This window comes from Lynx canadensis, chromosome D4, assembly GCF_007474595.2.
Source record: "Lynx canadensis isolate LIC74 chromosome D4, mLynCan4.pri.v2, whole genome shotgun sequence".
NCBI lineage: Eukaryota > Metazoa > Chordata > Mammalia > Carnivora > Felidae > Lynx > Lynx canadensis.
In genome coordinates, this window is record NC_044315.2 from 74,272,618 (window position 1) to 74,407,210 (window position 134,593).

The 134,593-nt window shown below is 50.4% G+C and overlaps 1 protein-coding gene across 4 annotated transcripts; it reads right to left on the minus strand.

Annotated features, from left to right (window-relative positions):
* Nucleotides 1–200: 200 nt before the first annotated feature.
* On the minus strand, nt 201–94,656 carry WHRN (whirlin). 4 transcript variants are annotated; one of them, XM_030293341.1, is made up of 13 exons: nt 94,039–94,656; nt 69,365–69,583; nt 57,297–57,422; nt 21,494–21,696; nt 20,380–20,416; nt 18,953–19,165; nt 17,970–18,179; nt 15,379–15,411; nt 5,956–6,027; nt 4,196–4,733; nt 1,973–2,151; nt 1,321–1,443; nt 201–1,071 (listed from the first exon to the last, which is right to left on the minus strand). In XM_030293341.1, the coding sequence occupies exons 1-13, from the start codon at nt 94,654–94,656 to the stop codon at nt 889–891; spliced, it is 2,754 nt and encodes a 917-aa protein (XP_030149201.1). In that variant the 3' UTR covers nt 201–888. The 4 variants fall into 4 exon arrangements, with proteins under 4 accessions (XP_030149201.1, XP_030149199.1, XP_030149203.1 ...); XM_030293339.1 differs by having other exon boundaries at nt 1,973–2,154; XM_030293343.1 differs by lacking the exon at nt 15,379–15,411.
* Between the last annotated feature and the right edge of the window lie 39,937 nt (nt 94,657–134,593).

Consider the following 134,593-nt stretch of genomic DNA (forward strand, 5'->3'; position numbering starts at 1 on the left):
TCTGTGAACAGCCTTCAGGTAACGTGCTCCAAGATGTGGGTGTGGCTCAGATGCCCCTGCACCCCCACGTGTGTCCCACATTGAGCCGTGGGGGGCAGAGGGAGAGGCTGGCGGTGTCTTGTCCTGAGTGTCTCCATCTGTCCTCCATCTGTCCATTAGAACCCCAGCCACAAAGGCAGGCCACACAGCACGCCGGACCCTAACCTTGTTCAGATTTCTTTATTGAAAAATTAAAGTCATAAGCTCTGTATATAAATACGCTCACATTGCTGGTCACCTGCAAGGCCTCTGGGGTAGGCTGGGGGTGCGGTGGGAAGCTGGGGGCTTGGGGTCCCCAGGGGTGAGGAGAGAGGAAATAAATAATAAATACCATGGGGGTGGATAAGGGGCCAGGAAGAAAGGGGGTGTGGAATGGGGGGTTGCTTGACGCTTATTTGTGGCACTAAAGGTCCTGTGAGATGCCCCCCTGGCTGGGGGCTGTGTCTGTGAATCCTCACGTGGCCTCACTCCAGAAAAAGGCTCGGACATCTGAGGATGGGCCAGGTGCCAGCTGGCGGGGAAGGGGGCACAGTGCCCCCTTATCCAACCCAGAGTAACAGGTCCTGGCAGCCTCAGGTGGACTTCCTCTCCTTCCCGAACCCACGCTCGTACCGGGCATCTACTGTGTATACCGGGCATGGCACCAGATCCTGGCCCGACCTTCTGTTTGCCTCACCGGGCTTTCTTCTCCTGGTTCTGGGCCAGCGGGCCGGGAAAGAGTGGGGGGAGGGTGTCTTCCTGCTACCTGGCCACGCAGCCCCGGCCCTCACGGAGCTTACTAGTGCCAGGAGGGAAGAGGGACTGGGGCCAGGGACTGGGCAGCAGTGGGAGGCCGTCGGGCCTCAGCCCCTAGAGCATCACATTGAACTCGGTGACCAGAAAGTCGATGTAGTCCCGCTCCTTGGTCTTGAAGGCCTCGGCAATGATGCGCGCGGCCTCTCGATGTTCCTTGCCCCGAAGCGTCAGCCCGTTCACCTCCAGGATCACATGGCCCACCTTGAGCTGCCCACAGTTGTGGGCTGAACCGCCTCGCTGCAGGGGCAAGACACAGGGCAGGGGCACGCGAGGAGCTCGAGGGCTGGCCGGGCTCTGACACCCACCGGGTCAGGCCCAACACCGCCAAGCAGGCTATCATCTGGGAGTCCGCTGCCCTGATTAGGAAAACTGAGGCTCAGTGAGGGCAGAGGGCTGGGTCTGCCGGGGTGGCAGAACTCTGAGAGGCTGAGAAAGGGGCCTCCGGGGGTGGGGACAGATGATCAAGTGGGGCCCACGGAGACTTACCTGAATTGTGACGATCCTAGGCAGGGGCTGGCGGGTGTTGGCACCGCCCTCGATGGCGATGCCCAGGGTGGCTGCGCTTTTCTTCACGCGGACCAGGGTAGACGTGGGCTCCAGGAGTCCGGGCTGCGGGTGCGGGCAAGGAGACCAGTGACTGAGGCCTTCTCGGTGGAGGCCTGGCTGGGGGGGCTGGACTGGCCATGACATGTCCCCTGGGTCAAAAGGGCTCAGACTCCAGACCCGTGCTGGAAGCTGCCAGTATGCTAGCACTAAGCTAAGAACCCGGTGTTCCCAGATCTGTGACTGCTTCAAGACCCCCTGAGGCTCAGGAGGCTAAGCGGCCGGAGCTGCTGGGTGGTGGCTCTAGGACTTGGACCCAGGCCTGACTGCTTCAGCCAGTGCGCCATCTCAGAACTGAGCTTAACGACCCTCAAGACCAACTTTCGGTGCCTGGCTTGTCACTGTCAGTGGCGAAGGCAGGGCCTAACTTGGGCCGCCAGACTCCTGATACCGTGGTCTTTCCAGGTACCCACAACCCTCCAGTGATGGGGGCTCACTTCCTCCCCGTGGGCACTTGTCAAGCTGAAACCTGGTTGGGGACCTCCCGCTCCCCACCTTCCCCCCCAGTCGTCTGCATCCCCTCCTCCTCGCTCACCGGTTTGGCGGCCCCCTCTGTGGTCCTCTCGTTCCGAGGCGGCTCCTTGCTACTCCTGCTCTTGGTAGATGCCATCTGTCTGCCTCGGCCAGGGGCGCTGGCCTCTGCCTCGCCAGCATCCACGCCACTGTCCTCGCTCAGGGTCTGCCCACTGTCCGAGAGCTGGGACAGTGTGGAGGCTGCTGAGAGTGGGGAAGAGGAGGAGAGAGGTGGTTTAATACAGGTGGGGTCAGGGAGGGCTTCCTGGAGGAGGTGATGGAGCCACAGGCTGAAAGGCTGTGGGGATTCTCCAGGCACGGACTAGGGAGGAATGAAGGGATCACAGGGCTGGAGGGAAGAGAGACTTCCAGACACCTTTCCACCACTGAGACCTGCCCTTCCAGCTGGGTCTGGCTCCAAGTCTGCCAGAATTTCTTCTCTGACCACCCAGTTCTCCGCCCATGGAATAATGATTAAAACAGAGGCCAGGAGGCAAACCCAGTCCACAAATGTGGGTTATTTATTTTTTTTAACTTGCACAGTGCTGTCGAATTTTAACGATGAACCAACACATGCAAATTAAGATAGTTCATATAAAAATTAAATTTCCACCCTCTCAATTAAAAAGTGGGAGGTCTGGGCACCTGGGTGGCTCGGTTGGTTAAGCATCTGACTTTGGTTCAGGTCACAATCTCATGGTTTGTGAGTATGAGCCCTGGGCATCAGGCTCTGCACTGGTGGTGTGGAGCCTGCTTGAGATTCTCTCTCTCTCCCTCTCTCTCTGGCCCTCCCCCACTTGTGCTCTCTCTCTCTCTTTCTCTCTCTCTCTCTCTCTCAAAATAAATAAATACACTTAAAAAAATTAGAAGATTTTCCATGCCTGGTCTGTAGCCTCCACAACCCCAAGCTGAGTGGTGGGCACAAACCTTCATTCACCAGTCAACCCAAGCTGCTTCGTTGCATGTGTAATGGCCTGGCCCCTAGTTTGAGACACTCCAGTGTCTGGCAGGTCAGGTCTGAATCCCCTCTGACCAGCTGTGCAACCCAGGGAGAGCTACACAGCTTCTCTGAGCCTTCATGTTTTTGTTTCAACACAGGAGCAATGACACCCATCTAATGGCGTTATCATAAAACTGAATGGATATGATGTGTAGGGTGAAACCGACAAGAGAACAGACTTGTGCTACACTTGTCTGTTCCACAGTTACTTTCTGTGCCTCAGTTTTCTCATCTGTAAAATGGGGATAATAGCACCAGCCTCCAGGGCGGCTGGGAGGGTTAGATGAGTTGCTAATAGAGACAAGGCCCCTAGAACCACATCGGGCACACAGGGAGGTACGGCGCAACTGACCGCTTCTATCAGGCTGTGCTGGGCTCAGTGCCAGATGATACCTCAGGTTTCGCTCACCACATCCTGCCTTCCCTCACCAAGCTCCTGAGCCCAGGGACCCTGTACTCTGCACCCCAGTCTGCCCACTGCTTGGCATATAGCAGGCACTCAGTTCACAAACACCCCCCTGACCTGGCCTGCCCCCTTCCCTGGCCGCAGCGGGGTCTATATATCACTTGAGCCACAAGATGGCAGCAGAATCCAGCAAAATGCACCCAACTTGCTATGGAGAAGATCTAGAACACCCAGAGGTTCCAGGCTCTCTGGGAGTGAAAAGCTGGCTTTCCACTGCCCTCCACCCGCTGAGTTGGGCACCCCTGGAAACTCAGGGGCTGCAGCCCGGCCCCAGGTGTCTGGAAGGTCCAGCCTGCACTCTGACCCTGCAGCCTCGGGTGTGGAGACCTCTGGGGGTCCAGACACCGTAATTTCAACACCCTGTTCCAGCCCCTGGGCACTGAGATCACAGAGGCTGCCCCTGGCCTCAAGGAGTCCAGTATCACTGGGGAGAGAGTCAGAGATCGTTGGGTGACCAGGTCTGGAGCTGCTGGAGGAGGAGCCCAACCCTCCCAGCGACCTGGTGGGGCTGTCACCGAACTGCCATCCCATGGCTTGCCCGCGGTCATACGGTTCCAAGCGGCAGACCTAGGGCTCACACTCGTGTCAACACAGGCTCGGGACACCCTGGCCCTGCACAGGGCACGAGGGGGGGACCACCCGGGTTAGAACACCCTGGGCGAGCACACGCTGCCCCTTTCCGCGTTGATGGGCAGATCAACCTGGAGGGGACTGGGTGCCCCCACGACCCCGGGGCGGGCACCCCGAGCCCAGCCCACCCAGGGTCGGCCGGTACTCACTGCGTGTCTGGGGCAGCGCCCTCACTTCGTTCACGTCCGGCTCGCTGTCTGGCCGGTGCACCTCCACCATGACAAAGTGCTGGTTCGTGCCCGTCACATCTGGCCGGCCGGAGGGGGAAGGTGGCGGGAGACAGCCCCCTGCCAGCGTGGCCTCCACGGGGGGGCTCTTCAGGTGCGGCGGTGACTGGACTCGCGGGAAGGGGCCGATGGGGTGCTGGTTGACCAGGGCCAGGCGGGCGTCCAGCGGCCTCTTGGAGCCAGGGTTGGCAGGGGAGACCGAGGCATAGATGGGGGAGGAGGGCGAGTCTTGTGCTGAGGAGGCCCCCGGGGCAGGGGCAGTGCCCGCTGGCGGGCTGTGGTTCCGAGGGGCCGAGAAGACGATGCCTGAGTGGGAAGACGCCGAGGAAGGTGGCTGGAGGCCCTCCTTCCCTGGCTTCCTCTGCTGCTCCGGCGGGCGGCTGTGGCCTTGGGCCAGAGGGGGTGGGGGAGGCGGCGGCTTGTAGACAGGCAGCCCCTCGGAGGTGGCTTTGACATCATCCTGCGAAAAGACCCAACAGGAGTAGAAGGAGTCAGAGCCCATTGTGGCTGGTAGACAGGCGCCCCGAGCAGGCCGGGCCCCGGCTGGAATTCCGTCCTGCTCTCTAGGCTCTTGGCCACACGGCTCTGAATAATGCAACACCCGAGTGGAAAACTTCTCCCCCCATCTCAGCAGCTGATAAGCGTCGGGAACTTGGCGGGCGTCTCTGGGGAATGGCACCGTTACCTTTGGGAACTGAAGTTCTTGGCGTCAGCCAGGACTTATCACAGGGAACAAGACTTAATTAGAGGTGGATGGAGAGAAGGGCAAAACGCACAACAACAAAAAAAAGCATTCTTTTGGCTTTTCTTGTTAGAAGGTTATCATGGCCACTAGAGACAGGAGATGTGCAGGACTGGAGTGAGAGAGAATGGATAGAAGGTGACAGTCACATGGGCTCGGGGGCTGTGTGGTCCTGGGCAAGTCACAGCACCTCTCTAAGTGCATCTCCGGGCAATGGGGAAACCTGGATCTACCTGGCAGAGGTGAGGGGATGTGAGGGACCACGTGTGTAATGTGCTAGCAGGTGCACGGGAAGTGGCAGCTATGGGTACGGCCATTGCTATTTCCCTCTGCCTATGCCAACATACAACACTTGCAAAGCTCGGACGGCAGTGTGTCCCAAATGCTTTACTTAAATGAACTAATGTACCTCTCGCCACAAACTTGTGGGGTAGGGACACGATTATTATCCCCATTTTACAGAGGGGAAAACCCGAGGCACAGAGAGGTTAAGAAACCTGCCCAAAGTCACACAGTGGCAGAGGTGGGATTTGAACCCAGGCAGTCTGGCTCCAGAGTCCAGGCCGTTCAGAAGTTATCCGGGTCAGAACTGCACAGTGATGCTGCCGGGGCTGCTGATGTGGACACAGCCGAGGCCACATTTAACTTCCATTTCCAGGGTGGTCATGTGGCCTCTTCAGGGAGTTCACACACTCCACGTTTCAGTACTTGTTATGATCACGTTCAGACAACGTATCAAAAGTAACACCAACTCAGCAAACAAACAGCCTGACGCCCACCCCAGTCCTGGGCGCTGCTGGAGAAGCCTGAGTGACGCCCTTGTGCACGGGCCTGGGGCTGGGTCTGAGGGCCTCTGGCTCTCACCAAGAAGCCAGTCCTCAGGGCCTCAGGCAGACCAGGAAGGGCAAAACCTCACTGCGGGAACCAGAGAGGGTCTTACCAGGGAAACATCTGGGAGGGTGCTCATATTGCCCTGGACAGCCTCACCAGTTTCCTCCAGGTCCAGAGTGTTCTAGAAATGGAGAAGAGAGCAATGTGAGCAAATATAAACCGAGAGGGAAAAAGCAGTTTGCCCTCCGAGATACCAAAATCCGTGCTGGGCCCCGGGACACCTCCCTGTGGTTTATGCGTGTCCCAACAGGGCTCACTCTTGTAGAATTTACACATTAAAATTAATGTCCGTTTTCCTGCCGGTCATCTTAAAATCAATTTTTCTTTGAAGCTTCTCCGGGCCTCCCCTGAACTATCTGGAGATGCTGTGGGGTGGCCCTGGCCTGGCCCGGGAATTCCCAAAGCTGAGCCCCGGGCTCCGGGCCCTCATGCTCAGAGCTTCCAAAGCCTGAAGGTGCTCGTGGACAGAATCCCAGGAAGGTGTGAAAATGGCAGGACGCACAGGAGAGGTGGGTGGGCAAGTCTCTCTTTTAATTCAGTGGCTTCAATTGTGAGTCAGGCGGTTAAAGTTTACATAGACCTTATTTTGCAAAAACGCCCGTTTTCTGCTTCCTTTGCTAACTTGAGGAAGAAGCCTCAAGCTCTGTCAAGTGGCGCTGAGCTGCTGAGGGCATCTCTAGGTGGTCCCTGGGAGGCTGAGCAGTGCCCGTCAAAAGTAGCTCCTGAGGCCTCAGGGGAGCCATTCCTCCACCCCACAGAACCCAGGATGGCAACACAGCCTCCACAACCAGCACCTGGCTCATGTCTCAAGTGTAGCCCTCAACACCGAGCAGTCTCAATGCTCCACTGGTGAGGGCCTGGGGCCACAGAGGAGGCGAGACCCCACCCCTGCCTTCTGTAGCCTGGAGCCAGTGGGAGGGACACAGACAAGCAAGGAGGAGACTGTGCACAGAGCTAGGAGATACAGGCATAGAAGCGGCTGGGGTGGGGTTATCAAGGAAGGCTTCCTGGAGTAGGGAGCATGGCTTAAAGCTGAGTCTTGTGGGTCTTGAGCTGGGCAAAGGAGGGAATGATGGTGTTTCAGAGGGAAGGGCGTGCATAAAGCAGGGAGGAGCTTTGAGAATTTTCGAGCAGTTCCACGTGACTCAAGCATGGAGCTGCTGGGACTTGAGGCTGAGGGCAGCGGGTTGCCATGGAGATGTGGTCAAGTTTGTCTTCTATGAAGGTTCCCTTTGCTCACTTCCTCTCCAGCCACACTAGAACAATGCGGGCATGTCAGGGCCTTCACACTGGCTGTTCCCTCTGCCTGGAACATGCTTCCCCTCAGCTATCCACAAGGCATGCCTTCTTCTTACCTCCTTCAAATTCTTCCCCAAATTATCACCTCCTCGAAGGCGGCTATCTTCACAACCCCACCTAAAATCACAACCCCCCCCCCCCATCCCCTGCCCTGCTTTATTTTTCTGCTTTACGCTGACCACCATTCTTCACCCAGCAGCAGGATGTAAACCTGGAAATGTAAGTCAGATAACGCATTGCTCAGAACCCTCCAGGGTCTTTCCGTTTTCCCTGGAGAAAATTCCAAAGTCTGCAATCACTGTGCCCAATGACCGGGCCCTTTCTTGCTACTTCAACAGGAAGGGATGGTTCCTGCCTCAGGGCCTTTGCATTCACTGCTCTCCCTTGTTCCCACAGCACTCCTGACTCACTCCGTCACTTCATTCAGCTCTGACCTCAGCAAGGCCTTCCTGGACCAGCCCTGTCTGAAACAGCACCTCTAACCCCTGACCGCACTTCATTTTTCTGTGTAAGATTTATCACCACCTTATTGTTTGTCTCTCCCATTAGCATGACAACTCCTCAACGGTAAGACTACCTGGTCCCTACTCTATCCTCAGTGTTTAGGATAGTTGCTGCTTGACAAATATTTACTAGGCAAATGAGTGAATCGATGGGCGAATGAATGAATGAATCGATCACTCTGGCTGTCATGGAGGAGGCCCCAGCAGGCAGAGAATTAAGCAGGGCAACGACTCTCGATCATCGCAGGGAACAGTAACGGTGAAGGCAGCGGGTTGGGATGGAAGGGGCTCACGGGTGCCACGCTCCCTGGGGCCCAGGCTCTCAGGTCACTCCGCACTGATCCCCATCTCGAATGATGCTCCTGGAGCCTTGAACATCCCGGGCAGGCAAAGGGCACGTCATCATGAAGACCAGTCACGGGAACCCACCAGTAAGACACTTGGCTCTCCCGGCTTGGAGCCTTTCACACCCAGGGCTCCTCATCTGGTCCCGTGATGCCTCTGGGGGCAATGTCAGGCTGGGACACCTGCCCCGTTTTACCAACAAAGCTGAGGCTCACATGCAGACTTCAGCCTCCCGTCTCCACCGCCGTCCCCTGCATGCCGCTGGCAGCCTCAGCGATGCAGAGAGTGGGGGATCCTTGGTGGGGGAGGGCAGTGATGGGGCTGCCCTGGCACTCACTGGTTAAGTGACACCACTTGTGGCTTCTCTGATGTCACATCCAGCTCTACCACTCACAGCCAAGTGACGGAGGGCAAATCACTGATGTGCTCTGTGCCGGTTTCCTCATCTGCAGAATGGGTTAACAGCAGTCCCGCTCTCATGGGGCTGATGCATTAGCACTAAAAAATGCTCCGAACAAGGTCTGGCACAATATAGGAGGGCGGGCTACTGTTATATCAGAAGCCTGGGACCTGGCAAACCCACCCCAGCAACCTAACCACTGCCTGGGCCCATGTGAACACTTGAGTGCAGATGCAAGAGCAGTCTCCCTCCTCCCAAACCGGAATGAGTCCGGCACTCCCCAGAAATAGTACAGCTGGGCACCACCAACTGCCCAGGGTTAAGGTGAGCGGCGAGGCAGGGCTGGTCGTGTGCGATGACTTCCCCGAGAGGGGTCAGAGGCCTGGGAGGTGTCTATGGCAAAGGCAAGAGGGACCTCTGCCATTCTCAAATGCAGTCACTGCCAGCTGTCTCCAGATTCAACCTGCGGGCAGCCCGGGGGCTCAAATGACAGCCCTTGGTAGGACCAGAGGCACGGGATTCTGTCCTGTTCCGGCATCTTTGGAGTTTTGAGCACTCATCTGGCCAACAAGCAGTTTTGGCTCATGGGGATACATGATGAGCAGGTCACTGTGTTCCTAACACCCAGGAGAGGGCCATGCACACAGTAGGTGCCCACACGTTTTCGCTCAGGATCACTGATGGGGCCGGCGGTCGTACCTGGGCCACTGGGAGGGAAACAGGAAGCATCTGGAGCCCTGACAACACAAGCATGCCTCTGCCATGCATCGCAGAGCGGGTGTGACCGTCTCTCAGAAGGGTATCAGAGATCGATCCACAAACTGGGGACGACCACGCGCCAGGCCCTCTGCTGAGCATTTTACTTACTCGATCTCACTGGATTCTCATGGGATCATCTCATTGGATTCTCATGGCAGACAGGCACTGGGATTGTCCCTGGCTCACATCATTTACACTTAAGCTCAGGGAGGGAGGTGACCTGTCCGAGACCACACGGCCATGCTACAGCAGATCAGGTTTCTAACCCAGGTAGGGGTGGCCCCAGAGCCCATGCAACACTTCCCCAGAATTGGGTAGGGCCCTGATATCACAGGAACCAGAGGGCCCTGGGAGCGACCCTCTCTGAAACGAAGCCATAGAGCCATCACCGGCCCCTGGCCTCAGCCCATTCCTTGCTGTTAACAGCAGCCCGGAACCAATACCGAAGGCAGGCATGGCAAGTGGGGAGGATGAGGGTGGAGTGGGGACAAACATCCAGCCCTGGGAGCAAGGCCTTTAGTGGAGCAAAGAGCAGACGGGTCAGAGCCGGGCCCTGCCAGACTCCATCTGCCAGATCCAGACGCTCAGGAGCCCCGAGTCCCCGAGCCATGTTCCTTGTGCATCTGAAATAGCTGCAGACAGCAGGCTAAGAACCCCGGGGATGCGTCAGCAGAAACGCTCGAGGAACAGACTTCGAGAGGAGGATCAAGGTCAGCGCTCACGCAGGAGCCGGCTTGTGTCCTGGCCGCCTCGCCGGCCCCACCCCCACCCTGCCAGCAGCTTGGGGCCCCCTTCCGCCTGCAGAGGCCAGAGACCAGCTGAATGTTTAGACTCAGGGCTCAATCAGTCCTGAGTCTCCAGCTGAGGTCACTGAGGTTCAGAGAGGGAAGGCCACCTGCCCAAGGTCACACAGCAAGCGCGAGGCGGAAGCTGAGCCATCTGCAAGGTCTGACTCTGTTATTCAGACTGCTTGCCACAGGACCCAGGATGCCCTCAGGACCTGCTGTCGTTGCTCCCCCGGCTCCTTCCTCCTCAAATCAGCGGCAGCTCAGAAAAATTGGCTTCCTCTCAGAGGAAAGAACTTCTTTTTGTTCAAGTTGCCACGGTGAGGGCCCGTATAGTCCAGGCGTCTGGTTGGAGGGGACTCTGGGTCCAAAATAAAGTGAGACGGTGGAAGGCAATCACCTGTGCTGACCTCTGCCAGGTGGACTCACGGTTCTGGAAGCGCTACTGCTTCCTGGCCCAGGTATCACCTCAGCAAAACGAGGCTCTCCCCTCCCTTCCCCCCTGCTCCTGCCCAACTCCCTGCTATCCCTCTCCTACATCCCTTCATTAGGACAGGAGGGCTCTTACGTAAAGGTGCTATTTTCAGCTCTTTGTTCTTCTTGCTTCTTTACGCTGATGTCAGGACAACAGGCTCCCCCCAACTCTGCCCCTAAATGCACCAGAGGCCTCTGGATATGGGGAAACTGAGACTCCGAGTCACAAAACTTCCTGGAAGGTCACTTATGGGGGCCAAGATTTCCGTAGGAGGCCGGTGGGAGGGACAGAGGAAGGAAAAGCAGAGAGGGGAGTAAGGGAGAAGGAAGAGAAGGAAGGCAGGAGGGAGAAGGGGAGAGCAAGGAAGGACAGAGAAAAGCAAGGCACGGTGCCAGCCAGAGCTAGGGCTGCCATCAGCCCAGGAAGGTCGGGGTGTCGGAGGGGGCTTGACAGTGACATGAGCTGGGTAGGGCCAGCCTCCCTGGAGTGAAGGGGACAGGACTGGGGGGTCCGAAAGGAACATGGAGCGGGAACCTGGGGGGACGGCCATGCTGGCAGAGACAGGATCGTTGTGCTCCTGAGCTCTCCAAGCACAGGGTGGGGCGGGAAGTCTGGAAGCTGATGGGGAAGGGCAGGGGGGTGCACTGGGAGAGAGAGGATCCCCAAACAGGGCACTGGAACCCACACTCGCCGCTGTGGCCGAGGCCGTGGGAACTGCCCCGGTGCCCGGCCAGCTCTGGGCGCTTTCACCAGCTGTCCGCTCCTGCCTTTGTGCTTGAGCATCAAGCCACAGAAGTGCCCGGGAGGGCCCGTGTGGCGCAGACAGACCGCGCTTCCTTCTGTCGTCCTGCATCTCCCTCCCCGTGGCCTCAGGACAAGGGCTTCACTCAGCGGACAGAGAGTGTGACCCAGAATCTCCAGGTCAGTGTTGGAAGAGCCCTTAAGACAGGCGCTGGAAAGCAGGGCTCCAGGAGGGATGTGGTGACCCAAGAACCCAGCCGAGGGAAAGCACCGCATCTCTACCTGCATTAACCTCCAACCCAAATGTCACATCTCCTTCCCTATAAACGGAGGCAACACAGCCCGGAAGAATCAGGCTCTGGAGGAGCAGGGCTGGCCTATGTCGACTTGCTTGTTTGCTAGAAACGGCTTCCAGGACCCCTGCCCCCCCCCAAGCGTCCACACGGAGGCAAGTGCACCACAAAGGGCTGGCCGCGAGGTCCGTTCCTTATTTCAGACACCCGCTGATGCAAAGCTGCCCCGATGCCCGCTAATGCCTCTGGGGAATTTATGGCTCTGAGGGTGCAGGGGGCTCGTGCCGAGGCCTCTCAGGAGGAAGTGGGCTGTTGGACGCAAGCAGACAAGTTGGCCTCGCCCCGCCCCCACCTGGCACTGAACGGCCTCCTGGGACACAGGCTACAGAGCCAGCCTGCCTGACGACACAGGAGTAGCTCCGCCAGGTCACCCCATCTGCACACCCCCCTGAGCTCTCTCCACACACACAGGAAACATCTTACAAGATGCAAACAAGGGTGCCTGGGTCTTGATTTCGCCCGGGTCATGATCCCAGGGTCGTGGGATCAAGTCCCACGTTGGGCTCTGTGCAGAGCGTGGAGCCTGCTTAAGACTCTCTCTCTCTCTCTCTCTCTCTCTCTCTCTCTGTCCCTTTCCCCTACTCACAATGCTGTCTTTAAAAAAGAAAGTGCAAACAACATCATGTCACTTCCTTACTGAAGACCCTTAGTGGTGTTTCACGGTTTCAGGATTAAGCCCAAGTCCCTGGCGGCTCCTGCTGCTAACCCCCCACCCTCTCCTCTTCGCCCTACTGACCTCCTATGGTTCCTTCCAGGGTCCATAAGCCTCGAGCTCAGGGCCCTTGCACGTGCCGATCTGGCCCCTCAGCTGCCTTGCCTTGTGTATCGCCCGGCTGATGCCAGTGACTTCAGATCTCAGCTCAAACATCTCTTCCCTCACGTCCTGTATTGGTCAGGGCCCCAGTCCCCGACCCATTTGTCAGAGCAAGGATTATGCAGGTGATCTGATTCAAGGCTGCCTCCCCGACTAGACGTGCTAAGCTTTGGGACAGCAGGTGCTGTTGTCTCTTTTGCGCACGGCGACCAGTGGCCCACTCAGAGCCTGGCGTGTGGGAGGTGCTCAGGGAATGCTTGCTGCAGGAGCGGGTGATGAATGGGTGAAGGGTTGGGATCCTTCCAGCTTCCCCACTGGGGGACGACTTGCCCGGCAGAGGACTCCCTAAACCCATCCAGGCTGGACCAAGGGCAGAACACAAGAGGAGGAGGAAGGTCCTCTGACTGTCTGCTCCCTGTTTCTGGAGAGAGCTGCCTTGACAATCAGGGCTTCTCTGTAGCTGAGAGGGCCTGAGACAGGCCTGAGTTTCTCCACCCTCCTTTCGCCCTAGATGAGGAGTAAAGTATGGGGGCCACAGGAGAGCAAAGTGCTGACGGCCACACCCAGCACCCTCTTCCCACCTCACCTCATGGGAACAGGAGCAGTAGGCCTTTAGAGGCAGGGCCCCTGCTACAGCATCCTTTGGTGGGCTAGGGAAGCCCCTTTCCAGGCACATGAGAGGCCTGACGTGCAAACCTCTCAATTCTAGGCGGAAAGGGGCTGTGGTTAAGCCTGGGGCAAGTCCACCACCCCTGACCCCAGCGGCACCTGCTTTGTAGGTCCAGGGCTGGCCTGGGCCTCTACAACCGCTGTTCCCCTGAAGGCCTCTGTGGCGCCCTGTCCCAGCCGTTAGAGCATCAGCAGAACGGGCTCCCAAGTACTCCACACCTCCAAGTCTGCTCCCGAGCTCACGGATTCTTCACGACGATCCACACGTGGCTGGTCTTATCGGCCAGCGTACAGATATGGAAACTGAGGCTTCAAAAGCTTAAGTCACCTGTTCAAGGTGACACGGCTTCTACCTGGGAGAGCCAGCCCGTCTGTGGAATTCCAGAGCCTGTGTGCCCAAGCCCCTCTGCCACGGGCTGGCTGGCACCAGATGAGGGCTTCAAGAAACGGCACGCAGGCCTTTATTCTGCTCAGCTTCCCCGGCTGACATCTGTATGGGAGGGGAGTGACACTGGAGGCAGGAAAAATTCCCAGGGCTGGCCCTCTATTAGACAAATGGAAAATAAACACAATTTGTCGATGGGGGAAGGCTGCATCTGATTTCCTTTGATCGATTTTGTCTGGCTTGAGGGAAAACGGCTGCGGAATGAGCCACGTTTAACCTGGGATTGATAACTGCACCATGAGATCCGCAGAACTGGGGCTAAATGGAAACCGGTTCCATCTAGGGCAACTGTCTGGGGCATCTGGGTCACAAGAGCCAGCTGCCTGCCACTCGGCCCGTCTGAACACCAGATCAGAGGACATTTTCCTACGACGTGGGAGGGAGATGTTTCTAAGGCTGGAGTGTTAGAAGATAATCCTGAGCGGCCAGGGAGTGCGGATTCATTTCAGTCTCCGCTCCACAATCCCCGGGCCCCGGCTCTGTCCCAGAGCCAGGCTGGCACTGGGCACCCAGACAGGAGAAAGATATGGTCCCGGCCTGCATCCCAGCAGCGTCTCCCTGTTTACCAGGGAGGACAAACTCGGGGAGAGGTTAGAGCCGTGTGACAGGCATTTTAACAGACAGGAAAGCAGGTGAGCTCCATGAGGCATGGGGTCTGGGCCGCAAGAAAGAAATGCCTTCGGCTTCTGTCCATCCAGATTCGGGGGGTTGTGGGTCACTCAGCATCACCGCAGTAAAAGCTAACGGACACATACGTGCTGGTGTTGCAGACCAGCGTCTGGCACTTGGTGACGAACAGGTTAATACTGAATCCTGACTCCACCATGCCCTCACTGAGAGACCTGGAGCGAGTCCCTTCTCTCTAGGATTTGTGTTCTTCCCTTTACAATGGAGATCACGGCGGTACCTGCCAGTCCTAGTAACTGGGAAGCTCAAAAAGATACAACTGGAAAGCATTATCACAGTCCCATGGAGAACTCTCTAAAATACCAATTACTACTATCACTGAGAAAGGCCCCAAGTGCGCCTGGGTGGCTCAGTCAGGTAGGCATCCCACTTTGGCTCAGGTCATGGTCTCAAGGTTTGTGGATTCGAGCCCCACATCGGGCTCTGAGCTGACAGCTTGGAGGCTGGAGCCTGCTATGGGTTCTGTGTTTCCCTTTATCTCTCTGCCCCTCCCGAGCTTGTGCTCTCTCTCTCAAAAATAAATAAATAAGACACTTTTTTTTTAAAAAAGGCCCCAATTATTAATATGGGCCAGGTTCTGGGCTGGGCACTAGGGATTCAATGGTGACTCCAGATATCATCACTGCTGTGGTTAAGGGGAGTAGCCAGCCAGGCTTGTAAACATTATTAGAATATAATGAGACAAGAGTCATGACAATAGGAAATCCAGGGGGCTGGAGGAGGCACAGGGAAGTCAGAAAAATCAGGGAAGTCTTCTGGGAAGAGGGAGCATGTGGGCGTAGGGGGCTGATGCACACGTAGGAGATAGCTTGGCCATGAGAAGTGGGAAGGAGAACATTCCAGACAGAGTTTATAACATATAAAAGGCCAAGAGGTCTGTCAACAGCCCCACAGCACAGAAATGATCATCCTCATTTTATAGATCCTAAAACTGAGCTCAGAGAGGTAAAATCACTTTCCGAGGTCACACAGTAAGGAGGTGGCAGGGCTGGGGTTTAAGCTGAGCGCATTCTCACTCCAGAGCCCGAGGAAGCCTGATGAACTGGCAAACAGGAGAGACCGTGAGCATCAAGGAGAACCCCAGTTCCCCACCGGGGCTGGGTGCAGACGTAAGGGAGTGGCAGGCAGGGCCACAGCCCCGGACCTCCGCCCTGGCTAAGGGACTCCCACAGCCCCACCCGGCGGGAAGGACGGTACCTCCATCAGGTCTATTAGCCACAGCAGCCGCTCCTGGGGAGGAAGGGTGGGCAAAAGGCAAAAAGAAAAATACATCAAATAAATATTAGGGATGGGGTGGGTACAGCAGTAAACCTTCTGCCAAACATGCATGCATGCTCACACACACACCCAGAGAAAGGCAAAATAAACACGATTCTCTAAAACCCCTTTTCTATTTGCTTTAAATGCTTTGGGCAGGAATAAAAGACGGATGAAGAAAAGGCTCTGTTGCTATAACTGGGACTCTTTCAGTATAACTGCCTCCTTGAAGGGAACAGGGGCCACCAGGGCTCTGCAGAAATGACGCCTGTCCTTGAGAACCCCTGTCAGAAGATGGCCATTCCCCTTGGGGCAACCCTGGGACTTGCCAGCAGGCGGGGCTGGGTCATCACCCCCGTTTGGCAGATGGAAAAACTGAGGCTCAGAGAAGAGAAGTGACTTGTCCAAGGTCACACGTGTTAATGAACGGCAGAGCCTGAAGGAGGACCTTGTTCAGGAGACTGGATCAGAGAAAACCTGGATTTCAGAGGGGCCCAAGCCCTATGCCGGCAGCAAAGATCTGAGTCTGAGGGATAGAGCCCCGGGCCGTGCATGTGAGAGCACCTGAGACTGGATAAGATTGGAGGGGGGTGGCAGATCCTCAGCCCAGTGCTTTCCAGAAGGCTCCAAGTATCTGCAAGGCTGCAGACACAAATCCTCAAAGTGGTTTTCTCTAGCCAGGTTGGGGGAAGTCAGTTAAGAGCAGAGGCTTCACCTGCCCTAGGGGTGTGGACGGCAGTTCTGGGATGCTAGTGCCAATAGGGAGATTACTCATCATTTAATCTTCCCAAGAAGCTGGGCACAGCAGCATCACTGCCCCGGTGCAAGTGGGGAAACTGAGGCACTTGGCGGTAAAGCATGGAGCCAAGACGGGTGGGGGGCCAGCACTTCCCAGGTATGGGGGAGACCCCTGGGCTGGGGCAAGGCCACTGCAGGCCAGCACTCAGCTGGGCATAATAGTTACCCTAACTGCCATCAGAGCCTTGGGCAAAGGACCTTGGGCCATTCTACCTGTGGGGAAACTGAGGCCCAGAGAAGCCCGGGCTTAAACCTAAATCTCCTGCTTCCCAGGCTAGAACACGCCCCATCCCACCCACTGGACCTCTCACCCCCAGAATTACAGGCTGCAATCCCCTGGTTCTAAAGCACTGGCTCATGGCTCCTTAAGCCCCACATGGACATTACCAAGGCCAATCTCAGTGGAGTCGGACCCACAGGGAAATGGCCCCTCGGGCCAGGTCCCTGCAACCCGAAACCTGCTCATCACCTGGGTGTCACATCAAAGCATGTGCACAGAAACAAACACACAGCCCCAGGAGGGGAACAGCCTCTTCCCTGTCCCCGAAATGATCTGCTCATCCTGGACCGTGACATTGCTTCCAATGCAGCCACATCCAGAGCCCTAGAGGAATGCCTGGCAGCTTCCTGGTCACCCCAGGAAGGGACAAGGACTCCTGGGGAGGAAGGTGACTCAGAATGGTAGGGGTTGGAAGCAGAGGAATAGAAGTTGCTCCAGAAACTCAGATCCTCAGAGCTAAAAACAAAACAAAACAAAAAACAAGCCACGCTGGGAGACGGAGTCTGCAAAGCAAAGGGCGCCGCCCCAGGGCCGTTTCCTGGTGGGTGCAAGCTCATCCGTGCCCCTTAACCACCGGTATGCAACCTTGGACGTCACTGCACCCCTGGAGCTCCTGTTCCTCCAGCAGGACAACTAACTGCGTCTGTCCCGAGTCAATTGAGATTCCACCTGTAAGAGCTCCCAATTCTGCGTCTGGGAGCAGCAGTGCTTGAGAAACATGTTTTCCCCTGCCCCTTCCACAGGAGAGTGGTGAGGAATGATCCAGAGACAGGAAAGGAGAGCATGAGCCACTCCAACTCTCCTGACCTCCAGCCCCGCTCTTCCTACCAGAAAGACGGTGACACCTGGTTCCCATACCAAGCAGCAAGGCATTTTCTCTGCCCCTTCTTGCAAAGGCCTCCTGGGATTAATTTGCCTCTAAGCATCCTGGTGGCAGAACCCAGGATGGACCAGATGCTTTTCTGGAGGGCTGGCAAGTCTGGGTGAAAGTCAGGGTGGGTTCCAAAGACAAGAAGGTGTATCTCGGGGAAGATGCCATCACCGTGACCACCATGAATGCACTGCCACGGTTTCTTGTGGGACCCTCCCACGACTGTCACTATTTTCTCTATTTGTCTCATTACCGGTCTTTTTCTCCTTTCTCTCTGAGTGCACCTTCCCCACCCCCCCAACCCCCCCCCCCCACCAGACCGTGAGCCCAAGAGGCAGGGCCACATCTGCCTCGTTCACTCGCTGTCTCCCACAGCTGTGCCTGGCACGCATCAGGCACTCAGCGATGATGGGGTTTTTTTCCCAGGGAAGAAACTGAGGCTCAGAAAGGCAAGGCACAGAGCTGCTAAGGGGTGGTGCTGAGATTCACACCTACGTCGGTCTCACTGCAAAGCCAGTATCTTGGCGCCCCACCCTTGCTGGCCCTCGAGCCAGGGCCAGGGCCAGGGCCGGGGCAGCTCACCCTGGCCGAGCTGACAGTGGTGGAGGTGCCGTGGCTGCCTGTGGATGAGCCCGTGTCGCTGTAGGAGACCGTGGAGTAGGTGTCCCCGGCCCCAGGGCCCGGGGGCTGCCGTGCCTTCATGGACTCGATCTCCCGCCTCAGCACCAGGTGGTCGAAGCGGTCCAGGTCTTGGGGGGAGATGGTGCCTCTCACCTCGGACAGGAGCGAGAACTGGGCATGGGGACAAACAGGGCACTCAGCCCGGGTTTCGCCAGCGGATGGGACCTGTCCCCTGCTACCCCCAATGACCTGCGTGCCAACTAGACCACTGGCCTCCCTCCTTAACCCCCTGTGGCTCCCCACTGTCCTAGAAGAAGTCCAAGCACGATACCCTGAACACCGGGCCAGCATCATCTGACTCTTCCCTCTCACCCTGTCCTCCCTGGCATCTCATCAGCAAGCACTCGTGACTGCAGCTCCCTGAACACACCGGGCAGCCCCTGGCTGTCCCTCCCACCCAGAATGCCCTTCCCTTAAGCCTTCCCGCATGCAACTGCTCCCAGTGGATTTAATCACTTCTTCCTTTGTGCAGTTTCTGGACCCCAGACTTCCTCGAGAGCAGAGCGGGGTTCTCAAAGCTGGCAGCACGGCACAATCGCCCGGGAGTTGTGGCAAACTCCCACCCACGGATATATGGAGTTAATCAGCCCCGGGGGGTGGGGCCCGGGCACTGCTTTTGAAGAGCAATCCAGATGATTCTAAATGTATGCTCAGCATTGACAGCTATTTCACTGGGGCCCCCATCACCGGGGACTTTAACTGACTATGTCCCCAGGAGTCTATGGGCTGGCTTTCCTGGCTGCCTCGGTCACCAGTCTCCGCCCAGGGCTGTTTCAGCCCGACTCTTTGTGGGTTCTCAGCAGAGTGGTGGGGGACGGAGGGAGGCAGGGAGGATGCCGAGCCCTGGAGGACTTTTGCCCTGCCCTTGGAGGGGCTCGGGTCACCTTGGCGTGCGTGTTGAGCAGCTCGAACAGGGCCATGACCAGGGCTTCCACGGAGACACTGCCGCCACGGTACTCCTCCAGGTAGTAGGCCATGGTGGCTCGCTCCTGCTCATTCAGCAGGTGCCGTGCCTGCTCCTCCAGCAGCAGGCGCGTCTGGTTGCCCAGGCTGCTCAGGGTCACCTGGGAGCCAGCCGGGCCCTTGTAAAATCCCAGCTGAAAGACAGGAAGACGGGGGTCTGGGAATTCTGAACTGCTCTGGGGCCAAGTGGCCAGGCCACGCCAGTGACCACAGTGCAGAGGGATGAGGTGGGTCCCTCTGTGGCCTCGGCCTACCCGGTGCACCTGCAGGAGACGTTAGTTACAGGTCCGTTCTCAGACCACGAGGCCGTGCGCAGGTGCAAACGGCATTCGCGCCTTACCCCGCACTTTGACATACGTTATCTCATCAGATCCTGAAACCAATCAGAGTCGAGCAGTTTTATTATGGCTCCCAATTTATTCTCCAGGTTTCAGTATCTCCCTTGGTAAACTGGGGATAACAGTAACCTTACTTCCAAAATATGGTGCAGATCTGCACACACTCTCCACCCCCTCCTCGCCACTGCCTCAAGCGTCATTGGGAGGTGTGACTAAGATGCCATTGGGGGGGAGGGTGTCCCCGCTCCTCCCCTCTGCCTCCCCCATCACCTATGCAGAGCTGCTGAAATGATCTTGTAATAATAGGAATCTCGTAATCCTGCTCCCCTGCTTAAGCCTTTCCGTGGTTAGATGCCAAACCTCTTACGGGCCCACAGAGCCCCACGTGATCTGGGGACCCTGCCTGCCGTCACTCTGTTCCCCGCTCCTGTTCGCTCGCCACACCCCCTTACACTCTCCTTGCCTCCAACAAGCCACCTTTTTGGCACAGTGGGGCTCTGGCACATGCTGTCCCCTCGTGCTCCTGGACCGGACTTTGTTCTGGCTACTCCTATGTAACATTCAGTTCACAGCCTGAGTATCATGTCACCGATTCACAGAGTCCTCACTCGCCCCTCTGCCTCTCACCACCTAAATCAGGTGTCCCATCTGTTAGTCTCTCCCACGCTCCCCAGGACCTTGCCTGATGGCACTGAACGTCTTCTGTGATTAGACACGTGTGCAGGATTTTTTTTACGTGTGGGGGTCTCCTTCACTAGGTATACCCTCCTCCATGAGGGCAGGAATTGACCTGTTCTGTTCAGTGCCATTAGCCCTGGTACCTGGAACCTGGTGGTGCTCACAGATGTGTGAGGAATGTAAGGGAGGACGGACGAACGGACAGTCGGCGGGCTGCTCAAATGAAATGAGATCATGCACGTGAGTGGCTCCATGCACCTGCCAGGCCCAGAGCCCCCTACACGGGGGTGTATGAAGAAGCTACAGATAACCAATGACGGAGAGCTCCCTACCTTGTTTGTCCCTTCCGTTGTAAGATCCCCAGGAAACCTACGAGAAAGACAAACGTGTTCAGCTGAATGGCCGAGCAGTTCTAACAGGCACCAGCAAGGGAAAGGCCAATCTGGAGCGGGGTGAGCAAAAGTGTTGAGAGAACCATGGCCTCCACTCGCTGGGGCTACTCAAGGGCATAGGAAACCCTGGGCAGATGAGCGGCTTCCAGACCCCTCATCAAGCACGGGGGCAGCATTTCTAAAACCACGCAAGGTGAACTCCTGGTTCAGCAGCCCTACAGGACCAGGCAGGTAACACAAGGACAGGAGACAATAAACAGCAAAAGACCTGTGGCCTCGGGGTCAAGGCCAACCCTAGGGAGGGTGGGTGAGGACAGGGGCCAACTGGAGACCCAGAGATGCGACTCGCAGGTGTAGCTCAGCTCCAGCCCAATTTCATGAAGAAACATGCGCTCAAGCCGCTAGAATTCCTGATTTTAAAGCAGCAGCCAGAAGTCAGGGTTTTTGTTTTTGTTTTTTGATGGGAAACTGGATGCCTTTTTAAATGTTGGCAGCTAAATAAAAAAAAATTATGATACCGTGCTGGTGAAAAGGAAAGGAGACAGGAGAGGAGGGAAGAAAGGGAAGGAGATGCTGTGGGTGCATCTGGCCCGGGAGGCCACCAACCAGTCTGAGACTTCTGATTAGAAACCCAAAGCTGACGCGTGAGGCTATCAGCAAGTACACAGCCATCGGCAACTGTGGTCACTTTATGACTCCCACAACCCTTTTCCTCGGGTGACTCACAGGGTTCCTCATTCCCAGAGCTGGATGGGGGCAGGGGTTATGCTCCCCACTTTTCAGACGAAGCATCTAAGGGCCCAGGATTAAGTTAAGTGATTTGCCCCAGGGAAATACAGGATAAGAGAGTTGGCTTATGCAGTTCAGCTTTCCATGGGAAACGGGCCAGGAGAGGAGAAGGGATGTGCCCAAGGTCACGCCTTACAAATGCAAAGGACCCTGGGATGGGACCCCAGGCTCTGAGAATCCTTAGGGATCGGGGTGTGCTGAAGGGATGGGAGGGGGCATCACTGGCTTTCGGTCCCGGGGCTCAAAGTGAGCAGTGCTGCCAGACCCTGCTGAGTTCGTGGTGGTGTCCCCAATCCGGGAACTGGCAATCCACTTGGTCTCATCCACAGTGGTGCGGGCATGGGGCAGCCTCCCGACGTCCTTCACCGTCAGGATCAGGTGCTGGGATGACTTGAGCAGCCTGACCGCCTCGTCATGCAGGACGTTGAGAAAGCTCCGCCCGTTGACCTCCAGAATCTGGTCCCCAACCTGCCAAGACCACCAAACAACAGAGTAATGCCTGGGCTGCTTGCAGGACACCGACTCATGCCAGGGGCTTCAGAGCCCCGATCCCGGTTCTCCGCCTGGCCAGCCCGACGAGGAAGTCACGGAGGCCCAGAGAGGTTATGACGATGCCTGAGGGTCACACAGCAAGTCAATGACAGAGTCAACTTTCCCATCCTGATCTTGAGCCCATGCTCCTGTCACTAGAAAGGGCTACCTTCCCTCGACCTAGCAATGATTTAGAGAGGTGGATCTACAAGACTCCTGGGGGTCCCCTTATCTAGAAGAAAACAGCCAACCCAGAGGCTTGGTGGGGGATGATACAGGGGGGGAGGACTTGGGGACAGATGTGAAGGCATATTTCCATTACTTCCTTTCTCGCTTCTACAGGGTTGAGATGTTTACCTCAGGCATGAGCATATTTCCTTAAAATGCAAACAACAGTTTCATTTACTCACGAAAGAAGCAGTAAGTGAGAAAAGTAGCCTCCCGTTAAAGCAATAACATGTTGCTTGGATTCTTACAAGTAGGCAGTTTTATTTTGTAATGCAAAAACACATTTTTCACATTAGTGAAAGGATTTAAAAAAAAATAAGAGGAAAAAAAGTAGCTGCCCCATAAAAATAAACCTGAGACAGAATTACAAGAGGCTGGAGGGGAAGACGGCTTAGAGTGAGGTGGGGCATCCGATAGACTCCCAGAATGGTCCACACGGAAGGTCGGGTGTTTCTCTTCCCTGCTTCTCCTGCAGGGGGCGCCCAGGGCTGCTCCCCATCAGGGCCTTGAAGGGCATCCTCCTAACGCCCATCATTCCTGCCTTCTTTTCCTTCTCTCCAGCTTCCCAGCCTGCTTATGGCACAGGATCAACCCGAGAGGGTTTCCCCAGCTTTTTTTCAAAGCAGAATTTGGAAAAGGCGAGCCACTTGGGAATTTCGAAGAAAAGGAGGAGAGAAGAAGATGCAATGACGAGGCTGAGGATCAGAACCCTGGTCTCCAGTTTCTTGTCCTTCCTTCCACACCTCGCCGGCAGGTGGGGAGTTTCCAGTACAGAAAGCGGAGGCAAATGTAGTCTTGGCGTCTCCCCTCTGCACCAGCGCGGATGTGCTCTGAGAAGGCCCGCCGCCCCTTTGCCCCCACGAGCCCCTTCAACATATACCTCACACCTACCAGGCGCCACGCTCTGTGCCAGGACGCCGTGCTGAGCAAGGCAGCCCCGCCCCTGCTCTCCTGCTGCTCCAACTCGAGAGCGGGCTCAGTCCGGGGCTGTAATTGGGTTCTCCCATCAGCCTCTCCACACGGTCCCCGGGGCCCGGCGCACAGTGAGATTTCGACAAAAATTCATCCGATGAATGAAAAGTCAGACACCCGTTCCCAGCACCAGGACCATCTCTGCGGCAGCCCTGCGGCGCCCAGAAGAGGACACCAGCCTGGAGCCCCAGGTTCAAGCCACTATTCACCAGATGCTGACTGTGCATCGAGTACCCTGTTCGTCCCCTTGTACATTTTTTCCTTATTTAATATCCTCAACATCCTGCAAAGGAGGTATCACTGCTCTTCACGCCACCGGAGAGAAAACGGGGGCTCAGAGAGGTTAAGTAAATAGTTGGCGGTCACAGAGCTAGTGGAAAGGAGGCAGGGAGACCCACGCTGACATGGTCCCAAGGCTCTAGAGCCTTCTCCTACTCAGCTGCCGTCAGGAGCTCTGCCCGGGGACACGCGTCCAAAGCCACCATCCTGCTGTCACTCCCCAGCCCTGCCTGCAGCACCCCGGTCTGAAAACCCGCCCCATTGTCAACTCTGCCTTTATTCCCCCTGGTAACCCTTCAGCAGGTGTCACCCAATCTTCACCTCCCCCCACGCCTGGGGGCCCCCCCAACCTGGGTCTCCTTCTCCTCACACCTAGGTTCCTGAGCCAGCACACCTCCTCAGCGCATTAACTTCTAAACTGGCCTCAGCCCTGGTGCCAGGTTAACTTGCCCTTGACTTTTTGCTCGCATGACATCCTTCTCTGCTCCAAAACCTCAGTGACCCCCCACGATCCAGGAGGCAGAAGAGCACTAAGGGTTAAGGGTTTCAAAGACATCAGACCCGGGTTCAAATCCTGACTCTGCTACTTCCATGCCCTGTGAGCTCAAGCAAATCCCCCAAAAGCTTCTGTGCCTCGGTTTCCTTGGGTGTAAAAATGGGGTGCTACCCCAGGACTGTCCTCCTCTGCATGCCTACAGCATCAGCGTCGTTTCCCAGTGTCCCCAGAGATACCTCCAATTCTCGGTCTCTTTCCGCATCTTTGGGCTCCCTTGGTGTGAACCCAGGCTCCTGAGAACTTAGGCGGCCCCAGCTGGTCTCCTTGGGAAGAGCCCGAGATGAGACCCAACACCTGGTTCTGGGCTTGGCATACAGCAAGCGCTCAATAAGTGCTTATGCACCAAGGTACAGATTTTGCCACTTCCCGCCCTGACCTCCACAGCCCCATCCTGGCCTGTGGCTTGGCTTTCTCAGATGCTTAGCAGCAGAGCTTGCAGAAGAACTTCTGCAGGCACTTGGTCCTTGCTGAGGATGGAAGGCGCTTCCAGCACCCTCCAGCCCCCTGCCCCCACCTTGTGACACGGCCCGCCGTGTGTTAGCACCTCCACCTCGGCCCTCTGCACAGGCCCGCTCGGCCAACCCACCTGCCCCTACAGCTCTGGGCTGCAGCCCAGCCTGCACTCTCCCTCTGCTCAAGGGTTCTGGCTCCTTAAGTATCTCTCTCAAGAGCTTTGGCTTTTGTTAAGCTAAAGGAATCAATTTTAATCTTCCTCACACACTTTATTTCCATCCCAGCAGTTTAATTAAAGGAACTAGCATCTGAGAGACCAGATATGTCAGGGCATCCTTTTGTGCAAAAGCCTCTCCCTGCAGGTCCCGGGGAGGGGGAGCCGGGGGAAGGACAACTCAATTCCATGAGGTCTACCCAGCCCTCCAGAGAGGCTTGGTGGGGAACATCTCAAACTCTGCATGGGACGTATATACACTAAGTACTCGCCATGGGGCACCTGGGTGGCTCAGTCGGTTAAGTGTCTGACTTTGGCTTGGGTCATGATCTCACAGTTCATGGGTTCGAGTCCCACGTCGGGCTCTGTGCTGACAGCTCAGAGCCTGGAGCCTGCTTGGGATTCTGTGTCTCCCTCTCTCTCTGCCCCTCCCCTGCTCATGCTCTGTCTCACTCTCTCAACAATAAATTAATGTTTTTTAAAAAATAAGTACTCATGGTGTATCTGAAACTTAAATTTCAACAGGAATCCTATATATATAAAATTTTTTTAATGTTTGTTTATTTTTGAGAGAGAGGACAGAGGGCAAGCAGAGGAGGAGCAGAGAGAGAGGGAGACACAGAATCCAAAGCAGGTTCCAGGCTCTGAGCTGTCAGCACCGAGCCTGACACGGGGCTCGAATTCACGAGCCGTCAGATCATGACCCGAGCTAAAGTCAGACGCTTAACCGACTGAGCCACCCAGGCGCTACGGGCATCCTGTATTTTGATTCGCTCATCTGACAACTCTGGGGTGCAGTATCCGTAACCATGGGGCGGGGGGCGCTGATTTAGCACGGTGGCTTCCAAACTCCAGTTATTCTCCCCGGCCCTGAGCCTGGCACCTGTCATTTATTCAGCCCTGTGAATTACCCCCACACTACTTCCTCCAGCCCCGCCCTAAGATTAACATCCATGAAACCACAAGGTTGCCGTGCTAGTCCTATTTTTCTTTCATGCCTGTTAAATAAATATGTCTCTACCAGATTTGTGGGAGGCAGCGTGGGGCTCGTGTGTGACCCATTTGGGGAACAGGTATGAAACAGGAGTCACACTGGGGAAACCCCCCATGGGATGGGGGTACGTGAGCCCACCTTTTCCATCTCCTTCCAATCTTCTCCGGTCTTTCTTCTTCTCCCAGGGTCTGTTTCAAAACCGAAGTTCTAGACAGCGCTGGCTTTGGGGGCCCACGCAGCCGCCCATGGCATCTGAGTTGGTCTGAGATAGTCCCGCGTCTCTGTGCCCGCTTCTCACATCCTCTACTTGCTGGAAAGCTTCCCAGGTCCGACAGCCCTATCAGCACAGGGATCTGCATGCCCACCGTCACTGAGAGTCCACAAGCCACTTCGAACAAATGCAGCACCTCCCTGGCTGCTCAGAGCCACATGGGGCCGCCGGGGTGTAGAGTCCCGTCCCCATGGTGCAGCAGGAAGAGGGCCCCGGTTCTGAAGCCTGCTGACGGTGAAACAGGCGCAGTGTGGCCCTGCACTGCTCTTGAGTGCACGGAGTCCCAGTGTTCTCTCTGTGAAATGGGCTCAAAACTACCAGCAAGGCCCAGGAGGCCATGAGAATCCAACCAGACCAGCAGCGTGTGGTGGGCTTTGATCGCCTTTCATTCGCTTCCCTTCCAAACGCAGGGGACGAGTTCAGAGATGTTAAGCCACTTGCTCAGGGTCCCTGGTCACACAGGATGGGAAAAAAGAGCCAGCATTTGAGCCCAGCTTTTTGCAGCTTCTTTGCACCACTGCCACCTTTTTCTCGGCAAGTCTTGGCTCAGTAATGGCGACGGGAGGGGGAGAACCCATCCTCCCCACTGTCCCAGTCTCGTGCCCATTCGCTGCCCCTTCCCCTTGGGTTGTACGACGTGAAGTGGGAGGTGGCATGTTTAAAGACCTTGATCGGGCTCTTTCCTCCCGAAACTAAGAGTTCTGGTTGTTATTCATTGCGCTGTTACTTTCTCTTACCCGCTGAGGCCAGCCCTGAGTTAGACAATGCGGGTAACGAGGCGAACAAGTAGAGAGGCAAAGACACTAGGACTGCCAGGGCCTTCCAAAGGTCTCCTAGATGGGGAGACTGAGGCCCCAGACCCACGGGGACGTGGCTAGGGCCACAGAGTGAGGCAAAGGCAAAGGCCAGACTCTGAGGCTAACTGACCACGAAAACACCCACACCGCCCAGAGCTCAGCGGGACACGACCCCTGGAGAAGGAGAGACCCATGCAGTGTGACCGAGTGTCTAATACTGTCCAGCCTGCAAGCAGGATGCCGACGGGGAGGGCACGGAAGGACAAACGGATAGAGGCGACTTAAGTTGATTGTCACCCACGGGCCACCGTGTTTATCACCAGTGATGGAGGGGCAAGGGGCGGGCCACGGATGCCCTTTCTTTTCAGGGAGAGGAAAGACTCCTCCCGTCCTCCACAGCCCATCAAGTGACAGGCTCAGATCTGGGACACTCCGCAAGGACAGGACACTGGTCTCCCCTGAACTTGACCCATCGCCAAGAAGTGGGAGTTCACTCCCTCTGGGTCTGAGGAAGGCACAGAAACACTCAGGAGCAGCAGAAAGTGGTCAGCAGGCTTGGGAGTGACCCACCTGAGCGGGTGGTGGTCCCCTCTTTGTCCCTAAGAGACCCAAGGGGAATCCGTCTACTGCTCTAAGCCCATCTTCCCTCAAAACACGAACAAGGCCACCTCTCACTAAGCGGGAGGGCTTGTGGCGTGTGGTTAGGGGCACACACACAGGAGCCTGCCCTCTGGGTCTAATCCCAGACTCTGCCGCTTACTGCTTGTGTGACCTGGGGTGATTTCCCCACTCTCTCTGTGCCTCAGTCACCTTCTCTGGAAAATGGGGATAGCATCAGTGCCCACCCTTATAGGTTTCAGGGTTAAATGACTTAATCCAGCCTTTACTGTAGCCCCAGCACCTAAGACAGCATCTGGTACATAGCAGGTGCTCAGTGCACACTTACTGAATGGACACATATAAAGCGGGCAAAACAGCAGCTAGCATCCAGTAAGTGCTCAATAAATGCTAGCTGCGTTTCTGAGAAACCATGTGTGTACCCCTGAAGTGGCTCTCAAATACCTCTGGGACTCTCAAAACTGTACTCTCTGTTTTCACCTGCCTCCTCCCTGGGCCCTGCCTTCAGCTTCGAATCACACATTTTGAGCACATCTCTGAGGCACACAGTGTTATCCCCATTTTACAGATGAGGAGACTGAGGCCAGGAAGCGGAATGACCAGGGGCTGGGATTTAGCCTTCGCTCTGCCCGCCTGCAAAGCCCCTGCTCGAGCCAGTCACAACTCCTTTAGGAAAAACCAGACTATCCCTTTGTGTTCAATTCTTCTTCCATGTCTCAACCCCTGAGCTGAGCCCCTGAGCCCAAAGCATGGGCTTTTCGGCATGCACACAGTAGGTGCTCTATTCCTGCCTGGTGAAGGGACTGAAAACAGAGGAGCCAGAAGAACCGGTGGCAGGATGGCAGAGGCTCTGAGCTCCACCCCCTCCGCCCCCCAGCAGGGGGAGTCAGGACAGAAACCTGCTAACAACTGGATCTGGAGTCCGTCCCCCCAGCACACATGCCCCGTTGCCAGCTGCCGGGCAAGGACCCTGACGGAAGGCAGTTTTAGGGTGATCTTTGCCTCCTTCCCGAAGCCTTCATTGAAATGGCTTTTGCAGCTTCCAGTGGGGACCCCGCTGACTGTAGCATTACCACAAGGAAGACTCAAATCCCACTAAAGGATTTTATTGCAATTATGAGTCTTTAATAGTCTTCTGTGCCAGGCATGAAACTTTAACAGGTTTTTGTAGGGGGGTTTTTTGGTACAAGTGAGCATGCAGTTTTAATGAGACAACATTAGTTTTTTCCCAACAGTTCAGAAGTCATTAAACCTATCCAAATTAAAAGAAAGAAAGAAGAAGAGAAAGAAAGAAAGAAAAGAAAGAGAAGAAAGAAAAGAAAGAAAGAAAGAAAGAAAGGAAAGGAAAGAAAGGAAAGAAAGAAAGAAAGAAAGAAAGAAAGAAAGAAAGAAAGAAAAGAAAAGAAAGAAAAGAAAGAAAGAAAGAAAGAGAAAGGTCAAGGTAAATGCTCAGAAAGCTCCTAGAGCAGCTGGGGGCACGGCTATGGCCTGGGCGAGCGTGTCACACAAGCCTCTGGTTTAGGCGCTCTCCGAGGCAGGACCCAACCAGAAATACCACGGATGGAACCAGCAAAGCCGCTGCATGCTGACTTCTGGAAGGTCCCTCCTCCTTCCGGTTCCTTCTTCCGACCGTAGCTCAGTTGTTGTGGGTGCTTGCTTATTCTATTAGGGACCTGGGCAGCCCTCAAGGACGGTCTGCTCTAACGCCCACGCCGCCAATGGAAAAGCTGAAACCCGAAAGGATAAAGCACTTCCCCAAGGCTGTACTCCGCATCAAAGTCAGAGTCTCGGTGGAGAAACCAATCCGGAGCTCCTTCCAGAGGAGAGTCTGACATCCAAGTAAACCTATCAGGGCAGTTACAAAGGTCAAACCCAGGGGGAGTAACATGTATCCACCCACCGCCCACAACTGAGCTCTAAGCTTACGCAGCACCGCCCCAGGCAACGGAATGGAATATCCTGTTTTATAGAGGAGGGTGGTGAGGCTCAGAGAGGTGAAGTCACTTGTCCAAGGACACCCAGCAAGCAAGTTGTACAGCACGATCTGAACCTAGACCAGCTGCTATTCTGAGCCCCAGACTTGTATTTGCCCATTTAACATCAGGTTGACTTAAAGGCACTTGCGACCAGCACTGTCCAAAAGAACTTTCTGCAATAATGGCAATATTCTCCATCGGTACCGTCTAATACAGTAGGCACTTATTTAAAATTAAATGGATTTAAATTTACATAACATTAAAATGCATTCCCCTAGTCACACCAGCTTCATTTCCACATGGCTCCCATCCCGTGCTCAATCCCCAAACCTCCAAAAAGCTGTCCCCTTCCCCTCCGAAACAGTCTCTAATCCATTCACTCCCGTCCGTCTCCACTAAGGCACCCAGGTTCTGGCCAACAGGGACCCCCGCCTGGACCACTGTCATGGCTCCGAACCCGCCTCCCTGCTTCCACACTCAACATCCTCTCCCACACGCTCCTCTGATGGGTAATTTATGTGTCAGCCTGACTGGGCTAACAGATGCCCACAGAGCCGGGAAGTCATCATCTCTGGGTGTGGCTGTGAGGGTTTCAGGAAGAGATGAGCACCTGAAGTGACAGACTGAGTAATGAAGTCTGCCCTCAGCAAGGGGCATGGCAGAGACCAATGTGGAGGGGAACAAGAAGGCAGAGGAAGGGTGAATCTACTCGCCCTGCTTGAGCTGAGACACCCAGCTTCTCCTGCCCCTGGAAGGCAGTGCGGCTGATTCTCAGACCTGAGGACTCAGACCAAGGTTTATATCACCAGTCCCCGTTTTTGGGCCTTCACACTCAGACTTACATAGTCGGCTCCCCTGTCCAGGCCTTGGACTTGGACCGAATTATACCACCAGCTTTCCTGGGTCTCCAGATTGCAGATGGCAGATGGTAGGACTTCCCTGTCTCCATAATCACATGGGTCAACTCCGGTAATAAATTTCATCTCAATTTACTTCTCTTAATCTGTCTTTCTATCTCTCTGTCTCTATTGGTTCCGTTTCTCTGGAAACCCTAACTAATATACCTCCTTATGTAGCAAAGGGATCAATTTAAACGGCAAATCTGGTCTTGTCATACTTTCTTTAAAACATCCCACTGATACTAAGCTCCCTTACCTGCCCTGAAAGGGGGGTCTTACTTTGCTAATCCATCTCACGCTTCTCTCCCCCAGGCATTTCCAATCCACCCACACTTGTTATGTCTCAGTTCTATGAACGGATGGAGCCTCTGGCCACCCAGGGCCTTTGCACATGCTGTTTCTCTGCCCAAAGTTTCCCCCGACCCATTCCTTACTTAGATGACTCCTAGTCACCTTCAGGTGTCAGTCAAGAGCCTTCTCTGACCACCCTCCCCCCCCCCAAGGCAGGCACACCTGGTCCCCACCCAGAGCACCAGGCAGCATGCCCTACAGCACTCACCACGGGTGAGATCATGCTGAGCTGTAAGCACTGAGTTCAGGGCCAGTGTGCCTTGCATGGCATTGTGAGAGGCACCCAACAATAGATGCCTGCAGAGTCAGCAAGCCAGTGAATAAACAGTTCAATGAACGCTGAACAAGCATACACACAAGCACGCAGTCCCCTGCCCCTTCTGGTGTCTGTAGACAGGCAGGTGACATTTTCCGTTTATATAAAGGTTTAGTTTGACAAGGCCAGGGCATGTAGGGAGCTGGGAGCTTGCAGTCCAGCTCTGTATGCCGCGGCAGGGGAAGAATATCCGCCACCCCCACTTTTCTTCAATCAAATGGAAGGCAAAGAGGTAAGAACACAAATCACAACTTTGTTTCAGCTGGAATTACACCCTGGAAAACGGCACACACTTATTCAGTCCCTCATTTTGGGAGGCAGAACATGGGGCGGGGAGTAGAGAAGAGACGTCACGGGCCCAGGGCCTCCCAGGACCCAGCCCTATCGCCTGCTTCGCGTTGCTGTGGGCCTTCAAGAATCCGAGTTCTCAAGTTCAAAACCCACACCCTTACACACAGAAGCAGTAACCAGCAGAGATGTGACAGCAGGGGAAGCCCCATTTATTGTAGCAACAGAAGACAGGAAGTACTTAAGGATAAACTTAACAAGAAGTGTGCGACAACTAGGCAATGAGAGCTTTAAACCCTCCAAATCAACTTGACAAAGAGAAAGAAACTCCCCTGTTCCTGGAAATGAATCAGCATCCTTAAGATGCCCTTTCTCGCTCCATTGAAAATTTAACATTCTCCCAGTGAAAACACCAACAAGCTATTGTTAGGTAAGCTGATATAACAGCTCATGTGAGGGGCGCCTGGGTGGCTCAGTCGGTTGAGCCTCCGACTTCGGTGCAGGTCGTGATCTTGCGGTTGACGAGTTCGAGCCCTGCGTCGGGCTCTGTGCTGATAGCTCAGAGCCTGGAGCCTGCCTCAGATTCTGTGTCTCCCTCTCTCTCTGCCCCTCCCCCGCTCACGCTCTGTCTCTCTCTCTCTCTCTCTCAAAAATAAACATTAAAAAAATTTTTTTTTCTGAAGTTCACGTTAAAGAATAACCGGCACATGGAGGAAACTTTGGTGCATATAATTAAGTCTGAAAAGCTACATACTGTACATTTCAACTCTGTGACAGTCTAGAAGAGGCAAAGTATGGAGACAGAAAAGAGATCAGCATTGCTGCGGGCCGGGGAAGGAGGGAGGGATGATAAGTAAAGCACAAGTGGTTTTTTAGGGCAGTGACCCTCTGCCGTCTGATACTGTAACATGTGCATACGTGACATCCCACATTTATCGTTTAAAACCCCAAAATCTGTACGACACCAGGAGTGAACCCTAAAGTAACTATGAATTTAAATAGCAAATAACAAGAGTAACAAAGGCATCACTCCTGGCTCATCATTGCAGTAAGTGTGCCACACCTAAGACGTTAACAATCGGGGAACTGAGTATGGAAAGGATGGGGAGGAAGATATATGGGGACTTTGTACTGTTTTGCTCCATCATCCTGTTCATCTATAACGGCTCTCTCAGGGCGCCTGGTGGCTCCATTGGTTAAGCATCCGACTCTTGGTTTGGCTCAGGTCACGATCTCACAGTCTCATGAGTTCAAGCCTGGGGTCTGGCTCTGCGCTGACAGCACGGAGCCCGCTTGGGATGTTCTCTCTCTCTCTGCCCTTCCCCCACTCACGCGGTCTCTGTCTCTCTTAATATACATAAACTTGAAAAAAATAAAATGGCTCTGAGAAGGACTCCAGTAACTTTTTATTTTTGCATTAAAAAATCAAAATGCAAAAATGGCTGGAAACTCTGATACGGAAGAGATATGGGAGGATGTACCAGATACTAATGTCTGCTCTAAGCCTCTGTAATTCGAATGGTGGGGCACAGACTCATGAGTAGAAGAACAGGCAGGAAAACAGACTAGAATAGGCCCACAGACACATGGGGGGGATATATGATAAAGTGACGTCGCAAATCTCTGTGGCAAAGCTGGGCTTTTAATAATAGTACAGGGACAAGAATGTCACCATTGGAAAAGAGATAATATGGATCCACACGAGAATAATGCCAAACAGATCAGAGATCCGAAGGGGAAAATGTACTTACGAGTATTAGAAGAAAAAAATGGGTACAATCCTCTATATCTTGGGCCTAAGGAAAAGTTTTCTAAAGAGAACTCAGATTTAACAAAAGAAAGGATTGATTATTAAGCCAAATGATAAAAAAAAAAAAAAAAAAGGAACTTTCACACTGAAAAAAAAAACTTGATAAGCAAGTCAAAAGAAAAATGACAACCAGGGAGGAAGAAACATTTGTAACACAGATCACAGACAAAGGGCTGATCACTATAATATATAAGAATCTTAAATTTTAGGGGAAAAAACATGCAAAATTCTGATAGCAAAAGGACAGTAAAAAACATGAACAAGGTAAAAAAAAAAAAGCCATTAAAAATGGTCCTTAGTGGGGCGCCTGGGTGGCGCAGTCGGTTAAGCGTCCGACTTCAGCCAGGTCACGATCTCACGGTCCGTGAGTTCGAGCCCCGCGTCGGGCTCTGGGCTGATGGCTCAGAGCCTGGAGCCTGTTTCCGACTCCGTGTCTCCCTCTCTCTCTGCCCCTCCCCCGTTCATGCTCTGTCTCTCTCTGTCCCAAAAATAAATAAACGTTGAAAAAAAAAAAATGGTCCTTAGTCACATGAAAAAAGATGTTTAACGTCACTTATAAAGAAAATTACAAGATAAAGCTACATCAAGATACTGTTTCTCACCTGTCAGATTGGAGACAGTTACAAACTGGACAATACCCTTCAGGACAATACCTGTCGGTGAGCGGTGGGGAAGCAGGCACGTGGGAATACAGGTAGAGCAGAACTTACAGGTGGGCCTGGGTACTCCTCGACAAACTATATACTATGTATTTACCACCTGACCCAGAAATCCCACTTCTAGAAATGTGCCTGAAAGGTACACTGCCAAAAGCAAGAACGGGGCACCCGGGGGGCTCAGTTGGTTAAGCGGCCAGCTTCGGTTCAGGTCATGATCTCGTGGTTCGTGAGTTCGAGCCCCGTGTCAGGCTCTGTGCTGACAGCTCAGAGCCAGCAGCCTGCTTTAGATTCTGTGTCTCCTTCTCTCTCTGCCCCTCCCCCACTCCCACTGGGTCTCTCCTCTCCAAAATAAATGAAAACATTAAAAAAATTCAAAAGAAAATACATTTGTGCAGTTATTCTTGCAACATGTAACTGTAACATACACAAAAGATAGCCTAGATGCCCATAGAGAGGGGAGTGCCTGAATGAGGCACGGTGCAGCCACACGGTTGGGGGGCCACGCACCTGTGAAAAAGAATGGCAAAGATTTCTGGGTGCTCACATGCTGGGATGCCAGGATATTCAATTTTGAAAAAAATCAAGGGCAAAAGAAGATCTATGGCGCCCTACCTATCCAATAAGAAAGAAAAAGTATACAGTATCTGCTTGTTATTTGCACAAAGAATCAGGAACAGAACACAAACTGGTTTATTAGTGAACCTCCAAGGAGGGGGTAGGCACCTGGGCGGGGGGGAAGAGGGGGAGAAGTGATACACTGAGTACACCTTTTGGGGAATAGTTTTGATGTTTCAGTTATTCAAAATGTAAATTAAATCAATACAGATGGGGAAATCCCTCCTGAATTCAGGAGAAACCAATAAATCTGTTTCAAACGGATAACAGAACAAGCTAAAGAAGAAAAAGAAAATAATGCAAGTAACATCGTCCTTTGCCTATAGACCCTCTGTTTAAAGACAAAAGGAACCGCAAAAATTGCAGAAGCTCAGCTTAGGAGGTTTGCTTTGCCCAGAGGTATTGCATTGTGGCAATTCTAAAATCACCTCTGTGTCTTGTAAGATTGGGCAAATGAGTGAACACGGAACCATGCAGACGGGAACCAAGCACCTCCTGAAGGGCCAGCACCTGCGGGTGTTGGGGATACGGTACATACTGTGTTAGTTTCCCATACAAACTATAGGTGAAAAAATTACCACAACCAGTGGCTTAAAGAACACAAACTTATTATCCTACAGTTCTGCAGGTCGGAAGTCTGACACGGATCTCACTGGGCTAAGATCAAGATGGCAGCAGGCTGTGTTCCTCTAGGACACAATCCCTTTCCTTGCCTTTTCCAGCTTCTAGAAGCCACCCACACTCCTTGGCTGGTGGCCCGTTCCTCCATCACCAGAACCAGCCTCTTTCAGCCAAGTCCTTCTCCCATGGCCATCTCTCTGGTCCTCTCTTCTGATTTCCTTCCCAGCTTTTACGAACACTTGTGATTCCACTGGACCCACTTGGATAATCCAGGATCAGTTCCCCATCTATCTGAGCAACCTTAATTCCATCTGCAATCTTAACTCCCTTTGTCATATTATCTAACACAGTCACAGGTTCTGGGGATGTAGACACATCCCCAGATGGGGGGGGAGGTAGACACCCCGGGGCCCTCTATTCTGCCTACTACGTGGGCGGCACTCAAAACACAGTAGGCACTCAGCCAAATAACAGCTGAACACTGAACAGGTTCTACCAGCCCATCTGGGTGAGGAAGGGTTAAAGGGACATCCGGCACTTTGCCAGCTGGGGGGCCACCTTGGTTCAAACTTGCTAAGAAATGTTTGGCAAAATGGTGCAAAACGCTTGCAGCTTTACTTCTAGGAATGAACCCCAAGAAAGTCATCACAACTGATGAGGGAAACAAGGGCAAGAGAAATGTAGCTTGAAGTAAATCTTACAGCATGCAGCCAGCCCTCTGTCAGACACCTGAAACACACAGAGCGTGACCCTCCTCAAGCAGCTCATGGCTACCTTACTTCCTTAATGTTTTTGTTTTATTAAAGACTAAAAGCAACCTTATCTTAACAGCAGCTAGCCCCTCAAGGTCCTGAAAGCCTTGCTTTCAAATTCCTTAGAGACTTAACGCTCTCCCTAACTCCTGCTAACTTTAAAGTATATAATCAGTCACCCCTCACAGCCCCCGTGCAGCTCTTTCTGCCCACAGGTCCTGTCCCCATGCTTTAATAAACTTTCTGAGCCGTTTGCTCAAGAACCCCATCAACAACTACACAAAACAAAAGAATTACCCCCCCCAAAATAATAATAATATTTGGACTCCCTTCTAAATGTCTAGGAATTGATCAAATACCATATGGTATAATCCATACAGTGATAGTATAAAACCATAAAGAATAATATTGTACAGTATTTTTAGTTTTCTCCAGCTAAACTTTTTATTTATTTTTAAAAAAATTTTTTTTAACGTTTATTTATTTTTGAGACAGAGAGAGACAGAGCATGAACAGGGGAGGGGCAGACAGGAGAGGCAGACACAGGAATCCGAACAGGCTCCAGGCTCTGAGCTGTCAGCACAGAGCCCGACGCGGGGCTTGAACTCACGGACCGTGAGATCATGACGGAGCTGAAGTCGGACGCTTAACCGATCAAGCCACCCAGGCGCCCCTCCAGCTAAACTTTTAAAAAATTACAAAACAGGGGCGCCTGGGTGGCGCAGTCGGTTAAGCGTCCGACTTCAGCCAGTCACGATCTCGAGGTCCGTGAGTTCGAGCCCCGCGTCAGGCTCCGGGCCTGATGGCTCGGAGCCTGGAGCCTGTTTCCGATTCTGTGTCTCCCTCTCTCTCTGCCCCTCCCCCCGTTCATGCTCTGTCTCTCTCTGTCCCAAAATAAATAAACGTTGAAAAAAAAAAATTTAAAAATAAAAAAATTACAAAACAAATATTCACGCACAGTGGAAAACAGTGAAACTTTAAAAAGGGAGGGGAGGTATATACAAACTGTATAATCGTGCTCCTAACGCCCCCTACCCTTAAAAACCCATCTCAGGCCCTCAGGCTATGACTGGAAAGTAATCACTAGTAACAAGGTGTTGGGCCTCCTCCAGGCCTTCTCTCCACATGGGTAACTAAGTACCAATGAATAGGTTTCCCTTATTTAAAAAAAAAAAAAAATGAGATCATGTGAACACTCTATACCTTACTATTCTGCAAAGGTCCTCTGGACACAGAAGAATCAATGCTACCTGTCATGAGGGCGGGGCAGAGTAAACAAATGCCAATTTTGCTGAACTACTATTATGCATGTGAGCAGGACCACCCCGGGAAGGGCAGACAGAAAAATCGTCACAGTGGTTTATACTTAAGTGCAGGATTTTCTACATTTTCTCCGGTGAACATACTTTACTTTTGAATTTTGAATTCAGGTGTTAAGACAGGATCTAAACATCGCCATCTCTTGGCGGGCCTCAGCTGTTATTAAAGGGACAGAGAAGGGGGGCGCCTGGGTGGCTCAGTTGGTTGGGCGGCCGACTTCGGCTCAGGTCACCATCTCAAGGTCCATGAGTTCGAGCCCCACATGGGGCTCTGTGCTGACAGCTCGGTCCGGAGCCTGTTTCAGATTCTGTGTCTCCCTCTCTCTGACCGCGCCCCCCCCCCCCCCCGTTCATGCTCTGTCTCTCTCTCTCTCAAAAATAAATAAACGTTAAAAAAAAAAATTAAAAAAAAAAAAATAAAGGGACAGAGGGGACAGAGAAGGAATGTGCCCAAATGTTCATAGGAGTTGTCTCTGAGGAGTGACATCCAGGCTATTTTACTATTTTTTCCCAACGCGTCGCGCTCCTTAAACACGAGCATTGTTCTGTGTCACTTACGTCTCAATACAAACGTATTTCCCCTTTTATTTGGGAAATGATAAAAAAAAAACATACTATGGAAGGCCAAACTCCTAAGGTTTTCGGGCTAATTAGAGAATTACGTTTCCAAAGGATAAAACCTGATGGCATTATTTAACTAGACCGTATTCAAATTAAAAACAAGTCCTTGATATTCCGGAATCATTCTTAGATTAGATAACAGAGGCAATTTTCATTTCAAGCCTTTATTCACTTTCTGCTGCTTTTGAGATTGTATGTGGAGATCATATTGTTGAGGGGGACAAGAAAAACAATCCTCGAAGGAAATTAAAGATTGGGGGTGGGGGCATGGCTTAACATCTCCCTCAATGTTTCGGGGTCTGGGGAAGAGTGGGCGGGACCTCTTGGCAACTGTGCTGTGCCACCCTGGAGAAGAACCTTCTTGATACCACCCGGCCAAACCACGGTGTCTCTTAATAATTTGGGGTGAATCATTCCCATCCCCCCACTGAGCTCAGCAGCCTGCTGGCACACACAGGCTTGGAGGCAGTTTAAGCCTTTCTGGAAAAAATCCTCTGAGGTTCCTCTCATTCGTTGCTCCTTTTAAAACCTGACTTCAATTGGAAACAACTAAACAACTGACTTCAGGGGAATGGTTGGGGAAATTATAATTCAGCCACAGGATGGGATATTATCATGTAGCTATTACAAACTGCATTTCTGGGAAGTTTCTAATTGCAGGAGGGACATGCAGGTTTCAAAGTGTGGGATGCACATCAGAACATGCCGTATAATACTGATCGTGTAGAAATGTACAGAGAAAGGCACGAAGAGAAGCTACATCGAGATGCAAACAGGCGGAGACAGCCCGAGTGTCCACCAACCAGAGCTGGACGGATAAATGCGCTATGGCCGCACATCAGAGTAGTGTTCAGTCATAAAAGGCATTTACTGATGTGTGCTACAACGTGTGCTAAGAGAAAGGTCACATCTTTATGATTCACTGACATAAAATGTCCAAACAGGCAAATCTACAGGGTCAGAAATGCGGAATGGCTTGCTTAATGGGTATAGATTTCTTTTTCTTTTCTTTTTTTCTTTTTTTTTTGAGGGGGTATGATGAAAATGTTCCGGAATTAGAGGTGATGGTTGTACCACCCTGTGAATATACTAAAGACCATTGCTTCGGACATTTTAAAAAGGGGTGGTTTTTTTATGGTATGTGAATTATATTTAAAGAAATAAAAGATGCTAATAATGGCTGTCTTTAGGAGGAAGGACATCTGGTCTACCTTCTGCATCTGTTTTGTGCGTGTTATGTGCTGAATCTGTTACTTCTGTAGCAGGGGGCGGGGGGAAGGAAACTAAAAAAACAACAAAGTTCCCCAAAGTATTTGGGGTAATCACTCCAGCACACAGCCCCTCCTGGGTCTCAGGACACCCAACCTTCTGAAAGCTCAGGCCTTCTTCTGTCTGCCTGACAGCAAAGAGCTCCTTGACTTTGGATTAATATACTCAATCCAGGTGCTACTCTAGGTTTGTCGGGCCAACTGCTGAGGTCCTGAGAAAAGATGCTGGAGCCTTGTCCCAATGGCCCCTCGCCCCCGCTCTCCTTTCTCTCAGTCCCTCCTTACCCCCAGCACGCCTGTGCCCCTAACTGCCCACCATCCCAGGTCCTCTGTGCCTTGTTCCTGCTCATCTCTCCCTGAAGATCCTTTCCTTCACTTGTCTGCCTGGCTTCGTGTCCCCCAGTCACCACCCTGACCACGCTGCACTCTCCAACAAGGGTAGAAAGCATGGGGCTTTGCCTTTCTGTGTGCCTGTCGGGCTATGCACATGCACTCAGCAAGTCATTGCTGACCGACTGAATGCCCAGTAGACACAGCGAGAGAAGAAGTGTCCTCTCTGCGGCCACACCTGGCTCTCTGTCCTGGCCTGACGGCTCCCTCCCAGGGTCCCAGGCAGGTTGGTAACTGTATGGACTCAGTTCCCAGCCTGCCTGGGTTCAAGTCCTGGCTCCACCACTTCCTGGCTGTGTGACCTTGGGCAAGTCATTTAACCTCTCTGAGCCTCATATCTGTGAGCAGGGATAAGAACCCTTATTATAAGGTTGCAGTGAGGGTGAAAGGAGCTCATACATGCAAAGTGCCCACAACGGGCATGGGGTGTGCTGTTCTAGAGCTGGGTAGTATCAGTGCTATAGTATATGGCTACTTCGCCTATTACTCCTCCTCCTTCCTCCTTAGCCTGTCGGCAAGTTGAGAGCAGGCGCTCTGTATCCCTGTACTCCGTGTGTCGGCCGTGGACCGACACAACCTAGGAATGGAGCGTGTGAGAAGTGCGGCATCTCAGGTTCCACCCAAGTCGGCTGAGGCAGACTGCAGTCCCCCGAATGACCACAGCAAGATCCACATCTCATGTGCTCTCTCAGAACCTCGACGCTCCCGATCAGGAGGCTGGCTTGGATGGTACCCCCAAAAGATGCACCCTAGGCCCTAGCCCCCAGTACCTGTGAACCACGTCACCTTGTTGGAAACAGGGCCTCTGCAGATGTAATTAAGTTAAGGGTCTCAAGATGAGACATTCTTGGATTTGGGGTGTGCTCTGAATCCAATCACCGGTACCCTTAGAAGAGGAAGCAGAGGGACGGTGGGACCCAGAGACCTCCAGGAAGATCATGTGTGATGTGTGAAGCTGGAGACAGAGCCGGGCGGGGGCGGGGGGAGTGCAACAACAAAACCAAGGGTGCCGGGACCACCCCCCCCAACTTCAGAAGCTGCAAAAGGCTAAGGAGGGCTCTCCCCAGAGCCTGGGAGGGGGCACGACTCTGCCAGAGGATACATTTATGTTGCTTAAAGGCACCGAGCTTATGATGGTTATTAGAGTGGTCCTAAGAAACCAATCAGGGAGTAACTCCTCTCCCTGTGAACTTGCATGGGCTTGTGCCCACTCTGAACAACAGAGCCAGCTGAGCGCTGCTTGATGCCTTCTGAGGTTGGGGCACAGAAAGAACACAGCTCGACCTGCCTCTCTCCCAGTGACCTGTGACTCTAGACAAACCTTCTAAGCCCCGATCGCTTGGAGGGAAGAAACCCAAATTAGCTCTGTGGAAAGGCGGCATGGAGAGGCCCTTGCGGAGAAGAACAGGGACCCCAGCCAGCGGCCAATACCAACCTCCAGACGCAAAAGGAAAAGAGCCTCCTAATGGCTCCGGTGTCCAGACTTGAGCATTCTGGCTGTGGCCTGAGACATCCTGGAGCCAAGATGACCCTCCCTGCCATGCCCTGGCTACTTCCTGGCCCTCAGTGAGGGTGGGCAGGACTGTGATGACAGCGTGGTTATGCAGCCATGATAACTGCCACACAAGCTGAATCATATCTGCACTCGACAAAGACTGATGATTCGTGTGCACGGTCAAGGGTCCAAGGCACTGCCAGTATGGTTACCGACCTCTCTCAAAGCCTTCCACCTGTACCCTATCCCCCAGCAGGGGCCGAGGAAATGCCTCACTGATAATTACGTCCCTTAGGAGATGAGAGAACACGCTCGTCAGATCCAGCAAACTATGCACGTTCTCAAGGTGCAGGCATTGAACTTGGCATGGCATGTGGAAGCCAGAAGGGCCACTGACGACCACCCACCCCCCCCCCCCGTCCCCCGCCAGCAGCTGCCAGTCAGCAATGCCAGCCCTTCCCTCAGCCACTTGGGAATGAGGGATTAGGAGACCTGCAGCCGGCCCTCGCTGGCTGTCTCCCTCCAGTGGACAGGACGGTTCGGGGGGGCCCTGGGCACTTGAATGCACGCTCTCACCTCATCCTGTGACCAGGGCAAGCCACAGCTGGGCTCCGGCCCTAATAGGTCTCCCCGCGGAAACTAAGTGTTTCTCTCTTTGAGAGCAGCCTGCCTGGGAGCAATCATTGCCCTGGCAGGGGCCCCTTTAAAGGCCAGGCAATTTATTAACCACCCATTCAGAGGCCAGGTCACAAACCCAGCTAAGAGGGTATCCTAAGGAAGGCTGGAGAATGTGGCAGAACCAGGGGGAGAGGCTGAAACAGTCACCTGGTATGTGCTGGCTTTCTCGAGGAAGCAATCACCTTCTGGCTCCTTGGGGGGGGGGGGGGGAAGATGTTCATGAGCCCAGACTCATCAGCTGCCGGAGACTTTCAGATGCCATTACACCCGGGTCTCACCCCACCAGCACCCACACTTGTGTGACTAGTGAAAATCACCCACACATTAGAGCTTCCGTTTTGGGGGTGCTTATCATGTGCCAGGCACTGGGCTTTACACGCATTATTACCTCACTGCATCCTGACAATACCATACCTGGGGCCAGGTGCTGGTGGTATTATTACATATATATACTTATATTTATTTACTGAAAGAAAGGGAGCGAGAGAGTGAGACAGTGCTCATGCACGCGAGCCTGGAATTGACAGGAAGCACACTGTCCCCTCTGCAAGTCCTTGGGAAGGGAAGCAAGATACCAACTTTGAGGTTCGCAGTTCGTGGAGCCCTGTCCAGGATCGAGGGGCGGCCACTGTGCTTCAGGGAGAGGCAGCCCCAAGGAAAGCTCTGGAAGGGCAGCAGAGCCGGCCCTTTGTAAGTGGGGGCTCAGCAATCACATAGAAGTTCTTATCCTACTGCTTGCCGAAGGAGCCAGGGACTTTCGAGTCCCCAAAGCAATCAGGGGCTGCTCTGCCACCATCCCTCCCGAGCGGGCCCCGGGGGCCAAGGCTGGGCACACCAGTGAGGAATTGGAAAGAATACCGGAGTTGTTCCATCATGGACAGGCAGCACCAGATAGGTCCTTCACCTGGGAGCCAGCCCACAGTGGACGCTGCATGAGTGGGGGTCAGAGGAGAGACAGCCAGGCGCCCGACCATGGCCAGCCCCTTCTTGGTACGTGACCCCGGGGCAAATCACTCCCACTCTCTGAGCCTCACTGTTCCCGTCCACACACAGGACGAATGTGGGGCTAGACTGAAAACCAAGAAATCTTTTTTTTTTTTTTTTTGGTAATCTTTATTTATTTTTGAGAACAGAGTATGAGCAGGAGAAGAACAGAGAGAGAGGGAGACACAGAATCCCAAAGCAGGCTCCAGGCTCTGAGCTGTCAGTGCAAAGCCCGACGCGGGGCTCGAACTCACGGAACGTGAGATCATGACCTGAGCCGAAAGTCGGACGCTTAACCGACCGAGCCACCCAGGCGCCCCAACCAGAAATCATTTTTAAAGCCAGTGTGTTTTGTATACTTTTATCTGTGTTAAGTGCTTTACAGAGATTCTCTGGCTATGCGCTCATGACGTTCCTAGAGGTATTATCCCAGCCTCACTAATGACGGAACCGAGTCCCGTGACACAGAGTGACACAGCCAGTAACTTGATTTCAAAGTGCCTGCATCTACCACCACGAGACAGTGCCCAGTAATGATGTCATACTGCCTGGCACACAGTGGGTATGGTAGTTGTTTGCTATCTGCTGTTATTAATTCCCCCCCCATAACACTTCTTGCTAAAGCATGCCTTTACCTCATAAATTCTTATATAAATAATCTTAAAAGTTGAGCCAGACCCATGCCCTCACGTGGGTGGGGACAGCAAGCATCCAACCGTCCAGGCCCCGGGTCCCCCTTCCTGACCCACAGCAGACCCCGGCCTCAACAGCCCTCAGCTCTGCTAAGTTTTCTTTCTGTGGGTTGCCACTACAAGGGTACCAAAGTTTCCACAGCCAGGCTCATGAAATGGCACTGACGTGCAGGACGTGATCACTTGCTGTCCTTGGGAGTGGAAAGAGCTGTCAGCAGATCAGTGACAAGAGAATCTGGAGGCAGAGAAACAGAGACAAAAGCCCTTCCCGACACAAAATCAAAGCCGCATTAGCAATGGCAGGCCTTCGGCTGTGCTCAGCCGTGCGGCCGGCGACAGTGCAGAGGGTGAGGCCCTGCGTCTGAATCACTGATTCCCTGCCAAGCAAGAACGGGCTCTGGGGCGGGTCGCTTAATCTCACTGAGCCTCAGGGCTCCTTCGTGCGGAAAACGGGGATGGTGACTGCCGATCAGCACCTCCTCGTGGGGCGGTGGCGAGGACAGCACAGCACGATTCAGAAAGCACCCAGACGGGACCGGGTCCACCGTGAGTGGTCAACAGGCGATTTCTTTTGTGCGGTTGTTATTATGCACACTGCGGGAATATCGCTCTGTCCCGCGCTCCTCCCCCAGTTTGCCTGAGAACCACTCGGAGGGGAAGGAACGGTGGCAAAGGGGCTTCTGTGACTAAGTGCCAGTCCTGCCTGAGTTCGAATACCAGCCCTTCCAATTACTAGCTGTGTGACCTTAGGCAGGCTACTTAACCTCTCTGGGCCTCAGTTGTCCATCTCTAAAATGAGGGTGATATTAGTGCCCCCTCACAGGGTTGCTGGGGGGACTAGATGACTCAGTGCGGGCACAGCACTCACTGTGAATCCTGGTTGGCACAGGGGTGCACTCTCCAATTGCTGGTGATTACCATTATTATTACTGTCATGTAGAAATAGCTAGAAGACTGCTCTGCCCTAAGTTACTTCCTTCTATCATTATTGAGCCCTATATTATTACTACTATTCTCATGTTGCTGTACCTTCTGCCATTTTCACCAGGCTTTGTTTTTTTTTTTAAGTTTATTTATTTATTTTGTGGGTGGGAGGGAGAGAGAGAGAGAGAGAGAGAGAGAGGCAGAGAGGCAGAGAGAGGGCGAAGAGAGAATCCCCAAGCCAGCTCTGAGCTCAATCTCACGACACAAGGCTCAATGTCGTGAACCCTGAGATCATGACCTGAGCTGAGATCAAGAGTTGGACGCTTAACGGACAGGGCCACCCAGGCGCTCCTCCCCGTGTTTTTACTTAAACATCTTCAGAAGAGCCAGAAGACTCCTCCAGGTTCCAAGTCCAAAAGCACAGTGTGCGGAAACACTGGGGAGGTGTCCCCAGTCTGGTAGCAGTGGAAAACACAGGCAGGAGCAGGGAGGCTCAATGCCCGGCTGCCATCACACTAATTCAGGTTGAAGGGTCAAGTGGCTAATAACAGGTGAGATCCTGGAGCCAATCCCCACCCCAGCACTACCACTTTCTTGCTGTGTGATCTTGAGCCAGCGACTACCTCTCTGAGCCTCAGTGTACTTATCTTTCCACGAAGGAGGATACACACGGCCTGTAGTTGCTGCAGGGACTGTTGGGGATTCGTTAAGGTGGAACATAAAAGTCACTGAGCGGGGTGCCGGGCCTAGAATGATCCTTTGGTGGGTGTTTGCTGTCAGTGTTTTCTCTCACCAACACTCACCTGGGGCACCAGGAGTCCTCGCCGTCGCTGTCTCTCACTCCCACCGGCCCCTTCAACAGTCTCCACGCAGAGCACGTGGAGGACCCAAATTCAGGTCCTGTGTCACACACACCTCGCTGTGTCCCCCGGAATGCCAGCACCTGGCACCCACCCAAATGTCCACGGTGCTCCCACAGCAGCAGGACAGACCCGTGGGGGCCTGGGGTGTGGCGGGGAGGGACACGGCCGCTCCCCTCTGCCACCTGGCCAATGGGCTCTCCCCAGACCTCACCCAAGGAAGGCGAGGAAACAGGCAGGCTCAGGAGACATGCCACCCTTTCTCCATGGCATGTCCCCTCCTCTTTAACTGACAGAAGAAGAGAGGACACTGCAGGCATTAAATCACAGCACTAAGAAGTGATGAAAACAAGCGTGCTAAACTACACCTCTGCTACATTTTTGAGCTTTGATTTTTGAGGAGGGCCATCTCAATGCTCTGTGGTGGCAACAACTTAATCCAAATGTGATAAACCAGGGATGTCAGGTTTTGGACCAAAAAGGAAGGCGATTTTCTAAGAAGCTGATGGCCGGGTCATAAAAGGAACAGAAGGAACAAGAAGGGCCCCCGAGACTCTGTGTGTACGGTAGGCAGACAGAAAAAAGGTCTGGAAAGACATGCCAACTGGTGACAGTCCTGACACTCTGGGGCTGGACGGAAGGGAGGACGGACGGTCACTACAACCCTGGTCAGGGCTATGACTTGACTTTTCTACAACTGTGTTTACAACTAGAAAAAAAAGAAGTAAAGATTGTTAAAAAAAAAAAAAAATACACACTTAGCCAAGCTGGTATCTGCCACCATTCTCCACTGTAAACTCATTATTACTCATTTTGGGACGATGAAATATATTGGTGGAGATCTTTTCAAACGATGCAAAAAACAAACAAACAAAAAAAACAAAAATACAAACAAAAAAACAAATCCTGTTTCTGCCTAAACCTCTGCCCACTATTTAACATCCACGGGGGCATCTCGCCTGTGACAGTTGTTACCATAATGTAATGTTCTAATGGTGGTTTCCTCTTCCGTATTCCTTTCACGATTATTAATGGGAATTTTTCCTTAGGAAAGAATTGTTGCTTCTCCCTTATTTATTTATTCAGCTCTTTATGTAATTACATTAATACGGACTCATGGATATTTACTGCATTCTCCTTTGGCCACTGGGAGCTCTTCCGCGAGGCTCTGTGTGTATCTGATATGCGGAACAGTTCTGTGACGGATTTTGTAGCACACAGGTACTTTGTGGGACCTACCACAAGACCCCCCAGGCTTATCTTGTACCTTCCCTGCCCGACACCTGGAATCACCATTCCTACAAAGAACCTTGGTTCCTTTTATTTAGAAAATAGTGTTCAGAGGGGCGCCTGGGGGGGGCTCAGTCGGCTAAGCGTCCGGGCTGCGGCTCAGGTCACGATCTTGCGGTTTGGGAGTTCGAGCCCCCCGTCGGGCTCTGTGCTGACAGCTCAGAGCCTGGAGCCTGCCTTTCGATTCTGTGTCTCCCTCTCTCTCCCCTTCCTTGCTCGTGCTCTGTCTCCTTCTGTCTCTCAAAAATAATAAACGTGCAAAACAAGAAAAAAGAATGAAAAAAGAAAAGAATATTTAGAAACTAAGATGTGGGCACTAGGTGCACCCATTTTTATTGGGGTGTCCCTGCTCCCAGCCCTTCTGAATGGATGGAGCGAAGAACTATATGTACGTGTACTAAGTCACAGCCTTATTTCCGGGTCTATTTATCTGTGTGTGTACACATATGCAGTTTGTTTTCTTTTTTTGGTAAATGGGTCCCTATTGATACCTTTGACTAATTCAGCCTCACAGGATTTTTTTCCCCCCTTTTCCTTACTGGTCATGTTTTCTGAAAGTGCAGATCTGGCTCTCATTGTCTAAAATGAAGTAGTTTCAGGATTCCTAATGTGTATGCCTTAAGAGGAAAAAAAAATTGCCAACTGGAATACAGTGTTTCTGTGCAGCTCCCCTTGTCTCTGCGTCACAGTATCAGTCAAAACAATGTTTTTCAAAATGACTTAGGCGAGTGCCTTTCTTCCCTGTTCCCTCTCGGTGTGGTGCTGTGAATCATCTATAGTACAGCTGGATTCCTTGGTCTTCATTTGGCTCAGTCTGTGCTCCTTCTATACCCCCACAGCTGTGCTGAGTTTTAAAAATTTATGTACAATAAAATCCACTCCGGGGTGCCCGGGTGGCTCAGTTGGTTAAGCGTCTGACTTTGGCTCAGGTCATGAGCTCACGGTTCGTGAGTTCGGGCCCTGCATCGGGCTCTGTGCTGACAACTCAGAGCCTGGAGCCTGATTCGGATTCTGGGTCTCCCTCTCTCTGCCCCTCCCCCGCTTGTGCTTGTACTCCGTGTGTGTGTGTGTGTGTGTGTGTGTGTGTGTCCCTCTCAAAAATAAATAAACATGACAAAATTTTTTTAAATATTAAAAAAACAATCCACTCTGCGGTATATAGTTCTGTGAGTTCTGACAGGTGCACAGAGCCATGTATCCGCCACAGTAGTTCTGTACAAAACTGTGTCTCCCAAGCCTGCTGCCCACTTTGAGAGTTCTCTACATATTCTTGAGACAAGTCCTTTGTCAAAAATGTGATTAGAACCTATTTTCTTCTCTAATCCTGTGGCTTTGCCTTTCTGTTCTCTTTAAAGTGTCTGCCACAGAGCAAAAGTTTTTAATTTTAATAAAATCCAACTTGTCAATGTTTTCCTTTATGGATCCTGCTTCTGAGGTTATATCTAAAATTGTTGGGGTGTCTGGGTGGCTCAGTCGGTTAAGCATCCGACTCTTGATTCTGCCTCAGGTCACGATCTCACTGTTCACGAGATCGATCCCTGGGTCGGGCTCTGCCCCAAGCATGGAGACTACTTTCGATTCTCTCTCTCCCTCTCTTTCTGCTCCTTCCTTGCTCTCTCTCAAAATAAATAAACATTTAAAAATAAAATAAAATAATAAAAAATAGACACAAACTCTTATTCAAGGTCACACAGATTTTCTCCTACGTATTCCCCTAGAGGTGTTATAACTTTGTCTTCTCCATTTTGAATTAGTTTTCATGTAAGGTGTGAGACTTAGGTTAAAGTTCATTTGTTTGCACACAGACCGTCCTTTCTCCATAAAATTATCTTTGCGCTTCTGCCAAAGTTCAGTTAGGTATTGCGTGTAGGTTCTATCTGGACTCACTGCTCTGTTCCGCTGGTCTCCGCGTCTTTGCTTCACTAATACCGCCCTCACTATCTTGCTTACTGTAGCCTTACGTAAGGCTTGGAATCAGGTAATGAGTCCTCCGACAGTGCTCCTCCCTTTGAGAATTGTTTAGGCTCCCCTAGTTTCTTTGTCCGTTTAAATGTTTAAATCCGTTTGTAAATACCTACAAAAAGCCTTCTAGCGGGGCGCCTGGATGGCTCAGTCGGTTGTGCATCTGACTCTTGATTTTGGCTCAGGTCATGATCCCAGGGTCGAGGGATAGAGCCCCGCATGCTTCAGATTCTCTCCCTCTCTCTCTCTCTCTCTCTCACTCGGGGCGCCTGGGTGGCTCAGTCAGTTAAGCGTCTGACTTCAGCTCAGGTCATGATCTCACAGTTCGTGGGTTCGAGCCCTGCATCAGTCTCTGTGCTGACAGCTCAGAGCCTGGAGCCTACTTTGGATTCTGAGTCTTCCTCTCTCTCTGCCCCTCCCCCACTCTTTCTCTCTCTCTCTCTCTCTCTCTCTCTCTCTCTCTCTCTCTCAAAGGTAAACAAAACATTTAAAAAAATTAAAAACAAAAGATTCTCTCTCTCACTCTGCTCTTCTCCCCTGCTCACACACACTCTCTCTCTCTCTCTCTCTCTCAAAATTCAACCTACTAGAATTGGAAATGGGGATCGTGCTGAATCTAGACCAAATTAGGAAGGCCTGACATGTCAATCACATGGAACTTTCCTATCCACAAATACAGTGTCTCTCTCCATTTCTTTCTTTCTTTGTTTTGCAGCATACAAGTGCTACATGTACTGTTATCTACAACTATGTGATTTTTGGTGCTACTCTAAACTGTATTTACGAACTCTGAATCCCAGTGACTCATTGCCAGTTTGTAGAAACAACTGATTCTTGTACGCTGACTGTGTTATCGTTCCACTTTGTTAAATTCATCTAGTGGTTCTAGGAGCCTTTTTGGAGATTGTTTGCAACTTCCTATGTAGACAATCAGTCTTTGTAAATAGGGTTTCATTTCTTCCTCTCATATCCGTGTGCCTTTCATTTCTTTTTATTGGCTTACTTGCACTGATGACAACTTCTCATGATACCGAACAGGAGTGGCGAGAAAGACGTTTTTGCCTTATTCCAATCCTAGAAGAGAGCCTTCAGTAGAAAGCCTTTATCTCTCTTGGAAGAAAAGATTTTTTTGTGGATACGTATTTACAAACGGATTCTGAACATTTTCACCACGACGTATGTTAGCTGGAGGTTTGTGAGGATGTCTGTCATTGAAGTTCCCTTCGATTTTAGTGTGCTGAGAGTTTTGATCATAAATGGACGATGAATTTTGTGAATTGCTTTTTCTGTTCTTATGGTTTTTCTCCTTTCATCTGCTAATAACACTCTTTTTCTTTTTTTAAGTTTATTTATTTTGAGAGACAGAGAGAGACAGACAGCATGTGCATGAGCGGGGGAAGGGTAGAGAGAGAGAGGAGACAGAATCGCAAGCAGGTTCCACACTTTCAGCACAGAGGCCAATGCAGGGCTCGAACTCACGAACCGTGAGATCATGACCTGAGCCAAAACCAAGAGTTGGTCACCTACAGACTGAGCCACCCATGTGTCCCAACACTGATTTTCACATGTTGATTCAGGCTTGCATTCCTTGGATAAAGAAATCCCCACTTGGTCACGGCACACATCCCTTTTACAGACTGAAAGATTGGATTTGCTGTTACTTTGTTGAGTATTTTTGTACTCAGCACGTCCTGAAGGGGAACGGTCAGCGTTCTCGTATGCATTTGGTCTTGGTGTGATTTAACGCTGGTCTCATAAAATGAGCTGGGAAGCATTGCCTCATCTTTCATTTCCAGGAAGAAACTGCATAGTATTTTTTCCTTAACTGTTCAAAAAGGTTCATTAGTCAAAGCGTCTGGGCCTGAGTTTTCTGTTTTGGATGGTTGTTCAGTACAAATTCAATTTCTCTGACACATACCTAGAACTCCAGGCTTTTCTAATTATCTTTCTTGGGTGTAGTTTACATCCTTCAAGAAATTGGTCCATTCGTTTAAGTTCTAGCATCGATAGACCGAGAATTGTTTGCAATGTGCCCTAATGACGTAAGATTTTTTTCTACTGTCAGGAATTATATAAAGACGAATACTGAATTTTTGCCATCCCATGAGGACTGCCGTAAAATCAGCCATGATCACAAACGAAAACTCCCTTAAAAGCTCCTCATGAAACAAGTGATAGATAGGAGCCAAACCCTTTCCTCCACCAAGAACAAGCAGGAGGCAGCCCTGGAGAGTTGGCCAAACCTGTTCTTTTGTCCCAGCAGAGCTATTTCAGGGAAGCATGGAAACACAGTCAGCTGGCAAGGTCGAACTGCCCGAGGACACGTAGAGGCTCTGTGTGGGGGGTCCTGGCCCACCTCTCCATGACCCTCCAGCAGTCCCTTCCCCTCCTGCTGTCCCTCAGTCTCCCCACGTACGAAACGGGAGGCTGGGAGGCTGGGATCTGTCAGCAGAGATAGACTCCCGCCACCTACTCTCCGCCAGGCACCCGCTGCCCACAGGGCCCCCGGGATGAGCAAACCCCACTGTGGGTCACGCTGCTACTCAGCTCCCTTCGAAGGCCAGCCTCTCTGAAGGTAAGGGTCTGACTGTTCAGTTTGCATCCTGGCGAGTGTGAAAACCACTAACACTTCTCAGTGGGATTTGTTCCTTAAAAAACAAAAACCATTGCAGGTTCTATGCTGTGCTCAGGCCACGATGCAAATGAAACCATGGTCAGGATCGAAGCTCTGGTGACTGAAGCTTTGGGGTCAAAAGGCCTGGTTCAGGGCCTGCCTCGGCCAGACTCACTTCTTCAGTGAAGAAATATTTCCCGAACACCTACTGTGTGCCAGCTCTGTCACAGGCAGGGAGACACAGCGTTTAAAGCACAGCCAGGCTCTGCCCCACAGAGACAGTCATGAAATAAGTACTCCCCATTTACAACGGGATGAAAGAGGTCCCGCCTCCCGGAGCTGTGGGGAGTGCTGCTCAGAGATGACCCGTGTATGGAGGTCACCTGCCGCCGGTGGGTGGTCGGCCAAGGGGGGGTGCCTGGCTCAGTCTAGAGGAGAGTCGGGAGAGCAGACACTGGGAAAGCCCAGCTGAGGAGGGTCGGCCCCCTGCCCCCAGCTGGCTCCACCAGTGAGGCCGACGCGGTGTGGACTCCCACACGAGCACACAGGACAGATCCGCAAAGCAGCTGGCCATCCCCAGCCACCGAGCCACCGACGCTGCACCAGATACAGTCTGTCCCACAACCGCAAGCAGCAGAGTGATGACCCAAAAAGTGGGACATTCTTGGGAACAGAGATCCTGCTCTGACGAACCCCAGCCAGGATGGCAACCTACTCCTACCAGCGGGAGCGAAAGGGGCCTCCCTGACATGACCTCAGCGGTGAAGGCTGCGGCCAGGCAGGAGGAGGACAGCCACAGTGGGCTTGAGAAGCGTGGTGACTTCTAAGAAGAAATGTCCTTCGTTTCCCCTCTCTGCATTCTTTTTTTTTTTTTTAGAGAGCGAGAGAGCGAGCCCACGGGCATGAGTGGGGGAGGGGCAGAGAGAGAGAGGGAGAGAGAAAGAGAGAGAGAGACAGAATCTTAAGCAGACTCCATGCTCAGCGTGGGGCCTGACGCAGGGCGTGATCTCATGACCCTGAGATCGTGACCTGAGCCAAAAATCAAGAGCTGGACCCTTGGGGCACCGGGGTGGCTCAGTCCGCTGGGCATCCAACTCCGGCTCAGGTCGTGATCTCATGATCCATGGGTTTGAGGCCCACATCAGGCTCTGTGCTGACAGCTCAGAGCCTGGAGCCTGCTTCGGATTCTGTGTCTCCCTCTCTCTCTGCCCCTCCCCCACTTGTGCTCTGTGACTCTCTCTCTCAAAAATAAACAAACATTTAAAAAAAAAAAAAGAGCTGGACGCTTAACCCACTGAGCCATTCAGGCACCTCATGCATTCTTCTGACATGTGGTCAAGTTAGGGTACAAGGGAGGTGACAGCAAAGCATGTGGCCAGGGGCCCCAGATCCCTGTGTGATCCGGAGCAAGTGACTGCACCTCTCTGAGCCTCACTTGCTCATCTATTAAATGGCACTATTAATGCCCGCCGTGGGACCATGGGAAGGATTACGTAGGAACGTATCAAGAGTGTTTATTTAGCACAGTGCCTGATTCATAATAACTGGTTAATAACTAGCAACTACCACCATTATTATTTTTAAATGCCAGTTGATCTGGCTGTCCTCAAAGGAACAAACAAGGTTTTAGGGCCCATTCTGTGGTGGGAGCTAGAAGCTGGCAGGGCAGGTGCAAAGGAATAAGAGACCTAAAGGTACATGCAGAAGGGGGAGTCAGCCCCTATGGAGAGGGTGGGAAAGTTCCACGCTCCACCCGGCCACCCCCAGGGTAAGTGCTGGGAAGTGCCTGACCTCCTCCTAAGACCCTCTCCTCCTAGCAGTTGACTTGCCCTCCCCTGGACTCTCATGGCCCTCAGAAGCTAAGCGAGCGGCTGGAAGCCAGGCGGAAGGCAGCATTTCTGCCCCAGGAAAGCTCTGCACAGCAGCAAGGAGCCCTGTTGACAAATAAAGGCCTGTTCTTGGCTCCACCACCCACAAAGCCAAGCCCCTTTATTCCATTTCAATATGCCTGATTCTACTGACGGTGCATTGGCAATAAATGGAATTAATCAGTCCTGGATGCCCGAGCGAGTGTAGGCAGGTGTTAGCACATTCGAGGGAACTTGGAGGGGAGCGTGAAACAGTGGCAGGGAATATAAAATGCCTTACTGCAGCGGGGACCGAGAAAGGAAAGGCCTCTACCAAAGGCAGGCATTTTATGAGCAAATAAAGCCTTTGCCTGCCTGCCACCGAGAAGCAAAGTGAAGCGACTGGAAAACTTCTACGGAATGTCTTTCTGCTGCCTTGCTTCAAGACGGAAATGGCTTTAACTGTTGCTGCTTTCATGATGAGAAGAGCAATATTCGCTTCATGCAGACCCCACGCGGGATGTAAAGAACGGCAAAAGTCATCGGTGATGTCGCCACTTTCGGATCACCACACCGATGTTTCGGTACAGGTCCGTGTGGCTGTTTCTCTGCGCATATTTCCACCTGCATCTGCTGCCTGCATGAGCTCCTGTCAGATAAGTGGCTTTGCAGCCTGTGTTCTCCACTTAATAACAGACCTTGGACATCCTTCCGTACTGCTAACTGCAGATCTGGGGCATCACCTTTTCATGGCTGCACAGTCTTGGGTGAATTACACACCCTGTGTGAGCTGGCTCTGTTCACTCTGTCAGCATCATCTGGCACCTCCTCCTCCGCCTGGCTTTCTGCGTTCAGCCACACCGGCCTTCCCGGGCATCAGGGAACACTTCATTCCACTTCAGGGACTCAGCATTTGCTGTTCTTTCTGCCGGAAATTCTCATTTCCTCCTTCACATCACTGATTTTCTCCTCTGGTTTTGAAGTTCAACAGAAATGTTTCTTTCTCCAGGAAGCCCTCAAAGATATCCAAGATGAGAGCTGGTCTCCCCTGTCATACACCCACACGGTTCCATGGGCTTTGCCATCTTGCTGTTTACCCTGATTGTTTGATTAAACAAACAATTGGGTAATTCCGCCTCCCCACCTGGCCCCATCTTCCCACTAGAAAGAAAGCTCCTGGAGGTCACAGACTCTGTCTTGCTCAGCTCAGAAGCCCCAGGGCGAGCCCAGTGTCTGGCACACAGGAGTCCTCGGTAGATATTTGCGGATTAAATGGAAGGAAGGGAAGGAGAAGCAGAATGGACAGCCACTACCTCTATGTAATGTCCCCTCCCTGCCTTCCTTCTCCCCTTCCTTCCACATAAAAGGGGGATCTGCCAGTGGGCTACCTGTTTTGGCATCTCTCTGTGGCTGTGGTTCCTGGTGTCTGGGCAGTCTCAGGCCGGAAAAAAAGGTGCGAATCTAGGAGAAAGCCTCCCAAATCATCTAGCCTGACTATTCAACTCCTCACTGTCCAAGCACGGAGACAGGCCCAGAGAGCGGAAGGACACCCCTACCCTCACACAGCTGGTCAGCGGCAGGTCCTAGGGCTCCTGTCCCCCCCTGCACAAGGCTCTGTCAGGCCTGGGTTCAAATCCCAGCTCTGACATTAGAATGAATTGGACCCTAAACTCCGTGAGCCTTCACCTCTTCAGCTGTAAGCTGGAGACGATGACACCTATCACCACCAGGAGGCGGTGGAGAGTAGCGGTTAAGAAGGTAGCGTGTGCCGCTGGGGGTGCAAACCTAGCCCCTCTTAGCTGGGTGGCCTTGGGCACGTTGCTTAACACTGTTCCCGGATCTGCCACCTGCAAAATAGGGATGAGAATATTCCCTCCTCACACATTGTCATAAAAATCACGTAACACCGTGAAGCATCTGGCACAGTTCCTGACACGGTGACTCCTCAGTAAGTAGACGACATGATAATAAAAGCGACCATCTGTCAGTAATGAGAGAGACAGATGCAGAGACAGAGACACAGAGACAGAGAGAGAAAATGTGCTCAGTGCTCTCAGGCTGGACCCTAACACATCATCTTTCACACTCTCTCCGCTTTCTTTTAACATGGATGTCATCAGAATGCATCCGCCACCAAGGGTGGAATCTGCTCATATATTTCCTGTCACTGAGGACACCGCTTACATCATCACACAGCATTCTCTCCAAGAGAGACCAGAGGGAAACTGCGCTCAGGCCCCAGGAAGAGGGACAGCCAGGCTTCTAAAGCACAGTTGGTCTGTTTTCATCTCACAGACGTCACTGACCTGCTTCTCTCTTTGCATTGGCTGCCAGGAAGCTCTAACCAAATCTGCGTCTTGCCTCTAGCAAGTATTCTAGAAAAGACCCTTGCTCTGTCTTCATCCCTTTCTCTCAGCCCTCATTTTTCTTCTCCCCAATTTCCTCACTCATTTAAAAAAAACAAAAACAAAAACTGTATTCCGTGCTTAGAAACTGCCATTAATCTTTTTTGAAATTTGGTGGTGGTTGGGCGGGGGGGAGGAATAAATGGAATTAAAACTGCATACAAGCCAAATGCAATGCATAACGCTTGAGTGAACCACATTAGTGGAAAAACTGGTGACTCCAAATAAAGTGTGTGGTTTGTGGAAACGTACTATACCCATGTCAGCTTCTGAGCCTTGACAAACGTACCGTGGTTACAGGAGACGCTGACGTTAGGGGAAGCTGGATGAACGAAGGATGGGAAATCCCTTTATAACTTCTCAGTAAATCTAAAATTATTCCAAAATAACAAACTTCTTAAACAAAACGTGCGCACAGACTACTGTGAGATTGTTTCCTCTTGGAGATCCCATCAAGGTGCCATTTTTCCCTGAGAACACAGCACGGGCTCAGACCCAGGGCCTTGCAGAATCAACGAGACCCAGCCAGCACTTGTGGGGCCTCTATCACCCGCCCGACTGGCCTGGTTATGAGCACGGTTCCAGAACCAGAACCCCAACTATCGCATGGGAGTCCCAGCTTTGCCTCCCACTGGCTGTGTGACGCTCTGAGTCTCAGCTGCTGTGCCTGTAAAATGGGCTAACTGAGGAACACGTTTCCACAGGGGTGCAGTGGGTACACGGATCCACGGCATAAAGAGCCAGAGAAACAGTAGGCTGTGTCAGGCTGTCCCAGCTGCTAAAACAAAGCGCCGTAGACTGGGTGACTTACAAACGGTGGACATGTATTTCTGGGAGCCCAAAGTCTGGGGCCAGGTGCCAGCGTGGTCGGGTTCTGCTGGGGACCCTCTTCCGGCTTGCAGATAGCCCACTTCTTGTGTCCTCATTTGTGGGGTCCATTTTATAAGGATACTGCTCCTATTCATGACCTTGTCACCTCTCCGAGGCCCCACCTCCTAACCCCATCATGTTGGGGGTCAGGGACTCACATATGAATGTGGGGACACAAGCATTCAGCCCACAACAGAGACACTTACTGACGTTATTATTACCATTGTTATCAGCTTTCTCTTCTCATCTTTTCAACGACCCTCAGACAGTGGTGTTCTCTATTATGCTTATCTGGGAAAAGGCAGGGAAGCACAGACACACGGAGGAACTGTCCAAGGTCACACAACTATTAGAGCAAAAACAGCGATGTTGGGATGCGAACCCAATCTTCCAGGCTCCAAGCCCAGAGCTCTTCCGATTAAATCCTATGTCCTAAAAGAAGCTGACAGATGCCTCCTCTCGCCCACTCCAGTCCTCCCACCACTACACGGCACGGGGCGGGGTTGGGGGCGGGGTATCTCTGCTGACCGCCACTCTGATCTGCCATGACCCTTCCTGACCTTTTCTTCGCGTCTGCATAGAGAATCGGGTTCCCACAAGTTAGTGGGGCATTCAAGGCCCTTTGCTAGAAAGACACCATCTCATCTTGTGCTTCGTTCCCCAGCCATCTAGTTGCCCATGGTCTCAGTGACGCCTCCTCCTTCCCTAGCCCCTCTACCTCCAACCTGTCGCATTCTGCAAGGCTGGCTCAAATGCCACCCATGACCACGGCTACTGCTCCCGTCGCTGCTGCCTTGGCTTCCCCGGCCGGCATCAGGACTTAGCCTGTTCATTAGGCCACCTGTCTTCCGGGCCCAGGGTCCTCGCCTCTGCCTCACTCAGTGTCACAGCCCCCCAGTGCTCCGAGCAAGTTCTGGCAGCAAGGTGGTATAGTGCAATAGCTGGGAGCACGGGCTGTGGAACAAAGACGGCCTGGGCTCAGTCCTGCTCTGCAACCTGTCAGCTGCGTGACCTTGGGAAGTCTGTTTCACCTTCTCTCCATGTCCACCTCCCTGACTGGAAAATGTGGGTAAGAGCCACCTACCCCAAGGGGCAGCCTGAGGGTTCAATGAGAAGCGTGTGAAGCCAATGAGCAGCACCGGGCACACAGTTAGCATTCTTTAAAATGAGAACGAACGGTATGATTTCAATAATTGCTGGTTGCCCTGATGGAACGCCAACCGGGAGCTGCTCGGTGCAACCCTAACCCAGCTCCCGCTTTCTCCTCTCTTCCCTGTCAATGCTCCAGAACGAACCTGAAGTCGGGGCCACCGCAGCCATTGACAGTGTTTGCAAAGCAGCAGCCACGAAGAGCTCGGCTGGCCCGCTGCCCGCCACCGCGTGGGAGGCTGCACTGCTCCGAGGACAGCTAGGAAACCAGCTCGGGAGGCTGGGGGGTGGGCCCTGTTGCTTTGCTCTGAGCTGCCAACTGGAGGCATGCAGCCAGGGGGACTCCTGGCCGGGACCAGTCCTCAAGGTGGGGTGCCCACGGCCTCGCTGGAGGTCTGACCGAAATCAGCCGCACGGAGCTCCACATGTGGCTCCTTCGCCCTCACCCCACGCATGCGGCCCTGGTGCCCACCCCCTCCTCTGGGAGTCGGGTCGCTCACCTTGAGTCCGCTGCTTTCTGCTTCTGAGCCCGGGTCCACGCCGGTGACATAAATGCCCAGGCCATACTCGGCTCCCCCTCGGATGGTGAGGCCCAGGGACCGGCCGTCCCCCAGCACCAGGTTCACCTGTGGGAGGGACAGAAGATAGCATGGGAGGGCCTGGAGGTGACAGGAACTTCTAGGGGGAGGCGGGGGGGGGGGGGGCAGCGCAGGCTACGGAGGCCCTGACATACCCTGAAGGGCACACCGATTCAGGCCAGGAACATTCCAGATCCCCTGCCCCAGTTCTGCCTCCAACTTGCTGAGTGACCTTGGGGAAGTCCCTCTCCCTCCCGGGGTCACAGTTGTAAGTGCAGTGAAAGGAAGGCGTTGAAGGAGGTGACCCCTGATGCTAACATCCTAGAGAACCTCTACATTTCAGGTTTTCATGTGCGCTTCACACAGTGGGGGCCACGCACGCCCCCGGCTGCCCCTCAGCACCGCCTTCAGCCAGGGAGAGCCTGCTCTGGCCCCAGGCTCCCTCACCTCCCATCTTCCTTAGGTTCAAGGCTAAGTCCACTCTGCCACCCAAGGACCCGCTGCCTCCTCCCTGGAAGTCTCCCACCAACCACGGGTCTCCTGCCTCCCCAGGGGTCTCCTGCCCTCCCAAGGGTCTCCTGCCTCCTCAGGGGTCTCCTGCACTGCCACCCACACCAGCAGGTCACAACATTATCACCTCAGCTGCCCTTCCTTCTACAAACACAGGGAGCACCGGCTGAGGGCAGGCATAGCTCATGCTGGGCCAGGGGACCAAGGGACAACCCAGACATAGTCCTGCTCCTGAAGGTCTCACCAGAGGGGCACACAGACCAGTAAACAGACCTTCACAGAACAGCGTGAGCAGGCGTGATGGGGCGGCTCATGGGGCCACGAGTATGCAGAGAAGGTGCAAGGTCCTGACTTGGGGGCGAGGGTGGTGGTCAGGGGGCTTCCTGGAGGTGACATCTTCTTGATGAGACTGGAGGGTGAGCAGGAGTCAACCAAGCAGGGGCTGGGCAGGGGCGAGAGGGGCTTTCCAGGGTTACAGGTGAGAAGCAGGGGAGCACGCTTTGCTTAGGATAGGAGGGTGGAAGTGAGTCACTGTGGCCAAGGCAGGGCGTGCAGGGGGATAGCTAGGGGGCTAGGAGGACAAGCAGGGGAGGCTGGGGGCCGATTCAGGTTAAATGTGCCTTGAGCATGAGAGAGGAATTTATAGAAAAGGGAAGAGGCACCAGAATAGCTGGAACTACCCCAAAAGAACAGAAAATACCCCTCAACGAGTTAAGACCCAGGAACACGTAAGGGACCCGAAAAGAACACAGGGTGACTGCCCACAGAACAGCGTGGGCACCTGTTGGCATCAGGGAAGGGCAAATGTCATGGAGTTAGGGAAGCCATCCAACCAGCTTTCAATTTTTGAAAAGTTATTCACCTAAGAATTACCAAGGGCTTTGTGCCAGTCATCTGAAACCTTTCACGTATATTATCTCACTTAATTCTTCAACCACCCTGGGTGGAGGTGGCGAAGAGGACAGACTCAAGTCCAAACTGCCCGATGAGGCTGGAGCTGCTGTGTGACCCTGGGCAAGTTACTTAATCTCTCTGTGTGTCCTCAGCCTCCTCACCCATCAAAGGAGGGTGAAAATAGCCTTATAAAGTTACTATGGAAAGGATCAAATTAAGAGACAAATGTAAGCTAGTTTCTGGCCTGGAGTGAATGCTTGGTAAGCGGCAGCCGCTGTTGGCTCCATTTTGCACACGACAAAACCAGACAGGGGCACACAGCCACAGCGGACTCCTACAGGCTGGCAGACAGTTGTCAGGAGACAGCCCCCCAGACGGAACGCTTCTACGGAGTTTGGCTCTAGGACTGCACACTCTGGGGGGTGGCCCCGGCCCCCCTCGGGCCACAGTGGCTCCCGGTTTCCTCCTCAGGCAGGAAGACCTCATTAGAAAGGACAGCATCTGTGAGGCCCTCGGAGCTCTCAGGGGGCACCTGGGAACAGTCACCCAGAAACGTCAGAGAGATGGATGTTCCAGAAACAGCAGGCTCTGAGGACGGGCTTGGGAATAACAACCCAGCCCTTGTGATCTGCCCCCTCCTGCCCCAGGACCGCTCCAGGGCTGGGAGAGCTCTCCGGTGACGTGGGTTCACGGCCCGCTCCGTCTGCTCTCACATGCAGGACTGTGCGTCTGGGAGGTGACAGTGTGCTGGGTACGGGGGCAGGCTCCGGACCGCTCAAGCCTCATCCCGGCAGTGACGCTTGCTAGGTGTTTGTCACTCCACACAAGTGACTTCACCTCTCTGAGCCTCAGCTCTCTCATCTACAAAACTGCCTCCAGCAGCCGCACCCGCGCCACTTGGATTCTTGCCGGGGATGCGTGGGTCCGCAAACCTGGAGCATTCAGACTCGTGCCTGGCACCGCGGAGGCAGTCAGGCAACCCTGGCTGTTGTTCTTACCTCCACAGTGGTCCGCTCCGTCCGGCAAGCTGTGGGGCTAGCTGGCACAGCCGTGCCCAGGGAGGAACGCAGAGGCGCCCTCCCAGAGGTGACGGGTGGGCTGCAGCCGAGGCTGGGACGGGCTCCCCGGTGTGCACTGGCTCACCCAGCCCCAAGTCTGAGCCAGGCCTCGCCATGGGCGCAGGACCACAGGACGAGCTCACCGGGTCCCCGTCCACAGGTGCTGGGAGTGCTGGCTGCTGGTGGCTCACAGCTGAGCCCCCGCCAGGAACGGCCTCCCCCTGGAGCAGCTTCCGTGCGGGGACCGGGAGAAGGGGGCAGGCGAAAGAGTCAGAGCCCAGCCTCCCTTCGCGACAAAGCCAGCGCAGCCCCAGTGCTCCCGCGGGACCAGCCGAGGCGTCAGCCCAGCACCGTCGCCAGCATCAGTCGAGCCCAGGGCAGGGGACTGCTGCTGTGATAAACGACCACACACTTAGTGGCCTGGAACAGCACAGATTCATTATCCTAGAAGCTCTGGAGGTTAGAAGTCTAAAGTGAGTCGACGGGACTGCATTCCTTCTAGAGGTTCTTAGGGAGAACCCATTTCCTTGCCTTCTCCAGCCTCCAGAGACCACCTGCCTTCTTGGGCTCATGGCCCCTTCCTCCATCTTCAAAGCCAGCAGGGTAGAACCTTCCCACCTCTGTCTGCTCCCGGCAGGACGCCACCTTTTCTCGGACTCTGACTCTCCTGCCTCCTTGTTCTGAGGGTCCTCGTGACTGCACTGTGCCCACCCAGAGAACACAGGAGAGTCTACCCTGTCACGAGAGCCTTAACTTCATCACATCTGCATGTGATGGACATGAAAGGTGACGTCTTCCTAGGCTCCAAGGAAGAGGCAGTGGGCGTCTTGGGTCATCATTCTGTGTACCACAGGCACACAGATCTAGGAACCTCATCAGGGATATCTCGGTCTCAGAGTCCATTCTGGGAAGCCTGACCTCAGGCAGAGTGTCTCAGAAATATGACCCCTGAGCCCCAAAGGCCTTAGAGGGTCATGCTGGGAAAGGGGACGTATTCTGAGGGCAGGAGGCAGGAATGTGTCTAAAGCTCAGAATCTGGACAGAGCCGGGCCCCCCAGGAGTCCCGCAGGGTTGCTTGGCTGAAGCATTGCAGGGAAGGAAGGAAAGGGACAGCAGTAGCCAGTGGGGGACCATGATCCAGGCCGAGAAGCCTGGCCTTTAGACCAGGAGAGAGATGGGCTCAGACTCATTCCGGTTTTAGGAAGACTACTGGCCCGCAGAGGGGGCCACTTCCTGGAGATCCTTCAGGAGAGGGTGTGCACCTTGAGACAGCAGTGGAGTGGGAGAGGCAGGGTGCTCAGACCTGGGGGAGGCCAGTGAGACTGGCTGGGCACAGAGTGTGCAGCTCTCATCCGGACCCCCTACCCTGCCCGCAGAGTGGACCCCTTCCTCTGTGCTCTGACTGCAGGGCCTGGGGTCTCTACACCAAGGCTCCAGCCCAGCTCATGCGGTGGCCTGCAGTCCGTCGCTCCCCTCCCCCACCCGGGCTCTCCAGCTCCGAGACCTGAAGATTCTGGGAGGAGAGAGTCAAGAGGAGCCCCGTGACACCCAGACAGCAACCGTTGTCTGCGGCTGCCCCCTCTGCACGCTGAGGATGAAAACAAACCTCCTTGCCTCTCTGCCACCTCCCCATAAATCCTTCTTCACGTGGGAATAAAACAGAGTCTTTATCACAGAACTGTAATAACAGTCCTATCAACCACAGGGTAATCTGCCTCAATCACTTGCTAGAATTCAACCAGCATTTGAGAGGGGGAAAAAAATCACTCATGGGAAAGGACACTGAGCTGTGAGAAGCAGCCCAGCACGGTGAAAAGCGTGCATCCATTCCCACTAACGAGATGAATAATAACTCATGAAATTAATTGGTCACTTAGGGTATGGTGTATTTCCTAAATCCAGGCACTGGATGCATTATCCCATTTAATCCTCTCTCTTCCTCTGTGGTTTCCCCCATTTTCCTGATGAGGAAACTGAGGCTGGAGAGGTAAAATGATGTGGCCAAGGCCACACGGTCGGCAGCTGGCCCGCCCAGGCATTTAACCAGCAGGCTACGCTGCCTTCCACAGGCCTGAATTCAAATCCTGATTTTGCCCTTTACTCCTGGGAAACCGTGGGGCAAGGCCCAATTCTTCTGTGATTTTCAGTTTCCCCATCAGTAAATTGAGACTTGTACAACCTACCTGGAGCAGGCACTGCTCCCCTCCTTGCCCTTGAACCCCGGCCCTACCCAGAAAGGAACAGAGCAGCGCCGAGAGATGAAGTCAGTCCAGGCCAACCTAGTTCCTCTCTTTCAGGGACATGGGTAGTCTGGGCCACTTCTGGCCAATGGACACGATGAAGGACGTCTGCTGGTGGATGCTGGGAGCAATTCTTCCCCCAGAGAAGAGAGAGGCATTGGCACAGGAAGAGAAGGGCCTTCTGCCCGCCCGCCCCGCTTCCACTCTGCTTTGGACGCAGCCGTGAGAGGATGTGATGGCAGGAGCAGCAGCTGCCATTCTGCAGCTGTGAAGCAACGAGCCTGAGACAAAAGCCAGCCAGAAGAAGGACAGACTCACCAGCAAACCACACCTGGAGCCACCGAGCCCTACACCTGAGGCATCCCATAGCCTGGACATTCAGCCCAGACAACCACTCCTTCATGGACTTCAGATCTTACGTCATCTCCTCAGTGAGGCCTTCCCTGCCCCTCTCTAGAATCACCCCACTCATCAGCGTCCCCCATGCCCTTTTCTTGCTTATCCCATTTACTATACACTACACATCACTTATTTTAACACACACACGCGCGAACATAATAAGCTTTGGAAGGAGGTCGTCCTTGGCTGCCGACTGCTGTATTCCCAATACTCAAAACGGTTTTTGGCCCACTGTAGGTATTCAATAAACGTTTCAGGATGAAGAGATATGAGAGGTCGCCTGCGTCTCGCTGGCATTCGATAAACGATGGTGGTTACTGGAATTAATGACCACGCTTCAGGCACTGCTGTGCTCTACGCTTACGCACACGATTACTGATCCCTGAACAGTCCCTCGTGCCTGCCGGGACTGTCCCCAATCTTGTGGACAGGGAGGCTTCGGTGACCAACCCAAGGTGAAGTGACTTGTCTAAGGTCACACAATCAGGAAGTTCAGAAACCAGGCCTCAACCCCAGGCCCAAAGGCCCTGCTCACCCTGCACCAGGTTAGGTCCCGGCCTGAGTCAAGGGGCAGATTGCGTCCTGTCTCTGTGGCTGCTGAAGTGAGTCTGGAGAGCTGCTACCTGGTCTGATGGCTCGGCACGGCGTGGCGGCCGAGGGATGAAGAAGGCACCACAGTGGAACGGGACTTGCCCATTTGCTCAGGGGCAAACGACCCGGGAGGGTGACACTTGAACCTTACCATTGGCTGCTTCTGCCCCCGTCATTCCCCTGAATGAATCCCAGGTGCTGACCAAGGCTGCTGGTGCGGGGAGAAGCCGGAGGGGGCCTCGGCTGAGGCCGTGTGCAGGCCAGCCCTGAAGAGGTGGAGCCTGAGGACAGCAGAGGACAGCAGAGGACAGCAGCGGAGGCAGGGGAACTCTTCCCCGTCAGGCACCAGGAGGTGCCCGCCAGGACAGGACTCAGGATCTGAGGACAATGCGGCCCCACCCCTCGCAGGCTGTGTGACCTGCAGCAACGCATTTCAGCCTTTCTGCACCTCCATTCTTCCATCTGGAAAATGGGAATATTGGTACCAGCTGCAAAGACAGATTTAGCGTAAGAGTCAAATGATTTGGGGCACCTGGGTGGCTCAGCTGGTTAAGCATCCAACTCCTTTCTTTTTTTTTAACTTTATTTATTTATTTATTTTTTTTTTTTCTTAAAAATTTTTTTTTCAACGTTTTTATTTTATTTTTGGGACAGAGAGAGACAGAGCATGAACGGGGGAGGGGCAGAGAGAGAGGGAGACACAGAATCGGAAACAGGCTCCAGGCTCCGAGCCATCAGCCCAGAGCCTGACGCGGGGCTCGAACTCACGGACCGTGAGATCGTGACCTGGCTGAAGTCGGACGCTTAACCGACTGCGCCACCCAGGCGCCCCTAACTTTATTTATTTTTGAGAGACAGAGAGAGAGAACATGAGCAGAGAGGGGCAGAGAGAGAGGGAGACACAGAATCCGAAGCAGGCTCCAGACTCGGAGCTGTCAGCACAGAGCCCGATGCGGGGCATGAACTCACAAGCCGTGAGATCATGACCTGAGCCGAGGTCGGACACTGACTGAGCCACCCAGGCTCCCCAAGCGTCTGACTCTTGATCTCTGCTCAGATCATGATCTTGCAGTTCATGAGTTCAAACCCCTCATCGGGCTCTGTGCTGAGAGTGCAGTGCCTGCTTGGGATTCTGTCTCTCTCTCTGCCCCTCGCCTTCTTGTGTTCTCTCTCTGTAAAAGAGGCAGATGATTCTACGAAACCTCATCGAAATCGGAAAATGCCAGTGCGGAGGAAAACCGCTGGGATGTTGGGGTTCCCTCGCGCTGGTTCTGATGTCCATCACCCAACTGATAACCCTTGTCCAAGAAAAGGTGGTGACAGAACATACGTGTGGCCTGTGGAAACAGCAGAAGCAGGAGAAAGAGACTCCCTCTGAAAGCCCTGCTCCTGTTTCCGTGGGGTGTTCCCGCATGTGCCCTCCCGGAGCGACTGCCCCTTCAAACTGAGAACCCAAGAACAGTTCGTTGTGCCCTGAAGCTCAGACTCAAGGGCAGGTAGGTGGGGGGACACCTGCCTCAGAGCAGGACCTGGGAACACTGTGCTCATCCCCTGTGCCCCAGAGACGGCTGGTAATCCACCCCGCTCCCGCTTCCTCTCTCCTGCCACATCCCAGCCCCGTGAGCACTCTCAAACCATCCTCCGCTTCAAGCCGTTTGAAGGAATGAGCTCATCCCCTGCGTCCAACTCATAAACGATCCCCCTGTGAACATCCACACACAGAGAAGGCCATCGGAGCACCGGAACCTTCCCCCAAGGTTTATTTTCCCCCTTGGAAGTTCATCTTGACTAAAACTGGAAACATCACTTTTGGCTCCAGGGGCTCCTTATGTTTTCTTTTTACTTCGACCAGTCCCACCCCCTACTTTGAAGATGAGCTTAGCACCCCCTTTCCTTCGCCATCTCATAAAGGTCCTAGCACACATGGGATCACTTTGACCATCCCTCCCCTGCTGCCTGCAGAAAAATGTCCCCTAGGGTGCACAGGCTATCCTAGTCTGTCATCCCAGCCCTGCTGTTCCCCAAGCGTAACTCACACAGGACACCAGTGGTGGGGAGGGGGTCCCAAGACCCATCTTTTTCTCTCTGCCCTCCTTCCCACTGTCACACCCTTCCCTCTGCCTGGACCACTGTTCCTTCCACTGCTATGTAGCCAAACTTCAAACGTTACCTCCTCCAGGAAGCCTTCCCAAATCTCTGGCTGGCAGGATCTCCCTCCTCTGCACACCACAGCACTCTCCCTATCCCTTTTACAGAGCATATCCCATGAGACCTTGGGCAATGTGCCACTGAGGCACCTCAGCTTGCCTCCTCTGGGCTGCTCACACTGGGGACATGGCACAGGGCAACATTAGGACAGAGGGCTCGGAAAGAGACAAATCTGGCCCTGCCCCTGAACACCAACCACTCCCAGCTGTGTGATGTTGGGCACGTCATTGCTCTGCTGAGGCACAAAGGTCCACCATGAAGAAGACTGCTCAGGAAAAAAACTCCTACTACCTCACACCCATTAGGATGGCTCCTACCAAAAACAAAACAAAACACAAAAAAACCCAAAAAACAGAAAATAACAAGTGTGGGTAAGGATGTGGAGAAACTGGAACCCTCATGTACTGCTGGCAGAAACGTAAACTGGTACAGCCACTGTGGATAACGGTACGGTAGTTCTGCAAAACATTAGAAATATGATTACCATGTGCTCCAGCAACACTTTGGAGAACTGTGGCTTTACGCCCTGCCCCTAAACCATTTTTCAGTTTTCAAGTGGGGTTCAGCTAACCGGGAAAGAACTCCAAAGTGTAAGGCCTGGAGGGCTGCTGAGCTCGGATGAGTGTCACCTCCCCTGTGGGTGAAGGAGAGGTGACAGAGACAAAGAACGAGGCTTTTCTTCCTGGAGACTGATGGGTTGGGCACCAGCCCCCAAGGGCACACGCCAGAGGCAGTTCTTCAGATCGAAACAAAAATAGCAACTTGGGAAGCAGGTGGCCACACCCTCCCCTGTAACTTTGCAGAGAACAGGCGCGCCAAGGTCTGATCCCACAGGATTCAAACGCAGCAAACATTACTGACCTTCAGTCTACCATGCACCCGGCGGCTGGCAAGGCGTTTTCGTTTTAATTCACTCATTCATATAATAAACACCGAGCACCTACACTGTGCCAGGCACTGATCCAGGCCCTACGAGTGTGCCAGGGCGTGGAACCAAGGTCCTTACTGCCACGGAGTTTACACAGTGGTGGGGAGAGTACCCCCTGCCCCTACCATTGTTTCCAATGGAAACAATAGCTCAGAGCGCTTACGTAACTTGCCCAAGGTCACACAGCTGGCAAGCTGTGGAGTCGGGATTTGAATCCAGGCGGCCTGGCTCCAGTGTCTCACCCTCCCTGTCACACTCACGCTAACCCATTTAACCCCCCACAACAAATGTGTTCCGGTTTATTAGAGCTGTGGAGGCTAGGGTATTCCAGAACGGGAGCCTAGAACAATAGCAATGCTGTCCGCCCCCTGCCCCCTGCCCCCATTCACCTCTGAGGACACGACAGTAACGTGAGAGCAGATGGGTCTGATTCCCAGAGAGTTACATATTTTCTTCTGTTCCTTCCCTCAGCCTCTCCCGAGAGCTCGGCTCTCGCGCTTCAGCGTGGAGCACAGCGTTACTTGGAAAGGCTGCAACGCCACAGCCAGCTTTGGAGGGCAGCTTAGGTGGCTTTCACAAGTAATTTTGCAACATGTGGGATTTTTCACATCACTACTGCACTGGAAACTTGTTTCCCTGGAAGGCGTGTGTCCCCTGGGGCTGGGGGTGAGGAGTTTTGAAGTTTGGCATGGGAAGTCTAGGAGTCTGGTCACGGTGATTTGGAGTAGAGACGAGGACAGCGGAGAGAAGAAAGTCAGAGCCCGCCAAACTCCAGGCACAGGGAACAGAAGTGCGGGCCGCAGAGAGATTTCCCCGCATCCCTCTCAACAGGAAATGGGGATTTCCATGCTACATCGGCAAGAAGAAGAACAGAAGGGAGGATGGAAGCTTATCTGGAGCCGCAGGGTCTGTGAAGGCCACTCTGCTGTGGTCCAGGGTATTTCCTGCCTCCTGAGGCCTCTGGACCCCTGGAGCACAATTCTCTAAGTCTCTGCCTTCCACATTCCTATGTAAGTTATTCTAAGACTCCTAGGGGGTACCTCATCTCCTCCCAGCCCTCCTACCTGCTCAATTCCAGTGACAGGGCCCTCTTGCTAAGCACCCTTCTTGCTAAGCCTTGAGGACGTGGGCTGGTTTCCACCTCAGGGCCTTTGCACACGCTGTCCTTGCTACCTGGGATTTTCACCTCCCAGAGTACATGGCAGCTCTTTCTTCCCCCCACAGGTCTCAGCTCAGAATCATCTCCTCAGAGAGGCACTCCCTGACCACCACATCTGAAGCAGTGCCTCCCTCTCCTTCACTCTCTACTCCTCTCTCCTGATTTTACTCTCTTCCATCATTCTTCACCATCGTAATGATCTTGTTCACTTATGCTCCTTTCTGGATCATTGTCTCACTCTTCCCATGAACTCCAAACTCACTGGAAGCTTCCCCAGAGCAGGGTCTCACCTCTCTTGTCCCTCTCTCTACTCCTCCCTCCCATAACAGCATCAAGCACACCGCAGGTGCTCACTAAGTATGGGGCGACCCGTGGAATGGGTTCTAGTTGCCACAGTACCCTCTGAGTCTCTCTTGGATTCCTCAGCTTTGAAATGTGGATAAGGACAGCCACCCTGCAGGGCAGGGCAGCCGTGAGGATTCACCAGGATGCTATAAGCACAGAACCCAGCACCCATCGGCGCCAGGCCCCACGCAGGGAAAGGGCTCAAGGGGAAGATAAAGCAAGTTCTCTGGCCAACCCTGGAAAGCCGGCCGTGAAAATGACTCAAGGCCACAGGCAGCCTTGCTTTCTCAAGACTGCTGCTGAGCAACACGGATCCCCTGGTGGGGAGGGGTCCGAGCCCACCCGTGCCCACCCGTGCTGGCCACCACGCAGAAGGCCAGATGGCTCTGGAGGAGGCACCTACCATCTGGCCCCCCTGCCACTCATCACCCAGCACAGAAGTTGCGGCCCCCTCTGCCACAGCCTGCATACTGACGTTTGCACAAAGAACACAAAACCTGCTAAGTGAACGCTGTGCTCTTATGGTCAGAAAAGCAGAGCTGAGAAAAAGAGTCTCCAGATGGAAGCCTTGCTTGGCCTGGAGACCCAAGGCACGTGGCCTCCGGGCTGTCAGGGTCGAGGTCCTAAAACATGGGGCGAGCTGCCTGCAGGAGTTACATTCTTGGTCTCAGGAGCAACCATGGGGTGCAACGCAAATAGCATCCAGAACAAAGTTTAAGAACTTAGAGGAATCATCTCTCCGTCTTTTTTTTTTTTTTTTTTTAAACAGTTAAGATGTGAGAGAAGGAGGGCTTTGGAAAGGGGCTTCTGTTGATGCCCCTGCTCCCCTTCTTCTGGGCAACCATCCTGCCACCACCTGCCATAGTCTTGGTGGTCCTGTCAAAGTGCCCCGCCCTCCCCAGCAGCCAATTGGGCGCTCCCTCCCTGGGCTACTCATCTGCAGGGGAAGGAGGCAGAGCACTGACCTAGTGGGAATCCCTTCCCTCCGGGAGGCTACACCCTGAGTCCCTGCCCACATCCTTCCAGTAAATACTCGCTCTGTACAAGGTGACCAGCACCAGCTTCTGTTCTTTACAACCCAAGACCCACAGCTGCAAAAGGCATCCTGCGGAGCCTAGAGTCCTGGCAGCTGCCTGTGCCCATGCGCCTGGGTCTGGACCACTGAGAAGTTAAACTGTGTCTAACTGAAACTGTCTGAGCTGCCTCTCCTCCCGTTTCCGCTCCAGGGGCTAGGGTGGGGCAGCTGCAACCATCAGAAGGGCCAAGCCCTCAGAGGGTGACGATGGAGGGAATCTGGGTCCCGGAATAAGACGTGGAGCAGAGCTGCGGCACCCGGCCAGACTGTCCCCTCTGTTCTGCGTCAGGGAGAAATAAAGGATCCCATTTAAGTCACAGTCTTTGGGCTCCTTGGTTGCAGGATCTTAGCCTGCATCAGAATATACACTGCACAGGTCAAAAAGAGAAGAAAACACGATGAAACCCTTCAGGGGGCTTGAGAGCAGGACAGAGACTCGAGAGAACCAAGCTCCTGTGTCCAGCCTCCGAGAAGCTTCCCTGTTCTGGGTCTGGTCAGGAGAACGGGGTTTCGAGGGGGCCAGCCTCCCCCACCGGCCCTCCATGCCCAGCCGGCTTGCCGGGGCCATCACCGGGCAGCTCACCTTTTTCTCATCCCCGCCTTGCAGGAGGTTCAGGGTGCTCCTCGAGTCACCCTCGCACTGCCTCAGGGTGCTGCCGTGGGTCTGGGGCAGGCCTGAGGGCGGGGAGATGCTGCGGCCCTGGGGGTCCACCCAGGTGTAGATGTGGTTGGTGACATAGCCCCCGGGGATGCGCCCCGCTGAGTACACAGACAGCACCAGCTTCTTGGAGCCCTTCAGAGCCTAGAGAGAGAGAGAGAGAGAGAGATGTGAGTCAGCAGGAAGGGGGTCAGTGAGGGCCCACCCTTCCCACACCCAGAACTTACTTCTCTCAGGACCCCATGCATGGAGGAGGAGGCCAACCCCCGAGACCCTTTTTTTTTTTTCTCTAGCTCTCGGTTTTTGTCCTCTGGAGACATCTGTCCCACCCCTGCCTTGAAGTGGTCCAAACGTAAGAAATACGATCTCTCAGCACAGCTGTGCAGAAGAGTTAACACAGCAGGCTAAACACTGCATCCTTAGGAAGCCCTGCTTGGCTGGCATCTGGGAACCTGGATTCTGAGTGTTCCTCCTATTCCCTAATGGATAAGGCTGGCTCACCATACCTGGGCTACTTGCAAACTATGGGGAGAGAGGGGGGTTCTGGAATGTGGGTCCAGGCAGAGGGGACCTATGTGACCAGACCCCAATAAAAACCCTGACACTGAGTCTCTATGAGCATCTGGGGAGACAACATTTCACAGCTCATTCCGTGCTCATCCTTCAGCGAAGGGAGACTCAGAAGCTTGTGCCTGGTTTCCTACAGGCTTTGCCCCCTGCACCTGCTCCCTGTGTTCATTTTGCTGTGTATCCTTTTGCTGTAATAAATCTTAGCCACAAGCACAACTATACGCTGAACGCGTGAGCCCTCACGGAACCCGGGCGGTGGTCTTAATGACCCCGACAAGACAGTCAAGAGATAAAACTATGGATAATGAGAGCTAAACATTTATAAAGAGCCTGTCTGTGCAAAACACCCTGTTCTGTGCCCCACATGCTTTTATCTCCTGAAATCCTCATGGAATCCAATCTTCTTGGGAGAGAGGCCCATTACTCAGATGAAGAAACAGAGGGAAACCACCTGTCCACATAGCTAGCGAGGGCCTCCTTTTCCACAGCAACTAGTTTTGAGCGTGGATACCACCTTTATTCCACATTTTCTGATCTGGGGATGGAACCACCACATGGAGAGGTGAGCCCGGACTCTGTGCCCAGGGTGGAAGCTGAGACTGGCCGTCCTCCTTTCCCACAGTGCACCTGGAGCTGAGATGAAGCCGTTCATGCAGGGACAGTCACTTAGCACCCGGATTAACAGCAAACCCTGCAACCGGGGGGCTGTGTGAGCAAACTGACAGTAACCTGCACATACGGAGCCCATGCTGGCATTAGAACCACATTCTAAAAGTATCACAGAGAGTTTGTAATGCTGTGGATATGTGATCTGTTGTACTGCGAGGTGGGGCCGAGAGGACACAAATCGTATCTTACCGTATGACCTCAGTTACGTTAAGATAAAAATCACACAGGAGTAATGGTGCCAAAATGCCAATTGTGTGTCTCTCTAGGCGGCAGGATTATGGGCGGTTATTATTCTGTCCTTCCCGTTTCTCAATATTCCCTGCAAGTTCCAGAATGAGGATACGTTGCTTTTGATAGAAAGTCCAAAAAGGGGGAGCGGAGTGCTTCGCTTTCTGACCCCCCCCAAGCTTGCCCGGATGGGCCCCGTACTGCATTCTGCAGACTCCCCAATACTCTGGACAAAGGGGGCCAAGAAAAGAGCGTTCCAGCACAGCAGGGAGCCCTGGCGGGACAGCCTCTGCTGGAGGAGGAAGGTTACGCCGGGAGGTTCCAGGTCCCTCAACTCCACAGCTAAATGCCAGTCCCTGGTGGAGGCATAATGAGAGGATGGCAACTGTCCAAAAGGCTGCTTTTAAAAAAGATTTCTGAGAAGATGAGCAGGGAGAGATTTCGTGCTCTTTTAGCATTCCCCGGGACTCCCCTGACAGAACAGCTGGGAGGATAAAACCTGTGTTAAATTCTAGGGGGCAGGATGGAGAGGCTGGCGAGCAAGCAGGCTTCTGGGGAGCAGTGGCAGGGGGAGGGTCACAGGGCAGGAGCTGCCTCAGCAGGAGCCTCTGAGGCCACCTTGCCTTCCTGACCCCTCTCCCCTGCCCAGGGCTCCCTCCTCCACCAGGGTGCTGCTGGCTGGGGGCCAGTCCAACTGGCCTGCCTCTTCTCTGCTCCCTCCCCTGACACACTGTGAGGCCGGGCCTACCATTCACTTGTGAGCCCCACCATTCGCTCCACAAGCGTTGACTGAGGGCCTACCGTGTGCCAGGCCCAGAGAGAACAAGTGGGCACATCCTCATGGCTCTTGCAGCCTGCTTCGCTCAGCAGGCCCTCAGAAAAGCCTGGTTGACCTGACGGGGTGAGAAAGTGCATATGTGGGCCCAGAAGAAACCGTAATATGCACAGGCACTGTCCTGCAGCCACCTCACTCGTCTGATGTAGACGACTGGGCCAGAATCAGAAATGCAAGGGAAAGGAACAGAAACTGCGGACTGATGCAGAACTGCACTGAAGCCATTTGTCTCTCACTTGTTAGTCATGAGTCCTTGGGCCGGCGCCTCCTCTTTCCAAGCAGCGCCATGAAAGAACAATACCCACTTCTCAGGGTCCGTGGGGATTCAATGAGACCATGTGCATGAGGTCTGGAGCCTTTGCACACAGTAGGAGCTCTGCAAGGGGCAGAGCTCCCGCTCGCCTCTCTTCCCGGAGTGTCTGCATCGAGAAGGGAAACCAGGTGCAGAAAAGCTTTGTCCAGGGACTTACACGAGAAGGGGGGAGGCGAGGAGCACGATATGTGTTCTGTACCTCTGGCAAGAGTGGAATTCTCTTGGTCAGTTCTATAAATAGGCAAGCAGCAACCTTGAGAACGGAGAGGAGGTTAATGCCTTTGATGAGAATGCCACAGAGAGCTGGCACCGGGGAGGGCCTGGGGGGCGGTCACCGAGTCTCCTGCGCTGCCTGCCTCCAGTGGTTTACAAAAGGGGACCCTGGGATCCCAACATGGGAAGGGACAGAGAGGGCACAAATACAAAAAACACAGCCAAGTTCCAGGAGGCCAGCCCTGGGCAAGCCCCCTCCCCTATGAACCTCAGTTTCCCCATCACAAGACTGTGGGGCCAGAAGATCTGATGGCCACTCAAGCTCCGACCATCCCAGAACCTCTGATGTTGGCCTTTTGGGAAAATGTGGGCTTCCAGTGGGTCCTGGAGAACAAGAGTACCATCCTCCACTGCTGCCTTCTTTATTTTTTTCTGGTAAAACCGAACAAAAACAAGATTCCTGAAACAGCACTCGTGACATCTGAACAGGCTCTCGGAATATGGTCTGGGTGCAATGACCATTGGAAGCTGCACGAACAGCTCCACCCACTGCCCTTTTTAGCTAAAACCTGAATGCGTCACGCGGGGAAGGCAAGAGGGTGGAGGATGGTCTGAGAAGCTGGTTTCTGTCTTCTTAAGGCCTCTTTGTCTCCATTTTTACAACCAACCACTTGCTTGTTTTTAAGAGTGGCTTTGAAGGAGCGTCTGGGTGGCTCAGTCAGCTGGGCACCCAGCTTCGGTTCAGGTCATGATCTCGCGGTTCGTGGGTTCGAGCCCCACGTCGGGCTCTGTGCTGACAGCTGGGAGACTGGAGCCTGCTTGGGATTCTGTGTCTCCCTCTCTCTCTGCCCCTCCCCCTCCACTCTCACTCTGTCTGTCTCTCAAACATACATAAATGTCAAAAAAAAGTTTTTTTTTTAAATAGAGTGGCTTTGAACCGAGAAGTGAATTCCTAAAGAAAGCTGGCTGATGAGTGCTCCCCGGCTAAGCTGTGCACCTGCTCCCCACACGCGCTGCCACCACCACCTCAGGTGCACCAGGCCATTCGTCTCACGAAGGAACTAGCAGGTTCTCTGGCCACAGTGAACCTCCACAGCAAGCAGCTTAGGGGGCAGAGGAAATTAGAAAGAGCTCCTGCTGTGAAACAGAGACCCAGGCGTGTCCCCGTTGCACCACTGGCTTGCTGGCTGGTCCTGGGTGGTCGGGGGCCATGTCTCCTCTCACTGAGCCTCGGTTTTGCCAACCGGCCGCGAGCAGGCTGAACTCACTAATTGCTGAGGTCCTGCCCCAGTATTAAACTTTAATGTCTTCTGGTTAGTGGCTACATTCTAGAAGAAAAGGTTGTATTCACCCACGTGACGGTCATGAGTCATGGCCGCAGAGAGATGCAGGGACAGAGCCCTGCCCTCAGCACGCCCCGTTTAAGGAGTGAGTACTCATGACTGCGCTGGCTGAGGTTGCTCCCAGGTCCTTGAACCAGATCTTGAGCCTGGGGGCTCTGAGGCTCCCTACCAGTTGGAAGGGACCACGAGGGTTTAAGAAAACACCAGAAGGACAGATGGAGCATCTGGTGTGGCAGGATGCACACTGCACCTCAGCACTGTCATCGGCAGCAGGGGACCTCCCAAGGGACCTGAGGGCTGGGGAGACGGTCTCCAGTGAGACGGTGGCTGTGTGTGTCTGATCTGGCAGGTGCTGCCCGCCGGTGGTAAGTCCTGTGTGACACCTGACTTAAAGCAACCCGCATGCTCTGCCTGTGCCAGTTGGGGACTGTCAGCCACGTCCCTCTCCTGCGTGGCGACCCCCAGAATCAGCCAGTCTCCTGAACCAACTGCTCGTTAGCTGTGTCACCCCACACAAGTTCCCGAACCTCTCTGTTCATCTGTTTCTCTCCTATCAAATGAAGATCATAATGCCACTCTCTCTTTAGGTAGAGGAGCACGACAGCACAGTGCCTGTCACCGAAGAGTTCAAGGAGCTGTGGCTAAAAAGAAAAAAAAAAAAGTGAGATCTAGGGAGAGTCCACCATAAGCAGCAGGGTCATGAGAGCACCCTCCTCCCACACTTGTCACCACGCGTTTGCTGGTAAAACTTGACCTGGGGCTTGCGAGTCAGATCATAGCGAAATCTCCATCTGACCCAGCAGATGGCGTGGCTCAGATACTATCCATCACCAGATGACTGTGGAGGCAGCGTGTTATGATTCTGGAAATGTAAATTATATGTGTATGTCTTCAAACTTAATAACTTGCTACTTGGATTAATGCTCTCAGGAGGCAAATTTGCCTCACTCAGCTCTTCAGAGCTGACTATCAAGCCCCAACATCACAGACCAAGCAACGCGATTCTCCGCTCAGCAGAGAACAGAGAAATAGACTGGAGATGGTCACAGTGTGAGGGGACCAAGGGTTGTGTGTTAACACGGCAGATGTGTGTATGATCCTGTGTTCAAAAACACACCCTAAAGTGCAAGTGTCAACTGGACCACAAGGTCACAGGACAATCAGACTACTGTCCTCAGGGGCATGTACAAAGGAAGTCTTCTAGAACAGTCTCAAGTAAGGGCACATCACAGTGAGTCATGCAGCTTATCTCAGGACACAGACCTCGAGGGGCAAGGTTTTCTCTTCTAAGGGACAGAAATGCCCCACCTCCGGAGGGGGAGCTGGTCTAAGACCCAGGTTCAGGTTCGTCATCAGGAAGAGAGAAAAGGATGATGCGTGCCTGCTCTTCCTGACCCCACCTTGGTCAGCCGGGGCTTTGGGTTCAGACTCACTGGGCACCAACCCCGACTCTGCTGTTGACTTGCTGTGTGACACAGCAAAGTACCTCACCTCTCTGTGCCTGTTCCTGCATTTATTATTTTTTTTAAGTTTATTTATTTATTTTGAGATGGAGGGGGAGGGACAGAGAAAGAGGGGGAAAGAGAGAACCCCGCAGGCTCTGCACTGAGATCCCAAGCAGGGGATCAAAGAGAGAGATCCCAAGCAGGCTCCACGAGGGGCTTGAGCCCACAAACCCTAAGATCATGACCTGAGGTGAAATCAAGATACTTAGCTGGCTGAGCTGCTTGTTTCTGCATTTAAAATGCAACTACTGGGGCACCTGGGTGGCTCAGTCGGTTAAGTGTCCCACTTCGGCTCAGGTCATGATCTCACTGTTCGTGAGTTCAAGCCCCGCGTCAGGCTCCGTGCTGACAGCTCGGAGCCTGGAGCCTGCTTCAGATTCTGTGTCTCCCTCTCTCTCTACTCCTCCCCTGCTCACACGCTGTCTCTCTCTCTCAAAAATAAAGATTAAAGAAAAAATTAAAAAAAACTATTTAAAAAATAAAATGCAACTATTGTAAGCATTATTAAGATAATGTAGGGGTGCGTGGCTGACTCAGTCAGAGGAGCATGTGACTCTTGATCTCTGGCCGTGAGTTTGAGCTCCATGTCGGGTGTAGAGATTATTTAAATAAATAAAACCTCAAAAAAAGATAACGAAGAGTGTCTACATATAGTATATAGCACCTGGCACATAGTAGGTACTAAATGTGAGTTTTCTTCCTGAGTTTCCCAGCTCCTTCTCCTAAACAGAAACCCCAGAATTCTCTCGAGTTCTCATCTACATGGACACAAATACACCAACAGCTCTAGCCTCCCTCTCACAACCTCCCTCATCTTCCTTTAATCCACGCTTCTTCCTATCTGCCCTGCCTTTGACATTCAGCCCGTTTCCCCACACCTCCAGGAAACCTCTCTGGCTCGCGACCGACTCTCCTCCTCCAAGAGCGCCCAGCGCACTTCGACGTTTTCGTTGCCACGTACACGACAGACGCTGTATCACCTTCATACATCCTGTCTCTTCAGCAGCAAAATACATTCCTAGAGGCACACTGCATGCTCTGTTTTCTTTATAACCTCTTCCAACAAGGTATTTATTGAGCTTTCGAAATGCCACGCAGCCCCAGGGAATCTGTTCAAATGAGGCCGCGGAAAGATCAGTGTCCTAGACCAGGGCTCAGGCAGCCTTATCGTGCTTCTCCACGCTCACGTGAGCACACACACCTCGGGCACAGCACACGTGGAATTTGATGAGACCAGCAAAAGGGTGGCTGGGACCCACAGCTCCAGAGCCAGGCTACAGAGACTCCCCTCCCGGCTCTGCCACCTGCCAATGGCAACCCTGGGCAGGTCACCAGTCTGTGCCCCAGCTTCTGTGAAGAGTGGTATTCTACCACAGGGTGGTTCTGAAGATAATGAATTTGTACCCATGAAGTGTTTAATGCCTGGAACACAGGTCAGGGCTGCAAGGGCTAGGCAGGATTATTATAGGGAATCTAGACGGGAAGTCTCATCCCAGCATCCATGATGACCACTGTGCGTTCCTCCCGAATGTTCTGTGCATTTCATACACATGCGGATGTACACGTACAAGACTACTGTTGAGTGATGTTTACATAAACTGACTTACGCTGAACTTTTCGTCAGCGTGGTTTTTTTCCAGCTAAAAAGATGTGTTTGGAGGATCTTTCCTCGCCAGTTCAATGACCTTAAGCTCATTTCTTTCTGCACAACAGCACATTCCCTGGCAGAGATGCACCACCGCTGAATTCTCACTCCTCTATTGTTGCACAGTTGTTTCTCACTTTTTGCCAGTGCAAACAAAGCTGCGATAACATACTTTTTCATGCATCTTGAAGCACACGTGTGTCTAATTCTCTAGATCGGAGATGAGTGGAATCCTTGAGGCAGGGGGCAGTGCATCCTTTTTCATATGCAGCTACGTCCCTCCCTGTTGTAGTTCCTACAAGCACCTACAGGGGGCAGCACTATGACATCTGTGCCTATAGAAGGCCTGAGATCCCTTGTCCCCAGGGGCTGTGGATGGGACCGAATGGGGCTTTCCAAAGTACTTTTCCAAAAGCAGAGCTCAATCTGGTGCAGGGACCCGCTCTCCTGCATGCTTTCTTCCACAGGCCCCAGAGATCTCCCAGTTAAGGCAAACCTTGGCTCTATTTTCCAACTGCACCTGGAAACTAGAGAATGGCAAGGCACTAACATGAAAAGATATCTTAGGGTGAGGATCTCCCACCCCCAAGAGTTTTTCAGGGAAAGGTATACCCACTAGAAAGCCATTCCCAAATAAAGTTCTATCTCTTCCTGGCTCTGAGACTGTAGACAATTTACTTAAGCCCTCGGGCTTCAGCTCTGTCACCTGTTGAAAGGGGCTACTAATGCCTAGTCTTACGGAGCTGCTCTGGGGACAAAACGAGGGCTGACGAGACAACGTACACAAAGCATGTAGCATTCGGGATGGTGTGTAGCAGGTGCCAACAAACGTGGCTAATACTATTGGTAATAGCCAAATTACAGGGATGGTCACACATTTTATTCTTCCCATTGCATGGATGAGGAAAGAGAGTCTAGGTGGGGGCGTGTCTCACGCAAGGTCACAAAGAGGACAAGAGGCAGGACTTGGATTTGAATCTCGGACTTTCCAAACCTGTGCCTCTCTCACCAGCAGTGCTAGGGGGTTCCGATGCACAAGGCCAACCCTCTGTCTTGGCCTCACAAGACGGACAAGGAGAGGGTCTGAGGAGGGGATGTGGGACTTGCAGGCTTTGAACAACTGAGAGCCCCTGAACTCTTGAACCCTGAGCTGGTGCCAGGGATGGCCATGTGGGCTAGAAAGACCCTCCCGATTCAGCCCCACTTTGAGGGAGGACAGAAGTTAATGGTGCGGACTCTCTGCCCCAGGGGCGTCTTCTAATGTCATGAGAAAGCAAAGCCCTAATTAGCCCTGTCTTCAGACTCCTTCTCTCTGCATCACATTTTTATCTGTGTTAATTACCTCTTACAGGGCCCACTAACTGCAACAGCTTCGCAGCCTCTAAAATCAGTCTCTGCTGAGCAGCCAGGACATCCTTTTGAAATGCAAGCGGACCCTACCCCTTCCCTGCCCAGCCTCTCCCATCGTTTCTGATGTAAATGCCAACTCCTCGCAGTGTGTTTCAGGCCTGTGCAGCTGGCCCTGCTGCCTGGCCGGCCTCGTCTCCTGTCCATCCACTGGCCTTGCTTCCAGCATCAAATGCTCCACGTTAGTGGCACTTCTGCTCCCTATCTCTCAAACTACGTATCTCAACATACTTACATGGTGATTGTTTTACTTATATGCTTCTCAGCAGATACAGAAGTCAGGGGATTCTTCTGTTTGGGTCACAGATGTGTCAACAGATACGAAAGACGAGACATCATGGGTGATTCCACATAAAATGAGAGACAATGAAAGGAGGCGCCTGAGTGGTTCAGTTGGTTAAGCGTCTGACTTTGGCTTAGGTCATGATCCTGCGGATCATGAGTTCAAGCCCTATGTCAGGCTCTATGCTGACATCCTGGAGCCTGCTTCAGATTCTGTGTCTCCTTCTCTCTCTGCCCCTTGCCTGCTCACTTTCTCTTTCTCTCACTCTCAAAAATAAAGATTAAAAAAAATAAAAATAAATGAAAGACTGTGAAGAAGCACAATTGAAATTGCCTTCCTCCTGAAATTAATTGCCTTCCTTTATTTTCTTTTCATTGCCTTCCTTTTAAGATTGACTGCCAAGGAAGAATTTTGCCTCTCCTGAAATACCTATGAAATTCTCCAGTGGAATCTAAACAATGCATGGATTTCCCTTTTTGCTTTGGTTGCTAGGAGGCTCACAATTCCATTTAAATATGAAATACTATTCCTATTAAAGGCAACACACACACACACACACACACACACACACACACTTTCCAATATGGTTTCTTTTCTCTCTGCCTTTTTCATGATGTACCTTTTAGGTTAAATCATTCGATTATTTCCGAAGTAGGAAAAAATATTAATTACAAATATATTAACAAGAAAGTAAGTAGGATGTGTAAAATTCAAAGAGGATGTTAAACCACACCAATCATATAGGAGGAGCTCAATAAAACAATTGCCAAGTGAACGAATGAATGCTGAAGTATGTCTCAAGGATCAGACACCTTATACAGAGTTGGAGGCGGGGATATTTTTCACAGATGCTTGGGCAATAACTCTGCTTTCTCATTCTATTCTCTTCCTCCACTCCCCAGAAATACTTTGCTGCTGCTAACTTTGGTCTAAGAATCATGTTATTTAAAAACATTCCCTTAAATAAAAGTTCAAAAAGTGGTAGTTTATACTCTTCTGGAATGTTGACATAAGGGGGCAGTGGTATTCTGAGAATGCACTGTATCTCAAAGAACGGTGGCATCATTTTGGTGTCCCTGACAGCTGTGTGCCCATCACGAGGCCAGGATCTGGGGCGAAGCTTGCCACCATGTGGCTCACCTGCTCTGGCTCTTTGTGGCCACCTCACCTCTTTGATCATCCTGGGGGAAATCAATTTGGATGCCGAAGCGGCTGTGGAAACCCATCCAAGACCCCTTCCCTGAGATAGAGCTCAACATAAGGATCGTGAAACAACCCAGCAACATATGCATGAAGCAAGAATAAACAGAAGCAGGTTATCCAACCATCGAGGAATATGAATGTACAGAAAGAAAGGCCAGGGGAGAGGGCAGAGAAATGATGGCTGGTTAGGAGGGTGAGGTAATCAGCATCTTCTTTTCTCCTTTCCAGTTTTTTTTTTTTAAACGTTTCAATTTGCCTTTAATTGGGGCCTTACAAAGTAGATTTCAAAAAATCAACTGTTCATTCCCTCTACTCTCTTTTCTTTATGAGTTTGACCTTCTCCAAAGGCTCTGTGTAAAGAAGGAAACCTTTGCTCCAGTGCTGGGAACACCAGGATCCCAGAAGCTGGAACAGGACCTGACATCTTAAAGCCCCTGATCTCCAGTATCTTTGCTCCGAAATGTCTCCATGAGTCAAGGCTGTGTGAAAAGGAAAAAAACGTGAGGATCAAAGAGAGAAAAGAAAGTGTTGTCCTTGGGGATAACCTAGGAAAAATTTGCAAGATAGTGACAGAGTGGCCACCCCCTTGCAAAACAACTCAGAAGATGAGGACAAAGCAGATTCCAGAAAGATATTGATTCCTTTTTAATGCAATTCTTCAATTATCCACTAAGCCTGGCTTTCAGTCTCTTATAATTTAAGTAAATTGCTTTACAAATGTTCTTTTAAATTTGGTCTCTTAATTCTTCTTTTTTTTTTCTTTTGGGAAGAACTAACAAGATTCTAGGAGTCATAAACGTAATCACTCAAGATGAGCCTCGATGGGTTTCCAATGGAGTTTTTGTGGTCTTGAACCAATGTCCATAGCACATCCATCCATCAGAAAAATCTGATTATATATCAATATTTTCTTGGTCTATGAGTGGATACATGGATGGGGTGTATTCTCCTTGAGGACACTTAACATTCCTATCCCTCATCACTTTCTGTGCATTCTGTTAACAAGGGATAGGCTTCCAATTTAATTCAGCCTCAGACTGAAGAATCTGAATTCAAGGTGAGTGAATCAATCAGCTATCTAACAGCTACTCCTAACAACCACCTCTTAAAGAAAAAGAACAGAAGACGTAGAAATATGATTAAATGGGCATAGGAAATCAATAAGGTATACACCAAAAAACCAAATGTACATATGTCATATACATATATAATACATTATACATTATATGTTTATAACATTATGCTATATGCTATTTATTATGAATTACCTTATGTGTATACACAGCTATACAAACAATAAACATGCAAGGAAGTTCCCACTTCGCTATTTATACAAATTAAAACAGGATACTTTTTTGTCTATCAGATTGGCAAAAATGGAAAAGAAATATAATATCCAGGGTTGGCAAGCCAGGGAAAAATGAAGCATATCATATATTGCTAAGGTTGGTAGATGGGACTGTAAAATAACAAACTCTTCCCCAAGAACAATCTGGCAACAGCTACCAAAGCCTTAAAAATCTGCCTATACCCTGAGCCAATGCCACCTCTGGAAAGGCAGCCCAAATAATTTTTAGAGATGTGCTTACAGATTAATGTGCAAGGGCACATTGTCTAAAGCAGCAATATGGACAATGTTTAAAAACGAACTGTCCAACAAGAAGAAATTAGTTAAATAAATCATGCATCTCTTTGCTATGACGTAGCATGCAATCATTAAAAATCATGTTCTAGAAATATTTATCAGTCATGATACACTGGTGAAACAGACTCAAAATTACGTTCAGAATGGCAGTTTTGTAGAAAATTCCCAATACAAATTTACACACACAGGCACACAGGGGACTGGAAAGACAGCAATCAAAGTGTCAACAGTGGGGCGCCTGGGTGGCTCAGTCGGTTAAGCGTCCAGCTTTGGCTGAGGGCATGATCTCACAGTTCGTGAGTTCGAGCCCCACGTCAGGTTCTGTGCTGACAGCTCAGAGCTCAGAGCCCAGAGCCTGCTTCAGATTCTGTGTCTTCCTTGCTCTCTGTCCCTCCCCTGCTCATGCTCTGTCTCTTGAAAATAAATAAAATGTTAAAAAAAATTGTCAATAATGATTATTTATGGGTAGAGCAGATTATTGATGATTTTTTTTTTTTTTTTTAGTTTTTTTCCTTTGTGTTTTCCTGGGGTTTCTGAGTTCTCTAAATTGAACCCATATCTCTCGGGTCATTAACGTACACTCACACACCCACATTTTATTTTAAAAGCCCAGGCAGACTCCTCTACTCCTCCTGTTTCCTATGAACCAAACAAAATGGCCCTTTCTTTGTCCAGTCTGTGACAGGGTTGATGGCCACCAGCCTTTTACACGAGGTCCGGGAGACCATGTGCACACCTTAAGATGCCTACATGGCAGACGGCATGGACAGATTCGGAGACCCTGCCGATCAATCAATGAGATGACTTCCTAAGTTACAGGTTTATCCTAATGGGAGTTGAGTGGAGGTCACAGTTAGTCTATTTAGGGAATTTCCACAGACAATGAACAAAATAAAATCCTGACAAAGGTCAGGAAATGGCAAGAGAGATAAGAGAGAGGGAAAAGAAAAAAAAAAAAAAAAGGCAAAGAGTGCCCAGTGCTGCCTCTGAATCTAAAGTCTAGTCACTAAGATGCACAGACCTTGCCCAGGGCAGGGCACTCATGGGCTGGGCTGTCTGGTTACTCGTGAGTTTTCTAACCGAATGGCTATGACACCATCTCAATAAAGAAAAAAATCAAGGAAGAGATGCACATTTAGTGAAATGTGGCTCTGGCCAGCACTGGGCTAAGCTGTACACCCACCAGAAGGTGGCAATGAGCATGCACTTTGGAGGCAAGAAGCCCTGAGTTCAAATCCTATACTGGTGACTGATCACCTCCTCCGCCCAGTTCTGTTTCCTCTCCCTGGAGACTGTGCTGGAGAGCTGGCGGGAAGATGCGCATATGGCCCTGGGGGCACAGAGAAGACCGTCCACAGGGGCCACAGTTATTAGTGTGCCCAGTATTATAAGCTTGGAAGCATCTTATGTGCTATGTGTTTTATACCGGGAAGAGTCTTATCTGGTGGGAAAACAACCCAACCTAGTGGTGTGAACATAGCAGGTAATCATTAAATGTTCAAATTAATCGATGCATCTAGTGCTTTAACATGGCAGTTACCTGCATGACCATTAGTATCCTCCTTTTAGAGATGAGGAAATTGAACAGGGAAGGTAAGTAACTTGCCTGCCATTTGACTATCATTCCCATTGTTCCCATTACAACTTTAGCGAAAAGGGAATTGGAGAATCAGTGAGGAGGGCACCTGTTGGGATGAGCACTGGGTGTTGTATGTAAGTGATGAATCGTGGGAATCTACTCCCGAAGCCGAGACTACACTGTAGGTTAGCTAAATTGACAGTAAACAAATTTTAAAAAGGAAAAAAAAAAAAAAAGTATGTTTGAGGCCCCACATGTACAAAGCGGCAGAACCCGGGTTTGAACCCAGAGCATCTGGCCCCAGAGCCCAGCCTGAAGCATCCTGGGACACCGCCTCTCTCTGGCATTCCCTCAAGTCAACAAAACCTGGTTTTAATTCCTAGCTCTGCCACTTCCCACCTTTGTGACAACAGGCAAGTGACAAACTCTTGGCAGTTTTTTGCACAACAAAGCAACAAAAGTGGCACCTGCTTTGAACCTGATCCGGGCTGTCACGAGGTTCAAGTGAGTTCATACATAGAAAGTACTGAGAACACCGTCTGGATTGTGGTAAGCCCTCAAAACCAAAGTTATCATCAGCCGCAGAGCAACTGAAGGAAACACCAGGAAATGTGTAATCTGTGTCACAACAAGTGAAGCAGGTCACTACGCTGAAGGAGCTTTGAGGGGAGAAGAGAAGGATTCCCGCGGATGGGGTTGCTGAGGGTGGGCGGGCAGGTGTGATGGGAGGACCTCACAGGGGCCGCAGTTGTCAACGGGTGCAGGGAAACAACGCCTTGTTTCAGAGGATGCTGCCTGTCTGGCCAAGTGTGGACTGCACTTAGGGAACAGCCAGAGAAAAGCACTCTCTGCAGGTAAAAGGGCTCGCATCACGGGCAGCCCGGACATCAGCAGGCTCTCGGCTCCACTGCAAGGCACCAGGCAGGGCAAAGCTTGATCAGGTACCAATTCAGAAAGTGTGCCCGCCCTCCAGGACGCTGAATGAACTAGTGGTCAGATGAGCAAGACGGGAGACAGACAGACAGTGAGGAGGCCCCTGTGGAAATGTGGTCTGACAGGGGCTGGGGAGGGATCAGGCCTGAAGGGTCTAACTTCGCAGGGGCTGGTGCAATCCCCAACGTGGAGACTGCAGAGAAGGGGAGCAGGTCAAGGCTCCTAACTTGGGAAATGTCCACGACTCGTGGGCAAGAGGATGAGGTGCCGTCAGAGGGGTCAGAAATGAGCCAGGACTTCCACAGCAAATAAATGCTATTCCTAACACTGGACAAGAGCTGAAAATATAAATAAAAAAAGATAAAGACCCCAAAAGGAGGCCCAGATTCTGTTCCAAGAGACAACACGGAAGAGAGGAAGGGATTTGGGGGAAGAGAGGAAAGATTCTGAGGGCAACCTGAGCATCTCGATTTGAAACCTCAGGACCAAAAGGACTCATGGAAGGAGGAGAGGGCTTAAGAGAGTTTGGGGAAACCTGGGATGGGCTTGCCCCCCTCCCCCAGGAGAAAGAGGAGGAGGCAGGAGAGGGATGAAGGTCACACTGGGCCCAGACACACCGCATAACACCACACCCTCCACTGGCCAGCAGGATGCAAACGCCCGAAGTAAAACCCCTCCCCAGACTTCTGCCAGCAGCTTCCCCACCTGTCTGGGTAACTTCTGAAAGCTGGACCTCTTTCCTTTCCTTTTTTCTTTTCTTTATCAGAAGCCTCTTAATGGAGCCTCACACACCATTTCGGATGTGGTTCAAATACATTCCAGGCTTTTGGGGTTTTTTTTTTGAAGTACAGCTGCCCATATTGTCAAATCACCGCTTTCAACCTGCATTAATTGCTCTAATGGGTTCTGGAAAAACAGCCACCTTCTCTCCCTCATCAGAGCCCCTGGAGAGCCCATCAGGGAAGGATGCTGGGGAACAAGGATGAGGACACAGCTGACCTGGGAGCCACACTGTCACACACTGGCCTCTGGGTCACGGGTCTGCCCCACCGCCCCACGTTTTACAATCCCATCCAATCCCTGGGCTTTATTACTGCTGTAAAACAAAAATGCAGATGCCAAAATCCAAACGGGAGCAATTACATTTTTGAAGAAACTCTGCCTGTATGGGAATATTGACCCGCATTTAGTAAATGACTCTGCAATTCAAACGGCCACAGCGCACCTGATGTAGCAAGAGGGCTCTCGGCCCCAGTATTTTCTTCCAAAGGCATTTTTTTTTAGACTGAGCAAGCACAACACAAGATTTTCAAAGCCAAGAGGATGCAGTCGATAACATTTTTCATTGTAATGCCTGCAGTGGGACCTCCATGGCCGTATTTTTCAAACTTCTGATGGGCGACAGCAACAATAACCCATTTGTGAGGACGATGCCAGGTTCAAGGGTGAGGGGGTCTGGGTCACGGAGAGGCCAAGGGAGCCGCTCAAGGTCACAGCCAAGTAACAGTCACGTGAACCCAGGTCCACTTCCAAAAGTCATCTCTAAGCTCTTGGGTACAGACCTCTCTTCCCTGGATTTTCCAATATATCAGCTGACCTTGCACATCTGGAATCAGGCTCCAAAGCAGCTAAGGATGGGGACAGTGTGGGTCCACCTCTCTGGTCTTTACGTGGATAAATGCTGGGGATGGGGGCAGATCTCAAAAGAAGGTGGTGCTTTCCAAACCTCATTGTGATTAAGACTTGCCTAGGGAGCTTGTTAATTCTTGAGCAAGCTACATTTCTGAATCACTACTTCCAAGGGATTTGGAAACAACCTTTCAGATGTTACTTTACTATGTTCTTCCCTGTAACCTGAAGCTTTAGAATCTGGTGAAGAAGACATCTTGGGACTTGTCTATGGGAGGCTGAAATATTTCCTTTGCATCCCAAGTTGAGGGGATGCTGATATTACGAAAATTCAGGTAGAGAGGAAAAATAACTAGGGAACTGGCTGCCAGCTGAAGCAAAACCACAGCCAATTTAGCAGAAGGAACACAAATTCTCAAAGGGGAAGGAGGTAAAGGATCTGGGACTGGAAAAGAAGAAAAAATAAATCCACTTGTGCATTCTTGGTAGAGGATAAAGTCGGTTTTAAGCATACATGTGACTGGCAGGAACTTGGCCTTCACCTGAAACGCTGGGGCTTCTTGAAACCTGAAAAGTGCTGGCTTTTGGATTCGGTGGTTCGCTTTGTTGTTGTTGTTGTTGTTGTTCAAGAAAAAGCAGGAAGATACATCTCACCCAAAACTGGTCCATTGATTGCTTCAGAATGCATAAATGATTCTATTTTGGAATCACAGACACAGGCTGCAGAGATAACCCACTTCTGGGAATGGGGTTTTAAAATTAAGAGCAAAGCAACAAATGCACTAACTGAAGACGTCTCGTAGGGAGGAATGGGCCACAGACGATGGGAAAAGCTCTTGCCCACCTAAGCACAGGCCACATTTTTTTTAAAGACCTTTTTCGGGTGCCTGGGTGGCTTAGTGGCTTAAGTGTGCAGCTCTTGATTTTGGCTCAGGTCATGATCCCAGGGTCGTGGGAATGAGCAGGCCCCGCACTGAGTGTGAAGTCTACTTAAGATTCTCTCTCTCAGGGGCGCCTGGGTGGCTCAGTCGGTTGAGCAGCCAACTTTGGCTCAGGTCATGATCTCATGGTCCGTGAGTTCGAGCCCCACGTCGGGCTCTGTGCTGACGGCTCAGAGCCCGGAGCCTGTTTCCGATTCTGTGTCTCCCTCTCTCTGACCCTCCCCCGTTCATGCTCTCTCTCTGTCTCAAAAATAAATAAATGTTAAAAAAATTTAAAAAAAAAAGATTCTCTCTCTCTCTCTCTCTCTCTCTCTCTCCCCCCCCGCCCCTCTCCCCAACTTGCAATCTCTCTCTCTCTAAAATGAATGAATGAATGAATGAATGAATAAATAAATAAATAAATAAATAAAGGCCTCTCACTAAAGGAGTGATATAGGGTTTCCTATTTACCAAATGGTTTTGTACCTAGTAAGCCATACGATTCCATACCCATCGCAGGAAAGGCAAGGGGGAGAGGACTATGCCCATTTCACAGCTGCAAAGACTGAGGTATCCAGAGACGTCACATGATCGGCTCGCAGTCAAACAGTCAGCTTTGTGATAAATCGTACGTTAGAGCCTACGGCATTCCTCAATTTTTTCTTTTTTTTTTAGCCAGCACCAATTACCTCGCAACATGCGAATTTTCTTCAGATACCACGCTCAGGAACCAAGGGATCCTGAACTCACCAGCACTGCATGGGGAGCAAGAGCGTTCCGTTCATTAGGCAAATATTTATCTATGAAAGCATCTACCATATTGCCAGGCCTTGTGGAGGTGCTGGGGTATGTGAGGGAGCAATGCAGACCAAATCTTGGTTTTCATGGAGCTGACATGTAGTGGGGAAGGCACACGACAAACAGACACGGTGAAACGTCCTTCCGGTAGTGACAAGTGCGCTGATGGAAATTACAGCAGGATAAGGGGATGGAGTGGGATGGAATGTTCCAGGGATGTGGAGGCATGTGGATGGCACACCGCTTGAAACCCTTGGTGACCTGTGGCCATGGGTGGGGCCATGCCCCCTGGCCCCCATGACTCCCCGAGGGCAGGGGCCATGTACCATTCGTCTCTGAACTCCAAGTACCAGCTACCGGTCTGGGTGTGCTAAGTGCTGCTCAGAGCATGCATGGATAGATGGCCCCCACGAAGACAGGCTGGGCTGATACATGCCACCCTCCCTTGAGGCACGGGCATCAGACGCCCCACTTAATAAAACCAAGTCTTTGGATGGTGCCTAAAAGGCCCCCGAAAATCAGGCACAAAGTATGACAGCGGCTTGCCTTCCAGCAGGGGGCCTGGCATTGTCCTCCAGGGAGCTGGCTGCATAAGGGCTTGGGCTAGGTTGTAGGCGGGCAGGTAGGGCAGAAGGGCCACTTCGTTCCTAACCCCAATGGTGACCCCGAGCTAGTAATTTCTCCTCCTGGAGCATGACCTTCCTGGCCTCCCTGCCTCCCCGGGGAAAGAGAAAACTGGCACACAGAGACACTCACTGATGCCAGCCTCCTCTCTTCCCAGTCGGGTTCCAGTAAAGCAAAGTTCAAACACAAGTGCCCCGGCCCCACAGTGCTGCCTCCTGTAGCTGACGCCAGGGGTGCACAGGAAACAAACGGTCTGATTCCTGTTCCTTGCACCCTTTGCCACCTGCCATGCTGTAAGAGTAAAATGTAATGTCTGCAGAACAGAAATCTTTAAAAAGCAGCCCCCACCCTGAGGTACAATCAGAAGTCTGTGTGAGCTCCGTGTTAACATCAGGTTCTTGCTTGGGGGTTTAAAAAAATTAAAAAAAAAAAAAAGGGAGAAGAAAACAGAACAGGTTTTGAAAGATTTGTATTTCAGCCTCCACCCACCTCCAGCCATTAAATGTCATTCTTTCTACTCAAATTGTCTGGTCCTTGCTGGGCACTAGTTTGGGGTTCCTGAGCAGTGGACACCAAACGCTGCCCTTCCAGGTCATAAAAGAACCTTGCTGGGAAGCCAGTTGGAGCCTAATCCCCCAGGGACGCCTGCTTCAGCACAGAGCCCTTTGCCAGGTGGGGGTAGAGGGGGGATTATGGCTCGGAGGAGATGTATATGTGCTGGGCGCATGAGCAGACAGGCATGTGAGGGGCTGCATGCACTTGACGGGTACGTACAGGCTGTGTGCCGTGTGGCAGAGGTGGGAAGCAAGAGCACACACAAAATCCAATTAGTCGGGGGTTAAAAGATCGTACTTCTCTTCGCAGTTCCATCCAAACGATGAATCTATGGCAGGTAATAAACAACGCCGGGTTTGTCGGGAAAGGGAGGTGACGGCAAAACAAGAGGCTAGCACTGGAGTAATTCTGTATCTCTTTCATGTCCAGCTTCAAGTCCCGGAGGGGGGAACCTTCTACTATAATAGTATCAATTCCTAAAGCATAAGGGCATTCTCACCCAGCCTACAAATTCTTCTTCCATTTGAACAGGAAATAACCAGTTGAAAGAGGATTTTGTCCAACACAGGCACCGTCATTTTCTAAAACCTTGAGTATCAGCTTGGGCCACATAAATAAATACGGTTAAATTAAAGAAATGGACCCTCTCAAGGGACTGCATCACGCCATGGATCCAGCCAAGCAAACATCTATTCACTAAAGAGTTTATTAATAGTGAGCTTTCACTGTGTCATTGCTGGCAAGACCCCCAGCCCCCAAGAAAGAGAACAGGGCCAGGGGAAAGTCTGTGCATGCCCGTGAACCCATTACCCACCATTTCCAAACTGGAATACGGTAATAACACCAGCTGCATTTCAGATACAAAGTTGGAAGTGGTAATAACTTATAATGGCTTCAGCTAACCATGTACAACGGGAAAATGACAAATGTGTCATTTAGAACATGCCGGATTAAATAACAATGACTTATATTAACACGGATGGATTCTTTGCAGGTTATTATGCAAAAAAAGGGAGGGTGTGATAACTCTAATTAGATGAAAGGGCTGGCCACTGTTTTTAACTCCTGGAATGCTTCAAATTCTAATATGTTCCTTGGAGGTACCGGGGGGGGGGGGGGGATACTGAGACTGTAATGAAGCCATTCAATTTTTATCGAGATGAGACACACACATCCCAGCAGCACCGGATACCCCACGTCCTGCACAATTAGGTACTGGGAGGGCAAGCGGGTAAGTGGCTGTGATTTTGAGCACTCCCAGGGCACTGCTGCCACAATCCTACTGCTGGTTCCTCGTTTGCTCAGGAACAGCACCAGAGCTGGTGTTCTTGGGTGGAGGGGCAGCAGTCAAGTTCTCGTCAGTACAGTGTGTAACCCATGAATTTCCTGATTTAGTAGGAGGCTACACGAGAGTGCCAAGATTCTCATCTCCCAATCTTTAGACAACTGTCTTAATTCTGCCTTAAATGAAATCAATTCCAAAAGAACAAGAAAATACCAGATTAGACACTCTAAATGCCTCGTGTGTAGCACAATACTGAGCAAATCACAGATGGTCTGAGCTGGAAGAGACCCTGGGCAGCCCCCTGACCCATCCACCTTGGAACACAGAGAGGGTCAGTGACTAGCACAAGGTCACACATCAAGTATGTGGCAGAGCCCAATGCAGCATCCCTGGTCTGTGGGTTCCTTGGCTAATTTACCAAACCTTTTTGGCTGAAAACCTTTGAAAGGTCTACTTTTATTATTATTATTATTATTATTATTATTATTATTATTATGTTTGGCTCCTGTTCATTCAAGATAGATTTTTCAAAAATCAAACATTTCAACATAATTGCAAATAGTAAATGGCTTGCCGTATCTGGACCTGTCACTGCTGATTTAGCAAACAGGCTTCAAGAGAGGGAGGGGAGCCCCTAGAGAGAGGACAGAATCCTCACTGAACTGCTCTGGGCAACAACAGATACTTGATTTGTGAGACAGAGAAGTGGAAAAACTTTGTATGTTCAATCTCCTCTGTTTCCTGGGAGGGGTGACCCTCTCTGACTCATGAACTCTTCAGTAACTTGATTCCTAAAATTTAATTTTCTTTTTATTACACACAGACACACACACAGACACACACACACACACACACACACACACACACACACACAATCTCTCCTTCCAGAAGTTCAGAGGATCTTTCCTCCCTCTTTCTACCTGTAAGAAAAAAATAAAAGTTTGAGGGGCGCCTGGGTGGCTCAGTCGGTTAAGTGTCTGACTTCAGCTCAGGTCATGATCTCACGGCTTGTGGGTTCAAGCCCCGCGTCAGGCTCTGTGCTGACAGCTCAGAGCCTGGAGCCTGCTTCAGATTCTGTGTCTCCCTCTCTCTCTGCGCCCCCACCCCCCACTCGTGCTCTGTCTCTCTCTCTCTCTCAAAAATAAATAACATTAAAATAAATTTTAAAAAAAGAAAAAAAATAAAGGTTTTAAAATCGAAAACACATCTCACATCTCAATAGCCAAAACACAGAAATAACCTGAGTGCATATTGACAGGTGAATAGAGAAAGTGTGCGCACACGTGCACGTGTGCACACACACACAAACACACACACACAGTGGAATATTATTAGACCATAAAAAATGAGGTCGGGCCATTTGTGACAACATGCATGAACCCAGAGGACATTATACTAAGTGAAATAAGGCAGACACATAAAGACAAATGCTGGATGATCTCACTTACAATGTGGAATCTAAAAAGCCTAATTCACAGAAGCAGAGAGTAGAACAGGGGTTGCCAGAGGCCCGGGGTGGAGGAAACAGAAAAGGTGGAGGGAACAGGAAAGGTGGAGGGAAAAGGAAAATGCTGGCCAAAGAGTACAGACTTCCGGTTACAAAATGAGTATGTTCTGGGGATCTAACACCCCGACTGCTGATTGTAATTAATAATTTTGTATTGTACACTTGAAATTCGCTAAGACAGCACATTTTGAGTGTTCTTCCCACAAAAATAAAATAACTACGTGAGGTGATGGATAATCAGCTTGATTACAGTAATCATTTTACAATGTACAGGTATAGCAAATCAACACACTGTACACCTTAAATGCATGCAATTTTTATTTGTCAATAAAATAAAATAAATAAAATTGTCGATAAAATAAAGCTACTTCAATAAAGCCAGGGGAGGAAATAAATAAAGAAAATAACAACGAAGAGAAAAAGAAAATATGTCTTGCATTAAATGCAATGTGGTATAGGGAACAGAAAAAGCAGAAAAACTGGTGATATTTGAATAAAGTCTGGAGTTTGATTAAAGGAATGTACCTTTATCATAAAAGCCTCTGACATGGTGCCCTCCAGTGCTGTAGCTAATAAAGGAAGGGCTGAAGGTGGAGAAATCCGAGTTAAGGGCAGTTTGTTAACTAGGAGAGAAGCTGGAGTCCCTTTTGGCTTGCAGTTAAGGGACTTGCTGCCCTTGGTTTTGTGGAAATGTGTCAACAGCTCCAGGTGTCCCTCTACACTGTCCTGAAACTCCCAGTCCGTCCTGTAACCCGGAGGTGCTCACAGAGGCCCCAGAGACAAGGTTCCGCCTCCTCCGTTTTAAATTCCACCCACGGAAAGTCTGTTTCCCTTTTCCCCTGGAGTTAAGGTGACACAAAGCAGTGTGCATTCTGCCTGTTGCTTCTGAAGGTTCCAAAGGGGTGCATTCTGGGCTGGTTGCGTCTGGCTTTGGCCAGAAGAAGGGCACCCTGAGGCTGGAGTTCATTCTGCCTTTGTAGACCCCTCCGTAGAAAAAGTGACAGGGACGCCGGTGGCTGCTCAGTCCAGAAAGCTCTCGCCCAACCAAGGACAGTGCTGCTCCTCTGGCGACACAAAACTATACCACAGAGAGTTTAGGTTTTACTAGACCAGCTAAGGCCTGCCCTGAGTCACAGAGTAACGGGACTATGGTTCAGATACAAGATGCAGAGTGCCACTGATGAAATCGGGGAGGGCTGAGCTGAAGCTCACAACCGAGCCCCTCCAGCCACCTGGCATGCCTGAGACTGGAGTGCAAACTGACAGGAGAGCTCGTGTTTTGAATGGCAGGTTACCGGAGGCCTTTCCAAAGTCCATCTCCTTGTGATGAGTTAGTTACAGGAGTCTTTTAAAATTGCCACTAAAACTGAATCCACGTTTATAACTGACCATTTGGACTAAGTACCTTTGGAGTATAAATTCATCATCCGGGAACTCCAGACCTTCTAGGGCCAAAGGCTGACGGACTACGTCTTTATAAATATATGGAATGTCAGATAAAGGGAAAAGACTGATGTGGGGGGAGGAGACAGAGAGGAGGACAGGTGCATGGAAATCCACAAGAACCTGTGTCTGCTCCTGCACCCTCCCACCCCGAACAGTATCAAGCAATCAGGCTTCCCCCAGAAGCAGCAGAGTAGTGTCTAAAATCCTCAAGGGGCCAGGGGCAAAAGGGTTGGCAACAAAACAAGGAAAGGCAAAGTCAGGGATGAGATGGTTGTGCCCCAGGAAAACAGTCAGGAAGTGGGCTCAATTCACACCTGACCACAGGTCACTAAAGAGGACACAGGAAGTAGCCCCGGGCCTCTGCTGCTTCAGCATTTCACCTGAGCATTTCCCAACAGCCAGCAGGCCCCAGCTGGTGTCCAAAACACCTGCACCGAGGAGGACAGGAGGATGCAAGGCAGGGACAAAAGGTGGGGTGGTGAGAAGCTGGGTCACAGGGCAGCCCAAATCCCTAGGAAGCATTTTCTTTGCAGAAGCAGAGTATGCCACTGTCTTTCCCCCCCTCCCAAATTCTTCACTTCCTGTATGAAGGTGGGCATAGGTGGCTTGTGTGTATAAACACTGGCAAGGGATCCTTGAATCCGCACGTACACCAAACACTATCCATCTCATACTCCAACTGGTTTTCAACAGCCCTCGGCGTGAGATTTAGCAAACACGCAACTGCTTTAAACAGCCTGATTAAATACTTAGGAGACTGTCCCCATGAGGTTATTTTTCTCAATTAACAGACACAAAAAGTGCAGCTACTCTTAAGGGGGTGGAGGATATATTTCTGACATCCAGGCAGGGGACTCATTTCCAACAAGGCTAAGGACACTTATCCCATCCGGTCACTCCACTGTCCAAGTGAAGGAAAGGAAAAGTGACTGGACCCAGGACACACAGCCTGTACATGAGCAGCCAGGTCAGATTAGAGCTCTGTGCATCACCAGAACAGCTTCCCTGGGCTACTTTGGTGCCAACAAAACTTTCTTTCAGGAGCAACAACCTGCAGAACTAGAAAAGCAACAACAGCCATGTGGGGGCCTCCCGGTGACTACTGGGAGCCAAGAGGAGACCTTACCCTTTTTTAATGCTCATAAGACTTCCTGTACCTTTCCACACTTTGTAATCATACATTTGCCTGAGTATTTGATAAGATCTGTCTCCCCCACACTACTAGCCTTTATGCCTCACGAGAGCAAGGTGCAGGTCTGTTTTACCCATCACGGTATCCCCAGTGCCTGGTAGCTATTGGCTAAAAAAACCCCAAAAACCTAGATGTTTCTGTTCGAAATAAACATTTTTTTTTTTTTTTAAGAAAAATGGGGCCCAGAAAGATTAGGTAATTTTCCTAAGGACACACACAGGCAGAGCTACTGTCACTCTGCCCCTGTACTCGTCCCCAGATCACAGCCTTACCTTGACGGCCTCAGCGTGGGTCACCCGGGCAAGGGATTTGTCGTTGACACGCAGAATCTGGTCCCCGACTCGCAGCCCTTCCTTCTCGGCCAGAGAGCCTGGCTCCACCAGCGACACATAGATGCCCACGCCATGCTCCGAGCCCCCGCGGATGCTGAAGCCCAAGCCCTCGTGGGCCTTGGCGCGCCTCAGGCTCACCAGGCGCACCTCCCCCGGCCCCGCGCCGTCGGGGCCGCCCCAGGCAGGCTGCCGGTAGGGGGTGGTGGCGGGCAGGTAGAGGCCCTCGGCCGTGTACTGGTCGAAGAGCAGCTGGTCGGAGCGCGGGATGACCAGACGCAGCATGGGCAGCAGGCGCCGCTTGACCGGGCTATCCAGCAGCACGCGCAGGGTGCGCACCAGGTCGAAGACGTTGCGGCGCGCGTGGTACGCGTTCAGGCAGTGCGTGAACTGCTCCCGCTCCGCCTCGCTCAGCAGCGCTGTCAGCGCCTGGTGCAGCTGGCGCACGTTGGCAGACAGCAGCCGCAGCCCCGCGCCCCCGCCGCCGCCCGCCCCGGCCGCCGAGCCCAGCGAGCCGGTGGAGGACGAGCTCACCGACAGGCCGTCCAGCTGCGCGTTCATCTCCCCGCCGAGGCCCGGGCGGACGCGCGGCGCGCGGTGGGGCAGCCGCTGCACTCGCCGGCACTGGCGCGACAGCCTCGGGGGAGGGGGGGACGGCGGCGGAGACCGCGGCTGGAGTCTGGCTTCGGGGCGAGCGGGTGGGCGCGGAGAAAGGGGCTGCTTTCCGGGAGACGCGGAGACGGCGCCGGAGTCTGGGTTTGAGGGGCGCGGAAACAGTGGCAGAATCCCGGGAGGATCGCGAAGACCGCCGCTGGAGTCCCGGGCGCGCGAAGACACAGGGGTCGCGTTCCTGGAGTCCGAGGGGCGCAGAGACGGCGGCTGGAGTCGGGAGGACACGGACACGGCGGCCGAAGTGCCGGCAAAGCGGAGACGGCGACAGGGTCCCGGGGGACAACGAGTTGGCGGCTGGAGCCCCGAGGTCGCGGAGGCTGCGGCTGGAGTCCGGGGGGACGCGGAGAGCAGCTACATTCTGGAGGGCACAGAGACGACGGGTGTCTGGAGTGGGGGGCGCAGCAGAGCTGACCGCCCCGTCACACCATGCCCGGGGCTCCCCCAGCCGGGCCGCCCGTTCCTCTCGGGCTGGGGGACCCCAAAGTCATAAGTTGAGGTGGGGGCGCTCTAGTCCCAGAGCCCCCCGAACCGCAGCCGGTGAAGCCGCGCGGGCGTCCGGCAGGTGCTGCGGGGCATGTCCGGGGATGCAGCAGCCCAGGGACCCCCCGCGCTCTTGCGCCGCCCGGGCGCAGACGGAGCCGCGCGGCCTCGAGCCGGGACTTTGCGAACTGTTGAGCTGCCCGGGGCCGATCTTCCAGCGAGTTCCGACGCCGTCGCCGTCGCCTGCCCAGACTTGGCCCCGCCCCCTTGCCCCTCCCCCTATCTCCCCCTCCCCCCCCCCACGGGCTCTTCAGGAAATGACGTCCCGCATCGCGCCTGGCTGTTGCCTGGAGACGGGGTGAAACAGTCCAGCCCAGGGGAAGAAAGGGGTGAAGGTGGGGGTTGGGGTGGGAGGAGCTACAGGGGCCCTGCGAGTCCCCCTCCCCACCTCTCCCGCCGCGAGTTGAGATGAGATGGGCTCCGAGCCTAGGCTCTTCTGCGGTCGAAGCGTGTGCCTCAGAATCGCTTTGGAGCAGTTAACCACCTAGCTAATTCACAATTGTGGAGGAAAATAGCCAACTTTTTGCTTCTAAAATACTGAACGCTCCAGGCTCGGTTTTCTACCTTAAAACGTTGCGCTCCCCTCTTGCACGCGCTGACATACAAGTTCAAGCGTTTATGCCGGGCACCTACTGGGTGCAAGAGATCTATACAAGCATGCATCTGCCCGAGCCTGCCGGAGCCAACTCCGGCGCAAGGGTAGATCAGAATGGACCACTGTCTGGTCTTCGGTAGGCGGGAAAGCAGCTTTCAGAAAGAGAAGTGTACAGAACTCACAGGAACACATACACAAATGGGTGCGTGCAAAACTGATGAAATCTGAATAAGATGGGTGGATTGGGTCAATGTTAATGTACTAGTTGTTATCTTGTCAACACGGGTAAACATGGGATGTCTGTGTATTATATCTTACAACTTCGTGTGAATCTACAATTATCTAAAAAAAAAAATTTTTTTTTAATATATATGAAGGGGTTGGGAAGAAAAGCATTCTGTGCCTTCCCATCCCAAGACAAAATGGGAAGGTATTCCAAGGTGTGGCCTAGAGGTCTCCTCTCCTATCCCACATCCCCAAGTATGAGGTAAGTAAATAAAAAATCCCTGTGCTTTTATTCAAAGGTGGTTTTCTGAGAGCTCAGAGAAGCTCCTCCCCTACCCCATACACAAATCCCTTCCAATCAAGTTGACTCTACTAAAGGATTCTCCTATAGAAAGCTTTATTTTCCCTAAAAACAGTGTGAAATTGCCACTGCAAACTTCTATCTGGGAGAGAGAGAGAGCTAGGATATCACCTGATGGAGTAGTTTGAGCTGACCCCGGAAAGACAGAGCATTCATTTATTAATCCACTTACTTATTTTTGTCACTCTTAATTCAGTGTTTTCCAAGCACCTATCTTGTACTAGGTCACGTACTGGGTGCTGGAGACATGGGTTAAAAGGTGAAATTGCTGACCTCGAGGAGGTCACTGTTTAGCAGGGGAGAAAGACCACATAAATAAATAAAGTTAAAAACCAGTATGGTAAGCGTGATGGCTGAAAGAGCCCAGGTTTAGGGGAGGGGAAAATTTGAAGGACTTTATCAAAGAGGTGACACCTGAGCAAATGTTCCCTAAGGAGAATGGGCTTGCTTTCCTGGGCATTGGGTAATCATGGAAGGATGGTCAGCACTCTTAAGTTAGTGCGTATCCAAAGCTGAGGCTAGAAGTTGAAGCTATATTTTCCTCCAAAATCTTCAAGTCTCTTGTTCGCTTCCCTAAAACAGACCTAGGTTAAATTAATACTCAATGAACGTAATTGATGGGATGTTTTAAATAATCAGCTAAGCTACCTTTGGATATCTGTCTCAAAGCCCTGGGTTTAGCAATTAATAATGTGCATCGTTCTTCCTCTTCTTAACTGCCATTGAAGCCTTTGATGCAAATAGCCCAAGATATTTAGATGAAAAAATCAATCTCCCGCACCCGCAAAATAAAATATATTAATGGCATACCTCAAAATGACACCAAGCAGGGCTTAATTATATGCAGTTCAGGTTTTCTGCAAATGTATTTCATGCTCAGCTTTCACTTAGTTTGTGGTTCTAATTATAATTACTGTGATTGGCTTGATAAATGCACCCTAGGAGATAAGATCCCCATTCCCAACACTTTATTTCTATGCAACGTTGTTTGGGAAAAGGTATTTTGCTTTAGGCTGTAGAAACTATATTACACACACGTCTTAGCAGAAAAAGAAACACTTTCTCCTGCAAACATCAGAGACCATCTGGGATGCCAAGCCATTGTTTAATTTCATAGAGGCCCATTGCAAGGGGGGAAGACAAGCACAAGCGCAGGAAAAAAAGAACTGGTTGGGGCTTCTCCCATCCATCTTGCATAACTGACTTAGTATCAGTTTGCACTGTGTACCCTCTGATGAGAGGGAGTGTGTAACTGCTCAAACCGCAAGAATCCCGTTTCATGTCTGAAGATGTGTTTGTCGTTCGGAAATAAGCTCTTGGAAACCCAAGATGCCTGGGCTTCTGAGGGCTACACTGCCTCCGGCCTTCCAGACCTGGAAGGAATCCCTGGCCTCGGTTGCACACTGCCCTCTTCAGAAGGAAAATATTATTATTCTCTCGTGTATGCGGCAGCTTCCCCTTGCTGACTTCACCAAAGTCACTTTCAGCAGTTCATTGCTGTTCCCCAACTATGGCGAATCAATCAATGCCCTTCTCCTATGGATGTTTCTGGAAACGTGAACACGCTGGAGCAGTTGAAAGACAGAGGGAAAAGTGAATTGTACTCAACTCAGAAGGGCTTTGTGTTGAACTGGACTCTTGGCTGTTTGCTTCTTATGCATTTGTTTTAACTAATAAAGAACATACTGAGTTGCACTCGGATATCAGGAAGAAAACCAGTATTCTAGTCCAGAACGTCCCTTTACTAGTTGAGTGACCCGTAAAAAATGGTTTTCCTTTCCAGCTGTCAAAGAGAGTTTCTAAACCTTTCCTGTATCCCCTAAGGGCCATTGAAGCTCCGTGTCCTGTACAGTAGATGAAAACATGCGGCAACTCATAGAGTACCATGAAGTTGTCGCTTCTTTTCTCCTCTTTTTTTTTTTTAACGTTTATTTATTTTTGAGACAGAGAGAGGCAGAGCATGAACGGGGGAGGGTCAGAGAGAGAGGGAGACACAGAATCGGAAGCAGGCTCCAGGCTCTGGGCCATCATCAGCCCAGAGCCCGATGCGGGGCTCGAACTCACGGACCGTGAGATCGTGACCTGAGCTGAAGTCGGATGCTTAACCGACTGAGCCACCCAGGCACCCCTTTTCTCCTCTTTTTTATGGCAATCCTAAAAAGCCTTTTTCTATTGCATGGTCACTTGGAACGCCTCCCCTTTCCTCTTATCCGCTGGAATGTATCTGTCGAAGGCAATAGAGATTAGTTTAATTGAAGATGCATTTCCTGTGGGGCATATAGAAAATTTTACACAGCTAATGTTTATTGAGTCCCAGGCACTATTTTAAACACTTGTATGTTAACTCGCTAATCCTTCCAACTATTCTGTAAAGAGAGAAACCACCACCACCATCGTCACCATCATAATCCTGGTCAAACAGGCAGGAAACCAGGACATAGGGACATAACCGTCCCCCACGTTACAGAGGTAGTTAATGCAAGATTTGGAATTTGAACCCAGGCAGTCTGGCTCCAGAGTTCTTACTCAAGCCCCATGCTGTGCAGCCTCCTAAATGCTAAAAGGTCCCAGATGGGAATGATATGAAGACCACATTTCTTGAAAGTTGGGCTGGGAACGGCAGAGGTTAAACGCAAACCACAAAGTTATGATTCCCAGTTGGTAAGCTGACATTTGACAGAGGGGAGAATGAGTGGGGGGTTGTTTAATAAAGAAGACTTCACTGAGAGAAATGGAGGTAGAGAGGACTGAGATCCCAGCCTGGACACAGGAGGCAGAGGCTCAAAGCAATCTATCGCAGGGTGTCATAGGGAGTATCTCCCAGCTCCGAAGTTATCACTTCCACTCCAGGACCACAGCCTGTCTCTTCCCTGCGATGTGGGGATAGTATCAGCAGAAAAAAGGGAAATGCTCACATCTGTGACTGGTAGACAGTGCAGACAATATCGATGCAAGTGCAGGGCGATAAGAGAGAGGCCAGAAAAAGCACAAAACATCAGGAAAAGAGGCTACAAGTACAACACCCCACTCCCTCTATCCAAAAGTAGAGCGTTCCTATGAAACCTTTAGGAAGCTGAAATGTCATAAAGCGAAGAAGCAATCACATTCATTATTATGGAAAAACTTTTGCGCATCCTCAGACGGAAGAAATCACCTCTCTTAGGCTTTTCTGATACCTTAGGACACATCTTGCTAACGGAGGCACAAAATAAGTCAAGATAGAGCACAGATGCTCACAGACACAGCTCAGAGCTATGGCGGCTGGATGCTGAGATGCTGAGTGTAGTTTCCGGAGAAAGAGCTTGGCGGGGGGACGCTCGCTGCTGGGGGTACGCGCTGCCTTTGTAACAGCTCGCTGCAACACAAATCCTGACTGCTAGTTTTGCTTTTTGCCTTTTCTCCTAAAAGCAAAAATCCTCTTCGAATTTCTCTGGGTTGGTGAAAACAGATACGAGTGTAGGTCTTCTGTAAAAAGCGAAGTGACCTGGGGCGCCTGGGTGGCACAGTCGGTTAAGCGTCCGACTTCAGCCAGGTCACGATCTCGCGGTCCGTGAGTTCGAGCCCCGCGTCAGGCTCTGGGCTGACGGCTCGGAGCCTGGAGCCTGTTTCCAATTCTGTGTCTCCCTCTCTCTCTGCCCCTCCCCCGTTCATGCTCTGTCTCTCTCTGTCCCAAAAATAAATAAACGTTGAAAAAAAAAAAATTATAAAAAGCGAAGTGACCTAAAGCAAACTTTTGAAAAGCAGGGGATACCTGTGTTTATCTTGGCCTTGGTATAATTTCCAAGGAAGTCTGGCTCATGGTCATAAAGGATTATGTGATATTTGTGCTAGAAGGGTGCTAGAGCATAGAGCTGATCTCCAGGTTCAAACCCATCTCTGATAGTCACTACCTGTGTTGACCTTGGGCAAGTCACGGAGGGCTCATGTGCCTCAGTGCCCTTTACCTGTAACATAGGGACAGTGGTGTTGTCATCAGCCTTATGGTTGACTGAGCTCACTAACATGCAGTGCTTATCACCCTGCCTGGCAAGTCCCAGGTGTTCCCAGAATGCTTGTGTCCATCTTGGTTAAAGTTCTTAGCACATGGGAGCCCCTCAAGCACGAGGCCACAGTTCCTTTATCTCTCTGTGTCCAGTGCTCAGCCCCAGGGCAAACATACAGGAAGTGCTCAGTAATTATTTGTTGAATGCATCCTTAACTCCCTCCTTCTCTCACCCTAGTGTTACAGATAGGACAGTCGAGGGCCAGAGAGGGCCAAAGTCTTATCCACAGTGCCACTGGGAGCCAGTGATGCCTGTCTCAGGTTCTCACATTAGTAGCTAAAAGGAAAATTTACCGAGAGCTTGCAATGAAAGGGCAAAGCACTTTATAAGCATCCTTTCTTCAGCCCTCACGAAAATCCTGTGAAATGGATATTATTATGACCCTACTTTAGAGACAAGAGAACTCCGTATCCGGGCTATGAGGTGGTTCCCCCCAAAGCCTGTACCATGAACCACCCACTGTACTAGGCCACAACGTGCTCTCATTGCACCTGGTATGGAGACAGATGGGTTGATGCAGACTTCTCTCACACAGCTTTGGGGGAAATAGTAAATGATAATGATGGCAATATTAATTTGGGGGAGCCAATTTGTGGCTAGAAAGAGGCAGAGCGGTGGAAGTGACCTTATTAGGCATGCTGTGTTGTAATCCGATTGCTACGTCCAGAAGAGCTTCTTTAATCAGGGGATTATATATTGGTTACACCGGGACGCCCACTCCACCTATCAGCTCGGCTCGGATTAGAGAAAGCCCCCAGAGGACACATGCTTACCATGTACACATCAGCACGGTTAACTGGGGCATCCATTCATGCATTCCCTCCGTTCGTTCATTCATCATGCAAACTTTACTTAGCTCCTCCTCCATGCTGCCAGGTAACATTCTGGAGATTCAGCAGGAGCAAGACCACCATGGTTCCTGCCTGCCCCCTGGAGTTGACTGTCAGGAGCCATTGTGTTGTGTGCATCAAACATGCTAATGGTGAGCTCTGGTGTTAGGGTCCCAGGCAAGTCTCAAGGGCTGGCATTCCCTTCTCTGAGCCTTAGCTTCCCTGTCTTTTTGGCATCATAGCAAAGTGATATCAGTACTGCAGACAGACTTGGTGAAATAATTCCTGGTTATGTAACCTTGGAGGAATCACGTCACCTCTTTGAGCCTCAGTTTCTTTATATATATATATATATATATATATATATATATATATATATATATTTATATATATATATATATATATATATATATATATATAAAGAGCTATAAAAAGGGCTATAAAAGAGTAATGGTTGGAAAGCTAATGAAAATAATGCATGTGAAGCACGTAGCACAGTGCCTGGGACCAGGGCAGCTCTGGGCTGCTATAAGAATTGTTTTGAGAAAAGAACTCTTAGTTTGCTTATCTGTATGGATCCTGTAAAACTTTTTCTTTCTTTCTTTCTTTTTTTTTTTTTAAAGTAATGAGGTGGCTACATTTCTGGCTAATTGCCTCATGTCCTCACTGATCCTCAAGGAGGTTTTTTGTTTTGTTTTGTTTTTATTTTTAGCTTCAGTCTTCAGGGGATTCTGAAAAACAATGCTGTTCTCTGGACTTTCTGTGTACTTTTGGCCAAGTCCTTCCTCTACGGGGCCTCAGTCTTCCCATCTGTACAATGAGGAGCTTGGAGGCAATGATCTGTAGTCCTTTCTAGCACTAAGAATTATGTTTTTGTTTCTATGGCAGAGGGAGGGGGGGAAGACAAGGACGAGGGGGAAGCAGGAAAAGCTTTCTGGGGTTCTGGGCAGATTTAGATTTAGAATTCTATCCCTGACTCCCCGGCTGACTGATGACTCTTCCTCTGACTGGTTTGAGGCTCGTAATATCTCTTGCCTCTGGGTTTCAAATAGCAGCTAATGGTCCTAGCTGTCTTTCAGCAGGTTTTGTGATTTTGCCTTTGACTTTGACCATCTTCAAAGACACTTGGCAGACATCGTTATTACATTTACAGGGCCCAGTGTGCCCAACTGCTTGGCAAATTGTGTCAAAGAATCTATAACTGTTACAGAAGAATGCTTGCTCTCTGTATTCTTCTTTATTCCTTGGAAATGTGATATCCTCATTGACCTTCTATGAAGGTAGTAAGAAACGGATTTCAACATCTTAAAATTATCGTGACATTTTTAAAAGCCAGGTAGAACCTTAAAAGATCATATTCATTTATTCAATCAACAAACATGTATCAAATGCCTACTATGTGTCAGAAAGAGCTGAACTCTCATCCTTTTTCTCATGCCTACCTTCTCATACTCTTAATATGTAAAGAGTAATACTGACTCTGTGTTATAATAGACTGTATTAGATATCTATTGCTGTGTAACAAATTATTACAAATTTGATGGCTTAAACAGCACACATTTGTTGTCTTATAGTTACCGGGGGTAAGGAGTCTAGGCATGGTTTAGCTGGTTCCACTGCTCAGTATTTCATAAGACTGCAATCAAGATATTGGCAGGGCTGTGTTCTCATTTGAAGGCTTGACTAGGGAAGAATCCACTTCCAAACTCATTCAGTTAATGGCAGGGTTCATTTCTTGTGACGATATGACTGAAGGTCATACCTTTTCGCCGGCTGTTGGCTGCGGGGCCATTTTCTCACCCTGGAAGCCACTCACGTTTTTTTGTCATGTGGTCCACACACAGCAGCTGACTTCTTCCAAGCCAGCAAGGGAGTCTCTCTAGTCTACTAAGATGGATTCTTCTATAATGTACGGTAGTCTTAAGAGTGTCATCCAATCATCTTCGTCATCTAATCAAGAGAGTGACATCTTATCACTCCTGTCTTACATCATAGTTAGGGGAAAAAAGGGGGGACACCTGGGTGGCTCAGTCGGTTAAGCGACTGACTTCAGCTCAGGTCACGCTCTCGTGGCTCGTGAGTCCAAGCCCCACACTGGGCTCCAGGCTGACAGCTCGGAGCCTGGAGCCTGCTTCAGATTCTGTGTCTCCCTCTCTCTCTGCCCCTCCCCCACTTGTTCTCTCTCTCTCTTTCTCTCTCTCTCTCTCTCTCTCAAACAAATAAATGTTTAAAATAAATTTAAAAAAAGAAGCAAATCACTGGTTCTACCCAAACTGAAGGAGAGGGTATTATATAAGGATGTGACTCATCGCAGGGGTCACTTTAGGGTTATGTCTGCCACACAGAAAATGGACAAAGTGTAACAAGTGTGCAAAGGAGGAAGCCCCTGTTTCTTCTAGGGGATGTCAAGGTTTCCTGAAAGAGAGGACATTTGAGAGTGATGCTTGAAAGATAACAGGTCACTTGGGGCGCCTGGGTGGCGCAGTCGGTTAAGTGTCCGACTTCAGCCAGGTCACAATCTCGCGGTCAGTGGGTTCGAGCCCCGCGTCGGGCTCTGGGCTGATGGCTCAGAGCCTGGAGCCTGTTTCCGATTCTGTGTCTCCCTCTCTCTCTGCCCCTCCCCCGTTCATGCTCTGTGTCTCTCTGTCCCAAAAATAAATAAATGTTGAAGAAAAAAAAATAAAAATAAAAAAAAGAAAGATAACAGGTCACCAAGTGGACAAGGTGGAAAGAACACTCTAGAGAGAAGGAACAGCTTAGACAAAGACACGAAGGCAGGGAGGCTACACATTGTCCAGGGGCAGGAAGTTCTGCCTAGTTGGATCCGGCAAGCCTGTGGCCAGAGATGTAGCTGGAGAGGAGGTGACCAGCGGTCAGCCATGACAGTTATGGAATGGTGGGCTAAGCGCTTTGACTGTATTCTAAAAGCAGCAGAGAGCCATCAGTTGGCAGGTGTGGGTTCAGATCCTTCCTGGAGAAGCAGCCAGCACCTTCTCTAACAGCCCTCAAAGACTTCTAGAAGCACTTGTACTTCATAAAGAATCCTCAGTGAGAGTACACCCTTTTAAGAGTATGATAGACACCAGAGCCTGCTACAAACATGCCCGAGCCTCCGCGGTGTACCAAACCATAAACTGCTTGTGTTGGAAGGGACTTCTTTATTTTTTTGTTTTTAAGTAATCTCTACACCCAGCCTGGGGCTCAAACCTACAACCCTGAGCTCGAGAGTCACATGCTCCACACACTGAGCCAGTCAGACATCCCCATGTTGGAAGGAACTTTCAAACTTCATTGCAAGCCAATGACCACCTTTTCTCCTCAGCCGAACCGGGTTCAAATCCTGGTTCTGCCACCCGCCAGCTGGTAAGACCTTGAACAAGTAAGGGCAGTGAGAATCAAACACAATTATACACACCAAGCACTCCTCCAGTGCTTATATTAGTCTGTGAGAGCTACCCTAACAGAGCCCCACAGGTGGCTTCAACCACAGAAATTTATTTTCTCACAGTTCTGGAAGTTGGAAGTGTGACATCAAGGGGTCAGCAATGTTAGCTTCTTTTGAGACCTCTCTCCTTGGCTTGCACCTTCTCCCTATGACTCCACATTCTTCCCTCTGTCTCTGTGGGCACGTCTGCCAAATTCCCTCTTCTTCTTTAAAAAATTGTTAACGTTTATTTATTTCTGAGAGAGAGACAGAGTGTGAGCAGGGGAGGGGCAGAGAGACAGAATCCGGAGCAGACTCCAGGCTCCAAGCTGTCAGCATAGAGCCTGATGCGGGACTCGAGCTCACGGACCACAAGATCGTGACCTGAGCTGAAGTCAGATAACTGTCTGAGCCATCCAGGCACCCAACCCCAATTTCCTCTTCTTATAAGGACACAAGTCATACTGGCTTGGGACCCATCCTGAGGATTTCATTTTAACTTAATTACCTCTTGAAAGACTTTATCTCCAGATGTGATTAGTCTGAGGCAGCGGGGGTTGGGATTTCCACATACATAAATTTGGGTTGGGGCGGGGGGGGGGTGGGGGACACAGTTCAGCTCACAATAGTATATTCTCAACTAATGTTAGGTATGTCTTCCTCCACCTCGGATGCTGAAAATTTTCATGCTCCAGTGGCAGGCATGATTTCTCAGCCTCTCTTCTTCTAACTCTTCCGTGAGAACTGACTTGCCTCTTCAATCACCTTTCAGAAGGACGTGTGCTCACTCCTTTTCTGTAAATAACAATAACAGCAACCCGGGTCTTGATGTTATCCCAACGCCGCTGAAATATGCCTAACAAAGCAGTTGAATAACCTTTCTTTAATTTAATCCAATGGCAGTAATTTTCCAGAACACACCATTACAAGGGAGCAGCGTGATCTCCAGGGCTTTTGAAGCCTAATTAAAAGGCACTGTAGCAAGAAGGAGAGTGCAGTTACGTCTCAGAATCACAGCGTTCTGATCTTGGAGTTGTAGGAAAGGAGGAGTTTTTACTGAACTGTGAGGAGGTTGGGCAGGGTGGCCTGGGGAAATTGTGGGGGCCTCTGCTGGTCACATGGAGAAGGCTTTGTGCCATTGTTTTTGCTTGTCAGAATTAAGCCAAGGTCATTCCTGTCCTCTTTCCTTGTAGGTGATGGGCCAGGAAGACCTGACCACGGGCTGAAATGGTCATTGGCCGAGGAATTTCAGGGATTGCTGGTCCATTTTCAATATGAACCTATTCAGCAGCACCTTCTTCCTGAGCACATGTGTTAGGTACTGTGGATGGTGGGCATGATAATAAAAATAACTGATGTAAATATCTCCAAATCATGGAATTTTAACTAGGGGCTCGTGCTCCAGGGCATTCGTGAATTCTGGCCTCCAAAACTGTGCAAGAATAAATCTGTGTTGTTTTTAAGCACCCCTCTCTGCCCAGATTGTGGTAATCTATTAAGCAGCCCTAGGAAATTAATACACATGGTTAATAATAATTATCTAAACATGAAGTATTTCAAGTGTTGTGTTATTTGACTCTCCCCATTTTTGTGGTTGTTTTAAGAATTCAGTTAGATAGGGGCGCCTGGGTGGCTCAGTCGGTTAAGCGGCCGACTTCAGCTCAGGTCATGATCTCACAGTCCGTGAGTTCGAGCCCCCGCGTCGGGCTCTGTGCTGACCGCTCAGAGCCTGGAGCCTGTTTCAGATTCTGTGTCTCCCTCTCTCTCTGACCCTCCCCCGTCCATGCTCTGTCTCTCTCTGTCTCAAAAATAAATAAATGTTAAAAAAAAAAAATTTAAGAATTCAGTGAGATAGTGCATATAATTTACTAAGCGTGGTTTGTCCTCAATAAATGCCATATAAATATGATATTAATTTATTTAGTAATATATAATTTATTTATTTATTTATTTATTTATTTATTTATTTTTAACGTTTATTTATTTTTGAGACAGAGAGAGACAGAGCATGAATGGGGGAGGGGCAGAGAAAGAGGGAGACACAGAATCAGAAGCAGGCTCCAGGTTCTGAGCCGTCAGCCCAGAGCCCAACGCGGGGCTCGAACCCACGAACCGCAAGATCGTGACCTGAGCTGAAGTCGGATGCTCAACCGACTGAGCCACCCAGGCGCCCCAGTAATATATATTTTAAAATTGTATTTATTTATTTTGAGAGAGAGAGAAGGAGAGTGCACGTGCATGAGTGGGATGGGGCAGAGAGAGAGGGAGAGAGAGAATCTCAAGCAGGCTCTGCACTGTTAGCACAGAGCCTGACATCTGGCTTGAACTAATGAACCATGAGATCATGATCTGAGTCATGAGTTGGATGCATCAAGAGTTGGATGCTTAACCAACTGAGCCACCCAGGCGCCCCAATGTACTCATCTTTTTAAAAGATTTTAGGGGCACCTGGGTGGCTCAGTCGGTTAAGCGGCTGACTTTGGCTCAGGTCATGATCTCGCGGTCCATGAGTTCAGGCCCCACATCGGGCTCTGTGCTGACAGCTCAGAGCCTGGAGCCTGTTTCAGATTCTGTGTCTCCCTCTCTCTGACCCTCCCCCGTTCATGCTCTGTCTTTCTCTGTCTCAAAAATAAACGTTAAAAAAAAATTTAAAAAAATTAAAATAAAAGATTTTATTCTTTAGTAATCTCTACACCCAATGTGGGGCTCGAACTCACAACCTCAAGCTCAAGAGCCACATGCTCCACTGACTGAGCCAGCCAGGTGTTCCTATATTTACTATAATTACTGTTATTGTTAAATCACACTCAGATAACAAACTTGGAAACACCCCGTAAATCCTCAAGACGATAAACAAACGTGAATGTAAATGGTGTCAAGGTAAGTGAAGTGAATTCGTATTTATCCTTTTGACGCTTCTTCTCAAGCAGATGTTCAGGAAGGAGGTCACCTGGGGCCCAGCACTGAGCTGATGGGCCGGGTTCTAGAAAGGGCCTGTGTACTGGTTCCCTGGGCCCCGACCCCTTTTCCAGAAGGAGTTTAGACGATTACAGTGCAATGAAGTGGGTGCTCAGGCAGGGGGAGGTGAATGGGGCACAGAGAGGCACCTAACCCAGTGTGGGGCTGGATGTCAGGAAGGCTTACTGGGGGAGCCAGTGCTGAACTACATCTTAAAGGAGAAGCAGGTGTAAAGACTTGTAGAGGGCATTCTGGAAGTGAAACGTAACTTCTTCACACATCTGGAAGGATGACTAGCGGTTTGCCACATGAGGAAGGTGGAGGGTACAAGTCTGACAGAAACCCCATTCAACCAATTAATTTCAGAAAAGATATTAATCAGGGAATTGCATACTAAAACAGCAAGATACCATTTCACACCTGCCAGGTTGGCAAAAATCAAAATATCCAACGTTACTAAGTATTGACAAGATTGTGGTACAAAAGGAACCCACCTACAAGGCTAGTGGGGTGTAAATGGGCCGGACCACATTGGAGAATACTTGGAAATATCTAGTACATTTGAAGACATGTCAAATCTAGCAGCTCTATAGCTTGATATATTCCCTGGAGGAACTCTCACACATTTGTACCCAAGTGTATCAGTTAGTTTCTACTGCGTAACAAATCATCCCAAAATACAGCACCTTAACCAACAATCACTTACTTAGCTGTGGGTCAGCTGGGCAGTTCTCCTGCTCTGGCCCAGCTTGGCTCATCTCTGCTGGGCTGTTTCCTGTAGGAGAGGTCAGTGGGAGGGTCGGCAGGCAGCTGCATGAGCTAGCATGGCTTATCTGTTTCCTGGCTGTTGGCTGCAGTGAAATGAGCAACTGAGCCACATGTCTTGTGTCCTCCAGCTCCATGCCATGGTTAACGCCCTTGCTTGGTATAGGGGATGTCCCTAATATATGGGAGCCAACATCACACTTACCTGCACGATAAACTGATTAGGAAAAACAACCTTAGAAGCTTTGTTCTCTTTCTTTTCTTTTCTATATTCTTTAAAAGTTTTTAAATGTTTATTTATTTTGAGATAGAGATAGAGATAGAGATAGAGATAGAGATAGAGATAGGGATAGGGATAGGGAGCAGGGGAGAGGCAGAGAGAGAGGGAGACAGAGAATCCCAAGCAGGCTCCACACTATCAGTGTGGAGACCGACATGGGACTCAAACTCACAAACCGTGAGATCATGACCTGGGCCAAAACCAAGAGTCATGATACTTAACAGACTGAGCCACCCAGGCACCCTTCTTTTTTTTTTTTTTATTCTTTTACAAGAAAAGTGTATTTATTTTTGAGAGAGAGAGAGAGAGAGAGCGCATGCACAAGCAGGGGGAGAGCAGAGATAGAGAGGGACAGAGGATCCAAAGCGGGCTCTGCACTGACAACAGTGAGGGCTCAAACTCATGAACTGTGAGATCAGGACCTAAGCCAAAGTCAGATGCTCAACTGACTGAGTCCACCCAAGAACCCCACTTTTCTTTTCTTTTCCTTCTTTAAAAAAATTTTTTTAATATTTATTTATTTTTGAAAGAGAGAGTGTGAGTGAGGGAGGGGCACAGAATCCGAAGCAGGCTCCAGGCTCTGAGCTGTCAGCACAGAGCCCAATGCGGGGTTGGAACTCACGAACCGTGAGATCGTGACCTGAGCCAAAGTCGGATGATTAACTGACTGAGCCAAACAGGCACCCCTCATCTATTTGAAATAATAGCTTTATAGCTTTATTGAAGTATGATTCACATGCCATAGAACTCATCCACTTAAAGAGAACAACTCAATAGTTGTAAATACATTCACAGAATTGTAAATCGACTCTACAATCAATTTCAGAATATATTCAATCACCCCAAAAGAACTCCATACCATTTAGCCATCAACCCCCCACTCTACTGTCTCCATTCCCTTCCACCAAACTGCCTTCTGTCTCTAGAGACTCTCTTTTTCTGGAAATTTCATAGAAATGGAATTATGTGCTATTTGGCCTTTCTTGACTGCCTTCTTTCACTTAGCATAAAGTTGTCAAGGTCCCTCCATGTTATCACATATGGTCTTTGTTCTTTTTCATTGCTGAATAATATTCCATTGTGTTTATCCGTTATCAGTTCATGTACATTTGAATCGTTTCCACTCTTGGCTGTTATGAATAATGCTGCTTTGAACATTCGTGTGCAGGCTTCTTGGTGGATATATATTTTCATTTCTTTCAGGAGTAGAATTTCTGGGTCCTACAGCAATTCTGTGTTGAACCTTTGGAAGAAATGCTAGGTTGCTTTCCAAAGTGGCTTCACTAAGCCTTGGAATTTTACAGCCCTCAAGAGTGAGCCTTTGGGGTTCTCTTAGCTAACATTTATTCATGTAACTTTTAGTTCCTTCTTTGCTGCTATTGTTTGCTTTGTTTCTTGGCCGGCTTTTTATAAACTGGGATTCAGACTTGATGTGGCTTCAGGCCCAGAGAAGCTAACAGGATGTAGGCAGCTCTGTCTGTGCCTCCTGCTGGCCTCTGAGGCCCCAGCAGGATTTATGGCTGGTGGCTACCCCCCTACAGGCTTGCGTTGGACTCCTGCAGCTTTCTGTTCTTAGTTCTATTTCATTACCATTTCCTCTTCTGTAGAACCTTCCACACCCAGGCCACTGGGGAAGGTTCTGGGGGGTCATCTCACCAACCCCTCACTTCCTCTGTGGACTAAGGCAAGATTGGCTGTGTGGGGGTTGTAGGGTCCCAGATCAGAAAATCAGTTGATGGCAGAACTCAAACAGAAAACCAACGTTTTTTTTTTCCTTATTATAGTTGTGATGCATACATTTTGTATAAAAATAAGAACATTGATATAATTCAAAAACAATAAAAACACATTTTTTAAAAAAAAGATCACCCAGAAGCACCTGGGTGGCTCAGTCAGTTAAGGGTCCGACTTCAGTTCAGGTCATGATCTCACAGGTGGTGATTCCGAGCCCCCTGTCAGGCTCTGTGCTGACAGCTCGGAGCCTGGAGCCTGCTTCAGATCTTGTGTCTGCCTCGCTCTCTGCCCCTCCCCCGCTCATGCTCTGTCTCGCTCTCTCAAAAATAAATAAATATAAAAAAAAATTTTTTAAATCACCCATAAATTCAACACCTACAGGAAACTAATGTTAAGATTTTAGTATGTAACTCTTATTTATTTAATTATTCATTAATTTATTCAGTAAATGTTTATACGGTATCTACAAATTGCCAGTTTACTAAACCCTGATGACACTTTTCTTTGCACACATATATATGTAAACATATACATCATTTCCTGAATGACATATGTGTTTCAACATATGTGTTTTATCATTTAAACCTCTCTGTCATTCCAATGATATGTTATAAAGCCCTTTTCGTGGCAATACATATAAATCTACATTTTCATCCTTTTTTTTTTTAATCTTTATTTATTTTTGAGAGAGAGACAGCATGTGAGCAGGAGAGGAGCAGAGAGAGAGGGAGACACAGAATCCGAAGCAGGCTCCAGGCTGAGTTGTCAACACGGAGCCCGAGTCGGGGCTCGAACTCACGAGCCGTGAGATCATGACCTGAGCCGAAGTCGGACGCTCAACCGACTGAGCCACCCAGGCGCCCCTACATTTTCTTTCTTAAACGACTGCATGCAACATGGCATGATTTATTTAAGCAATTCCCATTGTTGTACACTTTGATTATTTTTAACTTTTCCTATTATTAGCATAGCTGTCCTCATCTTTTTACCTTCTCAGTTCTTTAGACAAACTTGCAGAAACATAACTGCTAGGTCAAAAAGTATATAAATATTTTTAAGGCTGTTATTGCTGCATTTTGCCAGTTGATCTATCAAAAATAACTATACAATTCTGGTCCCCCATCAGTCTGTATAAGAGTGCCTGCCCCTCACTGCTCATGAACATTCTTTTTTTTTTTTTAATGTTTATTTATTTTTGAGACAGAGAGAGAGAGAGAGAGAGAGAGAGCGAGCAAGTGGGGGAGGGGCAGAGAGAGAGGGAGACATAGAATTAGAAGCAGGGTCCAGTCTCTGAGCTGTCAGCACAGATTCTGACTCAGGGCTCAAACTCACAAACTGTAAGAACTGAGGTGAAGTCAGATGCTTAACCGACCGAGTTACCCAGGTGGCCCACCCCTCATGAACATTCTACTAAGACCTGGGTAATTTATTCTTTTCCAATATAAAAAATAAAAATTGGTTTTATTAGTTTCCTAAGGCTGTTCTTATGAAGTACCTCAACCTGTATGGCTGAAAATAACAAATTTATTGTGTCACAGTTCTGAAGGCTAATGTCCCAAATTAAGACATTGGCAGGACTGTGTTCCCACAGAAAACTGTAGGGGGAAGGGCGCCTGGGTGGCTCAGTCAGTTGAGTGCCCGACTTTGGCTCAGGTCATGATCTCGCGGTTTGTGTGTTCGAACCTTGCGTTGGGCTCGGTGCTGACAGCTCAGAGCCTGGAGCCTGCTTCCGATTCTGTGTCTCCTTCTGTCTCTGTCCTTCCCCCACTCACAATGTCTCTCTCTGACTCTCAAAAAAGGAATAAATGTTAAAAGAAGAAGAAGAAGAAGAAGAAGAAGAAGAAGAAGAAGAAGAAAAGAGAACTGTAGGGGGATCCTTCCTCTTCTTCCTGGCTTCTGGCAGTTTGTTGACAGTCTTCGGTGTTCCTCCCCTTCACTGAATAACTCCAGTCTCTACCCTCATCATCACACGGCTTTCTCCCTTGGGTGTCTGTCTTCCCATGGCCATTTCATTATATGGACCCCAGTCACAGTGGATTAGAGACCTGTCCTACTCCAGTAAGACCCCCATCTTAACTAACCACATCTGCAATGACCCTATTTGCAAATAAGATCACGTTGTCAAGTACTGGGGGCTAGGAGTTCAGTAGACCTTCTTTTGCAGGGTTGCGGGAGGGGGGGACACCATTTAAGTTATAACAATCGTATTACATACATGAATTTTTGACAGATTTGAATTGTTGATTATGTACTAGAAATTTTGATTGATTACTGGTAAAACTGAGCATTTTCCCATATGTCCCTTAGGCCATTTTCCCACAGGGGTATTTGTCTCATCCTTAGTTATTTTTAAAACTCTTTATATGATAAAAATATTCACGCTTAGACTCTAAGCTTTTGTCTTAAAATTTTTTTTTATTTATTTTGAGAGACAGACAGAGAGAGAGAGAGAGAGAGAGAGCACAAGCAGGAGAGGGGCAGAGAGAGAATCCCAAGTAGGTTCCATGCTGTCAGTGTGGAGCCCAATGTGGGGCTCGATCCCACAACTGTGAGATCATGACCTGAGCCAAAATCAAGATTTGGACACTTAACTGACTGAGCCACCCAGGCGCCCTGGGCTTTTCTTTTTTACTCAGTTTCAAACACAGCAAGATCTGCCCAAGCTTTGGGGCATTTGTAAAATTGCCAGTGTGGAGCTTGCTCTGGGAGCAATTCTCTGCCCACTGGTGCCTTGAAGGAATCCTCTCTAAGAGCCCAGAAAGAGGGCATGCGACTTTGAGGCTTCTGTGTTAGTCAGGATAGGCTAGATCGTGCCGCATAACAAAAATGACCCGAGAAATCTTGACGGGTTACAGCACAAAGGTTTATTTCTTGCTCAGACTGTGTGTCCACTGGCAGTTGACCATGACTCTGCCGCATCATTCCCGCAAGGATCTAGGTCACCAGACGAGCTCCCATGTGGGACGTCAGGGTCAGGGAAACACATAATGCTGCTGTTTGAACAGAGAGAATTCAAAACAGGGAATTATCCTAACGAACATCAGAGGACTGACAAATCAAAGGGAGCCGTAAGGTAGTGCAGAGAGCCCTGCAGGTGTCAAAGTCCACCCCAGGTCTGGGGGAGCAAAGGGAAGACTTGGAATTGTCGGAGCCTCGCTGCTCAGAGGCAAACCACACAGGGCTGGTGTGCAGAACCCCTGAGAGCTCGAGCGGAGGGAGCTGCTGGCACCTCACAGAGGGGACCATGAGCCTGGCCGTGGGGGGGCTGGAACACCTGGAAACTGGAACCAGTGATTAGTGCGGGCCCCGGGGCTGCTGCCGTGGCACATTGATGGATCAGGAGGCAAACAGGTGTGAGAAAGACGCTTCTCCCTTCCTCCGATCTTGTAGCCTCCCCCAGTGCCCACTCCTGCTGTCTTAGTCTGGGCCTCTACAGCAGAATGCCATGGACCCAGTGGCTCAAACCACAGAAATGTACTTCTCGCAGTTCCAGAGGCTGAACATCTGAGATCAGGGTGCTTAATTTGAAGGCCCATCTTCATTCCCCACCTTGGTGGGAACGTTCATTTTTTTTTTTTTTTTTTTTCCTGCCTGGTCATAAAGTTTTGGCACGAGGCTGGGAGGGGCCACATCAGGTTGCCAGTGACTTGTCACTTTGTGCGGTTTCTTAACTCCCAGTCTGTGGATCTGACTTGCTTCTGGGAGTCCAGATAGACATGGAGTTTGGGGGACATTCTTCCAGCCACTACAAAGGTAAATTGGGGGGGGGGACCTCTGGGATTTAGCCCACAACTGAAATCCCTTTGTTGGCTCCCTAGTTCCTCTGCATGGATGCTTCAGAACACCCTGGCCTCGTGCACAATCTCTACGCTAAGGCACTTTGGTGACAAGAGGCAAGTGTTCCCCTGCAGCTGGCATTGCACTAAACCTCAAATCCAAGTATTGCAAGATAAATTCATTAAGAACAACCCTCTTTGCCTTTGAAGCATGCAAATCTGGGGATGTCTGCAGCAACTGACTGTACAAAACCAATTATTTTAAAAAGTGTTTTAATGTTTCATCTGCTGCGATCCTCCTGAAATCAGCAGCCAGGGGCAGCTTTCAGTAACGAGGCAGCTGAGGCCCGTGACTGGAGCGCTTGGGTGAGTTTCTCTCTGCCTCAGGACTACAGCCAGAGGTGGTGTGGCTATTTGCAGGGACAGGGCCTTGCGCCTTGTGGTCCCCTAGGATTGTGAGCTTTCAGAGGGCAGAGACTAGGTCACACTCCTTCTTGTGCACACAGGACAGTTTCCAGCACACAGCACTTAGTCAACTTTGGTCGGGCTTCCAGAAACAGACCCTGAGATGAAGACGTGCAGACACGTGGGTATCGTGGAAATGCTCCCAGGGGAAACCCATAAAGGAGCAGGGGAAGCAGACAGGGAAGAGGGGGAGGGCCTGGGGAACAGAGGGAGGCACCCAGGGTGCAAAAATGTGGAGGCTGGTGCATGAGTCTCAGAGTAAGTGTCCCCTTAAACTCTGTGCACAATCCTGTCACTTGCCTCACGCTATAGCCCCAGCCTTCTGGGAAGGAACATGATTTTGGAAAAAATTCCTCCCAGGCAGCTTCATCCTGGTCCCTTGGGGCCCCCGGAATATAAGTTGCATCCATAGTTTTCTGGATTAGGGTCAGGGTCTGGGGCTTTCTGACTCCTGAACTGAGAAGTCACTGGTTAAAGGCACCCTGGGAACGGGGGGGATGTACATTCCCAAGAAGAGTCTTGAAAAGACTCATGGGTGTGGGCTGTTGGAAAGGAAGGCCCACTTAGGGAGCAGGTGCAGGGCACAGAAACAGTAAGAAGGGATCTGGGTGCGGCATTAATAATACACATCACTGGGGTGCCTCCGTGGCTCAGTCAGTTAAGCATCCGACTCTTGATTTCAGCTCAGGATCCGGTGTTCAAGCCCCGCATTGGGCTCCACACTGGGCATAGAGCCTACTTAAAAAAAAATACACCTCACCAAAATGCTTGTTGAATGAATGAAGGGAGGAAGGAAGGAAGGAAGGAAGAAATTTATGAGCGAATTATCAATTGAACGAGAAATGAATCCACTGAACATTGAGAATGCTCATAAAAATCCTGTTCGACAACCAACTCTGAGCTCCGACTCTGCTCCATCTGTGGGGCTAATGTTTATTTAATGCTGAGTGGCAAGCATAATGGTGGTTCTTACAGTGAAGTCTACCTCTCCGTCACCAGGAGATTTCCCATCACTGGTGGAGACATAGAATGCCCACTAACATGATCCAAATGCTGGTGGACATAACGGCCAAAAATACAGCAGGGCAGAGTGTCCTTCCCTTCCCTGGGAGCATCCCCCGAAGGAGACGAGGGAAACGAGGACTGTAGTTACTGGCTTGTTAGTGCCCTAGCTGGTGAGCTCTTGCCTGCCTTCTCCCAGTCCTATCAGTGACTATGGCTCCTGAAAGCAGCTGGGCATCTTACATCAGCATTTAAATCCCATCACATCTCCCTGCTGACTCTCATTCCAAAATATTTATTCATTTGATGGCTCAGAATAATTGCCTCAGTCCCCAATCTCTGAGACTGGCAGTGCAGAGCCACAGAGAATTCCCACCCTTGCCTGGCTCTCTTGCTACCAAGGGAGAGGTGGTATTCCATCAGTCATGGGGGCAGCATAAGACACTCAAGTACTCTGTTTGGCATAGCCCCTTCACTCCAGGGCCACTTTTCCTGTCTTCACTGTCATTTTACATCAGGGGCATTATCATCCTAGTGACCCAGGCTTAAGACTCAGGTCATCTATTAATTCATTCTAACATTGGCTGAACACCTACTTTGGGCTAAGCTTTGTGCTAAGCCCTGATCCTGCCCATTAGCTGTGTGGCAGAGGACCTGACACGGGTGCCTGTACAGAACCAAGCATAGAAAAGGCTCTAAAAAATCCTTGTCAGGTGGACAAATTGATGGATGGAAGGATGGATGAAGGGATGGATGGATCGGTGGATGGATGGATAGATGGATGATTGGATGAGTGGATGGATGGAAGAATGGATGGGTGGTTGAATGGATGGTTGGATGGATGGATGGATGATGGATGGATGGAATGGTGGAATCTGTTGGTTATGTCTTTTCAGTATCCTGTACACATTCTCCATGATTAGGTGGGGCTAAGCTTGACCCCTCACATTCTCTAACCTGGCCATGCATCCCGGGCCAGCCTAATCAGACTGTTCCAAACTTCTGGCCACAGAACTCGGTTTCAGGCAAGGACATATAACACAAGCCAGGTTAGAGTTCTCCTTGGGACTTTTTGGTTGGTTCTAGCAGTAGACAACCTCTCTTCCCTAGGTTGCTAAACTGTAGGGATGTTCATACGAAGCTGCTGGAGGCTCCTTTATTTGCCACAAGGAAAGAGTCTGACTGAAGGATGGGAAAAGGAGAGGCAGGAGGAGGGGAAAAGGAGAATGAGGAGAAAAGAAGAAGGAGTAGGACACATTTGGGGATATAATTTAAGCCCCCATGTGGGGAGCCAGCTGAACTCTTAGACCTTCCAGGTATAGGAGCTAATGAATTCTCTTTCTCTGACTTAAGACAGCCTGAATTGTGTTTCTTTTATTTGTAACAAAGAGAATCTTGTCAGTGCAGAGTGAGGGAGCGAGTAAATGAGAGAATGCATGATTGAATGAGTGAATGCCCTCCATAAATATCAAACTAGTCAAATGTTCTTTCCTCCCTTGAGAGCTAGACCTGCAAATATAAGGATTTAATTAGATGTTCCTGGTTTCCACTGGAGCCTATCTGATTGCTTCTATTATGCTTGGTGTTGACTCTAACTCTCAAAATGGAAATGGAAAGTGAAAAGGAGAAAACAGCCCACTAAAATTAATAATTTTCTGAGACAGGCATTCCACTCTGGCCACAGATTCCAGTCTCAGAAATTATTATTAAAAAAGAGCTGAAACTAAAGCCAGTACAATTTACAACCCTCATCCTCCAACCTCTAGTCAAGCCAAAGCAGTGGGATCAGGTGGGCATGCAAATCTGACCCTACAACATATCCTCCCAACTTTCCCCGCCCTACCTTCCAGAACTTTCTCTCCACCCAAAACTTTTCAAGGGCTCCTGAGTGGTGGGCAGCTACACACTGCAGACTGGGAAAGGCCCAGGTCCAGAGAGGTAGGAAGGGCTTCAAAGACACAGAAACAGCACAAGCGCAATCACGGAATGTTAAGTTCTGGGCAGGGACAGCCAGTGGGAATGGCCAGAGATGAGCCTAGAAAAGCTGTAGAGGCCATTCATGACATTCCTTACAAACACAGAATTCGTGTGTTTCTTTCCTTAACTGCCCAAGTGTCATTTCCAGGACTTGGTGTTTTCCTAACTGTTCTACATAGAACATCAGTGAATACCAGCTGCAGGCCCCCACTGCAGATCCAAATAGAGCAGAATCCACTGGGGTAGGATCCCCACCCTGAACTTGGATCAAGTGCCCCAGCAATTTGGATGCTCACTCAAGTTTGCAAACTGCTCCTGTAGTTCATGGAAGAGTATATCAGTTAAGACCAAATCTGACTTCAGCAACAGGAACCGAGATGCAGTTACTTAACCCAATGGAGATTTCTTTTCTTTGCGTAACAAGAAATCTGGGGCTGCATGGTCCTGGGTGACTGTGGCTGGTTCGGGAAGTCATTGAGTGAACAGGCTCCCTCTAGCTTCCTGCCCTACCAACCTTAATGGGTGACTTTCCTCTTCCTGATGTCCAGAGGACTCGTCCTGCAGGCATCAGTCTGTGTGTCAGACAGACAGAGGGAAGAGAAAAAGGTGATTCGTACAGTTGAACACCCCCCTCCTTTCTTATCAGGAAAACATGGTTTCTCTACAAGCCCAGCCCAGAGACTTTGCTTACATCTCCTCGACCAGAACCTGATCACAAGCGTCAAGGGAGACTGGAAAGTAAGATTTTTAACTCAGCATATGGCTCCCTCAAGCAAAATTGGGATCTATCAGAAAAGAAGAGTGGGGAGGAGCATAAGGTTAGGAGGAAGGAGGTGTTTAGGGAGCCATGGGAGATGCAGCAGCAGGATAGACCCACAGGTGGACTTTCATTCATCCTCACCAGAGTGGAGCTGGGTTGACAACAGGCAAGATTGCAGCAGAGCCACCAGGGGGAGGGTGACGATGACCGGCACAGGGCCGTGGCTGTGTGCATGGATTCAGGAAATACTTAGCAGATCAAATTGACAAGACTTGATTGTATGGGATCAGAATGCGAGAATGGGCACGATGGTGGGTGATACAGGGTAAAGGAAAAGAGGAAAAGGAGCTACCGAAGGTGTCAGTAAGTTTTCTGGCTTCAATTCCTGGAAAGATGATGCCATTCATAAATGAGTTTGCAGCCACAGAGAGGGGGCCATTTGGTTTGGGACAAGCTGCATTGCCCAGAGATATGAAATCTTAGCATATTGGGTGAGAGTTCAGCCTCTGAGAGCGAATGAAGTTGTCAAGGAGCATAAGGCAAGAAAAGGAGTGTATACAGAGCTTATGTAGCTCACACCGAGGCTGCCCAGGCCTCCAGACGAAAGTAGAACCATTCTGAATCTTCCTTGAAACCTTTGGCCATCAGGGAGTGGAAGCAGAATGCTCCAGCTTCCAAAATTCTTCCCTATCTCTGGTCCAGGGAGCCACCAAGTGACTGCCACCCCCCATGGGGAACTGTTTAAGATCTTGTCCTCCTTTGGACTGGAAAAACAATTCATAGTATTAGCTAACTGACTCAGACCAATGTCCTAACTACTTTGTATATCTCCCCTTGTTTGATTCACACAACTGCTCTCTGACCTTCAAATTACCAAAGAGGAAACCAATGGGGAATACCATGGCTCAGGAAATGAAATGACTTGCCCAAGGACACACAGTTAGTCAGTGACAAAACCAGTAGGGCAAACCCAGTTCTGACTCCAAAGTTCTAAGTCTTAACTACCATGTAATAAACTTTCTAGCCCTAAGCATTTTCTACCGTGAGTTCCGATTCGTTGTGTCTTTGTCTTACTTAGATCCCCTCTTGAACTGCAGATGTCTGAGAATAAATTATTTCAGACCTTTTCTTAATAACTGTTGAATAAAAGAATCAATACAAGCCCTAAACTATGGCCCTAGGTTTAAGGGCAGACATGCTCCCTGAACATCCTAGATTCATACCCCGTTAACCCTAAAACACCCTTTGGGACCAGACTTCATCCTTTTCAGTGCATAGATATTTGTGAAAATTCTGTTCATGATTATCTTGCTTTCAGAGATGAGAAAAAGGGCAAATGCCAGTTCGTTAATGAACTGCAGGTACCTTAATGAGAAACCAAGTAGTCACTTAATGTACCAAGTAGTCACTGCTGATTCAAGCATGAAGATTTTAGTTCTTAGGACAATAAAGCTACTTTTCTTACACGAGATAAAGCGGTGCAAGGGGGTTGGGCTGCTGCTTCTTAAGACTTGTGCAGGTGTTGGGTTGTGACCTGCCTCAAATGCTGACTTTCCCCAGGTGTCCAGGAGGACCCCGTCAGTGTCTGGTCCATGAAGAGTTATGGCCATTGCATCTGATACCAACCACATCAACCCTGAAGGAAGCTGTCTGAAGGCCAGGAGTGGGAAATTAAGGGGGTGGAGGGGCTGAGGCCACTATTTCCTTTGATTCAACTGCATGTCCCAAATAGGTTTGTTTCCTTTTCTTGAGAGCTGAGTTCTCTGTCCCATTTGCCCATATGGTTAGCCTGGGAAGGATTGGAATCAGCCTTTTTCTTTCCTGCCTTGAATTCCTCTAGCCAACTCAGAGACTGACCTCCAGACTCATATGAATTAAACTCTGGTTTGCTCTTCAGAATATCCTTGTTACATTAATTTAGGGAGCATAATAAATCTGGAGTGAGGTATGTTTGCTGCAAATGCTAATTTGCTCGATGAGAATATCAATTAGATCTCTGAGGCATAGAAATTATGGCTGTTAAAGATCTCAAAGGTCATTCTTAGCTTGCTCCCAAGTAAGAGGATGAGTAGTTATCTGCTGGAGAGGTCTGGAGTAGAATAGTAAAGGTACAAATATATAATACCAATGAGGTGTCAGTGCTGTGCTTGAGATCAAAAAGTCAGGAGTTTCACAGATCCCAGAAACCCATCTATAGATCCTACAGTGATGGTAATAGTAATGATAATAATAATAATAATAATGAAGAACAACAACAAAGAGAGAGGGAAGCTAACCACAAAAGACTCTTAATGATGGAGAAAAAACCGAGGGTTGGTGGAGGGAGGAGGGTGGGGATGGGGTAAATGGGTAATGGGTTTTAAGGAAGGCACTTGTGATGAGCACTGGGTATTATATGTAAATGATGAATCGCTCAGTCCTAACCCCTGAAACCAATATTACAGTCTATGCTAACTAATTAGAATTTAACTAAAGATTTGAGGGGCGGGGTGTGTGTGTGGGGGGGGAAGAACAGTAACAACAATCCAAGGAATGGTAGCTTCTACTTATAGAGCAATTACTATGCATTAGATTCAAGTATTCATGCATTTAATCCTCACAACAGCTCTGCGACACAGGCACTATTCTTACTCTCATTTTACAGGTGAGGAAACTGAGTCCTAGAGAATTTAAAAGAGTAAGTTTCCCGGCTTCTACTTCTGGCCCAACTGGAGTAACAGGGATCAGATTTACTCTTCCTCTTGAAATAACTGAAAAACCAAATGACAGCTCTCCAGACTTTGGGTATCTGTGGAAGGAAGGACAGTGAGCCCTGAGGGACAGGAAACAAATGAGGCAAGCTGCAGGCATGCTCCAGCTCGCTGCCTGGGGAGTTTCCAGTCCACGGTGCCGATACGGGGAATCCAGCAGAGCACAGCACATTCTTGAGCCCAGGACAGAGCACCAGGAGTCCAAGGAAGTCAAGGTGGCTCGGGTGTGCAGGGTAGAGCACCAGAGAGAGGAGAGCTTCACCGGCAGAGAACTCTGGACCTCTGCAAAGGGTCACTTGCAAGTATTCAGTTCACTGATCACTGCCTGTGTGTGAAGAAACTGAGTCTTAGAAAAGACCCCAGAGAACAGGAGGAAGCATTGCCTGCTGAGAGTTCACCCGGCACCACCGGGACTAGTTCCTGATCCCTACAGCCAGTGTGGGAAACTCTCAGCACACGTAGGGGCGGTTAGAGGGCCAGGAAGGGTATTGCCTTGGTAGTGGGGAAAATTAACACTAGAGTAAATACCGCTCTTGTCTTAGCAAAGCTTCAAAGGAAGCCCTGGAAGGATCAAACTGCTTCCACATCCCAGAAAACACACCTCAAAGATACATTTTAGAGATACGTAACTGTGGCTGGGCCAGAGAAGATGTTTAAGTGGATGCACTAAATGTGCAAAAAGTTTAAAAAAAATATATATATACACCTTTACCATTTGTGGTAGTAAGTGTACTAAATTAAAACGGGATCTATTCAAATTTGTTTGTTTGTTTGATACAACAATGTCCAGCACACAATGAGGTAAAATTTATGATGTCTGGCATCCAGTAATAACCAGCCGCCCAAGAGCAGCAAAATAAGGAGAAAAATCAATCACATGTGACCCAGAAATGACATCGATGATAGAATTAGCATATAAGGACATGAAAACGGCCATTATAACTTTATTCCATATGTTCTAAAAGCCAGAGGAAGGGTCAGACATATTGAATAGATCCAAGGAAGATATTTTGAAAAACCAAAATACCCCAAATGAGGTTCTAGAGATGAAAACCACCATGTCAGAGGTAAAAATACATCAGATGGGATTCACGGGAAGTTAGACGTCAGACATTAGTGAATTTGGTGACACAGCAATAGAAACTATTTGACACTAAACAAAGAAAATGTAACCTGATCTGCAGGATAGAAAGCAGGTCGCTGGTTCCCTGGAGGTGAGGGCTTGGGGAGGTGGGAGGGGCACTGGGAAACTTGGGGGGATGGGTGTGTTCATCATCATCTCAGCTGCTGCGGTGATGGTTTCACATGTGTTTATGTGTGTCAAATCTCATAAAATTGTAGCTTTGAGCATGTGTAGCTTATTGTATGTCAATCACGCCGGCATAAATCTGTTACAAAACAAGTTTCCAAAGGTCATGCGGCTAGTACATTGCAGCCTGGCTCCGGTAGCTCAGCACTACTTTATATTGCAAGGTATCTACTGCTATTCCCATTTTATGGATGAAAGAGAGTCAAAGGGATGATGGGCCTTCTCCAGCCACACAGAGGGTGAGTGACAGAGCTAGGATTTATATCCATGTCTGGCTGACTCCAGATCAACTGCTCCTTTTCCACGTTTCTGCAGTTGACTTGAAGTCAGCAGACCCTACGCACACAGCCTCTGCTCTCCCACGTGTCTCTGGGTCACCTCCTCCTCACTCTGCACCTCTTCCTCCATGTACAAAGCCCACCCTGGACTCCCAGTCCTCACCCATGGATCATTACTCAGCTGCCTATTTTCTGTACCTGGAAACATGGGAACAAATCAATTTGTAAATGCCTGGACCAGAGCGGGGCTGAGTAATTGCCAATGCATCTTTGTGAAAGCAAGAGCTTGCTGGGCACTTGGAAGGCAGCCCCTGCCTGTTTTAAAGAAGTAGGCACTCTGAATGCAGACAGACAGACGAGCATGCGTGCAGCACCTAGCATCTAGGGAGCCCTTTCCCCTCTCCCATCTCCTTCTGTTCACGGCAGAATGAACATCTGACCACTTTGTCAGCAGACCCATGAACTTTATACAGTCGGAGCTGTTAGAAATGAACCCTAGAACCTAACCACCTGGGTTGTACCTGGGGGGCGGGGTTCATTACAAGAGAGGGTCCAGTAGAAGCCAGATGGCTGCTATCAAACCTTATGCATGGGATGGAGGCCTGCCCTGACGACTTCTGAGATCCCTTCCCAGGCAGGCAGTGTATAACAGGAATGCTAAGCTTACACTCAGAAGGCGGTTGCTATTATATGTGAGGTTGAGGGTGAGAAAGGATCTCTGTCCTGTTTCCTGCCCTGCCCCTGTCCTGACTGACTCAGCACTACCTGACCACTGGATTGTCTCTACCTGTCTGGAGCAGCTTTAATCACCATGTAAAAAATGTTTTGGTTATAACTGAGAAAAGATGCTACTCTGTATTCTCCGACCGTGCACCTCTGAGTGGTTATGAGATACAGGGCAGAGCAGGACACGCCTCTCCCGTTACTCTAAGGATACATTTAATAGAAATCTGAATTGTGTGAACTAGAAGTGTGGCGATATAAAACATATTCATTAAGCTTTCATACTGCCCGCAAAATTTGAAATGATGCAAATTCCCATAAATTGAAAGAAAAAAAAAAAAGCAGCACCGTGGAAAGAATGATTTCCAAACTGGAAAGGGACTGGGATGAGTTGTATTCCGGGTTTCTTGGAATTTTGATTCATGGCTGGTAAACTAAAGTACCCATTTTCCTTGCCCAGGATTTGGGTCCTGAATCACGTGAGATCTTCAGGAACCCTGTCCCTTGCACTGCCCTATTACAGGTGAGAAGCTAAGGCCAACATCAAGCCAGCTCAAATGAGGTGTTGTGTATTTTCCAGAACATGGGAGAACTTGGCTTCCAGAGTAGCATGGCCCAATAGAAATATAATGTGAACATTGTATGTAATTATACTTTTTCGGTAGTCATATTAAAAGAAGTTAAAAGAAATAGGTGAAGTGAATTTTAATGAGATATTTTATTTTACCCAATATACTCAGGATGTTATTTCAACATGCAACCAGTAGAAAAATTATTTTTGAGATACTTTACCTTCTTTCTTTTGTCCTAAATTCTCAAAATCCTGTGTGTATTTTATACTTAGAGCACATCTCAACTCAGAATGGCCACATGTGGCTGATGGCTTCCATATTGCACAATGCGGGGCTAGAATATTTATGGGCATGGTCACGGCACTAAAGAAGTTTAGTTGGTGAGGGGCATAGTTGCAGGGGATGGTGCCTTCCAGGAAACAGTGTGTTAACTGCCTCTTTTTTAAAAAATTTCTTTTGTGTTTATTCATTTTTGAGACCGAGAGAGACAGAGCGCGAGCAGAGGAGGGGCAGAGACAGAGGGAGACACAGAATCTAAAGCAGGCTCCAGGCTCTGAGCTGTCAGCACAGAGCCTGATGCGGGGCTTGAACCCACAATCTGTGAGATCATGACCTGAGCTGAAGTGGGACCCTTAACCGACTGAGCCACCCAGGTCCTCCTTGACTATCTCTTTAATGATGCTCTAGAATGCTCTCCCATTCTGGCAGCCATCGTATCATAATTACTACATTTTAAGTCTTTTCCCACCATGTGGTCTGCCCCAAACTCCAGTTTTCAAAGGCATCTCCTCGCACAAGGAGACTGAGAATCATTGGATATATTACACAAGCTGCAAGTCAGTTAACTTTTTTTTTTTAACAATAAACCCCCATCTGTAGAATGGTGATAGGCAAGAATAAAAAGGATAAAAGAAGACAGCTGATGTGAGAGGTACAATTTGATTTTATTGTGAATGGTTACAATCATATTCCTTGGCTTTATTGCTGAGTGTATGCTTGTGTATAATTTCATCTTTCATCGGAACTTCAAAGCAGGTATTTGAACTTAAAGCAACCAAAACATACCTTAACAAACAACTAAGCCAAAGGAAAAAAAATCCACAATTGACTACATATATTTGTTGAACCTCCAAGAAACCAGATCCAAATATTGAAAAAAAAAATTTGACTTTTTTTTTTTTTTTTTTTTGAGAGAGAGAGAGAGAGAGAGAGAGAGAGTGCAAGTGGGGGAGAAGCAGAGAGAGAGGGAGACACAGAATCTGAAGCTGGCTCCAGGCTCTGAGCTGTCAGCGCAGAGCCTGATTGGGGGCTTGAACTAACAGACTGTGAGATCATGACTTAAGCCGAAGGCGGATGCTTAACCAACTGAGCCACCCAGGCGCCCCAAATCCTAGTATTTTTGAGAAGCTTAACCGAGAATTGAACCAATCCCTGCAAAACAATAACAGCACTAAAACAAAAGACCCCATTAGTCATTTCCAATAGTCTGATGGTTTCCTGTCCCTCCTTTCTGCTGCGGACCCCAGTCACAGACCCTGGGCCAGGTTCTGTACATTCACCACAAGGCTCCTTGGAGGCATGAAAAAACACTATGGTTCTGGAGGAGGGGTGAGGCATCAGCCAAGTAATCATTATCAGCTTATCACGTGGATGCAAATGCGCATTTGGGGCTTGTGTGTTTATTTCTCAGAATGTGCATAAAGGAATAATTTCAGAGGAATTTCTAAGCTGCCAGGGCAGGGCAGTCTGTCCTTAGGCAATTATCACAATATGCTCAGGTATGTTGACTGAGAACTTACTTAAAAGAAGACACTCCAGGGGCGCCTGGGTGGCGCAGTCGGTTAAGCGTCCGACTTCAGCCAGGTCACGATCTCGCGGTCCGGGAGTTCGAGCCCCGCGTCGGGCTCTGGGCTGATGGCTCAGAGCCTGGAGCTTGTTTCCGATTCTGTGTCTCCCTCTCTCTCTCTGCCCCTCCCCCGTTCATGCTCTGTCTCTCTCTGTCCCAAAAATAAATAAACGTTGAAAAAAAAAAATTAAAAAAAAAAAAAAAAAAGAAGACGCTCCAAGTGAGAATCCATTCAGCGGCCTGTTCCACTCTGTCCTGCTCAGAATCAGATTATTTCCTTCCCATGTGAATGATAGGTTATTAGTGTGTACCCAGGAGAATATTTGAGGCTATGGAACGTGGATGTTGGACAATATTTCACTCAATGCAATTTAATGAAGAGCAACTAGAATGGCTATGCTCAATCTCCTTTGCATAAATAACAGCATGTCCAAGCACTGCTTTCTTAAGGATTATTCTAGGTACAATTTTCATGGGTTTTGCGGGGGGGGGATGCCTGGTTCATACATTAGTTTTTCTCCTTACACTGTATCTTAGTTTTTCTTTCTTTCCTTCCTTCCTTTCTTTCTTTCTTTCTTTCTTTCTTTCTTTCTTTCTTTCTTTCTTTCTTTTTTTCTTTTTCTTTTTTTTATTTATTTTTGAGACAGAGAGAGTGTGAGCAGGGGAGGGACAGAGAGAGAGGCAGACACAGAATCTGACACAGGCTCCAGGCTCTGAGCTGTCAGCACAAAACCCGATGCGGGCTCGAACTCACGGACCATGAGATCATAACCTGGGCCGAAGTCGGACACTAACTGACTGAGACACCCAGGCGTCCTGTATCTTAGTTTTTCTATCAGTAAAATAGGATAATCATGGCTGCCCAAAAAGAGCTAAATTGAAGTCATGTAAGTAACTTCTTGGCACACAGAAGGTGCTCAATAAATACTTTTCCTTTCTAGTTGCCAAGGCAGAATTCCCCTCCCAAACTGATCTTTCAAGTAATTGTTGGGTATTTTCCAATTGGCACTGCAGATGATGGAATTTATTGACCCTATATAAGTCATGACCAACTATAAGTTATAGCAGCCCTCGAAATGCTTTCCCCAGGCTGGTGTCCAATAACCAGACTAGGGGAGTTTCTGTTCTTGGCCCCAGATTGGTATGATACCATCAGTGGTAAGATACTATCCGTTCCCGTGACTGTAATGTCAGTGTGTTCTTAGAGGCTGAACAATCAATCAGAAAATAATGAGGAATTAATGGGACCTGTATGTGAAGATGCAGGCGTATTACTAATTAACTCCTTGGAATTAAAATTCTAGAAGTAGAATGGTTGGTTATGAGGGGCTGCACATTTAAAAGACTTTTAGAACGTGTGACAATGAGCTTAAGAATATTCCATCAGCAGTGGATGAAAGTGCTCCCTTCCTCATAACCTAATTACAACCAAGTATTGCCATTTTTTTGTGCTTCCTAATATGAAACATAAAATGGCATAGTGTTTAATTTGTAAGGCTTTGTTGGACGTTTTTTTCCGTGTGTTTATTGGCCATTTGTGTTTATTCTTTTCTGTTTGTGTTTTTAGCCTAAGGTCCTCTGAGGTTAAGTTTTTCCTTATTGGTTTATAAAGGATCTTTGTAATATAGATAGATTAGCTCTTTATCATATCTATAACAACTGTTTGTTTTTTTCCCCAGTGTGTTATTTGCCTTCTAAGGTTTACTATTCTGTTTTTCAAAATTGCCTAAAAAGTAATGAGCAAACATTTATCCATCCAATAAACATTTGCTGAATGCCAGCTATATGCCAGGCTCTGTGCCAGGCATTGGCATTATAAGAGAAAAAGCTCAAATCTCTGCCCTCGAAGAGATAAGAGTCTAGTGGAAAATGGACTTTTTTTTAAGTGCCATGAGCACCGTGTGATAGTTGCTATGGCCAAAGGAAATACTGGGGTCCCTGGGTGCAGAGTGAGGGCATCCTAACCAGTTGGGAGGGGAGGAAAGGATTAAGGGAATGCTTCATGGAGGTGGTGGCGTTAGAGCTGAGTCTCGGGGCGCCTGGGTGGCTCAGTTGGTTAAGTGTCCTACTTCTGTTCAGGTCATGATCTCGCGGTTTGTGGGTTCGAGCCCTACATCGGACTCTGCTGACAGCTCACAGCCTGGAGCCTGCTTTGGATTCTGTGTTTCCCTCTCTCTCTCTCTGCCCCTCCCCTGCTCATGGTCTGTCTCTCTCTCTCTCTCAAAAATAAATAAACATCAAACAAAATTAAAAAAATAAAAAGCTGGGTTATTTCAATAGTAAGAAGGGTGGAAGAGAGAATTAGAAATTTCAGACAAAGGATGTGGCTTTTCAGCTTGAAAGAAGTATTCAGAAGTAAGGCTGGGAAAGAAAATGGAGCCCAATGTGGCAGGAGGGAGTCCCTAGCGATTTGACAGGCAAGCACTGAATGCTTTAGGAGGATGACGCTGGCAGCAGATGGATAGCCTGGGAACCAAGAGACCAGTTAAGAGCTCACTGCAACATTCAGGCTGCTCTGGGTGGTGGCGGTGGGGACGGAGAAGAGGGATTGCAGGGACATTATAAAGGTCAAGGGACCTGAGGGATTCAGGTATGGGGTATGGTGATGCTCTTAGAGAATCAGTTTAGGGAACTGGACAGTTGTTCCTGGAATCCAAGGTCAGACTGAGCCTTCAAACCATGGGACATCTTAACTAGCAGAGCCCTTAGCATTCAGCGTGGTAGATTGTGTGTGGCTACAAATTCTTTGACGTTCTTCCCATTGACAGGTGGCAACTGTGTGTCCTCCACTTGAATCTGGCCGGGCTCTGTGGCTACTGGGCCAATAGTCCACCACACCACCGTGCCAGCTTCTGAACTCAGGCCTTACGACTCTGACAGCTTCTTCTTCTCATCTGTTGGATGAGAACAACTTTTGGGGCCCCAGCAGCCCCATGGAGAAGCACACATGGAGCAGTATGAAGTCCCTGGTCAACAGCCCCACACGAGTTCCCAGCCGACAGCCAGCGCCAACTTGCCAACCATGGGAGTGAACCATCTTGGAAGTGGGTCCTTCAGCCTCCATGGAGCTTCTTCAGCTGAAAATGCCTGGAGCAGAGATGAGGTGTACCTTACGAGTCTCCCAGATTGCGGATGCGCGGGCAAAATAAATGATTGCTGTTTGTTTAAGCTGCTGAACTTTTGAGCGGACTATCACACAGCAATAGACAAAGGAAAGAAAAAAGCATCTACCAGACAGGTGGCAAGCTAGGGCCAGAGAGCCAAATTTGGGCCATTGTCTTTTTGTTAATAAAATGTTATTGGAACACAGCAATGCCCGCTTATTTACATATTGCCTTTTTCTGCGGTTGTGCGTCATCGGAAGAGCTGAGTCGTCGGGAACCCCATGGCGCACGAAGCACAAAATATTGACTATCTGGCCCTCTGCAAAGAAAGTTTGCCAAACCCTCAACTAGTATCTCCGAAAGAGGCCCAAGGAAGAGAAGTCACTGCTCAAAGTCTACATTCAAGTTAGGGGCAGAATCAAGACAAAGACCCAGGATTTTTAAATCTCAGTTCTGTGCTATTTACATCATTCCACTAGGATTTATTAAGCATCTACTCCATAGTAGGTGTTGAGCTACTAGGGTGAGGATGATAGGCGTCACAGCTGCTCCCCCAAAGCACATAACCGGTGCAGAAGAGTAAAGAAATGGCCACCTAGAAAAATCTATAGTAGAGATGAGCACGGCATGTGAGAGAAGGCAGAGCAAGCACTTTTTATTCCTGCTATGGTGTCTGGGAAGAGTTCCTGCATGCCTTCCCAGCATCTGCTCCCCCGACTTTTTATGACAGCACCTTAAGTTTCCCTTAAGAAGCCACTGCCATCCTGCCAATTCTTGTGGTTTGAGTGGAGCTGAACTTTCCTTTCAGCTCCAGGCCCGGCCACTGTGCTTTGCTCTGAAATGTCTAGAAGACACAGCTGCCAATGAGATCCCACCCTCAGTCTTATGCTGGATGTTCTAGAACAAAGAAGAGTGCTTTCCTGGAGAGGCTATGCTGGCAGCCCATCCACCTGGAGCCGCAGGGAGTGTCTCTGCTGCCATATTGGGCGGGCCTGGACAAAATTGAAGCCCCCAAAGAGGAAAGCAGAACCGGGAGCTGGAGAAAGATTCCTTAGCTAGAACTCTGGGCGCTTTCATCAATGCTCAGAAATATCCTTTTTTTTCTGAAACCACACAGACTCTGCCATTGTAACTGAACAATTCCAGTGGATATCGTGCTTTTCCCCTAGGCAACCACCACCCAGCCCACTTCTGAACCCTTCCCTTCCCCACGTCATCTCGGGTGCCTGCTCTCTGCAGCCCCAGCCTCCATCTAGGAGTGCAAGTTTCAGAACCAAGAGTGCCAAAGGCACGTCTGAGAGGAGCGGAGCCAACTTTGATAATGAATTCCTGAGCACTGTGTGAGCCATTCCGTGGTTATTCGAAATCCCATTCAATTTTTTTTTTTTCTCCAGTGATAATAAGTGCACTGTTTCTGGTATTGTGTCTGTCAGCCGCTAGATGACAGAGATTATTTCCAGTCAGGATCTCCATAGACTTGTGGCTCTGGGAATGATGCCTCTTGGAGGGGAGGGGGGTGCTGGCAGTGCAGGGTGACACATGCGTGCGAGCTTGGAGGAGCTAGAAACAGGAGATCCGCTGCCCTCAGAGGACCTGGCTGAGGTCTGGACCCCATTGTTTTGAGAGATTCTGGCTTCAGAAAGCCTTTTCTTTCCTTTTGAAGTGGGGACTGCCCTCGAATGGGCATCTCCTATACAGGCAGTGGAGCAGATCTGGGTTGGCTCAGATCTTGGACCTCCAGCACCAGCTGCTTCAGAGTTTCATGGAGAACTTTTGAAAAGTCCAGGTGCCCGTCCCATCCTCTGCAAGATTCTGAGTCAGTAGGTAAGGGGTAAGCAATTCTGATGTTGACAAATCTTTCTGATTCTAGGGGCAGCCATGTTGAGAACCATAGGTATGAGATGTTCAGAGGCCAGAGTCTGACTCTTTCCTCTTCTTGGAAGCCTCTCATTAGTCCCCCAAGGTGTCTCTCCTCCTGGCCTCTCTAGATCCTTCCCAGAGTTACTTTCATGTGATCAGAGGCTGTTGGGAATAATAGTAAAAACCAGCCTTGTAACTTTCCCTTTAAGGAAACCACCTGAGAACCAGACATGTTTCCCAAGATAGTGTTACAAGATCAGGGCTTAACCAGGGTGCAAACCAGAGAGGCTGAACAGGGGAAACTCTTCTGTGTCTTGTCTCACTCTGAATTATGGGGGTAGGTGCTATCCTCCAATTAGCTCACTCAGCCTCCCAAAGCCGACTCAGCAGCAGCCTGTTCTCCATCCTGATAGGTGGGAAGGAGCTGCCCACTGACGGAGGAGAGAAGAGGGGCTTCTTTCGGATCCCCCCCCCCTCCTGTGTATACGCTTTGGGCCATCAGAGGCCACTTGGAACTTAACGGGTAGGTCACCGGCCTCCAGCGTCTATAAATAAATTTCCGTTCCCTTCCCCAGGGTTGTGGTAAGTCTGGATGGTGAGTACTGGCTCTACCTCCAGCCCACCTTCCTCCCTCTGCCCCTGCCCTCAGTATTCCATATACCCACACAACCGCTCACTTAGAATCAGCTCTTTCCAGTCCGGTGTGTCAGCAAGAGTGAGTGATGGAGCCCACAGGCCATTGTTCAGGGGAGGATGGTGGTGAGTCATGGTGAGAGACTCTTCTCAGACGGTGCTGGAAGAGAATAATAACACCCTTTGGACCGGCCTCTTAAAATAGAACAGCTGGAGTCTGTGACCATGGGAAGAGAAGTGGTAAGATTCCAGTGTACCGGATGCTTGGGTGCTCTGCCCAGTCGGGTTACCTTCCTTGTAAGACCCTGGCTCCTGGTGTGCCCCTGGGTAATTGGAGAGTGTTGCCGCAGGCCATTTGAGGCGGGGCCTCCAAGACTTGGTGGTTGCAGAAATTTTCGGGATTCCACAGAAACCAAGGACACACCCTACCCAACCTTCATATACACATTTATGTAAAATGCTTCCTATAGTTTCCGGGGTTCATGGAACACTCATTCATGGTCTTCTGGCAAAGAGCTACTGGTCTATGGGTTCTATTTGTTCACTAAGTCTATGGAACACTCTTCTTCCAAATTCTTCTCTCCATACCTTCCATAACACCAAACTGTTTTGGTTTGATTTGGTTGTCTTTTACTCACAAACATTTACGGGGTGGCTCCAGCAGCTTATGGGAAGGGCCGTATTCCTGGGAGGGGGAAGAGAGGAGGGGCTTGCACTTGGGATGTCGGCAAGAAGGGCGCAGACATTGCAGACTCAGGGGCACTGAGGGGCTGACTGGTCAAGGTTGGCCATTCCAAGCCCAGTGGCTTTCCCCACCTTCCACCCTTCTCCCTGGGATGTAGTAAGTCCCAGGGGTGAGCCACCGTATGTCTAAGGCAGCCCGGGCAATGTCATCCCTCATCGTGAGTGTTTCTGGCTCCAGTTCTGGCCAAAGAGATCAGAGGGGAGGTGTGCTTGGGGCCCTCCCTTCCTAGAAAAAAGGCAGAGCCTCTGAAGGAAAAACCTTGTTGTTTGTGCCAGTTCTTTCTTCAGTGAGATGTTGGTTTGAGGACTTATATATAACTGCTATGGCCATAGTGTGACCTTGAGATGATGCGTGAAAATGGAAAAAGCCAAAAAACAGAAAACAAAACAAAACAAAAACCCTAGCAACTTCGGAAGGAGGAGCTATAAGTTAGGAAGAGACTGGGCTCTTGAAGGATTTCATTGATCTTTGACCTACCCTGGATTCTCAGACTCCTAGTCTTATGAAGTACAGTAGTAAGTGTCTGCTTTATTTAAGCCACAGCTGGATGGGTTTCCCGTTATTTGTAGCCAAAAAGCATTCTGAAGGGCTGCAAGTGAACAGTCGCAGGTCTTTAACAGGTCCTGGTCCACCACCAGGGCTCAGAGAAAGAGGGGATCTACTCTAGCTGGAGGTGAAGGATGGATTGAGGAAAGCTGGAAGGAGGTAACAACCTTGGGCCAGGCCAAAAAGATTACCTCTCCTTTCTCTTTCATTAGATTAGATTGCGATTACTGGTGCCTAACACAGGCACGTGCTCAATAAATATTTGTTGAATGAACACATAAATATGTATATGAACGAATGAGTAATTCAATTTTTAAATGTTTATTTATTTTTGAGAGAGAGCAAGCGGGGAAGGGGCAGAGAGAGGGGGACAGAGGATCTGAAGCAGGCTCTGTGCTGACAGCAGCATGCCCGACATGGGGCTCAAACTCACAGACCGTGAGATCATGACCTGAGCCGAAGTTGGACGCTCAACCAACTGAGCCACCCAGCTGCCCTGGGTAATTCAATTTTTAATGCAGGACCCCAGAGCTCAGTGATGTCCCACCTAATGTTTCTTGGAGGCCTCTGTAGAGTCCCACATATGCTTCCTAAGAGACCTGATTAGCTTCAGCCCTCTTCCCTGTGAGCAGGACTCTGTGGCAGATGTGTTAACAATGTCACTTGCCATGATAGTAGATATGTGTCCTCCTCGGAGTATGCAAGTCCTCACAAATCTTACTGAGAAAAGATGGAATGGGATAGATCCACACCCTCTCCAAGAGATAGAAGAAGGGGACTGAGGGAGGTGGATGTGGTTGGCTTTGTGGACGGTGTAGCATTTGGTCAGGGAGACCCTCTTGTTCCCTCCCTAAGACTAAGACAAGCACAAGGCTTTAGGTGGGATGTTTGCCACAAAGGGCATTGGCGTTTTTTTTAATGTTTATTTTTGAGATAGAGAGAGCATGAGTGGGGGAGATGCAGAGAGAGAGGGCGACAGAGGATCTGAAGCAGGCTCTGTCCTGACAGCAGGGAACCCCATGAGATCATGACTTGAGCCAGAGTCGGTGCTCCACCGACTAAGCCACCCAGGTGCCCAGGGCACTGGCATTTTGTTGCACAATTAGACATCTATTTAGCCAGCTGGTTTGCAAAACTTCTCATCTACTACCTGAGCAGGGAAAAGAAAATCATGAAGAGATGGCAGAGTCAGGAGTGATCAGATAGAGAGGGTGCCAGAAATGTGACCTTGATTTCCTCCTTCCTAGGAGCTAAAGAATATGGAGTCCACAACTTCACATGAAACACGGTGAGTGGTGCCTGAGGACGTGTGCAACATGGAGCCTTGATGCATGTCAGGGAGACACGTGACCCCAGGATCACTGTTGCTGTTGCTGAGGGGGAAGGGCGATTTTCGATTTGACATCTGCCACTCAGATGTCAAACCCTTTGTCTGAGACTTTGGGTCTTCTAGAAGGGGTTAGAATGAAAACTTGAAATGGCTGTCTCTAATTCTGTCAGCAACTGGGTGTCCAATATTTCAGTCTTATTCTGACATTAACTACCCAGAGCTAGACTCCATAAGTTTCAGGGTTCAGTCTCATGAGATTGACTTCCCTTCAGACACCAGTCACAAGTCTGGTGGGTGCAGATTGCCACCCTCCTGGCATGTAGATATGTTCACTAACCCAGAAGCTCCCAAATCCCACCACGTTGGGGTTTTAATGGAAGTTCCACTTTGTAAGT

What these genes read in the sequence shown, in the direction of transcription:
- WHRN (XM_030293339.1), bottom strand. Translation starts at nt 94,656, where the DNA reads ATGAACGCGCAGCTGGACGGCCTGTCGGTGAGCTCGTCCTCCACCGGC. An exon ending in AAGGCGGGGATGAGAAAAAG is followed by an intron (nt 57,423 to 69,364) that starts GTGAGCTGCCCG and finishes TCCCTCCCACAG; the next exon opens with GTGAACCTGGTGCTGGGGGA. An exon ending in CTAGGATCGTCACAATTCAG is followed by an intron (nt 1,072 to 1,320) that starts GTAAGTCTCCGT and finishes TTGCCCCTGCAG; the next exon opens with CGAGGCGGTTCAGCCCACAA.